Source organism: Schistocerca serialis, chromosome 4, assembly GCF_023864345.2.
Source record: "Schistocerca serialis cubense isolate TAMUIC-IGC-003099 chromosome 4, iqSchSeri2.2, whole genome shotgun sequence".
Lineage (NCBI taxonomy): Eukaryota > Metazoa > Arthropoda > Insecta > Orthoptera > Acrididae > Schistocerca > Schistocerca serialis.
The window spans coordinates 129939079-130083257 of record NC_064641.1 but is presented as its reverse complement, the minus strand read 5'-3'; positions in this window follow the sequence as shown (position 1 = coordinate 130083257).

Genomic DNA, 144179 nt, shown 5'->3' with positions numbered 1-144179 from the left:
GTCGTGCCTCTCTCCCTCCTCCAGCACCAATCCCTGTCCATTTCCCTTCCCTGACCCTTTCTATATCACACACTTTCGCTTCCGCTTAGCAATTTTCTATTTAATTTCATGGAAATAGGAGTAGGTTGGAAAAAAGAAGAGACATATTTTGCTCTTCTAATGACCAGTATGTACTGCCATGAAAATGAAACAACCAGAGAGACATCTTCCTACACGAAGGATGCTTGGGGCATTACATCATTTCATCCAGTGACGAAAGCTCCTGCTAGACAACTCCGTAATGTCTGCATTTGACCAAACACTTTTCCAGGAATTGCGCAACATGCAAGTTGGAACAGTCTGCTACTTTTCTTGTCTGGACATAGCCAAGATCTTCTACAGTGAGAAATGGACTCAAGGAGCCCATGAACTGCTTCTTCGATTGAAAACAGTCGTTTCGCCAAAGATTTGCTTCTTGTTTTAGCATAATATTTTCAGTTATATATGTAGATCGATATGTAATTTTCTTTAGTTCTGTGCTGTAGAAACCTCGTGCTACAGGTAGTGCAGCAGATACGTTCTTGGTGAGGAGGTTCTTCCCAGCATCGGTGAGGAATGCAATCTGTGTGTAACAGTGATTAGAAGAAGAACAGCCCCAATTTGAAATGTCTCGACATATTTCGAAAATTGTATTATGTTTACTAATACGAATATCTTCAACTTTCAGTCTAGCTGTTCGTGGATCTGTCATTTCGATCTTTGTATACACTGTAGAGAAATGGCTGTTGTCTTGATAGTAATGGACCTCGTATCAATTGTTCTACGTTTTGTTTGGTTATACTTACTTAGGGGATCATTTCAAAAAACCTTGTTCTGTGAAGAGCCTAAAAATCAAGCAGTCATAAGAATTTGAATGGAACGCTCTACAAGTGAAGTTTTCGAAATACAAAAGATGCGTAGAGACTATTTTACGTTTCTGCGGTAACTTCCAAAATTTGTGATGTAAAACTTCTTTGCTGACTCGGTTTGTTAATGGTTAAACATCCGATTACTTATTCAATAGAATGGAAAAGGAAATTGAGAATGCGCTAGGTGACGATCAGTTTGGCTTTAGGAAAAGTAAAGGGACGAGAGAGGCAATTCTGACGTTACGGCTAATAATGGAAGCAAGGCTAAAGAAAAATCAAGACACTTTCATAAGATTTGTCGACCTGGAAAAAGCGTTCGACAATGTAAAATGGTGCAAGCTGTTCGAGATTCTGAAAAAAGTGGGGGTAAGCTATAGGGAGAGACGGGTCATATACAATATGTACAACAACCAAGAGGGAATAATAAGAGTGGACGATCAAGAACGAAGTGCTCGTATTAAGAAGGGTGTAAGACAAGGCTGTAGCCTTTCGCCCCTACTCTTCAATCTGTACATCGAGGAAGCAATGATGTAAATAAAAGAAAGGTTTAGGAGTGGAATTAAAACACAAGGTGAAAGGATATCAATTATACGATTCGCTGATGACATTGCTATCCTGAGTGAAAGTGAAGAAGAATTAAATGATCTGCTGAATGGAATGAACAGTCTAATGAGTGCACAGTATGGTTTGAGAGTAAATCGGAGAAAGACTAAGGTAATGAGAAGTAGTAGAAATTAGAACAGCGAGAAACTTAACATTAGGATTGATGGTCACGAAGTCAATGAAGTTAAGGAATTCTGCTACCTAGGCAGTAAAATAACCAATGACGGACGGAGCAAGGAGGACATCAAAAGCAGACTGGCTATGGCAGAAAAGGCATTTCTGCCCAAGAGAAGTCTACTAATATCAAATACCGGCCTTAATTCGAGGAAGAAATTTCTGAGGATGTACGTCTGGAGTACAGCATTGTATGGTAGTGAAACATGGACTGTGGGAAAACCGGAACAGAAGAGAATCGAAGCATTTGAGATGTGGTGCTATAGACGAATGTTGAAAATTAGGTGGACTGATAAGGTAAGGAATGAGGAGGTTCTATGCAGAATCGGAGAGGAAAGGAATATGTGGAAAACACTGATAAGGAGAAGGGACAGGATGATCGGACATCTGCTAAGACATGAGGGAATGACTTCCATGGTACTAGAGGGAGCTGTAGGGGGCAAAAACTGTAGAGGAAGACAGAGATTGGAATACGTCAAGCAAATAATTGAGGATGTAGGTTGCAAGTGCTACTCTGAGATGAAGAGGTTAGCACAGGAAAGGAATTAGTGGCGGGCCGCATCAAACCAGTCAGTAGACTGATGACAAAAAATTTACTAAGTGCACCTGAAATCTGAGTTTCAGATTTAACCTTCAGTGGTGAACTATGTGTGTTTGAAGTGTGCATCAATTTGTGTACGTAAATATACACAGACATAAAAGACTCGTAGCACCCAAACATAATAAATCGGTTATACATTTATCTCGGTACTATAGCTAAGTGATTAACGTTGCAACATTACAAGTTAATGCAAGCGGGAGATAAGCCTTTGCAAACGTGAATTCCTGATAGATTAATAACCATTGTTTCCACCAGAATGTGGTATGCAAGCTGGCAAACCTGCATACATTGTGTTGTACAGGTTCCTGATGTCAGTTTGTGGGATGATGATCATTGCCTGTTGCAGTTGGTCGCTCAATACAGAGACCGATGATGTCCTGTATGTGCTCTATTGAAGACAGACCTGGTGATCCAGCAGGCAAAGATAACATGTCGACACTCTTTAGAGCATGACAGTTTGGTTGCAGGCCCTCAAATGGCCTCTTTCCAACCAACACTCTGCCATCACTGGAGATCGAGGCAGAATCAGCTTTCATCAGAAAACACAACACGCATCAACCGAACCCTCCAGTGTGCTTTCCCTTGACACCAATGAAGTAGCAAATGGTGGTAGTTTGCGGTCAATGGAATGCACGGTACAGGGCGCCTAGCTCGGAGCTGTGCTTGAAGTAACCGACTTGTACACTGATGATCCAGAACACGTCTGCAACCAGTGTACGATACTATTTGAGGGTCACGGTGCCCTGGAAGAACTCCTCTGGACACATTGATGCCCACGCGAGTGTTCCCCAGAGCATAATGAAACTGGTTCAAAATGGTTCAAATGGCTCTGAGCACTATGGGACTCAACATCTTAGGTCATCAGTCCCCTAGAACTTAGAGCTACTTAAACCTAACTAACCTAAGGACATGACACACATCCATGACCGAGGCAGGATTCGAACCTGCCACCGTAGCGGCCGCGCTGTTCCAGACTGTAGCGCCTAGAACCGCATCGCCGCATAATGGAGCTGCAGCCAGCTTGTCTCCGTCCCGCAGTAGAGGTGTCATGGGGTTGTTCTTCTGGAAGACGACGGATTCGCTCCATCTCATCGGCATGATGAAGAAGGTTTCGAAATTCATTAGACCATACCACGCTCAGCCACTACGGCAAAGTCCAGTATCGATCGTCTCGAGCCCAGTTCAGTCGTTGTTGCCGATGTTGTAGTGTTAACATTGGCACATGCATGGGTCGTGGGCTGCAGACGGCCATCGTTAGTAGCGTTCGGTGCACTGTGTGTTCGGGCACACTTGTACTCTGCCCAGAAGTAAAGTCCGATGCTAGCTCCGGCACAGTTTGCCGCCTGTCCTGTTCTAACAGTCTGCTCAGCCCATGACGTCCGATACCTGTAATGAGGGATGGCCGCTCGACCTCACGACGTCTGGAGACTGTTTCACTTTGTTTTCGCCACGTGCACTCTTCGAACACCTACTAGTCATGCAGTTTCCGAAATTCTCGTGCCGAGCCTACAGGCCATCGCAGTCCGCCCTCGGTCACTCAGGTAGATGGCGCGCCTTCCCCACTCTATACATGGACTGCACGTTCACTGGTACTACGTGCACCGTACGTGTGTCTGACCAGCAGTCATTGCTCGCCACGTGACACTGACATCTCCTGGACGTGTTCATGTCGATAGTAGGTCGGTGGTCATGATATTATGGCTGGTTAGTGTAACAGTTCGTTATGTCACTGCGGTGCCAACTTCTGCTCAAATTGCTGCTGCAAATGAAGTACGACGCACCAGAACCATACGCCGTACACGATTTTCTTCCCTGTCGGTAGTGCCACGTGGCCGTCCGCAGTCCGGTGTTCTTGAGACTGTAGATTCTCGTGACCACCGCTGCCAGAAATCAAATACAGTGGCTACATATCTTCCGGTTATTTTCTGCAATATCGCAGAAGTAAATTCCAGCTTTTCGTAGGCCTATTACACGACTTCGTTCAAACTCAGTAAGATGTTGACAATGGTGTCTTTATCGTCTTAAAGGAAGTCTTGATTAACATCAACCTACCAGGTCTAGCATCGTAGGAAACTAACGCTCATAACCGTTAGAGTATTTAAAGCAAACCTGATTAATATTCTCATAGTGGCGCTACGAGCGCCTACTACGCGACTGGCGCGGAATTTGAATAGACGTAATCTCTCACATCTAGAGACGGGTCTACCAACTTTCTCTTACCCCACACAAGTCCTTCTTGGTGTTGTTATTTTTTTCTCGTAGGTGTACACACCCTGAATTAGATTTTGGATACGCAATTACTTCATCGAAATCAGCGTGATCAGGGACGCCAATTCATTTCGTGGCAACTCCTTCCCTCAAAAAAATTTACTATCCGATGCAGTTCTTCAACTATTTCAGCTTGTAAGCTAATTTAGTGAGGACAATGGTTAGTGAATTCATCAGCAAGAGCAACATTTCGTATGATTGCGGCATCATCTATAAAATGTTTATGATAGTATATTTATAGTGGACCTGGCCCATTTTGCTCTCAACTGACCTTGAGAAGTGCAAGTTGGTTAGAGACTCAGTAGGTACACTACCGATGACGTCACAAATCCAAGGAGTCTGATAGTGGGAAATCCAAAATTGCAGGATGGCGCTGTCTTGAAATTGAAAATGAAAGATACCATGAAATTAAGAAAGACAGAAAAATTAAAAAGTATAAAATAGCAAATGTGGCGGAAATAACCGACCTGTGCTCTGTACCCCGTCTCCTGTCCACTCTCCTCCTCCTCCCCCCCCCCCCCCCCAAATCACTCCTCTCCAGTCAGTCTCCGTGTTGTACTAAAATGAAGCAGCCGATCACAGGGTAGTATTTCAGTGAAATTACGGAAGCTTCATTTGAATTGCGCAAAAGAGACTCCAAGATGAAAACAGGCAGTGTTTCCAAAAAACTGAGTAATCTTCATCTGCAATGGCTCCATGTTCAAAGAGGCCAGTGCAAGAGAAAGATGTATCTGCTCATATTTCAGCAGCAAATGTGTCTAATAACACTCCCAGACAGCCAGAAAGAGACGACGCACATAAACTCTGCTAATGTTATGTGGTATTCCATCTCTCTGTGTAATGCTTACTTGCATGAAGCACAATTAATGCAATATATTACAGGGGAAATTGTAAGCGAAGAAGTCAAAGAAAAGTATGATAGATACAAAATTTAGTATAAATTTCTGTTACGTTTTCACCAATATTTTACATTTGAAATTCTTTATATTTTCGTTAAAAAGTCAAACGAGTTTACATTGTACAATGTTTTTATGTTCAGTAACTATATTTATCGCATTTAATATTTAGTACTTTTCAAGATTGCTTACTAGATACATCGTGGGTACGACAAGGTTTATTCAGAATTCAAATTTTACGATGTATTTGCGTTTTCACTATCCGAGCAAATGCGACGAGCATTTCTTGATCGCAAACATTTGTTGAAAAACTACATGATTTAAATTTCCATCGAAAAGTAGCATTATCTATGAATCAGATGAGATCAAAATAATGAGAACATATTTTTCTGGAGTTTAATCTAGTCAGTCAGAATGGAGTATGAGTATGTGCATTCACATAATTGACAAAGGTGATGGTGATCACAAGTTACAATTAACATTTGCACCACCCACACACACACACACACACACACACACACACACGGTCATCATATTCATCATCATCGTTCTCATCATCGTCATAATTTGTCATGCGTTACTGACCGCAACATAAGTTATTCACCTTATTCAGACGTATAAAACCTTCATCTCCCTGTGCAGACAAACCTAGTTTGTGTTGTTCAGTTGTAGAAACAACATGGTGTTTGGGCTGAAATACATGTAATATGGCTGTCACGTATCGCTTTGCGATTTTGTTTCAGCTCTGTTAGCTTACGTGGTAATTAATTTTGTGGCCTTGATATCTTTTGCTGGGAGTCAAAGTTATTTGACTTCTTGCCAGAAGTTCCATAGGTATAGCAGAAGCCATTTCACTGTATCTCGAAAGCAGGTAACTAGCGCCTACTGGTTGGTAGCCAGTTTTCGTGGAAACAGCCCTGTCTTCCGAAATGCTTTTTATAGACACTTCCTGTCGCTAATCAGCATTCCAGAGAAGGGTGCGCCGGTCGCTTTCTCCTGAGGGTACCTGGGAGCAAAACTTAACATTCTGTCGGCACATCAAAGAGGATGCCCCTCCTCAGATTGTCCTGGCGTGTGTAAGTTTGGTGCTTCCCTGTGCAATTTCGGACTGTCCAATCCAAAATAACACCCAAGACACAGATGCAGAACTAAAGATGCTGACAAAAGGAGAGAGATTGTTCAGAGCAGTTATATACTCATGAATTATAATGATATGTTTTGAAAAGTCTGCGTAGGAAATTTCTTCTACTTTCCCTTGCTTTTTACCTAGGAAACGGAACATAATAGTTCTGCAGATTGGCAGCAGCATTAAGTTTCCCCACAAAGGGGAGCTTGGGAATAGTGGGAGTTCAAGAGGGAACTTGGACTGGAGAAGATTCGTTTCCCAGCTCTCGTCTAGTGCTGACACGTCCTCTCACTCTACTTAAAGAATGTCAGTTTTCTCAAGCAGCAGCGAAATCCACCTTCTGGGCAGCTCACCTTTACCTTATTTGGTTACGCATCTGGAATACTCAGTTATCTATATTAAATATTTCTCTCAGTTATCTTACTTTTGAGAGCAGCCCATATGTGGAAGTGTTACTCATTCTGGTTTCCTGCATTCTACCAATCAAATGCAAGTTCTTCGGAGGTTGATGACATTTTGTTTTAGTTTGTTACAACTGCCAGGACATTGGTCTGTTATTTATTGTGAACTAGTCAATACGGGTTAAATAAAAGTTTTGTTTTCTGAATTACATTCTGAGATCCCTAATGTCCTACCACTTCTCTATGGTTAGGCGATCCTTAAGCAGTAAATATACCAATATCCAGCTGCATTTATAGGATGTTAGCAAGACTGTGACGAGTTTCTATTGTGTGCAGGGGAAAAACACCATTTTTAAAGAAATAAGGGATGTAATAGATGTTAACGAGTGTCAAACCCTCATGTTTTTATAACAAGAGTAGTTTGTGAACAGGCTGTTGAGCCTTATGTCGACCTCTTACAGGTTTCTTAATTGTGACACTATTCGTGATAGTTAAGTCATCCGTGCCGTGTAGGAAGATTCTGCATAATTCCCATTTAATTTCCGTAGGCACTAAATAAGCTAACTGCGAGGGTTGGAACTTAAATAGTGGCAACGACGAATACATGCGGTATTCATCGTCTTAACAACACAAGGCATGTACTTTTCATACATACTGCACAGTTGTTTTAACTTCAGAACCCAACACACATTGCTGTAATCATCCGTGGCTTACCTTTTAACAGAAGACTGTTTGATAGCCTTTGTTCCACGCATTATGTATCCAGACTCATTCTAGAGTGTATACATTCTTACTCGTAGGCTGGGAAATTCGGCAGTATGTTCCCCATTCCATTCGCATCTTAAGCCTGGAATCTTATTGAGTGGAGTAGAATTGTATTTAGTGATGAGTCCCACCTCGAGCTGAACCCAGATGACCAGTGAAGACGCGTCTGGAGACGCCCCAGAGAGCGGTGGAATGCTAACGTGACTGTCGCCCGCCATACGGGCCGACAAACAGGTGTGATGGTGTCGGGTGCCATTTTTTGTCGTAGCAGGAACCCTTGGTTAACACCATCGTCACCCTTACGGCACGGTGTCACGCCGACGATATTCTACGCCCCCTTTTGTTACCCTTCACTGCAAACCATTGTGGGGTTACACTTCAACATGATAAAGCTCGCCATCACACAGCCAGAGGTTCTTCTCCCTGTCTTCGTGCCCGCCAAACGTTACCTTGGCCAGCAACTTCACCCTATCTACCCCCAACTGATAAAGTAATGGGCATAGGCTCACCAACTGGACAGAATTTGGCACAATACTCTTCAGGAGAACTTCGAACAACTCTATCAGTCAATGCCAAGACGAGTAACTTCTTCTATAAGGGCCAGTGGTGTACCAACGCCTTATTCACTTGCTCAGTTTGTGAATCTCCTTCTCTTGAATAAATCATCCATTTTTTCTGAAAGTTTGATCACTTGTTTTTAAGTGCATGTACATCACATCTAACGATTTCCGTCGCATTGGTATAATTCCTAACTGGTGCGTCTTTTTTTTTCTTCTTTGTCTTAGGTTTAATAAACTTACGCTTATTTTTTGAACCACTGATTGCTTCCATTCCATACTGTCTGCGAAATATTTCTGTATGGCCTTTGAATACTAATAACGATGTACATTGCTTGTAGTTGTCTCACTGCGAGTCTTCTGAGATCTGGGGCACAACTCAGTGTGCACACCTTAAGAAGATACACGTGGCAGGATTGAGTAGAAGCAAAGAGGACATACTCTAAAGGCTTCCGTACAGCCATCCGTAGGAATACGGCGAGAACTGTAGATCGCAGTGCTCGAGATGGTGCCTCCTGTTAGCATTTTTAAATGCATCTTCTGTGTGGTTGTGGGTGGTGCGCGTCACACCGTTTTCAGTCGAAATGGACTTCGTATGTACCACATCATTTACAGGAAAATGTGAAGTAACAAACACCGTACGAACATTATTTCTCATATCTTCATAAATTTTTGGAGCTGTAATAAAATAGTTTAAGCTATTGATGTCTGTGTAGCGCATTTTTACACTACTGGCAGGAAATTTGTTATGTATCCATAACGAAATTGAATAAGAAGGCTTTTCAAAGTATCCAAATGGTCATTCCTAATGCAATTGGTTTATCAAGGCTACACTAAGCATGTTCAGTTCAATGTTATTTAAATTTTTTCAGTAACATTCTTTCGAGGATTTGGTTTGACAATTAATGCAGCTGCTCCTTATTTGTCTTCCCAGATTATATCGCTAGTCTGAGGTACTGCATCTTTCGCACATTTTGGGAGGATTTTCCAAAAACACCGTTATTCATCCGAAAAGTATATCGAAATCATTGCTTGCACTTATGCATTTTTGTGACTTAATTCAGTGTATGGCTTTATCTACGGTACTTTTTAAAACCAGTCTATTTTGACAAAATTTTCTCAGATTTCTGTTTTGAATAACACAGTTTTTCTTACTATATGATGTCGAAAATACTTGTTATGTTTCTTCTTATCAGACTGTGAAGGCATTTTTATGGGAATAATGTTATATCTGAATGAAAACTGTCAATATTCTCATGGTATTCGAGAGCCTCTTTCAGTATGTACCCTATGCTGAAATCATCTGGCATATTTTCCGGTTTGGACACCCTCTAGAGAAAGAATACACGGTCTGACAGCAGAAGATACTGGAACGTCACCCACCTCTGAAGGCTGTTCACAGCACGATATATGACGTAAGAATAGTCAGTTATGTATCGTAACTGGGCGCGAATCTTTTGCTGGTAGCAACCTGATTATGTTCTGGACATTGAAAGCTGTTTCGTACTCTCATTTTGTTATCATTTCATCCGTTACTAAACTTACTAACTTTTCAGTTGATGGCACGCGATCTTCCAGCAAAAATGATTCGTTGCTCACGTACACATAAGGAAAAGTTTCCTTCTGATTAACTGAATTAAATTCCCGATCATCAGGAAAATGTGTGCTCATTGTCCTGAGTTTATCTGATTTCAGGAATGATGTACGCTTTTCAGGTGAGCACTTCAAGAAATTTAGCAAAGCGATAAATTAGAAATTTATTTTGTGGCTTTGCTATTGGTGCAGTACTGCAATTTTTATGGTAAATTACTTATATAGTTCCATATATGAAAGCAGAAAAGAAAACCGACCTGACTTTTATTTCTCGTACTTGCCATCATCTGTCGTCTTTCGTTTACATATCTTCATCCTCAAAAAACACCCATCGCAATTGCTCAGATTGTGAAATACAGTGGGAATTGCAGAATGAGACCTGTACTTCACATAGCAGCTGGCATGTGCAGAGCTTTTATATGCAAATAAAAATGGTTACGGTCTGTGTGTTTAAAATTGCCTCATTCAAATGGTCCCTGACAAATAGGGCAGAGATCTACCCTGTGAAACACTAATTCTTCTTCAGAATATATTTACATTTTTTATTACATTACATTACATTTTTTATTTACATTCAAATGGTCCCTGACAAATAGGGCAGAGATCTACCCTGTGAAACACTAATTCTTCTTCAGAATATATTTACATTTTTTATTTTGCAATAAAAAGTCATTGACACTTTCAGCGACTGCTCATTGCTGTTCAGTGTACCTTTTCATGTAGTCGCTGCCTCTGTACAATTTAAACTTGCAATATACCTTATTATAGACCCAATGTAAGTAATTGGCTATGCTGAATGGTGTATGCGAATTTACCTGATCGAAATATGAACTATAGACAGTGCTACGACTGCAAGTAGCAACTGTTTCTGACACACATTGTGTGGGATCATAAATTAAATGACTGGTTTAATCTACTCGCAATCAGCTAAAAATGCATCTAATATTTCTTTGGAATTAAAATAACAGAAACAGCGCTCACATACAGTAATTTAATGTTGACATGTTTCTCACGACGGGGCTTTGTGATGTGTAGCAGTACAACACCAAATTCATTCTCATCGCTCTTGTCCCCACAATCACCCATTCATAATCTGAAATTTGAAGGATATGTTTAGAAAGTCGTCTTCGTTTGTTTTTAAAAAAACGTGAACTTTCTTCAGCTCTGCAGAGAATGGTTTGTTGTCAAACTTTAATTTTTTTGTATACAGACTATATTTAGACACATCGCCTATACACTTATTCCCACGATTCAGTATAAAGCCATCAGAATTGTCCACTTAAAACATTCGTTGTCTTTTAATTGGACGTTTATTACTATATGTTTATTTGCTACCACTCTAAGCCGTTTTGCATACAAGTAATGGAGTCACAAACGAGAATTATTTCCTTCAGATTCCGTATGTTGCTCGTCTTCATCTTCACTCATCAAAATTCCGAGTTAGATCTCACACAGAATGATATTCTTTTTACCACTACGAATCCTAGTGACGATAGTATTTGCCGTCTGTGAGGATTTTCTCATATTCTTCTTATTCATACTGTAGAAACAGCATTTTAGAATAAACTTCAATAAATGTCACAGTCAACAGGATATTTACTGAATGTTCTGCTGTTTTTGAGGTTCCTTTTCCTATAACATTTCTCTCAAGACCAAAAATTGACCCTATACTATTATCCAGCTTAATATCGACGTATATATTAATCAACATGTCGTATCGTTTGAGAGCCTTATTTCAATTGATGTTCACTTTTACGTTAATCTTTTTTCATTTTCTTTGCAACATATTCGTTGGCACTCTTGGCATTTTATGAGTTTATGTCACTGAACTAGCCGGAAAATTGGCTATATGCTTTATAAGTCCCTAAGTTAAAATAAATTGGTCCATAGTTTCCTTATTGTTTGTCTCTTGCTGATTTTCAACTTAATTACAGATAAGTAGGTTGAATAAGCTAATTTTGTATCCGAGATGCCAAATGTAGCACGGCATTAAATGCAGAAACTAATCATTTTCTACCCGACAGGCTTAATCTCTACTCCAAGAATATCTCTATGCTCCAAGAATATCAGGTATTCCTAATTTCTTAGCGTAGCAAATTAAACCAGTCTTGGTACGCATTTGTGAACGAAGATCCCTCAAGCAGAAATTTTATTGCTGTTAATCCCGTTAGACAAAAACCGTATTTTGTCTGTATGCTCCTACACACAAACTTTTTCCATTACGAATAGCTGTTAATTCAGTCTCTTCCTTGTGATGTTACATTTTAGCTAATTGCTTGCAATCCAGTCTGTCATCGTTAACAGGTTTTGTGATCCTAGCAGTAACTCCAACGAAGCCTCTAAGTGTAGATTACGCAGGAAATACAGGAAAGAAAGAAAGTATCCAGATAGTGAGGATGACTATAATATACCGGCTGGTGAACAGTTTGTGTTCACCTACTGCGCTCTTAAAAGCGCAAAATTCAAATGTTTTCTACGTAAATGTACATTGTAATACGAGACGACACCACTCTTTGTGTGTCACAGATTGTTTTACTTTATATTATGACACATAATGTAATATACTTTTAAGAATTTTACAAGTTGACTATGGAACATTTGTTATTATTTTATAATTAACACTATAATTGTAACTATTTTTAAATGGAATGGTTCCGTTTTCTGTTATTTACTGTCACTTAAATTTATGTTAAACCAAGGTGAGTAATAATTACATATAATAAACTGTATTAAATGCCGTTGATCGCCGCTGGGGGTGTTGCCGTCTATTCACGTGATCTCAGTACGCTATTTAAACCCATAAGAAGGGTTAGTCTCGCATAGTTTCCTGCCGTTATGTAGACAGAAGTAACACCACCAGCAGTCGACCAATGGGTAACGTATTTTAAATTTACTTAATTTTAGCTGTTGTATAATGAAGCCTTTCTGACGGATATCTATAATTTCACAGTGTAAACGCCCTGAAGATGACCCCTACGTCATGTTGAAACCGGTTGGCGGTATTATAACAGTAATAAATGCGATTAAGACTGTTCTTCAATTATTGGTAGCAGTGATGTCAAGAGTATGGGGTGCTTGATTTCCATGCGTCACAGGACTACCGTCCAGGTGCCGTGATCAGTCATCGTGATTCATAGTCTCACACAACTGTCCAGTCGCAGTGCACTAGTTGACGTGTCAACGTGAGCTTGGACGTAAGGAGCAGGGCATTACTGATGAAGCTGTATTATCAAAGCCGGCCGCTGGTGACCGAGCGGTTCTGGCGCTACAGTCTGGAACCGCGCGACCGCTACGGTCGCAGGTTTGAATCCTGCCTCGGGCATGGATGTGTGTGCTGTCCTTAGGTTAGTTAGGTTTAAGTAGTTCTAAGCTCTAGGGGACTTATGACCTCAGCAGTTGAGTCCCATAGTGCTCAGAGCCATTTTTTTTGTATTATCAAAACAACAGTAATGCTGCAACTGCACTTCGAGAATATCGGCAGCTGAAAGTTTCCTCTATCTTAATCTGCTGTACGGAGCATAATGAAGAAGTTCCAATCAACTGGAGAACTCGTCGTCGCTCTGGGAAGAGACCGAAGACCTGTTGCACCACATGTTGTTGATGAAATCGCTGTTGTTATGACAGACAACGCTGCTCGTAATTCCCGATCGTCAGGCAGCGCAGACTGTGTCACGACAGTTGATCATCCCGTGGTCCACTGTACAGAAGGTGCTTCGAACCATTCTCAAATGGCATCCGTACAAGATCCATATCGTACAGCAGCTTGCACCACAGGGCGCCCAACGACTTGTTGAGTTCGCTCTCCACTTACTCGCAAGGACTGAACTTGACAAGGGCTGGCCCTGGGCCATCCTATGGACAGACGAGGCTCATTTTGCTCTGATGGGTGAGGTGAACACACAGAATTGCCGAGTGTGGGGAACTTCACTTCCAGTCACTGTGCGGGAAGTTCCTCTGTATGATGAACGTGTCACCGTATGGTGTAGCTGCACGGCTACGTTCATCATTGGCCTATTCTTTATGGATAGGTTGGCCCTCAATGACCAAAGAAGTGCAGTGTGAGTGGCCAGAGTTACTGCGATATGATTTGCTAACATGTCGTACCCGCCCTCGTGGAGAGACACGCACTGAACTCAACAGTTTTCATGCAAGAAGGGGCCCCACCGCACATCACTCGTGAAGTTCACCTGCTTCTCCGAAACACATTTGGAAACAATCGAATTATCAGCCGATGGTTTCCAAATGCTTGGCCGGCGCGATCACTTGATCTCACTCCCTGTGATTTCTAGTTGTGGGGCTATCTGAAGGGCAGGGTTTACATTCACAGATGTGCTCATATGAAGCGCACAGCATACCTCCTGACATACTGCGTTCTACTGTGCAGAATGCAATCCTGCGCTTTCAGACTCTTCTGGACAATGATGGGCGCCGTATTGAGCCCCTTCTGTAGCAATAATGGTATCAGTAGGTAATGGTATGATGGACCGTAGCACCACATCAGAAGTGTTTCCGTTAAACCGATTCTGCATTATTTTGTCTTTCCCATCTATTTGACATTAATGCTACCAAGTTAGGTCCTCGTACGGTAATTAGTTTCCGATTTATAACGTGTTACATAGGGAAAGTTTAATTATAACTACCCGGTATTTAAAGGTTAACGCCTCGTCAGTGCCACTATTGTTTTCAGTCATTTCTATTACTTTCATTTCCATGTAACTGTGAAATGCTATCCTGTTACTGATGTTTTCTGAACATTTCCTCATAGGGCGACATTTTAATGTCTTTTCCAGCACTTTCCCTTCAGGAATGATGGAAGTGAAGAGTCTGATGAGGGTCCAATAAATTTTATTTTATCTTTCTCTTATCAGTTTCTTTAAAGAAGCTCTCAGTTCGTTGATTTCCTTTAAGATTTTCAGATTGCTTTCTTTTATCAGTACAACTCGTTCCTCATTCATGTTAACTACCTTACTGTGGTTGAATTCTACATGGAATATCTATAATATTTTCAATGTACTGATTCCTCGTTGCCTTGTCCATTCTGTGCCGTTGACCACGCTGCATTACTTCATCCGCCTTTCCGTGTGATAGCTCATGCCAAGGTCAAAAGGGTGATTAGGCCTCAGTTCACTCACTCACTCTGTTGGCTATATACACTGATGAGCAAAATATTATGACAACCTGTTTAATAACTTGTTTGTCTTTGGAACGAAATACATCACTGATTCTGCGCATCAGGGATCGACAGGTTGTTGTTAGGTTTGTAGACGTATGTGGCATTCGATACAGGTCATGTAATTCATGTAAATAAGTGGCCGGTGATTTGCGTACGCGATGATGGCGCCCAATTGGGATCCAGATGAGTCCCATAGGCCAATTTGATCGCCGAACCATCACCCCTATGGCTTCTGTACCACGGGTCTGGCTCCGAGACACGAACAATTATACTGTTGAAAGATGGCATCGTCGTCGTAGAATACATAAAGTACGAAGGGATGCAGGTGGTTTGCAGCTGTCCCATTCAAGGGCAGCAGCGTGTCTCCCGTGGCATAATACTACTCCCACTAGCTTGCGTCGTTTGCGCGCTGCACGTTTCGAGTCGCCGTTCACGTCGATGTAAATCGCCCTCATCTTTTTACACATCTCAGCCCGCTCTCTCCACAGACATGCTCATCTGCAGATATAGTTTCTGTGATACACGCTAATACCAGCTGCTCAACAAACCAACTGTGCTGGTCAGCTTAGGTATTAGGGTCTGAAAAACCTTTCCATGTATTTCTTTGGTCCTATGGGAGCAAGAAGGTACAAACCCCACAGTGCTCATTCCCAGGTAGCTTATGTATACCAAATTTAGATGAAACCAATTTCGTGGTTGAGAAGATGATGGTACATATCTCTTCGTCCCTATTCTCTGTCTCCACCTTTCGCTCTCCCAGTCCCTCTCTCCACCTCATTATCCCATCCTTATCCGTATCTGACCAACGGGGAAAAAATTTCGCAGTACCACTCTCAACTAGTCGCAGACGCGCTCAAACTCTACCCTACACCTAAAAGCTGGTGGGAAAAGGCTGGGGTGTAAGGTAGTATATTTCTTTTTGGTGGGAAATATATTCAACTGACTGGATCCTGGTGTTAGACAGAGAGAAGTTTAATAGATGTGTTAGCTGTAAGCATACAGCTGAGGACTGTGTCGCCGTTTGACATCAGTGTTTGCTACGGACGACCGCTTGACAATCAACCAGCAGACCAGGTAAATGAAGCCAATATATGCTACTGAAACTTACGGAAAATGTATCACTGTTCTAATTACAATCGAAAGTGTCGTCGAAAAAATAAACTTCACTCATAATGAACGGGTACTAACGCAACGCAAACACTGGGGAAAAACGTCATCCCACAAGATTGCAGAGGGGATGGTTGCGGTAGTTGTATGTCTACTGTTGGACAAATGTATCTTGCATTAGAGTATTAAGTACGTTGCAGTCTGCATGGCAAATGCTTTGGAAACCATATGGCATTAACAATATAGTATTTCTATGATCAGAACCGTGTAACCCTCAGAGTGTGTGTTTTTGTTCTATGATACTTTCCCTCATGTCGGAACATTGCTGGTGCTGACTCCAGGCAATGGAATAATGCTTCAGAATTGATAGCAAGTTTGATTTACGTGAAATGTTTCAAATTCCATCTATCTGGAGCTCCATCACGTATAAACCACATGTTCCTTCTTACCCATCTGATATGTCACCGCAACACTCTCATGTCTACTATATACCGATAAGAGGTGCTACCCTCTTCGACATGCTGACATCTGGAGAGATCTTGTGAATTTCAATTGTGTCTTGGGTAAGATTGTTGTTGCAGGAAGGATTGGTCAAGGTCAATGTGGGATTGATCTGTCAATCTCTGACTTCATCCTACGAATGCGGGAATACTTTTTCACGCCCATCCACACTTGGAAAGATGGCCAGTCGTAATTGTAAATTCTGCACTATGATCGATTTGCTGGATATATGTAGATAATCTAATTGTATCCGTATAGGACGCTTTCTGGTATACTTTGGTGTATATGGCCAAATCGACATACTTCATAGACAGCTATCTGCATTCGCAATCTAGTATATGGTGCCTGGAAAGTAGTGGAGGGGACTTTTACAATGTTACAGAAACTGGAAAGCATTCAGCTGTGTCATGGCTGGCGTTGAAATTAAGGAAGAACTGGTATACTTCGATGTATATGGCCGAATGGATTTACCCCAAGTCATCTATTTCCATTTGCAATCTAGTATATTGTACGTGCAAAGTATTACAGAGGTGATTCACCAATGATGCAGAAACTGGGAAGCATTCTGCTGTGTTTTTGGTTGGTGTTGAAATTAAGAAACGACTCATGTACTTTGATGTATATGGCCGAATAGACAGACTGCACAGTCAAGTATCTGCATTTCAATCTAGTATGTGGTACTTGCAAAGTAGTGGAGTGGTAATTTAGCGATGATACAGAAATTGGGAAGCAAACTGCTGTCAGTGGCTGGTGTTATGGACCACCTGGTTAAGCTGCTAAACTTAATCACGCTCTCAACTGCAGTGTCTATTACATTACATTGTCTCATATCAATGGTGTCTTTACCATCCAGTCCGTCCACTGGTACACTGTTGATTACCACATAATGATTAACACCACCTGGTTGAGATGGCGAGTGCCTTGGGGAAACACTGGATATCTGCTACTTGTCGATGTGGAGCAACGGATTAAATGTAGAGGTCATCACCTTCAGTCAGTTGGTTGGAAGCTTTCCTCATTGCTACAGACTCGTCCTATTCCATGTGCTGCGATGCCCTCAACAAGCTTTATTTTTCTTTATTTCTACAATCTCACACGTATTGTGAACAGCAACTTCCGGCGATGGTCAATACCAGAGCAGTAATCATGTGCATGACTCCAAGATGAGGAAGCAATGCTCTTCGAAATGGAACACCGGAAGATCCCTTCAGCCCGTTGCTGTGGAAGATGAGATTAACTGTATACATCATCACCTTCGGATAGCTGTTGGGAGCGCTGTACAATGCCACAAACTCTTCCATATGGTGTGATAACTTCCACGGTTTTGTCAGTGAGAAACATTGCCTCTGTGTCATATTTCTACCAATTTGTGTGTTGTGAGACCTGGATAGTTTACACCAGTGCCTCCCAAACTGTGGATCGCGACTAACTAGTGGGTCGCGATACCTATTCAGGTGGGTCGCCAGACAATTTTTAATGTAACTAAGTAAAATGTCTTACCGACTGAAAATATGATATCTTACTTCGAAATTGAAGTCTTATAATCAGAACACTTATATACAAAATCATTCTACGCAAGAAACTATTGTGGCTTAATAATGCGCTCTGACCGAAATGAGAACGTCGCAGGTGCAGAACTCATTGGTAATTGCGATAAGAAAATACCGATTTCCCTTCACTTGCGACGATGTGACTCATGACTGGGAGAGCCTGCTTTGTTTATTTGTTGGTATAGTGTGTGCATGAGTATTTATTGTGGCGGCTTGTTTCATTTTCTTTCACTATGGACGTGTGGATTAAAGCAGGATCATGCCATAAAAGACAGACTTCATGTAATTACGACGAGCCTTCCACATCCGCTACGAGTGCATCATGTAATACACCTAAAGGTGACTGTGTTAGTGAAGTTAGTGAACTGAACGCCTTCCAGAAAAAGGCAAAATTTGTCTTTCTTAAATACGATGACGATTATTTGAAATATGGGTTTGTATTTTCTGGAACAGATCAAGAGCCGCTTCTCAGTATGTTGTGTGCTTTGAATTACTTGCTAACGAGACTATGAAACCCTCAAAACTGAAAAGACATTTATCAAAGAAACGTCCAGAAAGTAAGTCAATCGATTTTTTCGGAAACAAAAAATGCGAATTTTTAAAGTCAATATCAGTGATGACGAAATAGACTTCTGGGAAACAAAATAAGCTAGCTACAATTACTTCATATAGATTGTCATTATTGATAGTCAAAAAGGCTCACACCGTAGGAGAGGATGTTTTTTTACCAGCGGCCAAAATAGTATCAGATGCTTTATTTAGCGAAAAGCCCATAAGACTAATTGAAGAAATATCCCTATCAAACACAGTGGTAAAGAGAAGGATCGATGAAATGTCAGACTTCGTGAAACAGTCCATGATCACAGTTTTCAAGCCAAGTGACTACTTCTCAGTTCAGCTTGATGCAAGTACAGATATAGCCAGCGAGGCTATTCTTTTAGCTTTTGTTAGGTTTGAATTTGATGGGAGTATAGAAGAAGAAATGCTGTTTTGAAAATGTTTGCCAATGACAACAACAGAGGAAGAAATTATAAAATGTCTTGATGGCTTTATGGTAGAAAATGAAGTAGAGTTGACAAAATGTGTTGCACTGACGACTGAGGCATCCCGTGCTGTGTCTGGTGTTTACTCATGTTTTACTGCCAAAGTTAGGGCAGTTGCCCCTTCTGTTCAGTAGACTCACTGTAGCCTGCACTGGGAGGTCCTTGTATATAAAGATCTGTCTGAAAGCCTAAAGAAACTCATTAATGACACAGTGAAAATTGTGAATTTCAAAAAATCTAACCTAAAGTTCAGTATTGTTTGCTATTCTGTGGGATGAGATGGGCAGTGAGCACAAAATAATTCTCCTGCACTGTGACGGACGCTGGTTGTCAAAAGGGAAAGTGATATCAAGATTATCAGAGCTTTGAGATGAGCTGAGAAACTTCCTGTTGCAGCACAAAAGTGATGTGATATCTGTGAGCAGTTTCTTGGACATGTTAAATGACGATAACTGGCTAATATGTCTCTCATACTTGGGTGACATATTCAGTGCCCTTAATAGCCTCAATTTATCACTGCAAGGGAAGGATGTCCACGAGTTCTACGTTCAAGATAAATAGAAGCAACTATTAAAAAACTTGAAAGATGGTCCAGTAACGCGAATGAGAGCTCTTCTGATGCATTCTCACTCCTCAATGATTTCTTAGAAACATATGGAATCAAAGTTAACAAGGAAGCAGCAGCTGCCATGAAGGAAAATCTTGAAGCACTGGCCTCTAGTCAGGTACTTATTCTGAAATAATTTTACTAGTAATCACTTAGATTTGAGTTAGTCCTTATTAAACAAGTTTATAATTTTCATGTTATTGTATTTCACCCAATAATTAAGTTCAACCACACCCATTTTCAAAATGATAGTTAGGCAATCCCCACATAGCAAACTCAAGAAATCTGATAGTTTCACATTAATCCTACTGATAGTTGTTTGCTTATTCAAGAGTATAACTTAATGTTGATTTCTGATTGTAGGTATTACTTTCCAAGAGTTCCTGATGACTTGCTCTGGATAAGAAATCCGTTTGAAGAGGACAACCTTAAGAAGTTAAAACTGTTGGCATCTGTAGAAGACTCCGTAATACAGCTATTAGGTCATTCGTCTTTCAAGACTTTTTTTCAAGAATTAAGCCTAATCCCATTTTGGATCAAATTAAAGGGAGAGTATCGAGTGCTAGCGACATAGCTTTGAGGGAACTAGTGAGGTTCGCAACTACTTACTTCTGTTAACATGATTTTTCTAGCTTGGTTTTTTTAAAAAACAAATATAGAAACAAAATATGCATGGAAAACGATTTATGACTATAACTAACAAGCTTCAGTCCAGGCACAGAAAGAATCATTACGGGCCAAAATATTGTTTCTTTCCTTTAATTACGTTTCCTTCACTATTTTAAAATTATTACTCAGCAAAGCATTTTTATACAATAATTAGCTCAGTTTCATATTATATATCATTTTTAATTACAGTCACTATACAGATGTATAGTGGTAGAGTATATGTATGTATATACTAGGTTGCGAAAATGTTTCCAGAAAAATAGTGGGTCATGTTACAAAAAGGTTTAGGAACAACTGTTTTACACCATGCAATGTTCAGCTTTCTCTGAGAGCCAAAGGATCGAAACATGTTACTGTCGGTTTACCACCCGACACTGACCCGAATTCGTGGTAGAAAATCAAAGTGTATGGCGGTGTACAAAGCTGTAGCCATAAAAGGCTTGGATGTGTTGCAGCCAAAAAAAATGTGTTTAAGTACTTACGAAAGAACAATAGAGGAACCCTCTCTTGTGATTGATAGTCTGCTGGATATGGTCTGCCTCCAGCACATTCGACAAAACTTGGCGTAGATCTGTGCAAGCGACTTCAAGCACTGGCTACCAGCTCTGAACGAGTGATATGTGCATACGTAATATGTTCGGTGTCAACACAGAGACAGTATTTGTTTTTCGATGTATCAGAAGAGAGACACATGTTAAAATCTTACAGCAATTTCTATTACAGCGGTGAGTATATCTGGTTGAAGTTTCGATGTAGATACACTACTGGTCATTAAAACTGCTACACCAAGAAGAAAAGCAAATTACAAACGGGTATTCATTGGACAAATATACACTCCTGGAAATTGAAATAAGAACACCGTGAATTCATTGTCCCAGGAAGGGGAAACTTTATTGACACATTCCTGGGGTCAGATACATCACATGATCACACTGACAGACCCACAGGCACATAGACACAGGCAACAGAGCATGCACAATGTCGGCACTAGTACAGTGTATATCCACCTTTCGCAGCAATGCAGGCTGCTATTCTCCCATGGAGACGATCTTAGAGATGCTGGATGTAGTCCTGTGGAACGGCTTGCCATGCCATTTCCACCTGGCGCCTCAGTTGGACCAGCGTTCGTGCTGGACGTGCAGACCGCGTGAGACGACGCTTCATCCAGTCCCAAACATGCTCAATGGGGGACAGATCCGGAGATCTTGCTGGCCAGGGTAGTTGACTTACACCTTCTAGAGCACGTTGGGTGGAACGGGATACATGCGGACGTGCATTGTCCTGTTGGAACAGCAAGTTCCCTTGCCGGTCTAGGAATGGTAGAACGATGGGTTCGATGACGGTTTGGATGTACCGTGCACTATTCAGTGTCCCCTCGACGATCACCAGTGGTGTACGGCCAGTGTAGGAGATCGCTCCCCACACCATGATGCCGGGTGTTGGCCCTGTGTGCCTCGGTCGTATGCAGTCCTGATTGTGGCGCTCACCTGCACGGCGCCAAACACGCATACGACCATCATTGGCACCAAGGCAGAAGCGACTCTCATCGCTGAAGACGACACGTCTCCATTCGTCCCTCCATTCACGCCTGTCGCGACACCACTGGAGGCGGGCTGCACGATGTTGGGGCGTGAGCGGAAGATGGCCTAACGGTGTGCGGGACCGTAGCCCAGCTTCATGGAGACGGTTGCGAATGGTCCTCGCCGATACCCCAGGAGCAACAGTGTCCCTAATTTGCTGGGAAGTGGCGGTGCGGTCCCCTACGTCACTGCGTAGGATCCTACGGTGTTGGCGTGCATCCGTGCGTCGCTGCGGTCCGGTCCCAGGTCGACGGGCACGTGCACCTTCCGCCGACCACTGGCGACAACATCGATGTACTGTGGAGACCTCACGCCCCACGTGTTGAGCAATTCGGCGGTACGTCCACCCGGCCTCCCGCATGCCCACTACACGCCCTCGCTCAAAGTCCGTCAACTGCACATACGGTTCACGTCCACGCTGTCGCGGCATGCTACCAGTGTTAAAGACTGCGATGGAGCTCCGTATGCCACGGCAAACTGGCTGACACTGACGGCGGCGGTGCACAAATGCTGCGCAGCTAGCGCCATTCGACGGCCAACACCGCGGTTCCTGGTGTGTCCGCTGTGCCGTGCGTGTGATCATTGCTTGTACAGCCCTCTCGCAGTGTCCGGAGCAAGTATGGTGGGTCTGACACACCGGTGTCAATGTGTTCTTTTTTCCATTTCCAGGAGTGTATTATACTAGAACTAACATATGATTACATTTTCACGCAAATTGGGTGCATAGTTCCTGAGAAATCAGTACCTAGAACACCCACCTCTGGCCGTAATAACGGCCTTGATACGCCTGGGCATTGAGTGAAACAGAGCGTGGATGGCGTGTGCAGGTACAGCTGCCCATGCAGCTTCAACACGATACCACAGCTCATCAAGAAGAGTGACTGGCGTATTGTGACGAGCCAGTTGCTCAGGCATCATTGACGAGACGTTTTCAATTGATGAGAGATCTGGAGAATGTGCTGGCTAGGGCAGCAGTCGAACATTTTCTGTATCCAGAAAGGCCCGTACAGGACCTGCAACATGCGGTCGTGCATTATCTTGCTGAAATGTAGGGTTTCGCTGGGATCGAATGAAGGGTAGAGCCACGGGTCGTAACACATCTGAAATGTAACGTCCACTGTTCAAAAAGCCGTCAGTGCAAAGAAGAGGTGCCCCAGACGTGTAACCAATGGCACACCAAACCATCACGCCAGGTGATACGCCAGTATGGAGATGACGAATACACGCTTCCAATGAGCGTTCACCGCGATGTCGCCAAACACGGATGCGACCATCATGATGCCGTAAATCGAACCTGGATTCATCCGACAAAATGACGTTTTGCCATTCGTGTACCCAGGTTCGTCGTTGAGTACACCATCGCAGGCGCTCCTGTCTGTGATGCAGCGTCAAGGGTAACCGCAGCCATGGTCTCCGAGCTGAGAGTCCATGCTGCTGCAAACGTCGTCGAACTGTTCGTGCAGATGGTTGTTGTATTGCAAACGTCCCCATCTGTTGACGCAGGGATCGAGACGTGGCTGCACGATCCGTTGCAGCCATGCGGATAAGATGCCTGTCATGTCGACTGCTAGTGATACGAGGCCGTTGGGATCCAGCACGGCGATCCCTATTACCCTCCTGAACCCACCGATTCCATATTCTGCTAACAGTCATTGGATCTCGACCAACGCGAGCAGCAATGTCGCGATACGAGAAACCGCAATCGCGATAGGCTACAATCCGACCTTTATCAAAATCGCAAAGGTGATGGTATGCATTTCTGCTCCTCACACAAGGCATCACAACAACGTTTCAGCAGGCAACGCCGGTCAACTGCTGTTTGAGTACGAGAAATCGGTTGGAAACTTTCCTCATGTCAGCACGTTGTAGGTGTCGCCACCGGTGTCAACCTTGTGTGAATGCTCTCAAAAGCTAATCATTTGCATATCACAGCATGTTCGTCCTGTCAGTTAAATTTCGCGTCTGTAGCACGTCATCTTCGTGGTGTACCAATTTTAATGGCCAGTAGTGTAGTTCTCACAAAACTACACAGATTTTGCTTATAAAGCTAACAAAAATGGGCTGTATCTGTTCTTGTGGGATCATGACTGTTTTTACTATTATCGTCATGATTGCGTGTTCAAAAAATAGATGTTACCGCAAGTTCTATGTTATTTCATACTCCACAGCCTCTAATTATAGACACTACTTGAATTGTGGCTCGTTGTGGAACTTACAGAAGATATTGTTTTCGAAGATGTGAGTAGACTGCATGAAACATGCTGTGACTATGAAACTGCTTAAAAAACTAGTACACAAGAATCTGCTGTATGATGTAAACTCTACAGACATATTGGTAGAGAGGAGTTATGGAGCAAAAATATTAAGCACACAGACAATATATGATTTCAATGTAACAGAAGAGAGAGGGAAACAGTAAAGTCACATATAGGTTTCTGTTCCCAGACGGGATCTCCCGATTTGTTTCATGAACGAAAGTGTGATATAGCTTTGCACTGGGAAAATGGGAATTGCCATAATGTACAAAACAGCAACATCGTCTTTAATGATAGGTTGTTTTTGTCAAACGTAAAAGGATTGTCTTTTCTCTGGTATGCGGGCTAATGTCATGAATGAGTGTATTCTCTAATGTTATTTCATGTGTCTAAAATGTTTTTAATACATATGTGCATTACAGTTTATTTAGAGACACTGATTTTCTTGCAAGAAACACTTTGAAGTGATGTAATTAGTCTGTTAAGCAGAAAGAAATTGCTTAATATAGATTTTTTTTGGAGATGAAATTTTTGCTTTTTCCTTACTCCAATGGTGGATTCGAATTAATGAGAACATTCTGCGGTGATCAGTAGTTACCACAGCAAAATAATGAAAGTTTTTTCACAGTTTCACACATGGTGGATATGTATAGGCCTCTGCAGTCTCATCATTTGTAATTGGCAGCAGTCCACTTCATGGACGTCACAAAATAATGAGCTGAAAATTGTATCCTGCAGGCGAAAGTGAAAACTTTACCTATTTTATTCATAAAACTAAAAACGGACGAACTAAGACTATTTTCATGGAAGGGGTAAATTTATTATCATCGTGATTGTGTTCTCCTTTTAAATGTGGGCTCGATTTTAAGAGATCCATTGACGTTAAATACATTTATTAAAGTGCCGCGTTTTCCTCCCAGAATGGCAGTGAGTTGCGTGGGGCTGTGTGGGAGACTGTCCAGCATGGGTGTGTGGGTGGTCGCACTAGGCAGCTGAGTCCCAACGAGGGCCCAGCGTGTGGTGTGGGGCGCTGCCGCTAAGTGTCACTTTTGTGTTGGCAAAGGACCGTCGCATCAAGGCGGGCCATAAGGGACTGTGGGGGGATGGCGGAAGGGTTGCAAAGCAGGGTGCAGCATATAGTGGTAGCAGATGACCATTGTGGGTGGGGACTGAGGGAGGGGGAGGGACCATACGTCAAGGAGAACATATTTTCAACTACTGCAACCTCTTCAATCTTTTGGGGTGACGATTTTCCTCACGACATGTGTTGCATTATGACCCATTCAATATGAGTGCTTGTTTTTTCTCTTCACGACAATTTGGATGTGTAATTAGAACATTGATACATTCTTCAGCAGTTGTCGTAGCTTGTATTGGCTACAACTACCTGGGCTGCTGGGTGATTGTCGAGCAGGTATCTGTAGCGAACACTAATGTCAAACATCGACAGATACAGTCCTCAGCCGTATGCTTACAGGTGATACGGTATTAAACTACCCCTGTCCAACACCAGCATCTTGTCACTTGAATATATTTCCGACAAAAAAAATAGAGTATCTTACACCTCTGCCTTTTTCCCGCCAGCTTTCTGGCCAAGTGTGGAGTCTGAGTGCATCTGCCACTAGTTGCGAGTGGTATTGTGAAATTTTTTCCCAACAGGATATCACCAGTTTTATGGCATCGTCAATTTTTGAGCTGTATTGCAATTTTAGGCAGTCCCTGCGTAGCGCTATGCACATAATTGTGTAATTAGGGTCGATCTCCATGATTAATTATGTGCTCAGGACCGATCTTTACTTCAGTGTTCCAATGAAAATAAATATTGTACTCTAACCTAACCTTGCCCTCCTTTATCTGGACAGTTTCTGAGTGTTGGGGAGAGGAAGTGGATGCACTTGGGCTTTCCATCCAGAAGGACAAGGGTTTGTCCCAGCAAGGGCACCGCCATTTTTGATTTCCCACCAATTCCCGGAGTGTGTGTGGGAGGGGAGTCAGTACAGCCCTAGAACAAAAAAACTGGCGGCAAAATTCGAGATTCCCTCCCAAAGTGTAGGTGGTGGAGGGGTGGGGGTGCGGGAGGAAGTGGGAGGTTGCAAGGAACCACATACCGGCTGAGAAAAACACATGACATCTGGGATTGGGGGTGGGCGTTGTATGACAGGGGGGGGGGGTTAATTAGGAGAGACCGGGGCTGTAAGTCCTGATTTTTAGTTAACCTCAAAATTCATTAAGAATACATGATTTTAGTATTCATCCAGTGCAATCAAAATTACCTTATACATGCAACTTTGATATTAAGGCAGTACTTTGGGTCATTTGTTGTAAGATTTTCTTTAGTAATAACGTTTTAATGTCTAAAGTCGTAAAATAACAACTTACGCCGTTTAGGGCAAATTGTTAACAAGCTGGGGTAAGTTGTTATCATATTTGTTGAAGCAATTATTTGTGAAATAAAAAACAATAAATGATTAAACCATATCTGTTGAATTAAGGAATTATCAACAATGTCCTACAAATCATCAGGTAAACATTTGTATGTTATATAACAAGTAACTATGATTTGTACTTAAACAATTATTAACCCTTTAGTAATTAACAACTTATCAAATAACTTGTAACTACTCACCTTTGATAATTGAGTCTTCAGTCATATTGGTCTTTTCTTAAGCCGAAAATATCTGTCTAATTCCCATCATAGGCAGAAAATGTATATACTTACAATTAATCAGTCATCAGGAGATATATCACAATCACAGTTCGGGCATAGGAAGGTTAATAAGGCTTGATTCTGCCTACATTCTTGACACTGAACCCATTCTTAGCCAGAACGTGAATAAGAGTAACTGTCACAGCACACTTGTCAATAATACTCTAAACTGTCCTCTTCCCTCTAAGACCTTACGCTAGTCGTTTGTAAAATCTGTCACTTAACAGACTTATCCTCCCCTTTGCAATTTCCAATTGCCTGTGTTGTTTTGCCATTATCTTTCCTTTATTTTTTCTTACATTTTCATTCAAATGGCTCTGAGCACGATGGGACTTAACATCTGTGGTCATCAGTCCCCTAGAACTTAGAACTAGTTAAACCTAACTAACCTAAGGACATCACACACATCCATGCCCGAGGCAGGATTCGAACCTGCGACCGTAGCAGTCGCGCAGTTCCGGACTGAGCGCCTAGAACCGTTACATTTTCATTGTTGATGTTCATTTTCCTTTTTTTGATTTGCTCTTCTGTTAAGCTTTGTTTTACTGGAGTATCGGTTAAAACAGCAGATTTTTTAAGACGTTTCTTGTTTGTTCCTACCCTTGTCGGTGCCTTCGGAAAAGTACGTATTGCTTCTGGAGAGAAAGGGACTTGATATCCGAGTTGTTCTTCTATGACACCAGAAGATGGAGGCAGATCAACAACTCGTGATGGGCCTGGCGCATCAACAATTTCTCTTGTATCGGTACTAATGTTTACAATTTCAGATGCATTAGCGTCTATGCTAGTAACATTCTCTGATATTGCTTCCGACTTGGTGATGATGTCATGTGAAATGCCTAAATACATATCTGATGCGTTTACTAAAGCTAAAGGGCGATCTGTAACATACGATGGTGCATAGTCGTTTTCTGTAAAATCGTTGTGGTCATAAGGCCTAATGCCAGCTTTTCTGGAAGTGCTCATTACGTATATGGGAGTCACTGCACGAGGTAGCGCGTATGTAACCATTTATGAGATCTCATATATCGACATTGTCCTGCCAGGATTACTGCGTAGCCAATTGTCCTGATCCTTTGAATAACAGCTTTTGAAAGGTGTATTTACTCCAACATTGAATGGCTGTATGCGGTGTGTACAATGAGGCGGGAATGACAGCATTATAATGGAGTTAGATTTCAATTTTTCCGCCACACTGATATCAGTATGACACTCGTGATTATCGAGCAACAACAAAATGGGATCTGTAGGTGATGGTTTAGTATGTTTGATAAAATGAGCCATATATTTCACGAACTCCGTAGCTGTTATCCATTCTGAACTGTTTCCTGCGCTGACAGATGCCGGTGGTTCGCCTTTCCTAGACAGATCCTTGTATTTAAGCCTTGGGAAAACAAGCATGGGAGGAACTGCATGACCTACTGCATTTACTGCCAGTTCCACTGTAACCACTGTCCCTCGTTCAGCAGATACTATGGCACCAACGTGCTTCATTCCCTTGTTGGCAATAGTGTAAGTAGGCTGTTTAGGTTTTTTTATTGGGAACGCCACCTCTGTATGAAAATCACTGGCTGTGCTGTGTGCAGTCTGTGGCTGCTTTGCATTGTTGTAATACTCGCCATTGTAGTGTTAGGCTGCTGGCTATCTCTACAAGGACTACAGTGGGTCTACATCTTTGATGATCCATCAATACCATTACTTCTACAAGGACTGCAGTGGGTCTGCACCTCTGGTGGCCCACCAATCCCATACTATCTACCAGGACTACAGTGGGTCTGCTCTGTGATGACCTACCTACCAATATTCTTCAAAACTTCGACTGACTCCACTGTGGGTTTGCTCTGTTGTGGCCCATTACCCGTCTGCATGTCGAGAGTCAGCACTGTCTTTCCTTTGGAAGGACAACACTACTTCTTCAAGACTGCATGGAAATCCACTACTTCCGTGTGCATTTTCTTCTACTGCTCAGACTTTGAGAAAAACACTACTATTTTACCGTAATGAACGATCAGGACTGTCTTTATGGACTGTGAGAAAATTTGAGCTTTTGACCAACATTGTATCAATAAGTGTGTGCATTTGATTTCTTTGTTATTGTAATTATGAAAAATTTTTTCAAATCTGTATTGGACACTGCCCAAACCAATTTGTAAAATTTTTTGTGGGGAGCATGGGGGCTATGTAAGTAGGCTGTTTAGGTTTCTTTATTGGTAACGCCACCTCTGTATGAAAATCACTGGCTGTGCTGTGTGCAGTCTGTGGCTGCTTTGCATTGTTGTAATACTCGCCATTGTAGTGTTAGGCAGCTGGCTGTGAACAGCGCGTAGCGTTGCGCAGTTGGAGGTGAGCCGCCAGCAGTGGTGGATGTGAGGAGAGAGATGGCGGAGTTTTGAAATTTGTCATGAACTGCTATATTTATATATGATGATATCAAGGTAAATACATTGTTTGTTCTCTATTAATATCTTTCATTTGCTAACTATCCCTATCAGTAGTTAGTGCCTTCCATAGTTTGAATCTTTTATTCAGCTGGCAGTAGTGGCGCTCGCTGTATTGCAGTAGCTTGAGCAGCGAAGATTTTTGTGAGGTAAGTGATTTGTGAAAGGTATAGTTTAATGTTAGTCAGTGCCATTCATTTGTAGGGAATTTTGAAAGTCAGATTGCGTTGCGCTAACAAAATATTGTGTGTCAGTTTAAGCACAGTCATGTATAATTGTTCAAAGGGGACGTTTCAATAGTTTTCCTCGGCTTTAGCACTGTGGTACCTCCTGTTTCATCTAAATTGTATGTTCTTGAAGGTGGTAACATTGTGTTTGTTAAGTGTTGTCACCCTGCAGCCACTAGTTGACTTTGGTGTTCTTATTGACAGGTCTGGACCAGCTTTTTCATTTTCATGCCACGGTGGTGGGATATTTCGAGCATTGAATTTCAATGCACAGTATTACGCAAACTTTTTGACTTCTTCTGGCAGAAGACCAAAGAAAATTGAAGCACATTGCTATTCTGCTAACTTGTCTTCCTGTTCTTCAGTAAAGACCATTCTTATTTTTTTGTAACCAATGGCGATATTTCTTGCCACAGGACTTAGTTTTTTGACAAATATGTATAAAGTCATATGACAAATATCTATTTCTTTGGCAACAGTATTTATTTTCCTGCCATCGTTGAGAACTGCATCTGCTGTTTTTTGGGTCAACTGCTGTGACACAGAGCCTGGTGTTCTTTTGGGTATACGTCCTCAAACTACAAAAGAAAAAAATAACGATATTTATATTCCATTTGTGGTACGAATGAATTGGTGAATTGGAGCAAGTTGTTCTGAGGTCACAACCTGCCCCCGAAAAAGGGAACATCTAGCCCCTATCACATATGTTGAAATGAAGGTTAGATATTGGTTACGTTACGAAACGTAGGTAGTTTACACAGTGTGTACAAAAACAGTAGATAAATTCTTACAATAAAACACAGAAACACTAAAGGCTACTCGTTAAAATTTGCGGAATAGATCAAAAATATAAAATACGAAAATATTTACTTACGTGAACCAGCGACGCACGTGCTGTCGTTCCGATTTTCCGGGGACCACTAGCCTATTTAAAGCGGCTGCCGTCGTTGCGCTGTGGCGTTTCATTTCACGACGTGTTTACTTCATATTCGTATCTCTTTCCCTCACGGAACTATTGCAGTCGGAACAACTTACCCGGGTAACTTCTAGCACCGCTCTCCCCTAATTGACCATTTTTATCACTCGTAATTTGCACATCAACTTGATAAAAAAATTTGTGTCCTGCCACGATCTCCCTACTAGTAGCTACGCTGTCCCTTAAGTTGAGAGGCTACTTAATATTATGTTTGGAAATGAGCACAGACAGGAAAATAGTATGACACTGCCACAGATCAGGAACAACATTCAAAGGTGTTCAAAGCGCTGACTACCGTCAGTGACACACTGGTCTACTTAGACCGACGCAATATACAACGTACGTGAAACATCGCCAAAGAGAAATAAGGAAACAGAACGGGTAATCCACCGTTCCTCCAGGACCAATCAATCTGACTGGATACCTTCGGTTCAGACGGAAGATGGCATGCACTCAATGTACTTTGTACTGCATATTCATTGCCTTTTTACCAAATAAACATTCAGGTTATTAGAGGAAATCTACCCAAAAGATCAGGAAGAATTCATGTGAGAAAGTTGGAATATACTCTGTTGTTTTGATTATGATTGATGAAATAAAGGCCAATAATTGTGGTAGCAAACATCGCAAGCTGGACATTAACTCTCTCCTGACCTGCCGTTCCAGCTGTGTAAGTCATAGAAGAAACATTCATCAGTAAACAGATCATCGAAGGAAAAGTTCAGGTTGGTGAAGATTTCCTGCTGCGTCCACTGCCAGAACTGTACACTATTCAAGAAACCATTACTAAGCAAATCTTGCTGTAAGTGTTCGGGATAAGCATGGAACTTAGAATGCCACGTACACTTGTTTCACGATTGTCAGTATCCTGCGTAAGCTGTCGTGAGCTCACATTTGGATTCACTGCAACAGAAGTGATAACATATAAACATGATATTGAGAAAGGGGAAAGAAAGAGAAATAAAGTTGAAAGTTTCTGCCGGACCAGGACTTGAGGCCGGATTTACAGTTTCTCATGCGCGGTTGCCTTAACCGCTTCTTTTCAGTTTCTTACAGCTTTGTATTTTATTAGAAAAAATATTAAAAACTTCAAGTGAACTGAGGATATCTTTCCGATAGTATAACAGAGAAGCGACGACCATTCGAAAAACTAGAAAATGAACGTTGTCAGGTCCCAACTCTCCACAGGAGGCACATAAATACATATCCTCGGAGTACATTCTCTTCAATAACCAACTACTAGATACGAATCAGTGTCCACCAGAATCAACTTCTCTTACCTGGTACAGCTTTTCTGCTGCGGGGATCCTTGAATAAAGTGCTAAAATAATTACCAAAAATCTGACGATATGTAAAGGATGAGCCAGACTATAGGGGATTTTACTTTATTATATGAGGCTCCAACCGATAACTTCATTTTTCCATCGCGGCCAAGCCACGGCCGGCAGTGTTAGCTGCCTGTAAATTCTTTCGTCCCACGGTCTAGTAACAGGAAGTCAGCACCGAGGAAGGGCACCTTGATCACGCGCCTCTCTCATGTGCTTACGAGGTAACGCCGTCCCAGGCGTCGCTTAGCACGCAACGCTCTGGAAAGTTCCATGCCGCCCGCAAGGTTTTCTCGGTCCTGACCAATCAGGGCGGAGGAAGAGGCGTGGTGCGTCGAATATACGCGGCCGGCCGTCGCCGGGCTCGCTCTCTTGTATTCTTGCTCACCCGCGAGTGGGATGCGCGCCCTGTAGCATTGAACATCTCCCGCTTCTCCCGGTGCTGCGGCACTGTGGACTTAGTTTTGGCAGACAACAACTTTCGGTAGCTTCGCGAACAATGTTCGCTAAATTATAAGCTCTGGCTCACCCTCACCTCCCTAGGCCTATGTATCCCCTTTCGACATGTTTTAGCCAATAAATGGCCTTTCTCTAAAAATTAGCCTATTATTCCACAACGCCCACCGCCTGCCCATACCCGCCATCCTGTACAATTGGTGTCAGAAGTGGGATTGCGTTCCCGTAGTGACTTTGTCGCTACACTAAATTTTTCCCGGCAAGACGCCGTACACTTCGCGCATGGAATGCGCCAACCGGCCGCCACGTTTGCTCCACGTGGGCCGTGGCTGCTCCACTAAACACGCAAAGGGCGCGCGCTGCAGCGAGGCAGCCCAAGCTAGTCAGTCACGTGAGCCGGACGCCGCCGCGCTGCCCGCTGCCTGACAGAGTCCGAGGGGCCTGCGCTGCTCTGCGCGACCGGCCGGGCCGCCGTCAGCCGCCGCCGCCGCCGCGCCACCCACCGCCCCCCGCCGCTGTCGCCGACGCGCCAGTGACCTGCCGCCATCGCCGACCGGCCGAGCCAGCGCCGTCCGCCGCCAACACATCTGCCGCCGCCAGAGGGTCCGGACGCCGACGCCGCCGCAGCCACTGCACCACGCCGTCGCCGCCACCAATGCGTCGCACCGCCTCCATCGCCATGTAAGTCGCCGCGATGCTTACAACTATAGCTTCGACGATCTTCCGCCGCTGGATTGAGAATCTTTGTAGCCGTCCTTTTTTTGTAACGATCATTACTTTTTTCTGGTCACTAGCGCCCCATAAAATTGTAAACATGCCGATGGAAACACAAGCGACGGAACGGGATACCCCCGTAGAGGCACCCGCCTCGCAAGACCCGCTCGAGGCCATAAATGCGCAAATGCGCCAGTTATTCGCACAAAATCAGGAGCTACTTGAGCAAAACCGCGTCTTGAAACAGACGCTGGAAGCTAGTGCGCGAACTTCCATACCTGTGGCTAGCTCCACCCCTGTAACTAATGCTCAAACAGAGGCAACTAACACTAATTCTGTCTCTAATACAAACGCAACAATTTCTGCTAACATGGCGACTGTAAGCAATTTTCCTGCTGCTGATTTCATCCCCACGTTTTCTGGGAAGTCCCACGAAAATGTGGTTATGTTCTTAGAAAATATTCGTGATGTGGGTCGCACGTGTGCCTGGCCGGATGATCTACTGGTCAATGTAGCCAGACTGAAGTTGACAGGGGAAGCCCAAATGTTCATAGAAACGGTGGACGAATTGCGTGACAGCACGAATTTGAAGTATTGGCCCGCGGATTGACTACGCGTTATTCCGATACCAGAGGTACCGCATATTACAGAGATCAATTATCAACCCTTAGGCAGAAGCCTAATGAGGATTTAGATGCCTTTGCAGATCGCATACGAGCAGTGTCTTGTCGTACCTACAAGCTAGGTGAAAATGCCAGTGAAAACAGAATTTAGCGCTCAGAAGCCGAAGCGCGTGCAATTGATGCATTTGTTCGCGGTATTGACCCCCGCATCGGAGGAGAAGTCAAAGCAGCCTCCCCCACTTCTCTGTTTGAAGCTGTTCGTTTGGCAATGCTTCGCGAAGAGGTGTTGCGTTTTTGCGCTGCCGCCCCGCGCCCATCGGACCCAGTACCGGTCCCAGCAAAAGAAGTATTTTGTCAGCGTTGTGGGAAGCCCAACCATACGGCAATGCGCTGTCGCGCGCCGTATTGCACTATTTGCCAGACAGTAGGTCATGCTAATAATGTTTGCTCCACAAAGTCATCATTTTCAAATCAGATGCCCGGCCACCGCCGCAACGTGGGGTCGAATCAGGGAAACGCTTGGGGGGCAGGTTCCGCCACCCACCCGCGCCCCCGACAAAAATAATACACCCGGTTAGGACCGAAAAATGTAAAGAGGTGGAACACGTTAGTCTATTTGGCGTACTCGGGAACAAATCAGTTAGAATTTTAGTTGATACTGGTGCTCAAGTTAGTGTATTGTTTGTGGAGAAAAATGATCGAACGGTGTTACAGCCATCCCGGTACAATATCAGTGGCCTTGGAGAAGAAGTAATTGTCCCTGCAGCTTCGTGTGTAGTGAATCTGCAAATAGACGGTGGTAAATACAGTCAGAGGATGGAGGTAGTGAGGCTAAAGAAGGGTGAATTTGACATCATACTAGGGAATGACTTCCTGCACCGTTATCAGGGGATAGTGGATTATCGAACGCGAACTGTGCAGTTCGGCGAAGCAATTCACCGATTTGGCAGTGCGCACCCCCCGTCAGACGCGAGGGAGCTGTGAAAGGCGCCGTTCACAGTCTCCCATAAAACCGCAGATGTGGGCGATAAAAACCACTGACCCTGTGAGGATAAAAGGCGGAAGTGGAAAGATTCTCTGGATAGATGTCAAAAATCAAAAACAGCCTAAGACAGACATTCTGGTTGACCCGCTCACCCAGAATGATGTTTTAGATCGTCAGTCAGTACATGTAAAGAGAAGTATCTGCCGACCGGAGAGGAGACAGAAGGGTTTTGCGATACCAGTAAGTATAGATAATTTTGGTGTAGAAGATGTTGTGATACCGAAGGGTACTATTGTTGCCAGTGGTCAGGAAATTTTTGAGGAAATAAGAGGAGCTGAGAAGCAGCGAAATAAAGATAAGAAAGGAAGGAAAGGAAAGAAATGTTCAGTTAGAAAAGTGCGATATGTCGCGTCGACGTTAAGGAGTCAGTTAGCAGAGAAGTTAGGTCATTTAAACAGTGAGGAGAAAAGGATGTTGCAGCCGGTATTAGAGGAATTTTCGTGGTTGTTTGAAGAGAGGCAGTTTCTACCGGCTACGGATTTGGTTCAGCACGAAATTCCGACCGGAGAAGCTCGGCCAAATGCACAAAAACCTTACCGATTACCATATCATTTGCAGTCTGTAGTTGAAGATACGATTCAGCAGCAATTAGCTGCAGGAATCATACAACCCTCCTCGAGTGCGTGGGCGTCCCCCGTGGTCGTTGTGCCAAAGAAATCAGTAAATGGGGAGAAAGCCTATCGCCTATGTGTCGATATGCGGACAGTAAATCGGGTAACGACACCAGACACATATCCGTTACCGCGCATTGATGAAACATTGGACCGACTGGGCAACTGTAAGTATTTTACCACCCTTGATTTGCGTTCTGGGTACCATCAGATCCCTGTTGCACCCCAGGACCGCCATAAAACTGCTTTTGTTGTACCTACAGGATTGTATGAATTTGTAAGGATGCCATTTGGATTGAGAAACGCCCCTGCCACGTTTCAAAGATTTGCAGACTTGCTGCTGCGTGGGTTGAAACCTACAACCTGCTTGGTGTATTTAGATGACATTATTATTTTTTCTAAAACGATAAAAGAACATGCAGAAAGACTGAGGGATGTGTTGCAAAGGTTAAAAGGAGCTCATTTGAGTGTAAAATTAGAAAAGTGTGCTTTCGCTCAGTCACAAGTACAATATTTAGGTCATATTATAAGTGGAGAAGGTGTCAAACCGGACCCCCGTTTGACCACCGCAGTAAAGGAATTTCCAACACCGACAAATGTCAAAGAGCTACAGTCATTTTTAGGCCTTGCAAACTACTACAGAAGTTTTGTGAATAATTATGCCACCCTTGCTAAGTCCCTGACTAATTTATTGAAAAAAGGAGTTAGTTTTATTTGGACAAAAGAATGTGATAAAGCTATGCAACAAATTCAAATGTTTTAACTAGAGCCCCTGTACTAGCGTACCCGGATTTTGAAAAACCATTCATACTGTCAGTGGACGCCTCAGATTATGCTGTAGGAGCCATCCTGTCACAAGAAATAGATGGCGAAGAACGACCAATTGGTTATGCGTCTCGACAGCTTAATGAAGCAGAGTCAAATTACAGCACTACTGAGAAGGAGCTTCTAGCACTCATGTTTGGTGTAACTTATTTCCGATGTTATTTGTATGGGAGAAAATTCACTGTCATCACTGATCACGCCGCGTTACAGTGGATGTTGAGCTTAAAAGACCCTAGTAGTAGGCTAACTCGTTGGGCTTTGAAATTGAGCGAATTTGAGTATGAGGTGAAACACAAACCGGGCAAGTTACATCAGAACGCCGACGCATTAAGCCGAAAGGTCAGAGTGATCGTAGCTAATGACGTTTCTATTGAAGAATTAAGGGAGGCACAGCAAAGAGACGTCGAATGTCAGAAATATGTGGCTTTGCCTGAATTTTCCGTCGAAGATGGAATTTTATATCGAAAGACCCACTTGGGTAAACAGGCAGTAATCCCGAAAGAATTACGTTCCAAGATTATCGCATAGTGTCACGATAGCCTGCAGGCATGTCATAACGGCCTTCGCGCCACAAACTGCCGAATAGCCGCCCGTTATTTCTGGGCAGGAAGACGGAAAGACGTGCAAAAGTATATACAAAATTGTCTACCTTGTGTTAAGAGGTCATTACCACCTCGAACGAAAGTGCCTCTACAGCAGGTACCAGAAGCCACTTATCCCTGGGCAGTAGTAGCAGCAGATATTGTCGGTCCTTTCCCTGTGAGCCCCCAAAATAATCGGTATATTCTGTCCCTTATAGATCATTTCTCTAGGTTCTTGATTCTCATTCCTATACGAGATATGTCCGCTAAAACAGTAGCGCGTGCTTTTGTCACCCATTTGGTGTTACCATACGGAAGCCCTGAAGCTGTACTCACAGACCAGGGTACGAATTTCATGTCTGCGGTATTTACCGAAGTTTGTCGGTTATTGCGAATTAAAAAGTGGCGAACGACACCGTTCCACCCAAAAGCAAACGGTCGCCTGGAACGAGTCCACCGCACCGTTATGCGCATGCTGTCTTACTATGTTAATAAACATCACTCTGACTGGGATAAGTATGTTCAATACGTTACGTCAGCATATAACAGCCGTGTCCATGAAGCTACAGGGTACTCACCTTATGAAGCAGTATATGGCCGCCCTATGAATTCGCCTTTTGAAATTGACAAACTGCCCCCTGGAATTAAATCCAAAGATGTGAAAGGTCTAGCTCGACGTCTAAAATCCATTTGGAAAAAAGTAAGAGGGAACAATGCCCGAGCCACCGCCCAACAGTTAAAGAGAAGTAATCAAAAAGCAAAAATGCCTGAGTACAAAGTAGGAGACCTAGTTATGTTGAGCAATCCAGTAGTAAAAAAGGGAAGAACCAAAAGGTTTACACTTACTTATGAAGGACCGTACCGTATAATCCGGCTTACTTCACCAGTAAATGCGGAAATTCAGTTAGCGGAACGCACAGTGATCGTTCATTTTGACAGATTGAAACTGTATAAAGGACCCGAGCCACCCCCACCTAACAGTGAAACCGGGCCTATTACGCCTGTAGTTCCACCCAAAAAAGCAAGAAAGAAGGTAATACAACCGCCTAGACAGCAACGTAGATATGCTCTAAGGTCAAACCCCTATGATTTGCGTTCCTGAAAGTAGGTCTGGAATGGTATGTAAACAGTTGGAAAAGTCCTGCATGCAACAAGAGAATTAATTGACGGAAAACACCGTAGTTACTATACATTTAATTAAATTGTGCATGTTAGTTATAAGTAGACATAAGAATTGGCAACTGTTGGTAACTGGTAATAGAATTTATGACGTCACATGTTAATGGAAGTGACTGAAGTTATGTAATCATTTTGTATTGTCATTTAACGTCTCCAGTAATGTTATCGTAGCAGTCGAGAATTAAAACCACAAACATTCTTTAATCATGGAATTAAGGGGAAAGTTGTCCTTTTCAACAGAACACTTAGAGAAAGAATCAGTTAATCTAGAATATATCAAAGGGATTCATATTTCACCTGTTAATTTAGTGAATAGTGCACGAACACAGGTATTAAAGCTTTACCATAAAAACTTGATAGTAACACGCCTTCGTAAATGCCAGTAGATCAATGACTACATGCTGCCGTCTACCTGTCCTTTGAAAGACGCCCTATTACATGTATGTTTTGCTAAATGATCACACAACGATAAAAACATGAATAAATACGTCCAAGTTAAACAACAAATAGGCTACTCTAAAGTAAAAGGAGTCTTCCTCAAGTACTGTTTTATTGTTTTCATGATGCGATGTTGAACAGACAACAAGGTAAGTTTTTTGGTACCACGTATTTCTGTTTATCAAATGCCACGGAAGGAGTCGCGTAAATACCGCCGCTGTTGTTTACAGCTGTTCACATGCGCCGAGCCCCGCCCCTCTCTGTCAGCTGGCGACGCGGCCCCCTTCCCTGCCCTTCCCTCTCACCAGCCGGCAGAGAGAGAGCGGCCATTGCAGTTCCCCCTTCCCCACCCGCTGCCTCTGTCTATGGTGCGTGCAGCATCTGCACTTCTCCCCTCGCCCCTCCTCACCACCCTACCTTCGCCCTGCAGGCCACGTGCCTCAGCCACGCTACACATTCGTACATTCGTACGTTGCAGTTTAAACAGCAAACCTAAAGGGATAGTTATAGAAATAAAATCACCAGCTTAATATTGCCCTACAGATTTTATTAGTTTTATCTAAAGACGGGAATCTATTTGTGTTGTCTATCCGTGTTTTCAGTAAGGAACAAAATCGTGAGAGAGAACTTTTTCCTGGTACGCATTGTCTAAACCATCAGGATTAGTAAACGTTGGAATTTCAGATCGATCTCCGGCTATGTTGTATTACCACCACAGTTAATAAACGGATCTATATGGCGTCAAGGAAGCCGGCCCTTGTCGTAATATGTGTCCTGTAAACGACCGCTGTGTGGGAAACGCGTTAGCCAAGGTGATGGGTTTGGAATGCTATCGCAAAATACAGTTTATCTAGAAGCCTAACACCTGTCATTTACCTAAATTTTAGAAGAACAGAGTGTTTAAGTAAAATAATTGGAACCCGATAGTTTTGTGACCTCTAGCGATTTAAGTTATTAAAGTCCCTTAGAAAAGGACATCCTCCATGCATAACTGTCGTGAACAACATAACTCTGGAAGGAAATTTCGTGACTGTACCGAGAGGTTAACTCCACGCGTAGCAAGAGGACGGACCCAGCGTGAACGCCAGTTCTGCCGCCCAGCCAGTGAAACCGGAAGCAGCCGTACTGTCAGCTGTGCTGTCAGCAACTTTACAATCTCACGAGCGCGACGCGTGTCGCACCTTAGCACCTCAAGCTGCACTGAATCTCAACACAGATATTCTTAACCATTATATAACGAACCCTTTGAATAACTTTGCGCACATTTTCAATAGTAAGGAACATACTTTGCTCCCTACACACTCTTTATATGACAGATGAACTCTAATTTTATTAAAAACCAAAGCACCGACAGGTAAGTCATATCGACGTCTTCGAGATGCAACTAGCTTCGTCGAGCCGCCAATATTGATTATATGGAAGCAGGTAAGTGAGAGAATGAACAAAAGGAACAACCAATACACACCGGAACGATTGGTTGGGTGACTGATGATCGTCAATATTTGCAAATACAAATCAACACAGGAAACGGTTTATCACACGTTTAATAATTATTGGGCTGTTCATTGAAGGAGACATAAAATAATTTTTCATCAGAATCTTGTTACAGGAAGTATTAACGTGACATTACACTATTCCACAGCATTACACATAACATTGCCATGACTTAACGACAGTTTTCTTCTAGGTAAAAGTACCAAAGGCTATTAGTTGGTATGAAGACACAAACGAGAGCATAAAGGAATACCAAGGGATGCTTACATTCATTTTGCTACGAAATGTAACTGGAGAGTAAGGAAGTTTTGTTTGAAGGAAATAATATTTTAAACTTTTGCTTTTGTTGCGGTTTTGCCACCGCTTATATCACTGTGACGAGTTGCCAATTACTTATGTCCAATTGACTATGTCTAATTACTTATGTCGATGTATTATTTTTACTATTGTTCATTTTGTCCATGTCTCATTTATGCTATTATCAAATGTTTAGAGAGTTTTTGCTAAAATTTTGCCAGCACCAGTAACTTAATGTTTGTATCAACCTAGTGTTTCCATGTGTCACTGTGCTACTAGACTGACGAGGATAATCATTTTGTAGGATTTCAAGTATGCTAGAGTAAGTTCCCGAGTACTGCCAATTATTTGTTTAATAATAATGATGTCTTAGGTGATAAATTGTTTTGGAAGAGTAATTTAGGGTGTAACCATGCTTTATTTTGATTTGTATTTGAATGTTCATCTGGAGGGACATATCACATGCCTACCCCCGTGATAGATAACGTAAACAGAGTGAATCACACCTACAGAACGAGCAAGCTTTGGCCATATACCTAGTCTGTTGGATGAACAAGAGAACCACACCCGCAGGGGCACGTACCTGACGTGACGCGAATGGCGATCGCGCGGAACCCTAGCTGGCTATGCCGTTTCTTCACTTTTCATCTTCGCGGCATAGTCCATCCTAACCACTTTCTACTATCAACAGAACAACACATGAAGAGTCATGCACCACCCGCAAGGGCACGTACCTTACGTGACGCGGCTGGCACCCGCGCGGTCCCTTAGCTGTCTGTGTCGTTTCTTCACTTTTCCGTTCCGCGACATAGTCTGTTCTACCCTCTTTCATCTTTCCACTATCAACAGAACAACCCTTGAAGAGTCATGCTCCACCCGCAAGGGCACGTACCTTACGTGACGCGGCTGGCACCCGCGCGGTCCCTTAGCTGTCTGTGTCGTTTCTTCACTTTTCCGTTCCGCGACATAGTCTGTTCTACCCACTTTCATCTTTCCACTATCAACAGAACAACCCTTGAAGAGTCATGCTCCACCCGCAAGGGCACGTACCTTACGTGACGCGGCTGGCACCCGCGCGGTCCCTTAGCTGTCTGTGTCGTTTCTTCACTTTTCCGTTCCGCGACATAGTCTGTTCTACCCACTTTCATCTTTCCACTATCAACAGAACAACCCTTGAAGAGTCATGCTCCACCCGCAAGGGCACGTACCTTACGTGACGCGGCTGGCACCCGCGCGGTCCCTTAGCTGTCTGTGTCGTTTCTTCACTTTTCCGTTCCGCGACATAGTCTGTTCTACCCACTTTCATCTTTCCACTATCAACAGAACAACCCTTGAAGAGTCATGCTCCACCCGCAAGGGCACGTACCTTACGTGACGCGGCTGGCACCCGCGCGGTCCCTTAGCTGTCTGTGTCGTTTCTTCACTTTTCCGTTCCGCGACATAGTCTGTTCTACCCTCTTTCATCTTTCCACTATCAACAGAACAACCCTTGAAGAGTCATGCTCCACCCGCAAGGGCACGTACCTTACGTGACGCGGCTGGCACCCGCGCGGTCCCTTAGCTGTCTGTGTCGTTTCTTCACTTTTCCGTTCCGCGACATAGTCTGTTCTACCCACTTTCATCTTTCCACTATCAACAGAACAACCCTTGAAGAGTCATGCTCCACCCGCAAGGGCACGTACCTTACGTGACGCGGCTGGCACCCGCGCGGTCCCTTAGCTGTCTGTGTCGTTTCTTCACTTTTCCGTTCCGCGACATAGTCTGTTCTACCCTCTTTCATCTTTCCACTATCAACAGAACAACCCTTGAAGAGTCATGCACCACCCGCAAGGGCACGTACCTTACGTGACGCGGCTGGCACCCGCGCGGTCCCTTAGCTGTCTGTGTCGTTTCTTCACTTTTCCGTTCCGCGACATAGTCTGTTCTACCCACTTTCATCTTTCCACTATCAACAGAACAACCCTTGAAGAGTCATGCTCCACCCGCAAGGGCACGTACCTTACGTGACGCGGCTGGCACCCGCGCGGTCCCTTAGCTGTCTGTGTCGTTTCTTCACTTTTCCGTTCCGCGACATAGTCTGTTCTACCCTCTTTCATCTTTCCACTATCAACAGAACAACCCTTGAAGAGTCATGCACCACCCGCAAGGGCACGTACCTTACGTGACGCGGCTGGCACCCGCGCGGTCCCTTAGCTGTCTGTGTCGTTTCTTCACTTTTCCGTTCCGCGACATAGTCTGTTCTACCCACTTTCATCTTTCCACTATCAACAGAACAACCCTTGAAGAGTCATGCTCCACCCGCAAGGGCACGTACCTTACGTGACGCGGCTGGCACCCGCGCGGTCCCTTAGCTGTCTGTGTCGTTTCTTCACTTTTCCGTTCCGCGACATAGTCTGTTCTACCCTCTTTCATCTTTCCACTATCAACAGAACAACCCTTGAAGAGTCATGCTCCACCCGCAAGGGCACGTACCTTACGTGACGCGGCTGGCACCCGCGCGGTCCCTTAGCTGTCTGTGTCGTTTCTTCACTTTTCCGTTCCGCGACATAGTCTGTTCTACCCACTTTCATCTTTCCACTATCAACAGAACAACCCTTGAAGAGTCATGCTCCACCCGCAAGGGCACGTACCTTACGTGACGCGGCTGGCACCCGCGCGGTCCCTTAGCTGTCTGTGTCGTTTCTTCACTTTTCCGTTCCGCGACATAGTCTGTTCTACCCACTTTCATCTTTCCACTATCAACAGAACAACCCTTGAAGAGTCATGCTCCACCCGCAAGGGCACGTACCTTACGTGACGCGGCTGGCACCCGCGCGGTCCCTTAGCTGTCTGTGTCGTTTCTTCACTTTTCCGTTCCGCGACATAGTCTGTTCTACCCTCTTTCATCTTTCCACTATCAACAGAACAACCCTTGAAGAGTCATGCTCCACCCGCAAGGGCACGTACCTTACGTGACGCGGCTGGCACCCGCGCGGTCCCTTAGCTGTCTGTGTCGTTTCTTCACTTTTCCGTTCCGCGACATAGTCTGTTCTACCCACTTTCATCTTTCCACTATCAACAGAACAACCCTTGAAGAGTCATGCTCCACCCGCAAGGGCACGTACCTTACGTGACGCGGCTGGCACCCGCGCGGTCCCTTAGCTGTCTGTGTCGTTTCTTCACTTTTCCGTTCCGCGACATAGTCTGTTCTACCCACTTTCATCTTTCCACTATCAACAGAACAACCCTTGAAGAGTCATGCACCACCCGCAAGGGCACGTACCTTACGTGACGCGGCTGGCACCCGCGCGGTCCCTTAGCTGTCTGTGTCGTTTCTTCACTTTTCCGTTCCGCGACATAGTCTGTTCTACCCACTTTCATCTTTCCACTATCAACAGAACAACCCTTGAAGAGTCATGCTCCACCCGCAAGGGCACGTACCTTACGTGACGCGGCTGGCACCCGCGCGGTCCCTTAGCTGTCTGTGTCGTTTCTTCACTTTTCCGTTCCGCGACATAGTCTGTTCTACCCTCTTTCATCTTTCCACTATCAACAGAACAACCCTTGAAGAGTCATGCACCACCCGCAAGGGCACGTACCTTACGTGACGCGGCTGGCACCCGCGCGGTCCCTTAGCTGTCTGTGTCGTTTCTTCACTTTTCCGTTCCGCGACATAGTCTGTTCTACCCACTTTCATCTTTCCACTATCAACAGAACAACCCTTGAAGAGTCATGCTCCACCCGCAAGGGCACGTACCTTACGTGACGCGGCTGGCACCCGCGCGGTCCCTTAGCTGTCTGTGTCGTTTCTTCACTTTTCCGTTCCGCGACATAGTCTGTTCTACCCTCTTTCATCTTTCCACTATCAACAGAACAACCCTTGAAGAGTCATGCTCCACCCGCAAGGGCACGTACCTTACGTGACGCGGCTGGCACCCGCGCGGTCCCTTAGCTGTCTGTGTCGTTTCTTCACTTTTCCGTTCCGCGACATAGTCTGTTCTACCCACTTTCATCTTTCCACTATCAACAGAACAACCCTTGAAGAGTCATGCTCCACCCGCAAGGGCACGTACCTTACGTGACGCGGCTGGCACCCGCGCGGTCCCTTAGCTGTCTGTGTCGTTTCTTCACTTTTCCGTTCCGCGACATAGTCTGTTCTACCCACTTTCATCTTTCCACTATCAACAGAACAACCCTTGAAGAGTCATGCTCCACCCGCAAGGGCACGTACCTTACGTGACGCGGCTGGCACCCGCGCGGTCCCTTAGCTGTCTGTGTCGTTTCTTCACTTTTCCGTTCCGCGACATAGTCTGTTCTACCCTCTTTCATCTTTCCACTATCAACAGAACAACCCTTGAAGAGTCATGCTCCACCCGCAAGGGCACGTACCTTACGTGACGCGGCTGGCACCCGCGCGGTCCCTTAGCTGTCTGTGTCGTTTCTTCACTTTTCCGTTCCGCGACATAGTCTGTTCTACCCACTTTCATCTTTCCACTATCAACAGAACAACCCTTGAAGAGTCATGCTCCACCCGCAAGGGCACGTACCTTACGTGACGCGGCTGGCACCCGCGCGGTCCCTTAGCTGTCTGTGTCGTTTCTTCACTTTTCCGTTCCGCGACATAGTCTGTTCTACCCACTTTCATCTTTCCACTATCAACAGAACAACCCTTGAAGAGTCATGCTCCACCCGCAAGGGCACGTACCTTACGTGACGCGGCTGGCACCCGCGCGGTCCCTTAGCTGTCTGTGTCGTTTCTTCACTTTTCCGTTCCGCGACATAGTCTGTTCTACCCACTTTCATCTTTCCACTATCAACAGAACAACCCTTGAAGAGTCATGCTCCACCCGCAAGGGCACGTACCTTACGTGACGCGGCTGGCACCCGCGCGGTCCCTTAGCTGTCTGTGTCGTTTCTTCACTTTTCCGTTCCGCGACATAGTCTGTTCTACCCTCTTTCATCTTTCCACTATCAACAGAACAACCCTTGAAGAGTCATGCACCACCCGCAAGGGCACGTACCTTACGTGACGCGGCTGGCACCCGCGCGGTCCCTTAGCTGTCTGTGTCGTTTCTTCACTTTTCCGTTCCGCGACATAGTCTGTTCTACCCACTTTCATCTTTCCACTATCAACAGAACAACCCTTGAAGAGTCATGCTCCACCCGCAAGGGCACGTACCTTACGTGACGCGGCTGGCACCCGCGCGGTCCCTTAGCTGTCTGTGTCGTTTCTTCACTTTTCCGTTCCGCGACATAGTCTGTTCTACCCTCTTTCATCTTTCCACTATCAACAGAACAACCCTTGAAGAGTCATGCTCCACCCGCAAGGGCACGTACCTTACGTGACGCGGCTGGCACCCGCGCGGTCCCTTAGCTGTCTGTGTCGTTTCTTCACTTTTCCGTTCCGCGACATAGTCTGTTCTACCCACTTTCATCTTTCCACTATCAACAGAACAACCCTTGAAGAGTCATGCTCCACCCGCAAGGGCACGTACCTTACGTGACGCGGCTGGCACCCGCGCGGTCCCTTAGCTGTCTGTGTCGTTTCTTCACTTTTCCGTTCCGCGACATAGTCTGTTCTACCCACTTTCATCTTTCCACTATCAACAGAACAACCCTTGAAGAGTCATGCTCCACCCGCAAGGGCACGTACCTTACGTGACGCGGCTGGCACCCGCGCGGTCCCTTAGCTGTCTGTGTCGTTTCTTCACTTTTCCGTTCCGCGACATAGTCTGTTCTACCCTCTTTCATCTTTCCACTATCAACAGAACAACCCTTGAAGAGTCATGCTCCACCCGCAAGGGCACGTACCTTACGTGACGCGGCTGGCACCCGCGCGGTCCCTTAGCTGTCTGTGTCGTTTCTTCACTTTTCCGTTCCGCGACATAGTCTGTTCTACCCTCTTTCATCTTTCCACTATCAACAGAACAACCCTTGAAGAGTCATGCTCCACCCGCAAGGGCACGTACCTTACGTGACGCGGCTGGCACCCGCGCGGTCCCTTAGCTGTCTGTGTCGTTTCTTCACTTTTCCGTTCCGCGACATAGTCTGTTCTACCCACTTTCATCTTTCCACTATCAACAGAACAACCCTTGAAGAGTCATGCTCCACCCGCAAGGGCACGTACCTTACGTGACGCGGCTGGCACCCGCGCGGTCCCTTAGCTGTCTGTGTCGTTTCTTCACTTTTCCGTTCCGCGACATAGTCTGTTCTACCCACTTTCATCTTTCCACTATCAACAGAACAACCCTTGAAGAGTCATGCTCCACCCGCAAGGGCACGTACCTTACGTGACGCGGCTGGCACCCGCGCGGTCCCTTAGCTGTCTGTGTCGTTTCTTCACTTTTCCGTTCCGCGACATAGTCTGTTCTACCCTCTTTCATCTTTCCACTATCAACAGAACAACCCTTGAAGAGTCATGCTCCACCCGCAAGGGCACGTACCTTACGTGACGCGGCTGGCACCCGCGCGGTCCCTTAGCTGTCTGTGTCGTTTCTTCACTTTTCCGTTCCGCGACATAGTCTGTTCTACCCACTTTCATCTTTCCACTATCAACAGAACAACCCTTGAAGAGTCATGCTCCACCCGCAAGGGCACGTACCTTACGTGACGCGGCTGGCACCCGCGCGGTCCCTTAGCTGTCTGTGTCGTTTCTTCACTTTTCCGTTCCGCGACATAGTCTGTTCTACCCTCTTTCATCTTTCCACTATCAACAGAACAACCCTTGAAGAGTCATGCTCCACCCGCAGGGGCACGTACCTTACGTGACGCGGCTGGCACCCGCGCGGTCCCTTAGCTGTCTGTGTCGTTTCTTCACTTTTCCGTTCCGCGACATAGTCTGTTCTACCCACTTTCATCTTTCCACTATCAACAGAACAACCCTTGAAGAGTCATGCTCCACCCGCAAGGGCACGTACCTTACGTGACGCGGCTGGCACCCGCGCGGTCCCTTAGCTGTCTGTGTCGTTTCTTCACTTTTCCGTTCCGCGACATAGTCTGTTCTACCCACTTTCATCTTTCCACTATCAACAGAACAACCCTTGAAGAGTCATGCTCCACCCGCAAGGGCACGTACCTTACGTGACGCGGCTGGCACCCGCGCGGTCCCTTAGCTGTCTGTGTCGTTTCTTCACTTTTCCGTTCCGCGACATAGTCTGTTCTACCCTCTTTCATCTTTCCACTATCAACAGAACAACCCTTGAAGAGTCATGCTCCACCCGCAAGGGCACGTACCTTACGTGACGCGGCTGGCACCCGCGCGGTCCCTTAGCTGTCTGTGTCGTTTCTTCACTTTTCCGTTCCGCGACATAGTCTGTTCTACCCACTTTCATCTTTCCACTATCAACAGAACAACCCTTGAAGAGTCATGCTCCACCCGCAAGGGCACGTACCTTACGTGACGCGGCTGGCACCCGCGCGGTCCCTTAGCTGTCTGTGTCGTTTCTTCACTTTTCCGTTCCGCGACATAGTCTGTTCTACCCTCTTTCATCTTTCCACTATCAACAGAACAACCCTTGAAGAGTCATGCTCCACCCGCAAGGGCACGTACCTTACGTGACGCGGCTGGCACCCGCGCGGTCCCTTAGCTGTCTGTGTCGTTTCTTCACTTTTCCGTTCCGCGACATAGTCTGTTCTACCCTCTTTCATCTTTCCACTATCAACAGAACAACCCTTGAAGAGTCATGCTCCACCCGCAAGGGCACGTACCTTACGTGACGCGGCTGGCACCCGCGCGGTCCCTTAGCTGTCTGTGTCGTTTCTTCACTTTTCCGTTCCGCGACATAGTCTGTTCTACCCACTTTCATCTTTCCACTATCAACAGAACAACCCTTGAAGAGTCATGCTCCACCCGCAAGGGCACGTACCTTACGTGACGCGGCTGGCACCCGCGCGGTCCCTTAGCTGTCTGTGTCGTTTCTTCACTTTTCCGTTCCGCGACATAGTCTGTTCTACCCTCTTTCATCTTTCCACTATCAACAGAACAACCCTTGAAGAGTCATGCTCCACCCGCAAGGGCACGTACCTTACGTGACGCGGCTGGCACCCGCGCGGTCCCTTAGCTGTCTGTGTCGTTTCTTCACTTTTCCGTTCCGCGACATAGTCTGTTCTACCCACTTTCATCTTTCCACTATCAACAGAACAACCCTTGAAGAGTCATGCTCCACCCGCAAGGGCACGTACCTTACGTGACGCGGCTGGCACCCGCGCGGTCCCTTAGCTGTCTGTGTCGTTTCTTCACTTTTCCGTTCCGCGACATAGTCTGTTCTACCCTCTTTCATCTTTCCACTATCAACAGAACAACCCTTGAAGAGTCATGCTCCACCCGCAAGGGCACGTACCTTACGTGACGCGGCTGGCACCCGCGCGGTCCCTTAGCTGTCTGTGTCGTTTCTTCACTTTTCCGTTCCGCGACATAGTCTGTTCTACCCACTTTCATCTTTCCACTATCAACAGAACAACCCTTGAAGAGTCATGCTCCACCCGCAAGGGCACGTACCTTACGTGACGCGGCTGGCACCCGCGCGGTCCCTTAGCTGTCTGTGTCGTTTCTTCACTTTTCCGTTCCGCGACATAGTCTGTTCTACCCTCTTTCATCTTTCCACTATCAACAGAACAACCCTTGAAGAGTCATGCTCCACCCGCAAGGGCACGTACCTTACGTGACGCGGCTGGCACCCGCGCGGTCCCTTAGCTGTCTGTGTCGTTTCTTCACTTTTCCGTTCCGCGACATAGTCTGTTCTACCCACTTTCATCTTTCCACTATCAACAGAACAACCCTTGAAGAGTCATGCTCCACCCGCAAGGGCACGTACCTTACGTGACGCGGCTGGCACCCGCGCGGTCCCTTAGCTGTCTGTGTCGTTTCTTCACTTTTCCGTTCCGCGACATAGTCTGTTCTACCCACTTTCATCTTTCCACTATCAACAGAACAACCCTTGAAGAGTCATGCTCCACCCGCAAGGGCACGTACCTTACGTGACGCGGCTGGCACCCGCGCGGTCCCTTAGCTGTCTGTGTCGTTTCTTCACTTTTCCGTTCCGCGACATAGTCTGTTCTACCCTCTTTCATCTTTCCACTATCAACAGAACAACCCTTGAAGAGTCATGCTCCACCCGCAAGGGCACGTACCTTACGTGACGCGGCTGGCACCCGCGCGGTCCCTTAGCTGTCTGTGTCGTTTCTTCACTTTTCCGTTCCGCGACATAGTCTGTTCTACCCACTTTCATCTTTCCACTATCAACAGAACAACCCTTGAAGAGTCATGCTCCACCCGCAAGGGCACGTACCTTACGTGACGCGGCTGGCACCCGCGCGGTCCCTTAGCTGTCTGTGTCGTTTCTTCACTTTTCCGTTCCGCGACATAGTCTGTTCTACCCTCTTTCATCTTTCCACTATCAACAGAACAACCCTTGAAGAGTCATGCACCACCCGCAAGGGCACGTACCTTACGTGACGCGGCTGGCACCCGCGCGGTCCCTTAGCTGTCTGTGTCGTTTCTTCACTTTTCCGTTCCGCGACATAGTCTGTTCTACCCACTTTCATCTTTCCACTATCAACAGAACAACCCTTGAAGAGTCATGCTCCACCCGCAAGGGCACGTACCTTACGTGACGCGGCTGGCACCCGCGCGGTCCCTTAGCTGTCTGTGTCGTTTCTTCACTTTTCCGTTCCGCGACATAGTCTGTTCTACCCTCTTTCATCTTTCCACTATCAACAGAACAACCCTTGAAGAGTCATGCTCCACCCGCAAGGGCACGTACCTTACGTGACGCGGCTGGCACCCGCGCGGTCCCTTAGCTGTCTGTGTCGTTTCTTCACTTTTCCGTTCCGCGACATAGTCTGTTCTACCCACTTTCATCTTTCCACTATCAACAGAACAACCCTTGAAGAGTCATGCTCCACCCGCAAGGGCACGTACCTTACGTGACGCGGCTGGCACCCGCGCGGTCCCTTAGCTGTCTGTGTCGTTTCTTCACTTTTCCGTTCCGCGACATAGTCTGTTCTACCCACTTTCATCTTTCCACTATCAACAGAACAACCCTTGAAGAGTCATGCTCCACCCGCAAGGGCACGTACCTTACGTGACGCGGCTGGCACCCGCGCGGTCCCTTAGCTGTCTGTGTCGTTTCTTCACTTTTCCGTTCCGCGACATAGTCTGTTCTACCCTCTTTCATCTTTCCACTATCAACAGAACAACCCTTGAAGAGTCATGCTCCACCCGCAAGGGCACGTACCTTACGTGACGCGGCTGGCACCCGCGCGGTCCCTTAGCTGTCTGTGTCGTTTCTTCACTTTTCCGTTCCGCGACATAGTCTGTTCTACCCTCTTTCATCTTTCCACTATCAACAGAACAACCCTTGAAGAGTCATGCTCCACCCGCAAGGGCACGTACCTTACGTGACGCGGCTGGCACCCGCGCGGTCCCTTAGCTGTCTGTGTCGTTTCTTCACTTTTCCGTTCCGCGACATAGTCTGTTCTACCCTCTTTCATCTTTCCACTATCAACAGAACAACCCTTGAAGAGTCATGCTCCACCCGCAGGGGCACGTACCTTACGTGACGCGGCTGGCACCCGCGCGGTCCCTTAGCTGTCTGTGTCGTTTCTTCACTTTTCAGTTTCGCGGCACAGTCCATCCTACCCACTTTGATCTGTCAACTTTCAACAGACACAAAACTATTCGGCCCAGACTTTGGTCTTCCATCTCGAAGAAGAGTTCACGAGAACAGTGTTCCGTGCTCTCTGACGACAAGCAACGTCAGACGTGAACCGCGTCTAGCCCGCAGCTAAACGCCAGTAAACGGAAATCTCTGTTCAAAACCTTGAGCCTTCTTTGTTTCCCCATTGTATTTTCCGAAGGAATACCGACTACTGAAGTAGTAGCATTTAACTGTATGACGTGTCCCAGGACACTGCGATACAACCAAGGATAGACGGAGTTTTAAGCAACTAGCTGGGCCCGAGGAGGTTACAGAGACGGCGAGTTTAGTCGCAAAATGTTGAGAGGATGAAGACGGCGAATTTGGTCGCAAAGTAAAGTTAGTCGCAACATGTTGAGAGGATAAAGACGGTGAATTTTGTCGCGCAGTAAAGTTTTGTTTTAGGTGAGAGAAGTCGAGTTTGAAGAAGAAGATGAAGTATGAAGTAGCTATCTTGGAGTCGCTGCATTGTCATGTACACAGTTAAGTAGGCGATAACGTCGTGTCAACGATGCGCCGTGCACTATACCTTCATAAAGGGAAAGTCCTTCAGAAATTACGCTCAACTTAGTCTTTTCTAATCCAATTCCTTATGCTTTCTGTTTGCACTACGAAAATCTCTAGCTTATCGTCGAGTTTTATTTCTCTCCTCTCGTTAGCTACAACGTTGACATCCTACGACACAATCTACGCCCCACCTGCACCAAACTGGTGTCACTTTTCTTTGTCAGTCTCACTTAATGGTGTTTAGCAAATATGAGTTACGAGAAAATTCTTCTCAAAATGTGAATGTTATTACACTTGGATGGTTAGCCCAAGGTGACAATTAACTTTTTTTTTTAGTTATTGATATGGTATTTGCAACAATTTGATATGATACTTGTGTGCTTCATTTCTATATTTATGTATGTTCATGTAATTTTAAACAGAACCCACTGTAACAGCTCATCTAGCTTTATGTCACGCGTAATCCCACTTCTATTTTGTTGCATTTGACAGTCGGCATTTGACCGTCATAGACCCCTCAGCTGCCGCGTGCAGCCCTGACGACGCGCTGGCTTTTGAAGTTATCTGCCGCGCGCCTTTCTGACGTAGCCTCCGCGCAGGTCTTTAGCAAACGGTTCCTGTTGGAACACCACTTATAACCTTTCATGCCACTACGGCTTACTCACCTAGTATTCGCGCCCCTTTAATTATGTTTTTTATACCTGAAAGCCCATTAATGATTACCTTGTCAGCTAACGTTCCAGTTTTATCTAATAAATCAAATAATCACCTCCCATCGTCAATTGATAACTTGCTAGATCATGAAAAAGGACAAATTTCTTACGTTCGCCTGTTAGCACACCTAAATGAATGGCAAACCGCCACTGAACGCCACACAACCATCATACCCAGTGCCAAGATAACTCCGGTCACTATTATTATTCTTATTGTTGTACTAATATGGACCTAAAAAAAAGAGAAAACAAAAACCTGTCAGGCATGTGCCCTCCCTTAGTTTCAAGAGTGCAATTCTCATATCAACTAATGTGGAAAAACTAGTGTAGTGTAGTGTAGTGAAGTGTTGCCTTAGTGATAACTCCCTTTCTAAATGTGTTTGGAACGTGTGGACCTCCCCTCATACCCTCCCTGCGCTGAGTTACAGTGCACGGACCTGGCCACGGCCACGGCCACGCCCCCTTCCCGCCGGCAGCCTGCGCGCTGCCCGCTGAGGGCAACACATCACGCCGCCTCGCGCCACCCGCCACGGCAGTGACTCACCAGTGGTGATATCTTTACATTTTCAAATTATTTTAACAAAAGCAAAAAAAAGGACATTTTTACTTCAACTTAGCAACAAGAACATTTGACATATTTATCTAATTCACAGTGCTATGTTTTGTTCTAATTTTGTTTTGATATTCTATGATATTTTATGATGTTCTGATGTTTTACAATGTTTTGATGTTTTATGATGATTCTTGTATACACACAATATTGTTGACATGTGTAAGTTCCTTTGCGACCCCTAGGAGGTCTTTAGAGTCTCTATACCCTCCCATAGATTAAGACCCCTGCCGTCTTCCGTGAGGGCCATTCTTAATCAAGTGATTTTCACTTTCTTTTGCAAGATAAATTTGTTTACATTCAAATAATAATTACATTGAGCGAATTCACGTACGTTCTCCGCTCCCACGGAAGGGGGAGGAATGTAAAGGATGAGCCAGACTATAGGGGATTTTACTTTATTATATGAGGCTCCAACCGATAACTTCATTTTTCCATCGCGGCCAAGCCACGGCCGGCAGTGTTAGCTGCCTGTAAATTCTTTCGTCCCACGGTCTAGTAACAGGAAGTCAGCACCGAGGAAGGGCACCTTGATCACGCGCCTCTCTCATGTGCTTACGAGGTAACGCCGTCCCAGGCGTCGCTTAGCACGCAACGCTCTGGAAAGTTCCATGCCGCCCGCAAGGTTTTCTCGGTCCTGACCAATCAGGGCGGAGGAAGCCGCGTGGTGCGTCGAATATACGCGGCCGCCCGTCGCCGGGCTCGCTCTCTTGTATTCTTGCTCACCCGCGAGTCGGATGCGCGCCCTGTAGCATTGAACATCTCCCGCTTCTCCCGGTGCTGCGGCACTGTGGACTTAGTTTTGGCAGACAACAACTTTCGGTAGCTTCGCGAACAATGTTCGCTAAATTATAAGCTCTGGCTCACCCTCACCTCCCTAGGCCCATGTATCCCCTTTCGACATGTTTTAGCCAATAAATGGCCTTTCTCTAAAAATTAGCCTATTATTCCACAACGCCCACCGCCTGCCCATACCCGCCATCCTGTACAGATATATGGAAGAGTACTGCAGTTCATCATGTCGTTCCTGTGGGAAGGTCCAAAAGTCAAATATATCTTGGAGAGCGTCCCGAGAAAGGTAGTACACTGAAAGACGTTTGATCTAATTCATCCCATGTGTCTTTGGTTGGGTAAAGCAGCTCTCAACCGGGTGACGAAGCGTTCCAGGCTCCATCGTTTGAGGTGGCACTAGGATATAGAAGACCAGTATCTACCGAATCAGAATCCACACATCTGCAGAAGGTCCACATAACAGATGATGTTCACCCGCATCAGTCCACTACACTGTATGCACATTGGGGAGTTGGTTAGAGCAATGTCGTATGGTTTACATCTTCTTAGAAACATTTCGTTAACCACAAGGTACCAGGTGATGCGGTCACCCGTCGTGAAATATTTTTGGTGAATCGCTAGCCACGCCGTAGACCATGCCACTCGTGATAGGTGTCTCTCCACCATATTCCGAGGATGATTTGTCATCAATAGGCCATACAGATCATTCTCCTTAGGTGCCCTGGTACGGGGGGAAATATTGTGGACATAGTTATAATCGAGGAAGGATGGGATGATGTGGAAGAGCGAGGGGCTATGTCAGCCAGTGCCACAGGGAGCAGGCAGCACGGTGGCGCCAATTCATCAACGAGGAGACTGGCGAAACTGTGCCGACGATGGGTCCACATCTTGAGTGTCGTGTAGTTGCAAAGGGCAGTCGCATGCTTACGAACGTTGATAAATCAGTGTGCCATCAATGGAGTCATCGGTAGGATGTACACCAAAGTGGTATACGGGATGCCATGTGAGTGTTAATGATCCCTTAGAAGATATCTATAGCTCGGAGAAGGTGGCCTGGGACTGGGAGCCTGTAAAAGGCGTTTATAGTTCAGCACCGTCGTAAGGCAGACATTTCTCGTAAATAAGATGCCCGAACACCGAAATGTATCCATCGTCCGGAACGGGGCCCCAGTCCCTTCTCGAAGCCCTCTGCCGATTTCCATGGCATGGGACTTGACAATAGTCATGTTGCAGCCTGCCGCGTTCCCATAGCACTCGATCCACCCCAGTGTTATCCGGATTTCCTCTTCAGAATGGGCGAAAAACACTATATCATCCGTGTAAGCGCGGCACTGGATGTTGTGTCCACCCAGTATGATTTCCAAAACATGTTGTTTGAGCCCACAAAGAAGTGGTTCTGTCGTTATTGCATAGAGGATCATTGACAGGGGACAGCCCTGTTGGACCGAACGTGAAACGGATATGTGTCCTTCCTTCCTATCATTAATCAGCACCTTCGATTAGACACCATGGAGAACGCGCATTATAACGTGGGTAAGGACAGCCAAAGATGCATAGACTATTAACAATGGTCGTCTGCTCCAGTTAATTTTAACAGTTTTCTTTCCAGTGATTAAGTTCAATTTCTATATAAAGTCAAATTGTCACTCATTTTAGTATCCTTGCGTGAGCAGACGCGTCAGCTTCCTCCACACACTGCCGTGCCACTAAGATAAGTGCGGACCACAAGGTGAGAGTGGGCAGTGTGCGAGCACTTACACTTGGTATGTGGCGTGAGTTCTATTTATTGCAGTGTGTTTGAATTGTTTCTGCCATTGTTTTTTAATATCATGATGATGCCTCCTAATAATGCGTTCATAATATAACATCAGTACTAATCAAGAGGGTGTTTTCTATTAAATAAGGCACTGCAGAAATCATTTACTACATTTTCTTCAAATAAGCAGCTTCAGTAATTGTTTGTGGTACTGTGTACCGACACTCCTGCACAGGTTTTTGCTCATACTTATTTACAAGTCTTAAAGTGTCGGTACAGACTAATAATATTGCTGGATTTATTTATATAAATATAGTGTTGTGGCAATTTGCAGTAATGCATCGGATTTCCATTCTTAAAGCGCACACACATGTATGTGATACCACTCACTACTAAGTTCTTGGTAGAAACATTTCTTTTTCATTTTAATACTGCGGTGTGCTAGCTGTCCAGCGTACTTCTTTGGAATTCTATCGATTGGTCGAAATTAGGGTTAATAGACAAGTAGTAGCATCCCATATACTAAGAATACGGCAGGTTTAATTGTAATTACCTGTCTTTGTTCAACCTGGGATTGTTGTCTGGCTGAAATTGGGGTCGCCCACGCGTAACCCCTAATTCTGAAAGCCGGGTGGTTAAGGAGCTTGATTTATATTGGTCCAGAGTGAAAGGAGATGGGATCTTAGAACTGTTGTGCATAACTATGCGTATATTTTCGCCACCTGGTTATGACTGGTTTGTTGATAATACTGTGAGGTCCTCCCTAAGGTAAGGTGTTCTCTAAGTTCTCGACTGTGTGACAGTGAGTCTTCTGCCCGCAGAACCATTAGAGATGATTATACATTCAGTGACTAAATAACGCAAATTTCGCGGCGATTCCTGGCTTTTGGGCTGGTGAAGTCTTCTCAGTTATGGTCAGACTATAAATTCTCAACTTGTCGGTATTCAAAGTGTGATCGATCCTGCACATGACTCACTCTTCGATGGGATGGTTAGAGATACTACTCAAACCTCTAGGTACATACTTTATAGTACGTTGCTAATTCTCATACACATGCCGTATATTTGGTTGATACTTGTAGACATCGGTAATACACACAATTTTGCTATGACGTTCACGTTTACCAAGATTTGCCTTGCCGCCGCTATTACTAATAATGAACTCGTTTTAACACATACAGTATGACGTGCCACAATCTAGTGATGTAATGGTGGCTTAGCAAGGGTTTATCTATTGCGTTGCGGTATTTCTTTAATATTTGAAGAATATTTGAAAATTTCACAGTCTCAGTACCTAAGAAGTTTACCATGATTCTTCGTAATATGGTGTGACACTATTTCTGATAATGTGCTCATTTTAAAACGTATCCAATCTCGTACTGGAGGGACAACGTAACAAGAGTTCATTTACATATTGTGTTATTTATTTAACATTTAAAGTTTCTGTAACAACTGTTGCTAAATAATTCGCTGCCGTAATTTGCAATAAAAGCCTCTATAGTTTTCGACATGTACAAACAGACTACGTAATATTTGGAAAAATACGAAAAAATGGAAATAAAACACGTACAATAGCAAATAATGTGGAAAATACATAGAACTGTGGGAAATGGAATAATTATAGAAATATACGAAAGACTGAAGTATGCTCAAAAGTTAGAAATGGCAGAAAACATGAAAGATAGTGAAAAATACTAAGACCGCTGAAAAATGAGAGTACTTACATATATAGCTGGATGTGGTTTCTCCTGATGCCTTAAAAAATGGTTCAAATGTCTCTGAGTACTATGGGACTTAACATCGGAGGTCATCAGTCCCCTAGAACCTAGAACTACTTACATCGAACTAACCTAAGGACATCACACACATCCATGCCCTGGGCAGGACCCGAACGTGCGACCGTAGCGGTCGCGCAGTTCCAGACTGATGCGCCTAGAACCGCTCGGCAACACCGGCCACCTGATGCTTTAAATGACGAATATTACGTAATATTAAATTTAATTTGTTGTTAAGAAATACCCACAAATTAGACCTCAAGTGATGTGACTAAATGTAATTATAGTAAAATTAATTTATTATTAACAAATAGGTACAATTGGTTCCTTACCTTGTGGCGTACAGCTCAGGAATGAAACTATCTATTCAAATGCTCTACTTACAAAAGCTGTTGGGGGAGGGGATGCTTGAATCTTATTTGTCCATGCTGTGAAGGGTGTGTGGGTGGGAGGTGGAGTGGAGGTAGTTTGGATCCCCCAGGGTGACCTTGAACTGTTTCTGGTGAATCTGTGTGTGGAGAGTGAGGGTGGTGGGTGGGCGGTGGGGAGAGGGAAGTGGTGATCACCTTGACTGAATGTGTTGCCTGGCACTGGAAGTTCTCAACAGTGACCTTGAAATACGATAGTAATCTGGCGCAGAACACGGCCTGGATAGCTATTTTTGTTTTTGTGATTGAGGTTTCAAGGGATCTGTGGATCTGTTACGCCACCTACAGTCAGTGCATGCACCTAGGAGCTGACTGGTTTCCAGTCCAGCTGCGCCACCTATTGCATTATTTTTTGACAGTTATCCTTGTCAGCAAATCACTTTGGATAACTACGTGACGGTTTTAGTCGTCTGCATCAGGAGCAAATTATTCCTCCTCACTTGTGTGGTCTGCGAGCTGTCAATCGTGTGCCGAGCGTCCACGCATCACGCCTCACAGTCTCATTTGCGGATTCGCTCAGTGCTGAGAGGACTGCGGTGTCATAGTAGACGTCCCTCCTTCTTACTATGTTCTCATAAGCAAACAATATTCAAATGCTACTTAAAAATGAGGAATACTCTGCTTATTCACTCCTTACACATAGTATTTAGATGGCGTACTACTACCTAGTTTGTTCAGATGAGCTGAAATTTTCATGTCTAAACACGTAGTATCCGTGATGCCAGTTTAACATTTATTGCATTCCGTCTTCATGTTGTTGCAGTTTTCGTGACCCACAGTGAAGTATTTAGCAGTATAGTGATAATTTATTGCTAATACAGTTCACATATCAAATATCTAAGAGATTCTTTTATGTTTTTGTTGAATACTAGCTGAGCTTCGCTCAGGGAGTTGAAGTGAGGTTGTGTGGTAGTTGTAATAAAAATATAAAACCTTAAAGAATAAGAGGGAAAAATATTGAAAACATATTCTAACTATTTACAATCTTGTTTACAAACGATAATTTTCATTTTGTCTTCCAGGGTATACACGTACTATTTTCCGAAATTCATACTCGAGAGCAATCTTCGTAAATTTGACTGTGAGAGATGCAGGAGTCCTTGAGGTTGATGCCAAATATTTTGAAGTTTGTCCTTGAGCTTTGTCAATTCTAATATTGTAGACTAATTTGATTGGAAATTACAGTCTTTTAAATCGGAATGGCAGTTTAGGGGAAGTCACTGGTTCAAAAAATGTTCAAATCGCTATGAGCACTATGGTACTTAACATCTGAGATGGTCAGTCGCCTAGAACTTAGAACTACTTAAACCTACCTAAGCTAAGGACATCACACATATCCATGCCCGAGGCAGGCTTCGAACCTGCGAACATAGCAGTTGCGCGGTTCGGGACTGAAGCGCCTAGAAACTCTCGGCCATCGCGGCCGGCGCAGTCATTGGTGTTCAGGAAATAAATAGTGTGTGTCCTTTGTACTTTCCAGTCAAAAGTTTTGCTTCGATAATGTTATTCGCTAGCCGTTGGATGAGCATCCTTGTCCCATTACATAGTTTTGCTAAGTTGACATTTCTGACTTGTGTGATAGGAGATACAATTTTAAGTAGAAGGTAGTGTAATGGCATTCCTAGTACTAAACATATTAAAGATACAGGGAGTCAAAATAGGATACGGGACAGAGAACACATCACAGAAAAAGATCAGAACACAAGAAACACCCACGGATAAATTTAACAGATCAGCATTATAGGCGCGAAATATCGGGACAAACTGAATTACGTTTAGATGATAGGTTAACTCCCAACAAAATTTCCCATCAACATCGTTTGGTTGCAGATGACAAGCTACCTGTAATAAATAATAGACAAGTGGTTCATAAAAATCATGCACACCAAGTGTAAAGGTATTAACAAAAAGAAACGAAGTATTGGTTGACCTAGATATCCACATAATTTTGTACTCATTTAGTAAAAATGTTTCACATTACAGATTAAATAAAACGGAAACCCACTGATGATAGCACAGTGGTGCTGGAAAATGTTTGGGTACTTGAAAAAACGGTGTTTTGTGTAACCGGCGGACCTCACAACCTACATTTTTACTTGCAAAGAGTTTAGAAATTGTGTTGGGAAGTTCACACTTTCTTCAACGTTTGCGTTTGTGTATGGTTTTTCACCGATAATTTTCTTTTGAATATTAAACTTGATATCGTCGACGACGTTATTTTAGTTGCCAAAATTTCCTTTTCAAATACCCAGTGTGAATTGGTAGAATTGTGAACAACGTTTGGATAAATTTTCTCGATGAGTTCGTTTTCTACAGTAACTGCGTTGCAAAAATTACTATTGAGTTACTGAGGCCGGTCGTCTGGTCAGTAGGATACGTGCCTTCGCCAATTTGTAAGAGTTGTTGAGCAAGATGTGCTGTTGCTTCGTCTTTCTATAGTTCAACACCCATACGTCTTTTTAATAGCAGTATTTGTATGTGAGGCCAGAGATGTGTTTTTTTAAGCATGCATTGATCTCGTATGTTGGTGTTGACTTAGGGATAACTGGAAGTGTTTGTCCAAAGAGCATGAGTAGAGTTTCTCCCATCACTTCAGAGCTTCCTCGAAAGTCTTGTAATGTTCTGTCAATGGCTTTGAGTGATGTTTTATGCCCCATTGTGCGTTCGTCATAGAAGATAATTTTAGCTTGCTTTAGAAGCTTACCCCGTCCAGATGCTCTTGAGATTTTACATTCCGGGATTGTTCTTTGGTTATATGCAACGGTAGTTGTACTGCGGAATGGGCAGTTCATCCTCTTTCCATAAATGTGACTGGAATGCAGAATGATACCAGTGCAAGTACCCTGTGTTTTGCTGCCAGCAATAGATCTATTAGAAACGTTTTCCCGATGCGCCTGGTTCGTACCATTAAATAATTCCACCAGTGTTTTTGTCGATCAGGTCCATGATAACTTTGTAAATTCACTCTTCATTGTCACTGAGGAGTGGTTTGTTATGAGCACTGTACTGAAGTAGTTAGTTAATGTTGTAGCTTTTTTCCTTCGTAATTTCGAAGTTTATCACACTGATAGCATCTTTTCGTGGTGCTTGCATCGCTCTCATCACTCATAATCTCTTTGGAGGAGTTCCACAGCAGTTTTGGAGTTGATAGGTTACATGTTGTTAGACTTATGGCGAATAAGTCTCTCATTTGTTCAGCTGAGGCAGTGGGTTTCGTTTCCCAACAGACCTAAGTGTTAGCATGCTTCTCTTTACATCTGACATAGGTAACTGTCAACAATCTTTGGATCTTGATTGTCTCCGCATTTCGTGTAGCAAACTCTGGAGATACATTCGGCGTTGTTCGGATTACGGTGTATACACGGCCTAGTGCACCAGTTGTAGTATTTCTGGATAATCTTCTACTGGAATTCCTTGTTTTGTCTTTCAAAGATTTTTCTTGATATGTTTCACGTACAATAGGTAGGTACGTCGACATACAGTAATGTTTTCTCGAATGAATCCGTTGGTACAGTTGGTAAAAAGCTGTTAATCTTGCGTTCTGAGGTGGTTTGCATGCATTTTTTCTAGCTGTGTCTTTTATGAAGTAAACTCTCTGTCCATTCGCCAAATGTACTGCTTCGCGTTCGTGTATGGGAAGACCGAAAATCTGCTTCCATACTGTTGATGTACCTTCCCATTTGGTACATGAGGGTCTCGTCGTTCCTGTTTTTTTTTTTGTTCCGTGTATGTGGCTATCCGAAATGCTGTCATGTCACTGCCTTTGTTCACATACAGAAATATTTGATGGATTTCACTGAACCGCAATATTCTACGACATGTATCTTTCTGTGAATCCATCGTTTTCGGGTGATCGTTTTCTGTATTTGGTATTGCCACAAACTCCGATTTGTCTGTCGTCCAAGTATGGATTTGGGTACTTTTTTATACATTTTCCATCACTCATACACGGCAAATTGTAGTTTAACGGCCGCATGGTCCGTGAATCATGTTTTTCACTGCTATGTCGTGTAGTTCCGGATCTTCTTATGGACTGCGAAATTCAGACTGGATGATTTTGTCGATATACATGGGATAAATTCTGTCGTGTAGCCGTATAAGATTGTGTGAGTGAAGCATTCCCCGTTTTTGCCATTCGGTTATGTACACCCAGCGTCTAACGATTCCAAAGGTTTAAAAACTCGGGCAATTATGTCGTGTCGATGCAAGTGGGCTCGTTCGTATCTTAGCTATTCTTTTATTTCTGGCCTCGACGAGCTGCATGTGAATGTTATGGAGGGATTAGGCCGTCCATATTTTCTGGTGTAGGTCATGGGATCTTGAGTGTATTTGTGCATGAGTCTCTGAGTTCTTATCTATGACGAGGGTACGATTACCTTTATTCCCACGTCGTCAGTGTTTCCGACATCTATGACTACGTATCGGAGGTGCATATGTTCTTCCGTGCGTAGTTTCTTCTGATTCAGTCTTATGTAAAGCACCCCTCACTTCTGATTTCACATACATCTCTACCAGGGATTGTTAGATTTGTTGAGAATGTGATTATATGTTTCATTGTCTCTGATCATTAAGCCTTAGCGTAGAACTCTTTGGAAGTAACTTTTTTTGTCTGTTTGTACTCCTGTTTCCGGTTGGATTTGTGTCACAGTAAAATGTTATCCGTCTTTTCCAATCAGAAATATCAGTAGATATTGGAGGACATCATACGAACGGTGTGTCCGGCAATGCGTTGTACTCGTTCTCTTATTACATCACGGCTTGTGTTTTCATTGTCCAAACGATGTTCGTGTTGTCCATGTAGTCTTTCGTCGTCCCGAGCTATAACTTTATAGCAGTCGGAAATCATTCAGTCTAGTGCTGTTCTCAATATGTGAATCAGTTGCTTGTATTCGTATAATATCCTCTGTATATCTTGTACTACTTCTGGTCTCAATCCACTTTTATGGTCTTTGTTGTGTAGTGGTAGTAATGGTCCTATATTTTGGTAGATTTGTCCTTGGATGGTAAAAAACTTAATCCATTTCATCTCTGTTAGTGTTGATCGAAGCGACACTGAAAGAAGCTATTTGGAAGTAGGTGTTGTACTCATTTACATTTTGAAAAACGTGTTTTGATTCTGAAGTTTCTCCGGTCATGTAATGTAAAAATTCCCGTGCTGTTAATCGAATTTTTCCATTCATGCAACAGATTCCTGGTGTTTCTCTACCGAATTTTTTAGCATTGCAGAACTGGCAGGTGTCATTCATTTTCACGACTGCTACATGTTTGTGTTTGTTATATTCTTTAGGTGGGTCGTAGTGGAACGCTTTATTTGTTAGGCTGCACTGTTTACTTGTCCTCCTTCGCTCTTCTTGTAGGGCGACATTTTCATGGCTGGCCTGAGTTCGCAGTCTTTTATTACAAGATTATGTAGCAGTTCTATAGTCTTCAATCCGTTCATTTCGTTGTTCATCGGTTTCTCTTCTTCTCACTGTGCTCATTCTCTTTCGTTGGGATCTTAATCGTGCTTCTCGCTCCCTGTCTGTTTCGTTTTTTCGCTGTTCTTTTTGTTTTCGCCGTTTTCCTTGATAGCTGATAAGTTCTCCTTCTCTTTTACTTTCTGGCATTGTCTAAAATATAGATCAAATCAACTTTTTATTAACAAATTCACTAAGTACAATTTACACACTATTCGCACGTCATTTTCGATTTATATTCAGTCACTGTGTCATATTGACTAATCACACATCATTCTTTGTTTTTATTCACTCATTGCACCGCTTTTCCGGTTCCTCCCTCCGTCACTGATAAGAAACTGACCTTAGAACCCACGACGGGTCTTGCTTTATATAACCTACCAATGGGTAGCTCCACCAGTGAAGAAAAAAATGGTTCAAATGGCTCTGAGCACGATGGGACTCAACATCTGAGGTCATCAGTCCCCTATAACTTAGAACTACTTAAACCTACCTAACCTAAGGACATCACACACATCTATGCCCGAGGCAGGATTCGAACCTGCGACCGTAGCGGTCACGCGGTTCCAAACTGAAGCGCCTAGAACCGCACGGCCACACCGGCCGGCCCCACCATTGAAGAGTTCCAGAATATACCAAAAAGGCTTCGAATGGTCCATAATGTTTCAGAACATTCAACATTATTCGAGAGTGTTCTGGAATATTCCACAACGATCAAGGATGTTCCACGATGTTTCCGAACAGTCTGGAATTTTCTAGAATGTTCCAGAGTGTTACCGAACATTCCAGAACATCCTGGATCATTGTCGAACATTCCGGAACATTCTGGAATGTTGTGGAATGCTCTCGAATAACCTCGAATGTTCTGGAATGTTTTCGAATACCCTCGAATATTCTGGAATATTCTAGAAATTTCTAGAGGGCGAACCTTCCCAGATCTTACATCTACAAAAGCAGGTCCGTCAGATAAAAACGGGAATCTTCTTCATGGATGGAGGATAGAGGGCTTTCACACCATATAACTCCCTTGATCGTACCGGGACTCGTTTCTGAGTTTTAGCGGCAGGCGCATCACAGACTTACTTTTATAATATATAATGATTTTCACTTGTTCCACATCTCTGACCGTTGTCATCCTTGATGGGATGAAGGGAATAAGGAGCAGCAGGATTTAACACCACATACGAGTGTCATGTCGGGTTATAGAGGGATAGGAGGGAACTCAGCTGAGCCATAGCCTTCTAGATACAAGGCCTACGCACAGCGGCTATATTGGCACGTGACGTCACAAACTGTTGGCCATCTTATCTTCAGTCGGCAGTCTTGTTGGCGTGTATGTTGTATTGAAAGTGTATGACACGTGAAAGTGATATATATTTCATACAGTGTTCGCCTACAGTTCTGCGAAGTATGGGATACAAGTGCTGCGTTCCCTTTTGCCAGGGAAATTATAAATCCCAAAAAGGCATGAAAGAGCACGTTTCGATTTCCCAAATGTGTGAAGTTGAGAAATCGCTGGATTGCAGCTATTCCCAGACAGGAATTTGTGTCCACCCATACATTCAAGTGTAAGTAAATAACAAAAAAATTGTAGCGTGTTATTTTGTTTCCATTGCACCACATTCGCCAATTGTTTTTAAAAGTAGTTATGTATCATGTACCAGTGTCATTTGTTTCTTAATTCTGGACAATTGCTGCGAGGTTAATACGAAGCTGGCTGTGAAATGTCTCTCATATTTCCAACTTTTGTCACACAGAATAGTTATAGTAATTAGTGTGACTCGAAAATGTTTAGTATTCCTTATCGTTCATACCAGATAATTGAGTTTCCAGTACTTTTATTTGGAAGGGCTACAGAATGATTTTGTTCAGTTTTATATATACAACTATTCGGAAATAATTTCAATTTGAGTAAACTACCTTAGAAAATTGCTTTAATGAATTCAGTGTTCGACAGATTAAGCAGTATAGAAAGCAGAATTTCGAGGTAAGTGCATTATGATTAAATTAACAGCACTCTGTGACACGAATTTCAATCAAGGATATAGGAGAAACAATCTTTTCATGTTTAAGGTTCTAAAGTCGTGGAGAAACAGGGAAATAAAATATTTTTCCGGTTTTTTATTTATTTATTAAATATTATGTCAGGAGGAGCCCCATTTCGTCGAATGATTTGAGTTTCGTGTGAGGTCAGCAAATTTTGAGGTGCAGAGGAAAATTTACGTAAATAACCAGGGAAACAAATTCTTAAATTCTGTAGGAGCTCCAGCTGCTTTATTTAAAACCGAAAACGTCTGCTTGTTGTTGCATATTGCCGAATTTTTACTGCAAGAAAGGGTAGCTCCTGAGGTAAAAGATAGAATTTAAAAGTACAGTTTGTATGGAAGCCTAGAAACACGTATTTAAGGCAAATCGTCAAAATAATTTTACATCTTGAAATAACATAGGGAAGTTTAGTTCAGTTACTTTACACAATGATATAAATTTCCATACTTTCATTACAAGGCCATGTAGAAGAGGGAAGCACGAGAATCCCTATGCGGTCTCAGCTCTAAAACTCGTAAAGTTCGTATAGCTGCAGAGTGCCTAACAGGAGCGTTCTGATACAGACCCGGCCATCAGTATGTGACGTCACAAGTGTGCGCGCAGGCCTGTAGTCTAGGTGGTGTTGACTGTGCCCGTTCACGGGGAGCATAATAATATTCACATTAAGTGATGTAGAGAAGTCAAGAGAAACCCAAAGCTGGTTGGCTGAGCTGGCATTAGAGGCGCCATCCTCCCGAATGAGAATCCAGTGTCGTATCTGTATGTCACCGTGGGTTGTGAGCTATAGGTAGCACGACAAAATACATGATTAATGTTTTCGGGTCTGAAATACAGGCTTTTACTATCATTATTTGAAATGCAATAGTAGAAGAGGAGAATAACTTTGGTTTCTACCTGTCGCACGTCGTCCATTTCTCAGAACGTCAATAAATTTTGTATTTGTCAGGATAAAACTGTGTGTTTACTGAATTCCCATGCGACGCTACTATGAATAATGGTGGTATGACCCCTACAAACGAAAGTCACAAATTTGGCAAGAGAACTGAGTGTAGGACTTAAATGTATTCGTCATACATTTAATGTTGTGACTATAAAGCTTTTGTCAGGAGTAAACGGCATAGGACGTCAACCTGTTTCATCATTTAGTGAGATATCTCTTATGCAGTCGGTGCGTTTACTCATATCTTGAGTAACTGTCTGGTAATAATAAGATAACAGATGAATCTTTAAGCCTTTACAGATGGCGCAGTGATCGAGTCATGTGTTTATCCGCGCTAGATTTGCCTCTACTTACGCATAAAACAGCTGTGATCAGTGACACATCTACATTTCAATCGGACGTTGCACGTAAACTTGGCTAAATGTTAAGACGTGACAGTGTGGCAAAAAAGGGCAATTGTATTTGAGCGTGCCCATGGCCAATGGTGTGTGAAGTTTGTGGATCTGTCGGTGTTCCGCGGCACTCTGTTTAACGTGTCTACTAGTAGTGGCCACGAAACACGATCTCAGAATTGTGTTCAAAGAAAGACGAACCAGACAGGCATCTCATGGTTTGTGAGGAAGAATAGTTTCCAAATCTGACGGGAATTAATGCAGTCGAAGAATGAAGATCCACTGTTAGCGGGAGAACATTGCGACGGGAACTGCATGCAGTGAAGATCTGTAGTCGGTTACCACTGCCACACATGCTCATAAAGACGACAACAGCGTTGGTCATCGGATTGTAAGAATACATGACTGATTTTCAAAATACTCCTCCGCAATATTACATCTAGATTGACTTGCAAAATCACCTTACTACAACCCCATATCAAATCTATGGGAGTGCTGGATCCGTGGGTACAATGCCAACATGAATATCCAGAAATCTGGTGGAACTGCACCATCAAATCTTTAACGAGTGTCTTAATCTGGATACGACGTATCTGCACAGCCTTGTGGACTCACTTCCTAAACGAATCCTGGAGGTTATCAAGTCCAGGGGGGGAATTACAGGTTTTAAGTGACGCTTGTAACTATTTTTCTAGGTTGCTTTTGATATATGCATTTGAAATTTAAGACCTCTTCAAGACAAAACAGGTAAGTCCATTCTGAACATTGTACTGTAATCCGTTTAGAAGATATAGACTGACAAAGATGTATCTGGTTTTGCGAATTTAGAAAAATTGTAAATTTATTCAATTAACTCGACCAAGCTGAGGGATGGCTGAAAAGAAAGTTAATTCAATGTGGAATAATAATCCATTACCAAAAACTGTCAATTAAAGTTATTTCTATGTTATTAAAACTTCATATACTTGTGTGCAGTTTTGATGAAAACGACATAAACAGTAAACACAAATAAAAAACCTGCTGCATTCATCGATAGTCTGATATTATAGTTAATATTTCTTACATAGTTTTTAGAAGAAATCGAAAAAGCAACAGCCAGTGGGCCGTTCTGCTTGAGACATTCCCGTTGCCTTGCTTGTTAAAGAGACTGCATTCGAGATAATGGGATGAGTTTTGCCAGCTGAGACTTTGTTTCCAGTTAGAAATATAGCTTAATTTCAGCGGATACTTTTCCCGCTAGATGTCTGCGGAGTTTCGATCTCAAGCCCGCGCGGCCGAGTTGTGCTGTCGTGCTCTGCTTCCTCATCCCTAGGTCAGCAGTAGCCCTGCGCGCCAGTTACGGCGTCCGCGGCCGCTCACTGCACTACTATGCAGCTTATACAAATTTTCTTTCCTGTTTCGCCGTGCTTCTCCTCTAAAAACGTACTTGCTGGCCGATATTCTTGCTCCATTTACGATAATTCGTTGCAAGAGCTGTTTCTAAATATCTGATTTCAATAAATTTCATTGAAATGACGAAGCCTATCATTTGGTGGTATTACTGAAGGTGAACCATCTGAGACTTACTTGAAGAACTCGTTTAAGAGCAGTTGTATAAGAAGTGTCCAGTAACGTGCAGAGAAGAGGCGAGTTTCTCTGCATAGTTAACAATAACCTGATTTTATGTAGCACGCTAACTAGATAACTACTTTTTAATGAAACAATGCATTTCTCTAATTCTCATAGCATCCTTTGCGACGAAGATAGCTGTGTATTAATCGATGTTTCTGTAACACTTTTTGCAAGAATAGCGGGGAAATTTTTAAATATTGACAACCTGACATTGAAAAGACCATCGTTACCTTATATTTACGAGGGAAAGAAAGGCGAAACCGTGACTGTATTCATAGAGATTTCTATACTGAAGTCACTCTAGATTTTTTGTCATCAGTGCTCTGACCGTTTTTATGTGTCCCTCTACCTGCCCTTCCGTCGCAGGTTCGAGTCCCCCCTCGGGCATGGGTGTGTGTGTTGTCCTTAGCGTAAGTTAGCTTAAAGTCAGATTAAGTAGTGCGTAAGCCTAGGGACCGATGATCTCAACAGTTTGGTCCCATAGTCCTTACCACAAATTCCAATTTCCACTACTTGCACTCTTCTTGTTAGAGTAACACGCCTAAACTCGTAACTTATTTTTAGGGTATAGTAAAGTTTCAAACCCACACATTTGGTTTACTGTCGCTGTAGGTGTCGTGACGTTATCAGGCCGTTCCGCTCTCTCAAGAGACGCCACTCTCCTTTCCCCACTGCCTTTCCCTCTTACCTAAACCACACTCCTTCCCCTTCCCTTTTCCATCTTCTATTCAATTTCTTGTAAATGTCGAAAAGAAAACGACACAGTCCATTAGAGAGCTTGTGTAGGAGTTACGGTAAATACATACTTAGTTCGTCCCAGTATTTACTTCCATAAAAATAAAACAGCCCATCAGAGAGCTTTCTGCAAGGCTGAAGGAGGGACGTGTAGAGGAAATAAGCCATTCGTAATACATAAGACACATATTATTTTAGCTCTGCTAATTACAGAGCAGTGTTTACTGTCATAAAAGTGAAACAGCCGAACAGACCATTTCCTACGGTAAGGATTGACAGGTCATAACGTCAGTCTCGTCGAGTGATTATCGCTTCAATTAGGCAACTGCGTAAAGCCTGCAGACAGAACAATCTTACAGGAATCGTCCACGATGTATGGTGAAAGGGGCCCTTCTATCCTTTGGATGCCATCACACTAGACCAACGTATCGCAACATGGAGGTCAGCTGACAAACATTGGTGAGATAAGACACAAATGATTAACAACGCTCATTTGGATAAAACACTCGTGCACCTGCTAATCTCTCCAGACACAACAAACAAAGTGAGAATCACAGAGGCTTTCTGCGATGGGTTTGTAGTATCAGTTCCAGAGCTCTGCTTATAACTTCAGTCCTTCTGAGACAATGATTATGATTTCTTGCTACCGGTTCCATGACTTGTTATTCGATATACTAAATCTCATACAATAATTGTATGAACAGTTTCGCAATTTTTCGCGTTTGGGAATTACACATGGCTCAAAAAACGGTTCAAATGGCTCTAAGCACTATGGGACTTAACATCTATGGCCATCAGTCCCCTAGAACTACTTAAACCTAACTAACCTAAGGACATCGCACAACACCCAGTCAACACGAGGCAGAGAAAATTCCTAACCCGGCGGGAATCGAACACGGGAACCCGGGAACCCGGGCGCGGGAAACGAGAACGCTACCGCACGATCACGAGCTGCGGACGGAATCACACATTTTTCGCCTGTCTTTTAACTGATGGAATGTCTTAATACACAACTTCCTTTTGTGCAATTCAGTCTTTCACTTCATTTTCTGCATATATTCTCATGCTCACAAACTTAAGCTTTAAGCAACCATCGCCACTTCCTGATGTTTCTCTTGAATATACAGGGCGATTCACGAAGATATGAAAATATTTAAATATGTTATTCTAAACGTAAAACTAAAGAAAAAAGTTCATATCAACATAGGTCCGCAAATGTTTAGTTGCGGAGCTACGGCTACTAAACGATTTTACCTGAAATTTAGCATCTTCGCTAATATGAAGCCATCGCCGAACTGTACGAGGTTAAAGTAAAGCACGGTTTCCATTTACTTTGTTGTTACTGATCTGGCGAATCTAATAAAACATGTCCCAGACGTGTATCTGCAGACGTTCTCCAGAACATCCAGAGAAGCAAATATTATTGTACAACTACATTTGTTTATTTTCCAGTAAGACTGTAGAAACGCCCGAACAACAGGGGACTAACATACATCGAGTTTAAAAAATAGTGCAGTAATAACGGCTAGGCACTAGCCTAAATCCAGATTTCCGTAATGAATTCTGCAGAGGAAAGGACGATTGATTGCTGCGCATCCATCATTTATAAATTACATAACAATCGCTGAGTGCATCCACTTTCCTAATGGAAGGTAACCTCAAACCAAGTATTGTAATGGTATATAAGTACCAGAAAAAGATTATGAAAATATCCCTGCAAATAAACCAAAACATTCGTCAAATGAGTGTAAGATAACTGATACAGTGCCAAATTATTATTAACATAATGTAGTGCTAAGAAATGCCAATAATAAGCTATAAGTTGACTTGTAATATCATTATTATTATTATTTCCTGAACCTTTCACTACAGGAAACAACTGAAACTTAGAAAAACATTGTTGTTAATAGCAATTTGCTCATAACAAACCTGATCCCCACCCTAAGGTGCACAGACTTTGAATGAAGAGGCCTACGTAGTAGCTCTAGTTGTAAAGGATGACGAAGGGGAAGGTGAGTTGGAATCTTATTGGGCCATTGGGGCTGACCTTCATTTTTCCACCAATTTAATGTCACACAACTTCCTGCCGACCATAGGATCGGTAACGGGTTACGCCATTACCTCGAAGGTATCACATACAATTGCCTCAGGTGCGTGGGCAGGCCGGGGTTTTCCTTGGGTGACGAATAGAACTCTCCTAGTTGTCTCTGATGTAATCTGACACTGAGATCGATATACCTATATCGTATTCTCACTGCCCTACTTTGGTCGTAATACCTCCTGATGAAGCGCCATCGTCCTCAGTTTTCATTTTTAATGACACTGTTTGCTGTATGCCAACTCACACGTAGGCGTACTTTTCTAAGGATCGCCATTTTTGTGCAGACAGCTTTTATTTATGTCAAACATACAACAATATTTCAGAACAGTTAATTAGAGACCATGCCAACGTAGTCATTCTTTTGAAACGAGACGAACGTAATTTGAGGCATGCATTCTTGAATCATACCAACCGACATATGCCTTTCATACGCTCCTAGAAATGAATAAACGAGCGTGGTGTGAGAATGCACGCAATTTGCCACTGCCGATTCAATTTCATTTTGAAACAGAAGCAGTTATCGTTTAAGTAATGAGCGTTGTCGTATTAATTTCAATAACTGTATGTGTGGTTAATCGATCACATTGTAGCTAAAGAGTAACAGAGGAAGAGGAAGAAGAGGTCGCAGTAGGAAAGCACTTGAAAGTCATTATCTGATGCATTTTTGCAGTGGCGTATAGGGCTATGCATTGAGATAGCTGTTTAGAATTATTTCCGAAGCTGCGGTGGTCAACTACAGTATCGTGCTTCTCAATACCATTTGACAGAGAATTATTCTTAACTCACGAAGGTCGGAAGCTTGACGAAATATTCTCAAGAAGGCTTTTTACTTTTCTTTTCGCTGTAAGACAGAAAGCTAAAGCTAAGATTGTACTGGTATTAAAACCCATTTCTCAACCATTAAAGGGACTGATACATAAAGAGCAACTAATGTGAGAGTGGAAGAAGGAAAAGAACAAGAACAAGAAAGACGAAGAAGATGTAAACGTTAAAGTCACAGAAATCCATGAGTTGTGAAACCAGAAGGCTGAATAAAACATGGAAACAATAGAGGAGGCAAAGAGGAAGATGAGAAAGATCGAGAAGAACAAGGAGATTTACTGGCAGACGTCGATGGAGATGATTTAACAATGTAAGATATCCACAAAAGAGTGGATCATATAATGACTGTTATTTAAAATTAAACCAAGTAAAAAGTGTTACAGTAAATGAGAACTTCAGAATTACACAAAATTCTTAGGGCTACCAACCCTTATAGATAAAATTATTGCTCTTGCAGATCAGTAAACTCCAACAAAGGCTGGATGTATACCAATATTGCTACACATGTGATAGGTAAAAGTGTTGGATCATCATCTTCATCATCGTCATCATCATCGTCATCATCATCTGTTAGTGGAGGATGTGACTTTCAACACGCTCTGTTAAACAAATAAACCATAATTTATTTAAATTTATATCGTGAGAGCAGAGACTAAGCCCGCGGCTGGATGTGAAATAAAATCATTACCTACTTGGGAATTGGTGCATAAGACTTCTTTTTTTAAACTAAAGCGCGTAAAGTTTACCTGCAGCGCTTGCTAACTATAACTAAAATCAATATATGTAGACGTAGTCAGTATGATTAATTAAGCTAAATGACCCTGTAGATTAGTTTAAAATCAAAATTTTTATTTTAAAAAATAAACAATACCTTCTGAAGCTATAACCTGTTGAGATCGAAACGCAAGCTGGAAGCTAATTCACGGAGTGCTCCTCTCCTAAATGAAGAAATAATTTCATTTTCTGTGCCATTTACTCCTTTAGTTACGACACCTGAAGAAAACTTTAGAGTTCATAACACAAAATGCTTTGCGTAAATATGTAAGTCACATACTGACGTACTTCACCTTATTTGTGACTTTCTACGTTGTGGGCACATATCATCAGGAAATTTATCTGTACTTACTCCACACGAAACCTTCACTCAAACATATCCTAGCACGATGTGTCTTTTTTCGTCCCAAAATAACAACTACCGTCCAGCTCAGACCACCTCGTGTGTTTTCTCAGCTACCACACGTATCTATGCACTCAGCCCTTGTGAGGCAAACTGAGGAGCTACTTGAATGATAAATAGCGGTTCCGGTCTCGTAAACTGACATACGGCCGGGAGAGCGGTGTGCGGACCACATGCTCATCCATATCCGCATCCAGTGACGCCTGTGGGCTGAGGATGACACGGCGGCCGGTCGATACCGTTGGTCCTCCGAAGGCCTGTTCGGACGTAGAGAGAGACACCTATCTAACTCGTCAATTAATGTCGTTTTTATTGGATCCTTTCCGGTCGTCCCAACACTAGTGAAATATCTTAATACTATGAAAATTCTTCTATTTTCGAGCCTACTGGCCGATTTACAGTAATGATGTCTGATGTAATTCGGTTAAAACGCTCGGTAATTTGATTACAACGAATACATTTTCATTTACTTCTTACATAAGGATAAATTAATAATTATAAATATCGCTGACTTAGTCTTTCTGTTATTAGTATATTAAGCCACAAGATACTATAGGTGTAGTTTGTTACTTTGGTGCGATGCATGCTACGACTGATCATTAACTACGTCTGTGCCTGTTTCTTAACTTGGAACTACAGCTAGTCATTCAGGCAAGAAATTCACACGAGTCTTACTTTTTCATATAGAAGGTGGGATACAGTTAAGCGGGTTCCTATTTTCGCATGATGTGGTGTGTGCTCATTTGTTGGCCAGTGAATCTGGCGGAATTTCCATCCAGTTGTTGGTAAACTGAACTCTTACTTCAATTTATGAAAATGAAAGTTGGTACTCACTATTTAGCGGAGATGCTGAGTCGCAGACAGGCACAACAAACAGACTGTCACAAATAAAGTATTCAGCCATTAAGGCCTTCGTCAACTATAGAAGACAGACGCACGCACAGTTGCCTGCGGCTGCAGTCGTGTGTGTGAGTTGCGTTTGCAGGTGTGATACGCGCGCGCGCTTGTGTGTGTGTGTGTGTGTGTGTGTGTGTGTGTGTGTGTGTCTGTCGTCTATTGTTGACGAAGGCGTTAATGGCTGAAATCTTTGTGATGGTCTTTTTGTTGTGACTATCTGCGACAGCATCTCCGCTATATGGTGAGTAGCAACTTTCCTTCTCATAAATTGTTGCATTCCATCCTGGATTTTCCATTGGTGGACTCTTAACTTCAGCTGTTTTCAAAAGGTCCCCAGCCCGTGCTGTATGTATTTTCCCCCTCAGGTTTGCTTCGCCAAATGGTTCAAATGGCTCTGAGCACTATGGGACTTAACATCTATGGTCATCAGTCCCCTAGAACTTAGAACTACTTAAACCTAACTAACCTAAGGACAGCACACAACACCCAGCCATCACGAGGCAGAGAAAATCCCTGACCCCGCCGGGAATCGAACCCGGGAACCCGGGCATGGGAAGCGAGAACGCTACCGCACGACCACGAGATGAGGGCTTGCTTCGCCAGTAAGTACTTTCTACCCAGCACCGTACAGTAGGGAGCGCTAAGTCACCCACAAATCAACATTCGTATTTCCATTTACAGATCCGCAGGTACCTTTTCTTATACATAACACTTTATTCATTACGCTATGCTCCGTCTAGCTGATCAGGGCGCTCACATCTATACGACACTGAGATAACATGTGTGTACAATCTTCCTTGCTGGAATTTCAGAGCATTCCGAAAGCAACGGCGGAGGGCACTCTGGTAAATGCTCTCATAGCTAAAACTCTCCCGCAGAAGGCTACTACACTGTGTAACACTTAGATTTAAAATTGAGGGGAATCTCCCGTTACTTAAAACAATTCCAGGTGCATTATTGCCACCTAACAATGTGAAAGAGCAGAAACACGAGATGATGAAACACAACTTGAAAGTGGTATACTTATCGGGAAGGGTGTGAACAGGCGGGTAGAGAACGAATACAAACTTCTCGCTAAAAATTGGAAGGCAGCCTTCAACAAACCGTCAGCACATATTGACTATGGCCACTGGAGTAACCTCAACGAACTGGTAGAAAAATTAGTATCTTGGCGTTATCGAAAGCGATGGTTAAAAATACACATGACATAATACATAAGGGGCAGTCAAACTGAAACAATACGTAACTGATAATATATTTATCCTACTGTGTGACAAGACGGTCAATGCCGTCTTGGAAAGTGTTCGCAGTCGCCTACATAATCAAGACTGTACTCAGGCGTGAATCTCTTCGTCCGAAACAAATCAGCGACCACGAATGTCTTCCTTAAAGGCTCCAAAAATATGGAAATCGCATGGGGAGAGATCGGTACTGTACGGACGATGTGTAACGCCTTCCCAGCGAAACTTTCGCAGCACAGTCAAAACAACCTCGGCAGCATGTGGGCGGGCATTGTTCTGCAACAGAATGACGCCGTCTGTCAACATTTCTGGGTGTTTAGACTACATGGTGTGCTTGAATTTTTGCAAACTGTCCACGTACCTTTCTGTGAAGCTGTCGTGCACGATTTTGAAATTTTTCGATAGGGGGTGAAGAAATGTGCTTTCATTGTTCGTGTGACACTTACTCTCCGACTCAAAATGATGACACCATATTTCATTTCCCTCGGAAATAAGGAACAAGAAACGATATTCTTCATCGTAATACCGTTCCAGGTACTACAGTGATGTCGAAATTCGGTTCAGCTTCTGCTTGTCCGTCAGACTGTGGGGAAACCACTACGCACAGATTTCCCGAAACTTCAGATGCTCTGTTATGATGGCGTGAGAGGAGCCGTGACCGGCCCCAGTATCAGCCAAATGTCTTCCATCGTTCACCGTCGGTCATATCTGACAGCAGCATCCACACCAGCCACGAAAGAAGGGCTAATAAAAGATGCGCCCGTCCTGGCCGAATGCTAACTTCCGATGACACCCGATCTTTTCGAAAATCATTTATTACACGCAAACACAAGTGCACGTGACATATTGTGTTTGCAGCAGAAAGCAGGTCATGAATTTCACTTTCAGACATTTCTTCTGCAGTCAAAAGTCGCCCTACTCCTTATTGTTCCTGTTTCCCGGCCTTCTTACTGACGTCGGACGCACACACGATAATGGCTAGGCACTAGCCGAAATCTGGATTTCCGTAATGAAACCAGCAAAAACGGGTCGACTGATTACTGCCCTCTATCATATATAAAATACTTAGTTTATTTTTTGTAAATTGAGAAGATGATATTACATTTTTGCTGATGACTTACAAGCGTTACCGTTTCTTAATTTATTTGCATTAAGTTCCAAAGCTATATTTACAACAATTTTTCTGATGACTTATGTACACTACTAGTACCTTCAAGTACATTTATAAATTAAAAACATAAACGTAAATAAACACATCAAAAAAAGTGTTGCATCATCCCGGTTCCCAGAAATCCTGATGATAGACGTTTGCGGCGGCGCGGTTCTTTCCGTCCCTTTACGACGGACCTGCACCTACCTGTGAACATTGTCTCAGCAGATCATCAGTAGGAAAACCGAGTGAAACCTACTGTACTTTGACGTGAACCAGGCTGCAATTTGAGCCACTAATCTACGTTTCGGGTGAAAGTTTTCACACAAATTAAAGGTTGGAAATTTTGTCCTCAATTAATATATTCTGAAGCTTAGGTGAACAAGTGTCACTGCCAGGCCCGTGCTAGTCTTAACATAGTCGCTCACAATCCCTTTCACTCACGTTTGCAAGTTAATGGTGTTGCATTTCCCGAAAACGTAGTAGCTACAAAAATACGGATTGTTTTTGATTGAGAATGCTCGCCAAATATTACGTCTGTCGGTACCAAATGCAGTCACAGTTTTTAGCCACTGAACTGCTCAATACGCCACGCGGAATTTATGTCTTTTCTCGTCACAAAATTCACTTAAAAATTCCGAAATTTCTACACGCCCATCGGAATAATTATGCCGTCACTTTACCACACTTTTGATGTATGGAACACTACTAGATCCGGCAACTTATCGTTTCCATCGGAACTACTACTACACATGTCCGAACTGTTTCATGGCTAGGCATCCACTCTTCTCTAGAACACTCTAAGTCTTCTCAACCAGCAGAGAAAGGCGCGCGAAGAATATTGCTTTACTATTGGTCAGTTTACTCAACAGCCAATAGCAAAACAACATTCTCCCGTGTCAATCCGCGCTTTTCATCAATGACCAATCACAAAATAGTAATTATAACGACTGCACTTTTTACCGACGTAATTATCTAATATGCTGAAGTTTTGCTTATGCATAAAGTTATTTACTATTGTTATTTATACCTGAATTAACTTTCCCTTTACCATAAACTTACTTTAAAAAACTATTCTACAAAAATCCCTTTGTCCATATCCATACTTCTTCGAAATGTTCCCACAGTAAATCCTACTACATAACTCGTTAAACAATTATCTCCATACTCACCTAAAACCACACTCACGCATCATTCATACTGCTAAAACACATTTATAACATTTTACATACACAAAAAGACAAAATAACACTTTATGAAAATACTAGAACAGTTTATGGAAAACATCCTATTACTTTAGTGCACTCTAGTGGGCACAATCGAAACTAAAATCACAGCCCTCCTATCCTATAATGTCCTCTATCGGCTGATACATAAACTACGTGCGCGTCCTATCTCGTGTCACCATCTGCCACTATCCATCTCTGAGAAACATCTCCCACTTAACCGCTTCTAAGGCAGGATCGTTATACGGCGCTACGCCTCACGTTGACTGTGGATATTGTATCACAGACACAGACCCTTTGACTGTTCAGAGATGTCACTAAACCCGCCCAAAGATTTAAACAACCATGCACGAGCAGCGCCTATTAGACGGAGCGGGTTCGACAGCCGATCAGTTCCAATCATTCCTCCGGTTCGCGTTGTCTGTAGTTCAACCATGCCTAGACAGTCAATAGCGCGGCTCGATCGCGTCCGCATTGTTACTTTGTCAGGAAGGGCTCTCAACAAGGGAAGTGGCCAGGCGTCTAGGAGTGAACCAGTGCGATGTTGTTCGGACATGGAGGAGATACAGAGAGGCAGGAACTATCGATGACATGCCATGCTCAGGCCGCCCGAGGGCTACTACTGCAGTGGATGATCGCTACGTACGGATTATGGCTCGTAGGAACCCTGACAGCAACGCCACCATGTTGAATAATGCTTTTCGTGCACCCACAGGACGTCGTGTTCGACTCAAACTATGCGCAATAGGCTTCATGATGCGCAACTTCACTCCCGACATCCATGGCGAGGTCTATCTTTGCAACCACGATACCATGCAGCGCGATACACATGGGCCCAACAACATGCCGAATGGACCTCTCAGGATTTGCAGCACGTTCTGTTCACCGAAGAGTGTCGCATATGCCTTCAACCAGACAATCGTCGGAGACGTGTTTGGAGGCAACCCGGTCAGGCTGAACGCGTTAGACACACTGTCCAGTGAGTGCAGCAAGGTGGAGTTCCCTGATGTTATGGGGTCGCGTTATGTGGAGCCGAAGTACGCCGCTGGTGGTCATGGGAAGCGCCGTAAAGCGCCGTAACGGCTGTAGATACGTGACTGCTATCTTCCGACCGATAGTGCAACCATATAGGCAGCATATTGGCAAGGAATTCTTCTTCATGGACGACAATTCGCGCCCCCAAGGTGCACATCTTGTGAATGACTTCCTTCAAGATAAGGACATCGCTCGACTAGAGTGGTCAGCATGTTCTCCAGACATGAACCCTATCGAACATGCCTGGTAGATTGAAAAGGGCTGTTTATGGATGACGTGACTCACCAACGACTCTGAGGGATCTACGCTGAATCGCCGTTGAGGAGTGGGACAATCTGAACCAACAGTGCCTTGATGAAATTGTGGATAGAATGCCACGACGAATGAAGGCAACCATCAATGCAAGGGGACGTGTTACTGCTTATTAGAGGTATCCGTGTGTACAGCAATCTGGACCACCACTTCCGAAGGCCTCACTGTGTGATGGTACAACATGTAATGTGTGGTTTTCATGAGCAATAAAAAGGGCGGAATTGATGTTTACGTTGATCTCTGTTTCAGTTTTCTCTACAGGTTCCGGAACCGAGATGATGCAAAACTTTTTTTTGATGTGTGTACTAGCTTTCCCACCGAATTTGTACTTTGTAACTTTTTCACTTTATGTAAAATATACGCAATATTTACATATGTAAACATTTCTTACAGCTCATTTCTATATCTTGTATATATAATATATGGGAAACGGAACAGCAGATGGTGAAGAAAAACCATGCATATGTACACACACATAAATATGTACTATATATACACGCATACATAACGTGCTGTCGTGTACGTGGTACACACGCGCACACGCACACACACACACACACACACACACACACACACACACACACACACACACACACACACACACACGACAAACAGTTCCTTCAAGCATTCTGCAGCCAGCCACTGTGGCCGTGCGCTTCTAGGCCCGTCAGTCCTAACCGCGCTGCTGCTACCGTCTTAGGTTCGAATCCTGCCTCGGGCATGGATGCGTGTGATGTCCTTAGGTTAGTTAGGTTTAAGTAGTTCTAAGTCTAGCGGACTGATGACCTCGGATGTTAAGTCCCATAGTGCTTAGAGCCATTTGAACACATCCATACTTAAAAGTAAGTACACATCCATACACTCAATCTCTAACGTGTGAAGAATGTTAGTATGGAACGGTGCTGATCCTGTCCCCACAGATGTACAGTTAATCGTCAAGACGCACCAAACCAACTTCCCGTTGCAGTGCTGTAGGTACCACATGATCTCGTGATACGAAAACTACTTTGTACAACAAATGTGGAGCGTCCCCAGTGCCCTAGAGCAGGCACCTCTTTTGATCGTTTGTCGCGAATGCCCTTGACGCTCCATGATGCCCAGCCTTAGTTTGCCTCTGTTGGGAACCATCATTTATTCGATATCCATATGCATCTATCTGAGGACAAGAAACTGTATAGTCTGTAAACCATTGTCCGTTTCTTTCATCTTCTTCTTGTTTTGAGGTGCTGTTCCATAAGTATTATCCACCGCATATCCAGACATGACGAATGCCTCGAGATTGTACCTAATTACTTCATATAGATCGCTGCCTCTCTCCCAGTGGGTGTAACAGCGAAGTTTGGTTTCCCAAACTCAACGTGCAATCGGTATATGTGGACTTTGTAGAGATCCAGATTACACATGCCGACATAGACAGGTTCATGAATTACAAGAAAACCTTAGCCATCTCCACACCGACTGGTCCTTGACAGAAGATGGTGGCCTGCAAAAGCCTTGGTCTGATTGTGAAATCTCTTGCACCACAACACCACTCCCAATGGAATGAATTTCGCGCTATCCTCTAACACTTTTCATAATTCCAAAAAAAGAAATTACACTTAAATTGATACAAATCTTTATCAAAGTCACACATTTCGAGGGTCATCTGTTTGTTGTTTATACCAATGTCCTCTTTCAAATAGCGAAGCTGCTTGAGTAATATGCCGAGGGTGATTCTGATGAGCTCCTCCCCCAAGTGAAACATTGCTGGATCCAGTCTAGGAGCTCTGGACATAGTGTCGTGTGCATCGTGCAAATGGGTGGGATGTCCCAGTTCTGACTCAGAGACATATTCCTCAACAGAATCAGCAACAATATCCTGGCTGAAGGAGGAAATTTATGTAAACACCGAATAGAGGTCTCTTGCGACGCGTGATGCTGAAAAAGAACTTTATATATTAATGAATAATTAAGTTTTCGGGAAAACCGTGCAAAATGCTAGAGAGTACAACGAAAATCATTCAGTTTTCCATTAGGAGTTGCATTATGGTACAAGATATTACATTTCCAGGCCAAATTTTAAGTGGGCTACTATCTGCTATCTAGGACTAGTCGCTATGTTGGTGGCTAAGGCTTCGTTGGAGTTCATGATGCCTGTCTATTTAGGTAGGCGAATTCTGAACCTCTCCAAACTCCAAATGTATCAATAATGTCCTGTGACGCGGGCCTCCCGGAGGGTAGACCGTTCGCCGGGTGCAAGTCTTTCGATTTGACGCCACTTCGGCGACTTGCGCGTCGATGGGGATGAAATGATGATGATTAGGACAACACAACACCCAGTCCCTGAGCGGAGAAAATCTCCGACCCAGCCGGGAATCGAACCCGGGCTGTTTGGATTGACAGTCTGTCGCGTTGACCACTCAGTTACCGGGGGCGGACTCCAAATGTAATGATTCCACTATGAGTTTGTGAAGCCAAACTTCACTGATACCTCATTATTTTATCCGGGTACAGACAGTTTCAATCACTGAGTGACTGGTTGCGATCCAAATGAAGGAGATAGGCGCAAATACGAAGCATTCTACGTATCTTCACCAGAATCTTGGCGATACGTATTAAGCGAGTATTGCGTCAAGTTATATCATATGAACAAACTTCTTTGTTAGGGGACAGTAATGTGAAGGTGACTCTCAGCGGCTGTCGATGTCTGACAGCCCTTGAGACGGCTCGTACGTTGAACTCTGCCCTGGTCTCTGTGGACTTTGATCATGAGTTTGATAAAGTGATCTGTTTTTTCCTGGCTGATGTGATTGATCGTACATCAGTTTTGAGGAGCCAGTGTCTGTTATTTACAGGTGAAACGGAATAATAGTTTGGAGACCGTGGACAGGTCATTTAAAGTACCGCGATTGCATTCAAGTTAGCAAAACGCTTCGTGATGATCGACAATTAATCTCAGGAGCGCTGTAGCAAGTTTCAAATGAATAAATAGCAAAATACTAATGGTATTCGACCATTGTGTCTCCACTCCACGATGCATTAAGCTCGTATTGGTCATCGTCTGTAACAATAAAGCTTTAAGACATTTCATGTATTCTACTTCTGTTGGAAGAACTGTTAAAATGAGAACTCATAAGACGTGACTAATTTACATTAATTTAATAGCAAATGCATCTGAAGCTAATACATGACACATTATATCTGTCTACCCTGATACGCAAGGAACGCAGCTGTAGTGCGTCCTATCAGTGTAAAGACTAACAGACAAGAGAGAGAGATCCGAGCAGGAACGCTTTTCACTTTGTTTCTGAAACAAAAAAAAAAAAAAAAAAAAAAAACGTATTACAGTCGATCGCATCAGCCACAGCCTGACCGCTGCTATATCTTTGAAATGTTATTTATGAAATAATAATTACATTTCACAAAATTAATGTGCATTAATTATTTAGATCTGAAGTTATTTACATTAAATAAATAGATAAGTGCGCGTTTTTGCGCTTTCTGTCGTTTTTTCGACGTAAAATTTACATAAAATTACGTTGGTCTGTCCATGTAATGCTTCAGAGAGCTGGTTCACGTATGAAGTGCTCCCAGCTCTCCGAGAAACGCCATGCATCCATACTTGGAGCACATAAGAGCTGTTTAGCCAAGGAAGAACCATCATGTGTAAAACACCCTCCTCATTAGGCCCTAGTAACTGAAGGAAATCCTTTGCAGATTCCCTCGCTCATGGTAATGGTCGAATGCCTCATGCCACTTCGGAATGCACACACGCATCCTCCAGATATACACCCAATAATACCATCCATGCCTCAGATACCGATCCAGGTGGTGACCCTGTGCGTCTGCAGCTTCCTGCCGAACTGTGGCACGAAGCAGTCCCGCTAGCAGCGGCGAGCACAGTACTCACACAGTCTATAAACTTTGTATTATACTTCACTCTCAATATCAGGAATAATTCCGGTATTGACATGTTACTAATGAAAGCAGAATTTTCCGTACAGAAAAAATGTATTACGTCGACAATGCCAAGAAAAAACATTCTGAGACATTAGTGATCACAAACATATAGTAAGTTGTATCATGGTGAGAGCATGACCATCGTTTTGAGATCACACCAAACATCACTAAATTTGTGCCACATAAGTTGTTTCAAATCTGAAAACAAAAGAAAAACATGATAAACTGTAACATACTGTAACTACTACATAGTACATTTATCACATGTATAAAAGGAAACGTATATTACATACCACTGAAGGTGCTTCATAAGAAAAAGAAGCGGAACGCGTGTGGCAAAAAACAAACTGACTTCCATTCAGTTGCACAGACGGAACATACCTCCATGAATAACAGTATATATGTGTTTTGTTCACATATGCAGTGGTAAACTTCGATCGCTGCTTCACAAGACAGGTCTATACACTCATTACTACGAAGAAGAAAAATGAAAATGAAAATGTAATGGTCAACCTATGCAGCTTTTATGTTGGTTCAAAATGGCTCTGAGCACTATGGGACTTAACAGCTGAGGTCATCAGTCCCCTAGAACTTAGAACTACTTAAACCTAACTAACATAAGGACATCACACACATCCATGCCCGAGGCAGGATTTTAACCTGCGACCGTAGCGGTCTCGTGGTTCCAAACTGCAGCGCCTAGAACCGCTCGGCCACACTGGCCGGCTTTTATGTTGGTGATCACACTTCATAGCAGTTGATCTTTTGTTGCTTATGGAAATGCTTGTAATACGCTCCTTACTAACTTAGCAGAAGACATCTATTTCTGCATCATACTGTGCAAGCCATTTAATATTGTATGGCGGAGGGTACTTCTGGAACCATTAACTGATCCCCCTCTTCCGTGCTCCAGCAGGGAATGGCGCGTTGAGAAGAATAACTGTCAGTAAGCCTCGATATTACCTCTAATTTCTCGAATTTTCTTGTCGTGATCATTTCGCGAGATGTTTGTGGGAGGAGTCTTACTCTAACCCAGAAAGAGCTCTCTCGAAATTTCAATAGCAAACCTATGTATGACGCTCAACATCTCTCTTGTAACGTCTGCCACTGGGTTTGTTGAGCATCTCTGTATCGCTCTCGTGTCGACTAATCTAAATTAGATTTAACGTTTTATTTTTCACCTGTCAAACATGTTGTGTTATTGGATGTCTGATGGATAATTTTCGTTGCTACATGTTGAATTACGTTCTGAACTGCTAACAGTTTTAATAATAGATAAGATAGGTCATTCTTCGTTCTAGAGTTGTAGTTATGGAAAGTGCTGTCTCGTAATTTCAATAGCAGATGTATCTATGAAGCTCAACAGCTCCCATGTAGCGTCTGGCACTGGAGTTTTTTGAGCATCTCTGTAATGCTCTCATGTTGAATAAACTAAATTAGATTTAAAACTTTCTTTTCACCTGTCAAACGTGTTAAGTTATTGACCATATGATGAATGATTTTCGTTGCTGCATTTTGAATTCCTTTCTGAGCTACTAACAGGTAATAGGTAATGGAGGTCATTTTTCCTTCTAGTCTTGTAGGTATGGATATCACTGTTCTTCTCAAATTGCGAGGGATTATTTATGACTAATTTCTGTTGCGAATACAATGTGTAACGTTACTGCGCATTTGAAATGTCTACCTTCTTGAAGAGGTACCTTCACGACTACATGACGCTCTTGGATGAACACCACCTACTATTGCTACTGATCGCTTTTCTGTACTCAGTACTGTCTTGTGATGAGGACCCCAGAAAATTATTCCATAAGACATTATAGAGTGTGAATATCTAAGATATTTCCGCAGGTGGATTCGTTTATAACTACATGAAGATCATAAATAGTTGAACTGAACTTCTTCAGAAGCTCAGTAATATGTTCCTTAGAGTTCAGGTTTTCTTCAATATGTATACCCAAAAATCTGGAGCATTCTACTCTATTTACTGACTCCTGCTCATGAGCTGCATCAGTTGCTGGTCTGACGCTATCTCTTGTACAGGACTGAATATACTGTGTTTTCCTGCAGGATGAAAACTCCTTTCTCACTTTACGACTTGGCCTTGTCTTTTTACGTATTTGACCCTCTGCTGCCTTCACTATTTCATCTCTCAAGCTACCCGTACGTCTTCTACCGTATACCTTTCCCCTACTTCGTCAGCTGTTGCCTAATGATGCCCCTCAAATTCTCGACAACCACTGTTCCTTTTCACATCTTCCGTGTCCAATATCCTTAATTTTCAACATTTTTGCAAATATCTTCAGTCTTAAATTAAAGTCCACGACAAATTGATTGTGGTCAGAGTCCACATCGGCATCTGAAATCGTTATACAATTCCGAAATCTCTGTCTTACCAGTGTATAATCAATCTGAAACATACCGGTGTCTCCAGGACTCTTCCAAGTATACAACCACCATTCATGATTCTTAAACAAAGTGTTAGCGGTGATGAAATCGTGTTCAAAGCAAAATTCAACCTGGCGGTTTCCTCTTTTATTCTTTTCTACCATGCCATATTCACCCTGAACTGTACCTTCTCTTCTTTTTCCTGTGATCGAATTACAGTACATCATCACAATTAAATTTTCCCTCCCTTAACCATCGGAATAATCTCTTTTGTCTCATCACACATTTTTTTCCGTATCTTCTCCATACGCCGAGCAAGTCGGCATTTAAACTTATACGGTGGTGCTGGGTATTGGCTTCGAGTCTGTTTTGGCTTCGAGTCTGTCTTGGCTACAATAATGCGTTCACTAATCTGTTCGTAGTAGCTTACCAGCATCCCTACTTTCTGTATCATAATTAGACCTACTCCTGCATTCCCCCTGTCTGATATTGTATTTGTAACCCTGTACTCGCCTGACCAGAATTCCTGTTCTTCGTGCCATCGAATTTCACCAATCCCCACTATATCTAACTTAAACCTATCTACACTGACGGAAAAAAAAATCACAAGACCAAGAAGGAGTTGTGCGACGTAAACGAAAGCATCCGAAAGAAGATGTGTATTCCAGTTTCGCGCCAGCCGCATAAGAGTGGCGCTAGTAGCGCCACTATGAGGATTCGAATCTGGTTTCCTTTAAACATACGCTGTAACGGTCATGAGGATTAGTTACCTTTGAGATTGGATGTGGTGAATTGATATTAGTCAAGAATTGCTTTAAGGCGACACAGTCGTCATTAACAACACATAATTGAGTTTAAACAATTTCGTGTAACAGAAGTACGAGAATCTGAAAGTTCTCTCTCTAGTATTGCAGGAATATTTGACAGGAATATATCCACTGTACATGATTGCTGCCAGCACTGGTCACGAGAATGTACGGGCGCAAGAAGACCGCACTCCGGACGGCTACGTGGTGCTCCCTGGAGGGAAGACCATAGTGTTCAGCGTATAGATCTGGCGAATCGTACTGCATCTGCAGCAGTAATTAGACCATCACTTGACACCTCAGTGACACATCGGGTACTTCAAGAACAGCTCCGAGCCAGACGTCCTGCTGCGTATATTCCACCGACCCCAAACCACCGCCATATGCGACTTCAGTAGTGTCAAGTGAAAGCTCGTTGGAGGGCAGAGATCTGTTGTGTTCTCTAATGAAAGCTAGCTGTTCCTCGGTGCCGATGATGGCCGTGTGTTGATTAGGAGAAGGACGGGTGAGCGTCTGCAACCAATCTTTGTAGACCAAGACGCACTGCAGTTACGGTCTAGTGTGCGATTTCGTATGACAGCAGAAGCACTCTCACTGTTATCCCATGACCCGTGACTGCAAAACTGTACGTCAGTGAGGTGATTCGACCTGTTGTACTGCCACTCATAAACAACATTCCAGGAGGTGTTTTCCAATAGGATAGCACCCGCCCACATACCGCTATTGTAATCCAACATTCTTTACAGAGTATCGACATGTTGCCTTGGCCTGCTCGATTACCAGATCTCTCTCCAATCGAGCACTTACGGGACATCATCGGATGACAACTCCAGCATTTTTTTTACAAACATTATTAACCGTCCCGATATTGACTGACCAAGTGCAACGGACGTGGAGCTCCATCGCACAAACTGACATCCGGCACCTGCATGCATTCTTGCATTCAAAATTCTGGCCGTTACACCGGTTATTAATGTACTACCTCCGCGTGGTCTACGGTGGCTTGTCACGGTTCGCGCGGCTCCCACCGTCGGAGGTTCGAGTCTTCCTTCGGGCATGGGTGTGTGTGTGTTTAAGTTCGATTAAGTAGTGCGTAAGCTTAGGGACCGATGTCCTCAGCAGTTTGGTATCGTAAGACATTGCCACAAATTTCCAAAATCTCCAAATGTACCTCCATTTCACATTTGCGATAGCTTACCTCGCGCATACATAAACCTATAATTTAGAAATTTTAATCTACTAAATATATTACCTAGACAAATGCATTCCCGATGTTTCATTACATTATATTAATTATTTTCTGGTGTTGTGATTTTTCCATCGGTGTATTTTATCGGTAAGGATATTATGGTGGTGACATATATGGGGCTTGAGGTAGATTCTGCCCTCGAAAGTGGTTCTCGGAATTTTCTAGCAGGTTTTCTTTGACTTACGAGGTGTATCTCTACAAATTCCTAACAGTATAGCTACCGCTGTTTTCCGCGTAGCGACTTTTTCCGTCTGTGTATTTCTGTTTTTAAATGTTCTTAGCTAGCAGCCCGATTAAGAGACTTAACGTTCCACACTCCAACCCGTAGACTGGCAGTTTTGTTTTTCCTGGTGACGACATTCCGCTGAGTAGTCCGCTCCCAGAGATTCGAATGTGGTTATATTTTACCTCCGAAATGTTTCACCCAAGAAAATTATGCGATCATTAAGCCATACAGAATAACTGCACGCTGTCGGAAAAAATAACGGCTGTAGTTTCCCTTAGCATTCAGCAACATACTGTTTGATGTTACAAGGCCACATCGTTCAATTATCCAGAGCGCTGTCCCTGCAACTGCTGAAAATGCTGCTACCCCTCTTCAAAAACCACACGTTTGTCTGGCCTTTCAACATATACGCCACAGTTGTGGTTGCACCTACGGTACGGCTATCTATATCGCTGGGGCAAGCAAACCACCCCAGCCGAGCAAGGTCCGTAGTTCATGGGACAGCAGTTATAGAACATGATTTCAAAGTGTTATGATTAGCACTTCAGATGACAGTAATATATTACGAGCGTAATTTACGGAAAAATAACCATTACTTATTAAATCTACTTTATAATCATATATCCATCATCTCAGTAATACTTTGTAGAACAGGGTACTGTAAATTAGACTTGGTTTCTGGATTTTTAAGATCCGGTTTGGTGAATTTTTGTTTTTGTGGACTAATAGTTTACGTAAGAGGCATCTCAATCTTAGGTTAGTTTGATCTTAAATACAGATGGTAGTAACCGAAACGACGAAATAAATTAAAATACGTTGAGCGATACAAACGGCAGTATTGTGAGCAAAAATGGTAATTATAAACGATTAATGTGTGTTGTTAAAAGCTCAGGTTTGTGCATAATCGAACACTGCAGAAGCAGTGGTTTGGCGATGACTGACCTAGAACTGGCTGAGGACGGACTTCTACCCCGTCCCGCCTCGCGCTGTGGGGAGAATCAGAGTGCCACCCTGGCTCCACTCCGGCCATGCCCGGGAACGACATGGCCAGTGCCGGTCGTCCGATTTCATCGTCGTGCGATTTGGGCGCCACGGCAAGGTGGACAGCGCCCTAGAATTGCCCTGGATGCCGACCCAAATGCACTGCTCCTCCTCACGATGGGTAATTCCTGTAATGGACTGTAAAATCTGCCCCGCTGGTCCTGTCTCTGGGACGAACACTTGACGGCGTGATTGATCTGTGGCTAATGACGAAAAATTGTCTCGAAAAGGACTGCGAAGCTTCAGCCTACAAAAACCTATTTCTACTGACACTTTCTACAGTGCAAATGCTTCATAAAATTATCTACTTATATTTAGTATTGAAACATCAACTGAACGCTCACGTGTACTTGTTCGTAACCTTATTTCGTCAAGGTTGGACTGTGTTTTGGAAACGACCATTTTTCGTGCTATAAAAGGCAAATGAAAACATTTATCTGTCAGTCACTTTTATTTTCTTCGACGAGGCGTTTTTTGATGTTAAACCCTCATCTTCAAGTGGATCGGTTGTCTCCAACAGTCATTCATTTCATGCATGGGGCAAGTTGTCTACCTTAGGTTTCATCTTTACAAATTAATCATTATATGTCACTTACTATCGTAATGTGGCACTGAAGTCATAATGTATAAACAAGAACACGAGGTATTAAATTTACGAGGAAGACGGAGACTTATATCACTGGTATTGCTCTTTGACTTACGAGGTACAGACAGTACTTCTATACCCGTACGGTCTCTGGACAGTTTCTGTTTGATGTTTGTGTGTTTTGAGACATTGTGGTAGTACACTGTATTGTAAAATGGAGTGGAATTGAGGAATGACAAAGAGAATCTGTTAATGGAAAAAAAGCGCGTTTGACACTGAAAGTAATAAACGTTTATTTAACCAAATATCACCTGTGATCAATAAGGCTCTCTCTTTTTTAGAGTTTTAGCATCTGAAGACGGCCTTTGTAAACCACAAGCGATTAGCATTGTGTCGTGGAATGTGACTGTGAGTGAAATAAATAGAAGTTCGTGACAGTAAAAAAAAATGGCTCTGAGCACTATGGGACTTAACTTCTGAGGTCATCAGTCCCCTAGAACTTAGAACTACTTAAACGTAACTAACCTAAGGACATCACACACATCCATGCCCGAGGCAGGATTCGAACCTGCGACCAGAGCGGTCGCGCTGTTCTAGACTATAGCGCCTAGAACCGCTCGGCCACTCCGGCCAGCTTCGTGGTAGTCACCCACACTTCACACCTAGTAGCAATGTTAGTTATTACCTGCCTGGCATGCAGTTTGTTAGTAGCGGCGGTTCCGAAACTTTGTTAGTTTTTAAGCAGATGTTACTGTACAGCTACCTTCTAACCTTTTATCAGTATTAAAGACCATATGAGAAGTCAGTGACTTTCCTTAGCCAGGCTCTCTGGCATATGTATAATTTTGACTGCTATCGCACAATAATATACGTCTTACCAGCCTAGAAGATTTAATTTGCTGTAAATATATAGAACCATTATATGGTATTCTAAAGTAGGTGATTGACACTGAATTTTTTGGCTTATTGCTCTCCCAAGTAGGAGACTTTATACATAAAATGTTCAAATGTGTGTGAAATCTTATTGGACGGCTAAGTTTATCAGTCCCTATACTTACACACTACTTAACCTAAATTATCCTAAAGACAAACACACAAATCCATGCCCGAGGGAGGCCTCGAACCCCCGCCGGGACCAGCCGCACAGTCCAAGACTGTAGCGCCTTAGACCACTCGGCTGATCCCGCGCGGACTTTATTCATAGCTTATTTATCCTGTTATGTAGCTGTTAGAAAATATCTTCAACCCAAAAGTTGCTTTCAGCACTGGTGTCATTTACCAAGCATAGTCCTATTAGTGATGATAAGCTCTCGGCTATCTCTGACGTTTGAAAAAAAATGGCTGGGAGCACTATGGGACCTAACATCTGTGGTCATCAGTCCCCTGGACTTAGAACTAGTTAAACTTAACTTACCGAATGACATCACACACATCCATTCCCAAGGCAGGATTCGAACCTGCGACCGTAGCAGCAGCGCGGTTCTGGACTGAAGCGCCTAGAACCGGTCGACCACAACGGCCGGCTGACGTTTGAACTGATACATCGCAAAACATTATATCTTCGCTATCATCCCTTGTAGTCCAGTTCACAGCTCGATATACATGGCCTAGTAAACTCAGTGTGGTCGGTTTCCCCGAAAATACCGGGTAATCAAAAAGTCAGTATAAATTTGAAAACTGAATAAATCACGGAATAATGTAGATAGAGATGTAGAAATTGAAACACATGCTTGGAATGACATGGGGTTTTATTAGCAACAAAAAAATACAAAAGTTCAAAAAATGTCCGACAGATGGCGCTTCATCTGATCAGAATAGCAATAATTAGGATGACAAAGTAAGTCCCAGTCTTCAAGAAGGGTCGTCGAGCAGATGCGCAAAACTATAGACCTATATCTCTGACGTCGATCTGTTGTAGAATTTTAGAACATGTTTTTTGCTCGAGTATCATGTCGTTTTTGGAAACCCGTAATCTACTTTGTAGGAATCAACATGGACTCCGGAAACAGCGATCGTGTGAGAACCAACTCGCTTTATTTGTTCATGAGACCCAGAAAATATTAGATACAGGCTCCCAGATAGATGCTATTTTCCTTGACTTCTGGAAGGCGTTCGATACAGTTCCGCACTGTCGCCTGATAAACAAAGTAAGAGCCTACGGAATATCAGACCAGCTGTGTGGCTGGATTGAAGAGTTTTTAGCAAACAGAACACAGCATGTTGTTATCAATGGAGAGACGTCTACAGACGCTAAAGTAACCTCTGGCGTGCCACAGGGGAGTGTTATGGGACCATTGCTTTTCACAATATATGTAAATGACCTAGTAGATAGTGTCGGAAGTTCCATGCGGCTTTTCGCGGATGATGCTGTAGTATACAGAGAAGTTGCAGCATTAGAAAATTGTAGCGAACTGCAGGAAGATCTGCAGCGGATAGGCACTTGGTGCAGGGAGTGGCAACTGACCCTTAAGATAGACAAATGTAATGTATTGTGAATTCATAGAAAGAAGGATCCTTTATTGTATTATTATATGATAGCTACTTCTGTAAAATATCTGGGAGTAAGCGTGCGGAACGATTTGAAGTGGAATGATCATATAAGGTTAATTGTTGGTAAGGCGGGTACCAGGTTGAGATTCATTGAGAGAATCCTTAGAAAATGTTGTCCATCAACAAAGGAGGTGGCTTACAAAACACTCGTTCGACCTATACTTGAGTATTGCTCATCAGTGTGGGATCCATACGAGATTGGGTTGACGGAGGAGATAGAGAAGATCCAAAGAAGAGCGGCGCGTTTCGTCACAGGGTTATTTGGTAACCGTGATAGCGTTACGGAGATGTTTAGCAAACTCAAGTGGCAGACTCTGCAAGAGAGGCGCTCTGCATCGCGGTGTAGCTTGCTCGCCAGGTTTCGAGAGGGTGCGTTTCTGGATGAGGTATCGAATATATTGCTTCCCCCTACTTATACCTCCCGAGGAGATCACGAATGTAAAATTAGAGAGATTAGAGCGCGCACGGAGGCTTTCAGACAGCCGTTCTTTCCGCGAACCATACGCGACTGGAACAGAAAAGGGAGGTAATGACAGTGGCACGTTAAGTGACCTTCGCCACACACCGTTGGGTGGCTTGCGGAGTATAAATGTAGATTTAGATGTAGAAGACAAAGTTATGGTCAGGAATTGGCGTTGGATGTTGTCTTTCAGTATCCCTAGAGATGTCGGTCGATCACGATACACTTGCGACTTCAGGTAACCCCAAATCCAATAATCGCACGGACTGAGGTCTGGGGACCTGGGAGACCAAGCTTGACGAAAGTGGCGGCTGAGCACACGATCATCACCAAACGACGCGCGCAAGAGATCTTTCACACGTCTAGCAATATGGGGTGGAGGGCCATCCTGCATAAACATCGTACGTCCCAGCAGGTGTTTATCAGCCAGGCTGGGGATGATGCGATTCTATAACATATCGGCGTACCTCTCACCCGTCACGGTAGCAGTTACAAAACCAGAATCACGCATTTCCTCGAAAAAAAGAAAGGCCCGATAACGGTAGATGTGGTAAATCCAACCCATACCGTGACTTTCGTCGTGCAATGGAGTTTCCACGACAGTTCTAGGATTTTCAGTAGCCCAAATTCTGCAGTTGTGGGCGTTGACAGACCATCGGAGCGTGAAATGAGCTTCTTCGGTCAACAACACGTTACTCAACCAGTCGTCATCTTCCGCCATCTTTTGAAACGACCACACCGCAAATGCCCTCCGTTTCACTAAATCGCCAGGTAACAGTTCATGATACCGATGGATTTTGTGCGGATAGCATCGGAGGGTACGCCTAAGTGGCAACCAAACAGTAGTGTATGGGATGCCGGTGCGACGTGAAACTGCACGAGCGCTGACTTCCCCGTGCATAGACGTACCCGCTGCAGTCTCTATTTCTTCCTGAACTTTCTCAGCAGCATTACGCCTTGTGCTCGGTCGGCCACTACGGGGTCTATCGTCTAAACAACCCGTGACTTCGAACTTCGAAATCATTCTCGCCACAGCAGCATTTGTCAACGGACCTTTAGCTGTTGGAATCCCCTTCCTATGGCGATAGGATCGTTACGCTGAACTAGCACATTCCCCATTCTGATAATACAGCTTCACTAAAAGTGCCTTTTCAGGTAACGTCAACATGCTGCGACCGCTGGCGCATCTGGTTCTCTCTCTCATTACAGCTCCTTTTACACACGATTGTAATGCGCAGTCACTGATGTTTTTCTGTCCAGCGCCATCTGTCGGACATTTTGTGAACTTTGTTTTTTTTTGTTCTAATAAAACCCCATGTCATTCAAAGCATGTGTTTTAATTTTTACCTCTCTATCTACATTATTCCGTGGTTTATTAAGTTTTCAAATTTATACTGACTTTTTGATCACCCGGTAACTTACTTCCCACGCGAATTGTTTCAAAATAAACACGGAATTACGTCGCCCACTTTATTGTGTGGCGTACTCGTGCACGCACCGACAGTGAAATGCTTATTACCGCCATACTAGACCTTTTATCACTACACTCTGGTCCATGCTCCGATGAGCTAGTCAACTTCAGGGGCACTTCCCGCACTGTCTGAGAGCTGCTACACGGCCGCGCGAAGTGGCCGCTGGGTTTGAGGCGAAATGTCACGGATTGCGCGGCCCAGCCCGCGGGAGGTTCGAGTCTTCCCTCGGGCATGGGTGCATGCGTTGTTCTTAGCATAAGTTAGTTTAAGTAGTGTGTAAGTCTAGGGACCGATGAGCTCAGCAGTTTGGTCCCTTAGGAATTCAGTCACATTTGAACATTTTTGCTGCTACCCTCCCTAAACGCGTTAACGAATAAAATCATCGCTACCGGTGATCGATCGACAGCGACATACGAGTATAAAAAGCTTACACAGTAATGGCGCTTTTACAAGTTAGTAAAGACGCAATCAGATTTTTTTGTAGTTGATTTGCTTAACCTGTGAGTGCTGTTCACTAAAATAACTCTTATCTACAACAATGGACCATGCATATAATGGCAAGGACAACGTGACAAACTCTGATAAGCTATCTAACGAAATGACGAAAATTCTACAGTCTAATACTCTAAAAACTAAAACCTCCATAAAATGTTACCTACAACTGATAGAACAAAGGCGCCAAAACAATGTTTGGACAGTTAGCAGATTTTTGGGTTTACACATACTGACGAAAACAACGGCTACAGTTTTAACATTAATGTCTTACTATTAGCCAGACCCCGGCATTTAACAGTTTCAAAGACTGTACTAATCTATGTGGGGCCTTTAGTTCAATTGATGAAAGGCTGGTTATATCTCCAGTCATATAATGACTCAGACTACATAGGAATACCTTATCTCTCATTGTGAAAACGTCTATAAATCCCAAGTTCTGACTACTGCAAATGCCATGAAAAATACTCAGGGTTCTACCAACTACGCCAACTTGTACGAGAAATATCACTGGTCCTGACACAGAGCTCGCAATAGGCACAAACAGTAATGCCTTCCGTTTCAGAATGCCCAGGAAGAGTTACCTATCGACTGCGCTAGCGCTGAAGCGACAACTTCAGTCACTGTAGTACATGAATCTTCATGAAGGATAACCCGTACAACTGTAATGTGAGATAGAAGTATTTGTACCAGTTGGAAGATCTCTTAACACTTGAGGACCGACCAATTTTACAATCTCTGTTCAGAGGTTGATAAGCTTTCACTATACATCAGGGATGAGTCCTCACGGTACAAAATGACCATAAGATTTTGATCACGCCATCGGTACCGAAGTGCCATTTGATATTCAGCCACGGATGGGAAAATTTTCCATGATGATATGTGGACGAGGACGCCTCTTGGAACCTGCGGAAGTAATTCCGTTGACGCAGAGAGAAACGTCATGGATATACAAAACGAAAATTTTACGAAGACTTGGCGCTGTAAGCATGTTAAGGTAAATGGGATTGGGTACAAATGACAGGTAAATCCTAGTACTACAGCATGGTTTGAGTTCAACGTTACAACCTCCGTACTGTTCAATGTGACTGACTGCACGAATTCGGCAGTCAACGGCTGTGACACTGTTAGTTAGGCAAACCCGTGCACCACAGCAGGATCGTATCACGTCGGATGGGAAAAATCGGTTTTTAATTGTCCTGAGATCAAAAGCAGCATAAAAATCAAAATGGCATAGCTTTTTAATTCTACTTGGATCAAAAACAGAATGAAAAGAAAACGACTTGGGTTTCTAATTTTCGTGAGACTGGCGCCAGACATGTTCAATATGCTGTCCATCGTTTTCTTCCACAAGCTGAAATCGAGAAAAGGCTTGTTCCACAACAGATCTAAGTGTCTCTGGAGTCTTGCTAAGAACGCGTTGCGAAGTATGTGCCTTTAGTTCAGCTACGTTTGTAATTGGAGCAATGAACACAATGTCTTTCAGCTAGCCTCACAGCCAGAAACCACACGCATTAAGATCGGGCGATCTGGACAGTCGGGCTGTAATGAAATAACTGTTGACTTATTTATTTATTTATTTATTTATTGTTCCGTGGGACCACATTTAGGAGAAGTCTCCATGGTCATGGAACGAGTCAATACATGAAATTATAACACGATTGTAGAAACAGATAAAATGAAATATAAGAAACATATTCAGGCGACAAGTCGTTAGTTTAAATAAAGAAAATCAAGAATGTAACACTGGAATTTGCTTAATTTTTTATCTCTTCCAGGAGCTCCTCGACAGAATAGAAGGAGTGAGCCATGAGGAAACTCTTCAGTTTAGACTTAAAAGTGTTTGGGCTACTGCTAAGATTTTTGAGTTCTTGTGGTAGCTTATTGAAAATGGATGCAGCAGAATACTGCACTCCTTTCTGCACAAGAGTCAAGGAAGTGCATTCCACATGCAGATTTGATTTGTGCCTAGTATTAACTGAGTGAAAGCTGCTAACTCTTGGGAATAAGCTAATATTGCTAACAACAAACGACATTAAAGAAAATACATACTGTGAGGGCAATGTCAAAATTCCCAGACTACTGAATAGGGGTCGACAAGAGGTTTTCGAACTTACACGATACATAGCTCGAACAGCCCGTTTTTGAGCCAAAGATACCCTTTTTGAATCAGAAGAATTACCCCAAAAAATAATACCATATGACATAAGCGTATGAAAATATGCGAAGTATACTACTTTTCGTGTTGAAATGTCACTTATTTCAGATACTGTTCTAATGGTAAATAAAGCGGCATTTAGTTTCTGAACAAGATCCGGAACATGGGCTTTCCACAACAGCTTGCTATCTATCCGTACGCCTAGGAACTTGAACTGTTCCGTCTCGCTTATAACATGCCCATTCTGTCTGATTAAAATGTCAGTTATTGTTGAATTGTGGGTTAGAAACTGTAAAAACTGAGTCTTACTGTGATTTAGCATCAAATTATTTTCCACAAGCCACGAACTTATATCATGAACTACATTATTTGATAATGTTTCAATATTACACATAAGATCCTTCACTACCAAGGTGGTGTCATCAGCAAACAGAAATATTTTTGAATCACCTGTAATACTAGAAGGCATATCATTTACATAAATAAGGAACAGCAGTGGCCCCAGCACCGACCCTTGGGGAACGCCCCATTTAACAGTGCCCCATTGGGACTGAACATCATTACCACTCTCAATATTGCGGAGGATTACCTTCTGCTTTCTGTTCTTAAAGTAGGAGGCGAACCAATTGTAAGCTACTCCCCTTACTCCATAATGTTCCAACTTCTGCAGTAATATTTTGTGGTCAACACAGTCAAAAGCCTTCGTTAAATCAAAGAAAACACCTAACTTTCGCAACCTTTCATTTAATCCGTCCAAAACCTCACAGAGAAAAGAGACTATAGCATTTTCAGTTGTTAAACCATTTCTAAAACCAAACTGTACATTTGATAGCAAATTATGTGAATTTAAATGCTGCAGTAACCTTGTATATACAACCCTCTCGATAACTTTAGCGAACACCGATGGCATAGAAATAGGTCTATAATTGTCAACATTATCCCTGTCTCCCTTTTTATAAAGTGGCTTCACTACCGAGTACTTTAATCGGTCAGGAAACTGACCACTCCTAAAGGAAAAGTTACAGATATGGCTAAGTACTGAGCTAACATACGTGGAACAATACTTCAGTATTCTGCTAGATATCCCGTCATATCCATGAGAGTTCTTGGTCTTTAGTGATTTAATTATTAACTCAATCTCCCTCTTGTCAGTATCATGGAGGAGCATTTCAGGTAACAGTCTCGGAACACTTTTTTCTAAGAGCGCTATATGATTCCCTGTTGGGACTAGGTTTCTATTTAGTTCACCTGCTATATTCAGAAAGTGATTATTAAGTACTGTACATATATGCGACTAATCAGTAACACGGACATCCCCACTACGCACTGATTCTATATTCTCGACCTGTCTCTGCAGACCAGCCACTTCCTTTACGACTGACCATATGGTTTTAGTTTTATCCTGAGACTTAGCTATTCTATCTGCATACCACATACTTTTTGCCTTCCTAATAACTTTTTTAAGCACCTTACAATACTGTTTTTAATGGGCTGCTGCATTTAGATTTTGACTGTTTCAAACATTTTGATATAATTGCCACTTTGTTCTACAAGATATTCTTATCCCTTTAGTCAGCCACCCAGGCTGCCTGTTTGTGCTAGTACCCTGTTTTGAACGTTCTAACGGAAAGCAACTTTCAAAGAGCACGAGAAAAGTCTTGAGGAAAGCATTATATTTACCATCTACTGTATCAGCACTATAAACATCTTGCCACTCTTGTTCCTTGATAAGGTTTATAAAAGTCTGTACAGCAACTGGATCAGCTTTCCTAAAAAGTTGGTAACTATATTTAACATGTGTTGCAGCACAAAAATCTTTTAGACTTAAAATTTGTGCATCATGATCTGAAAGGCCATTCACCTTTTTGCTAACAGAATGCCCTTCTAATAATGACGAATGAACAAAAATATTGTCTACGGTTGTTCTACTGTTCCCTTGCACTCTCGTTGGAAAGAATACGGTTTGCATAAGATTATATGAATTAAGGAGGTCTACCAGCATCCTTTTCCTTGCACAATCACTTATACAATTAATATTGAAATCACCACATATAACAAACTTTTTGTATTTCCTATAAAGTGAACCAAGAACCTCCTCTAGCTTTAGCAAAAATGTTGTGAAATCGGAGTCTGGGGATCTATAAATAACAACAGTAATAAGTTTAGCTCCACTAAATTAAACCACACCTGCACAACATTCAAACACCTTTTCAGTGCAGTACTTTGAAACATCAATTGACTCAAATGGGATACCGTTTTTCACATACATGGCTACTCCCCCACACCGCAAAGAGCTCCTAGAAAAGCTGCCAGCCAACCTGTATCCTGGTAAAGGAAGCCTCTGAATTATCTCCTTATTTAAGAAGTGTTCAGATATACCAATAATTTCAGAGTCAACATCTATAAGCAGTTCACTAACTTTATCTCTAATACCTTGTATATTTTGATGAAATATACTAATTCCCTCATTAATCAGATACCCAAGCTTTGTAGAAAGTGGTTTCTTTGTTAGAGAGACTTCCCTTAAGCAGGAATACCTATCAGCTGACTTCAATCTAAAAAAGGTACAGCTCTAACACCCACAACTACCGGAATTTTCCCATGAGTGATCCCACCACCCCCACCTATGCTGTCACCTATAAGTTTTGCCAACCTCCCCTTCCCATACCTGTTGAGGTGCAGGCCATGTCTAGTGAAACCCGTCCTACTGATAGACTCCACCGACACCACTGAAATGTGACTCATGCCTTCTGTCATCAGCGCACCCCCAAGTCTCATGTTATTACACCTGACGGCTGTATTAAGATGAGGCCGATCGTGACGCTGAAACAGTTCCACGAAATGCACATTCGTGTTGCCAGTCTGAGTGGCTATCTTTTCCAGGTCACCATCTATGTCATACTCCCCATCGCTATCAATACTATTACCAGCCCCACCCACAATCACTACCTGATCCTCTTTAGTAAAATCCCTACACAACCCCTCTATGTTAAAAGTCACCTGAGCCAATCCTGCATTAGGCCTCACAATGCTGGTGACCTGGTACTCACTCCCCAAAACTTCCTGCAACTGCTGGCCTACACCTCTACCATGAGAACTACCTAACAGCAAAACCTTCTTCTTTCTCTTAGACTTTGCAACTGTCCTAGCCACCATAACTGCTGAGGTCTGCTGCATACTTCCTACATCTACAGCTACTAGAGATTCCTCTCCACTAGACTCTGACAGTTGGTCATATCTATTACAAACACCAATAGTAAAACTATCTGAAAATCTCCTTCTCCTAGCAGATCTCTTGCCAACAGCCAGCTCCCATTCCCCAACCCCTTTCTCCCTCCTCATCCTATCTAGCTCCTCCTGTGCGTTTTTCAACTGCACCTGAAGGGCACAGATCTTACGCTCCTGCTCCTCTATCAACTTACTCTTGCTACATTACCTGCAGTTCCAGGAGAGGATCTCACCAGAATGCCCACTGGCTTCCCCACTGCATTCCCCCCAGTGAAAATACTTCGAACAAGAATTTCCATAATTTCCGCAATGCTTCTGCAGCAGCCTCTTCACTGGCTGTGCAACGCGCACAGGGACGCCATATTGCTTAAAATGATCGTACCCACACATAAAGCTGTTGAAGGGATGGATTGACGTCGGTGCGCAATAGACCCTTAGAGCGTCTACCAGTGACGGTACAGGGAACAGTTCCCGCAGAACTCATCTTCTCGAAAAAATACGGCCCTACGACAAACGATGCCGTCAATTCCCACCACACAGTCACCTCTGCAGAATGAAGTGGTACCGGTTGAGGTGCGTGCGGATTTACTATTCCTCATATTCTGCAATTCTGCGTATTGCCATGTCCTTGCAGATAGAAACGGGCTTCATCTGTTCACAAAATGTTCCATGGCCATTCAGTGTCCACTTCTATACTAGTAAAATATCCAAGGCGAACATTTGTTTTGCTGGTAGGTCAACTGGATACAGGCTGATCAACGGAGGTGATTTTGTATGGATTGCAATGCTGAATGTTTCATAGGATTTTATACACTGTGCTTGCAGCCATGTCCAACGTTCGGGCGATTCCCCGTGTACTACATGTTTGTACACCACCGCTCGACCAGCCGCGCGGAGTGCCCGCGGGGTTTGCGGCGCCACGTAACGGATTGCACGGCCCCTCCCGCCGGATGTTCGAGTCCGCCCTCGGCCATGGCTGTGTGTGTGTTGTCCTTAGCGTAAATTAGTTTCAGTTAGTTTAAGTAGTGTGTACGTCTAAAGACCGATGACCTCAGCAATTTAGTCCCTTAGGAATTCCCCCCCCCCCCCCCCACACACTGCTAGACCCTTTCTGCAGTGCTCTGGTCACATCTTCCACAGATGTGGGGTCAACTAACTTTCTCCCTCTGCCACGTTACACCTCAAAAGAACATGTCTTTCTGAATTTCGTAATAATATTCTCCAGACCCTCTGTAGATATCGGATCAATGCCATTTTTCGTACCCTTCAGTGTACAGAACTTCTCCAGGGCTACTGCCGCACAGTCACCGTTCTTATAAAAGAGCTGTACTAGATGCGCAGTCCTTCTTGGAGAACGTCCTGTTGGGCGTCTCTGACAGAGACTAAGGAATGGCCGTGTGCTGCGCATCTGCTTGTGTGCATATGCTGACTCTTACAGCGCCATCTATTGCTTAAATTTCCGTAAATTTGTTTGTTGAAACTGAAACTTAATTATGGACACCCTGTATTATAATTAAGGCCGATGGTTCAAATTAAGGATACAATCCTGGCGGCACAGACGTTATACAACATCATTTATTCCATATTTATCTTTCTATGGAAATTAAAATACTCTCTGCTATATTAAATACGTTGGAGCAGACGATACTATACTGAGAAATAATTCTTTCAACCCCTTCTGTTATCTCAGCACTCTTGAACTGATGCAACAAATGTACTTGCCAGAAATGATAACATCAAATACAAATGGTTCAAATGGGACTTAACATCTGAGGCCATCAGTCCCCTAGTACTTAGAACTACTTAAACCTAACTAACCTAAGGACATCACACACATCGATGCCAGAGGCAGGATTCGAACCTGCGACCGTAGCAGTCGCGCGGTTCCGGACGGAGCGCCTAGAACCGCACGACCACCGCGGCCGGCAACATCAAATACAAAAAAGATCTAAAAAAAAGAAGGCATATGTAATTGTACAAGTGGATATAGGAGTTAGGTTAAATATGAAAGCGGATATAGCAGCCAAGGATGCCTTCAGGGAACACAGTCTCACACATTTTGCAGTGTCGCCGGTCGGGGTGGCTGAGCGGTACTAGGCGCTACAGTTTGGAACCTCGCGACCGGTACGGTCGCAAGTCAGAATCCTGCCTCGGGCATGGATGCGTGTGATGTCCTTAGGTTAATTAGGTTTAAGTAGTTCTACGTTCTAGGGGACTGATGACCTTAGAAGTTAAGTCCCATAGTGCTCAGAGCCATTTTTTTTTGCAGTGTCACTATAGGATGTTGTAAGGTGTCGCAAATCCAACACCTTCCATGAAAACCCTGACACGATAAGAAATCCAGTAGTGTGTCACGTAGCTCCGAGTAAATCGTGACATTAAATTAACCAAAGTAATACGAGTAACGAGTGAGCAAATGGAATACCACAAACTAACACAAGAATGCCTAAATGCATGTCATACCTTCCCACCGTGAGACAGACGCAGTTCCGAGGGGAGAAACGAGAACAGAAGCCGAGAGCAGAACCGTGTTAAGCTGGAAGGCCCTACGATAAGGGACGGACACCCACCTCGCCAGCTAACCGCTAGGACCACCACCAGCCCATGTTAAAAGCTAGAGCCCTCCAGAAGAACAGTATAGGTCTCACGATAACACAAAAAGGGCCACACAAGCTGCAAGTTTTAGCGTGAGACTTTTTCGCGTCTTTGTTACGTCAGGACCATCCCCCCAGCCCATGTTAAAAGATAGAGCCCTCCAGAAGAACAGTATAGATCTTACGATAACACTAAAAGGACCACACCAGCTGCAAGTTTTAACGTGAGACGTTTTCGCGTCTCTGTTACGTTGCAAACTTTAAAAACATTGCCCCACCACGAAAAGTATAACGTTTCTCATTGGATAGACAGAATTTTTGTAGGCGGAGCTTAAGGTTAACATTGAGACCCTGATTGGTCAGATGAAAACACAGCCAGATAGTTTTTTTAAACCAACTTCGGTAAATTGTAGTAAGGAGAAGTTAGGGGAGACTTGCTTCCGAGACGGTGAGGTGAGCGGTGCTGTGCTGGCCGCCGCCCCCTGATGAACACCGACAAGGTAATGAACGCACGCGATGCCGCATAACAGCACATATCGCTTCACTCAGAACTGCAGAAGTCTCATCTGTTACTCCCCTTTTGCGTAACACTAGTGTCTACCGTCAATTAAAGCTGATGGTGTTCACATTTGCCACTTGAAGTAAAAATCTGAAACGCGATGATTTTTCTGTTATATAGTTATTGAGAAGCCACATCAGCCACTGTAATTTACGACAAGTTAGATAAGTAATTAAAGATAATTGAGGGTCGCTGTAGACCATTTTGATAGTTTTCTCTTTTTTGAAACTTAATTTAAACCCAGATTATAGATGTGATATGGCATAGGTCATCCTTCGATCCATTGTAGAACTTGGAAACCCACTCAGGTAATATTCGTTTACATTTTTGTTGAACGCAGTTGGTTTTTATCATCCTGTATTAAAACATTTCCTTTTATCAGTAGTGCAATTTATAAACAATGTTTTGTGAGTAGAATAAAATTTCCAATGGTAAACTTAACTGATTTTTCGACGTTGTTTTACCAGCTAACTAAAAATAGGAAAGCCTTGAACCCCTTCCACTAAATTTAGTTAGTATTAAGATTCTTTTACAGGGAGTGCAGTGGAGCTGACGCTGAAATCATTAAGTATTTGGTTATATCATCGCTAGTCTCACTGAACTCTTCTGAACTCTACATGTCATGTGTGGTCTGGCGTCTCCTTACCAGCAACAGGTCCCAGGTTCACACTAATCAATTCCCTAAAAAACACGCTCAGAGCGTCGTTGCGCGAAAGTGGTAGGGAGACATGATATAGAACAAACAGACACCACACAGAAGTTTTTGCGTGTGTCTTGGTACTGAGTACGAGTGTCGATATGTTTTTAATTAAGAATGAATGGCAGTAAGGTTGAGCACGCTATGCTCTGCGAAACCACCTGACTGGCTTCTGAGGACTGAAATAACTTTGTCTCATCTGTAATTTGATTCATAATGTAATACTCTGCTGGAAGATCCCCTTAGGGTGTAGTACTTGCAGTTACATGAGCCACCTATACTGATGAGCCGAAACATTATGACCATCCGTTTAATAGCTTGTTTCTCCGTCTTTGGAATGAAATAAATCATTGATTCTGCGTGTTTGGGATCCGAAAGTTTATTGATACGTTTATGGAGGTATGTGGCATTACATCTCTACGCACAGGTCATGTAATATGTGTAAATAACGTGCCGCTGACGAGGGTACGAGGTGATGGCGTCCGATAGACCCAGATTGTTTCCAAAGGATTTGCGTCAGGCATATTTGGTTGCCAAGATATCAACGTAAGTTCACTATAATGCTCCTCAAACCACTGTACCATGGTTCTGGCTCCGAGACAAGTACAGTTATACTGCTAAAGATGACGTCACAGTCTGGAAAGACATCAAGCAAGAAAGGCTGCAGGTGGTTTACAGCTGTCAGCTTGTCTTCGATCACTACTACGGATTCCATGCAAGCACAGGAAAATGTCTCCCATAGCATAATACTTTTTCCACCAGTCTACGCCCGTAGCGCGCTGCACGTTTCGTGCCGCCCTTCACCTCGATGACGGCGTCTGTGAATACGACCATCGGCCTAGTGTAGCAAAAATGTGATCCACCAGAAGAGCCGAAACGCTTCCATTGATCCTAAGTTGAATCCCCATGGTCCCATGCCCACAGAAACCATAAGTGACGATGTCGTTGGGTCCAAATGTAAACGCGTAGAGGTGGTCTACCGCGGGAACTCCATGTTCAACAATGTACGATGATCTGTGTGCTCCGTGCACTTGCATTGTGCTCTTTCGCAGAGCTGCCACGGATCACAGTCTGTCGTACTTTGCAGAGCAGACAAGCCTACGAACTCAAAGGTCTGTGAAGAGCCGTAGACGTCAAACCTTTCAGAGCCTAGTACTAGTTTCATTGTTCTATCTTTTTCCGTAGATGCTCACGATAGTAGCACGTGAACATTCGACAAGCTTCGCCGTTTTCGAGATACTCATTCCCATGCTCTGCATAATAATAATCTGCCTTTCGTCGAAAACTCGTATCTCAATGGACTTCCCGATCTGCAGCCCGTTTCGTCGCTAGGGTGATCTTCCATCCGTGTCAGCTCCACTTACGTACTTTCGCTACCGTGTCACGTGCCAACAACGCCCCCAGGCGGCAACCAACGTCGTGGTGGGCAGTGGTCATAATGTTTTGGCTTATCAGTGTATTCCGATTTAAAAAAAAAGGAATAAACTTGAGAACACTCGACTTAAGCTGAAGGCGACATAAGAACAACCCATCTATTATTTTATTATTTTGTCTGGACTTCATCTTAATATATCTCGCTCAGATTTTCATGGATTGCGAAGCGCCTAACTTATCCTTTCTTGCTTCTAAGGTCAGTCAGCCAGCTTCTTCGGCTTTACAGTTTTACTTAATTTTCTCTTTATATTTCTAGCTACTATTACTGTACGTTTTAATAATTGACTGATCTCCGGTCTTTAGTGATTGCTCAGACATGAAGTGGTTATTGTGTGAGAATGGTCGAGAAGATTTCAGTGGAGCTTAAAATGATATTTATATCTATTAAAAAGCTCAAAAAACTCACCTCAGAATGTAGTTTTGTCCAGAACGAACTTTCGAAAAAGAAAGACACGTGTCTTGGAAACTATTTGAAAATTAGAAAATTTGTGGTGAGGTCTAATGGGACCAAACTGCTAAGATCATCGGTTCCTAAGCCTACACACGACTTAATCTAACTTACTTACGCTATGTACAACACACACACACCCATACCCGAGAGAGGTCTCGAACCTCCGACGGGGGGAAGCCGCTACCCTGCGGTGCTGGAAACTATTGCAGCGGTGTTCTCACAGCTGGAAATAAGAACTAACAAGTAGGTAGGCCCTACGCCAGTGCCATTGGTAGGGTGGAAAGGTTCTGGATGAGAGTCGATGTCCAAACATACAATGGCAAACATCTTGAGTGTGACGAGTGTCATCGCCACCCTATTCCAGCCAAGCAGACACGCAATATCAGCCACGCGAGTCTGAAGGCTGAGAAGGGTAGGGTCGACTCTTCATGGGATCTTATCTGTTCCTTAGATTAAACCAGCTTGGTAAGGATCCCAGACAGTTGAGCAATAGTCAACAACGGAAACTGAGTCTGCGTGTGAAAGTAACTGGAAGCTTGTAATATGTGCAGGAGATCTCAAGTTAGCTATGGGATGTTTTACAGGCCATCCGTTTCCGCAGTAAGTGTTTTCGAATCATTCAAAGTAAATCTGCGCTCAGTAACATGGAAATACCCAGGTCATGAAATATAACATGATGGTTTTACCGAATATAGGCTGGGACGTCTATGAAGCTACTGCAGGTTGTACAGACAGGCACTCTTATGGAATGTTTTTGAATAATTGTCTTGAGCAGCTAGTTCAACAGTCCACAAGCAATGGAAATACACTCCTGGAAATGGAAAAAAGAACACATTGACACCGGTGTGTCAGACCAACCATACTTGCTCCGGACACTGCGAGAGGGCTGTACAAGCAATGATCACACGCACGGCACAGCGGACACACCAGGAACCGCGGTGTTGGCCGTCGATTAGCGCTAGCTGCGCAGCATTTGTGCACCGCCGCCGTCAGTGTCAGCCAGTTTGCCGTGGCATACGGAGCACCATCGCAGTCTTTAACACTGGTAGCATGCCGCGACAGCGTGGACGTGAACCGTATGTGCAGTTGACGGACTTTGAGCGAGGGCGTATAGTGGGCATGCGGGAGGTCGGGTGGACGTACCGCCGAATTGCTCAACACGTGGGGCGTGAGGTCTCCACAGTACATCGATGTTGTCGCCAGTGGTCGGCGGAAGGTGCACGTGCCCGTCGACCTGGGACCGGACCGCAGCGACGCACGGATGCACGCCAAGACCGTAGGATCCTACGCAGTGCCGTAGGGGACCGCACCGCCACTTCCCAGCAAATTATGGACACTGTTGCTCCTGGGGTATCGGCGAGGACCATTCGCAACCGTCTCCATGAAGCTGGGCTACGGTCCCGCACACCGTTAGGCCGTCTTCCGCTCACGCCCCAACATCGTGCAGCCCGCCTCCAGTGGTGTCGCGACAGGCGTGAATGGAGGGACGAATGGAGACGTGTCGTCTTCAGCGATGAGAGTCGCTTCTGCCTTGGTGCCAATGATGGTCGTATGCGTGTTTGGCGCCGTGCAGGTGAGCGCCACAATCAGGACTGCATACGACCGAGGCACACAGGGCCAACACCCGGCATCATGGTGTGGGGAGCGATCTCCTACACTGGCCGTACACCACTGGTGATCGTCGAGGGGACACTGAATAGTGCACGGTACATCCAAACCGTCGTCGAACCCATCGTTCTACCATTCCTAGACCGGCAAGGGAACTTGCTGTTCCAACAGGACAATGCACGTCCGCATGTATCCCGTGCCACCCAACGTGCTCTAGAAGGTGTAAGTCAACTACCCTGGCCAGCAAGATCTCCGGATCTGTCCCCCATTGAGCATGTTTGGGACTGGATGAAGCGTCGTCTCACGCGGTCTGCACGTCCAGCACGAACGCTGGTCCAACTGAGGCGCCAGGTGGAAATGGCATGGCAAGCCGTTCCACAGGACTACATCCAGCATCTCTACGATCGTCTCCATGGGAGAATAGCAGCCTGCATTGCTGCGAAAGGTGGATATACACTGTACTAGTGCCGACATTGTGCATGCTCTGTTGCCTGTGTCTATGTGCCTGTGGTTCTGTCAGTGTGATCATGTGATGTATCTGACCCCAGGAATGTGTCAATAAAGTTTCCCCTTCCTGGGACGATGAATTCACGGTGTTCTTATTTCAATTTCCAGGAGTGTATTTTAGTCACTGTTACTGCAAACAGATCAGATCTTATCTACGGCGTCAGTAAGGAGACAGGGATTAGTTATGAAGACATCACCATAGCGACGGTGGTTATTTTTTGGAAACTTGTAGTAAGTTCGGGACCACACTGCTGAGGTCATCGCTCACTAGGCTTACACACCAATTAATCTGACTTAAACTAACTTACGCAAAGGACAACACACACACACTCATACCTGAGGGAGGATTCGAGCCTACGACGGGGGTAGCCGCGCGAACCGTGGCAAGGGATTACTAAAGTTAGTGAATGCATCAAGAAGACTAAAAGAGTACATCAGATAGAAGGAGCAGATAAGCAGGTTTTAGCATACCATTTAGAAAATAAATGATAAAAAGTTTAGTTCCAGTGTGATGGACGTGGAGGAATCAATGACAAAATTTGAACACCGTGTAAAAGGCGCCCCAGGGGAATATGTGCCGAGTAAGTGGTTCAAAAATGGCTCTGAGCACTATGCGACTTAACTTCTGAGGTCATCAGTCCCCTAGAACTTAGAACTATTTAAACCTAACTAACATAAGGACAACACACACATCCATGCCCGAAGCAGTATTCGAACCTGCGACCGTAGCGGTCGCGCAGTTCCAAACTGTAACGCCTAGGCGAAGAGAATAAAAGCGCCTCGCCACCTGGCGCCACCCAATTGAAGAATAGTCGTTCTACGAAAGCTACAGCAGATACTTAGGAAATGTATTGTTTCACTGTATTGCTTTTGTTTATACTGAACAGACTTCTTATTTGCCTGTCGCCATTCGCTTGCGATACCTTTGTAAATTGTCTAAGTTAAGTCTTGTCACTTATCTTACTGTAATAAAAATCTATTAATACGATTTGCTTGAATTGTTGTCTAGCAATCCCAAAAAGCAGGTTTCCTAGGCACCGTACATTAGATGAGTGGGTAGGACACAACACCGCGTAAAATCACTAATCGGTCCGTTAACTAATCTGGTGTGGCAATAGCAGATGGAAAATGGGAAGTCGAAGTTTTAAATTTCGTGTTTAATAAATCATTCACGAAGTTGGATGGTACAAACATACCATCGTTCGACTGCCCTACCGACTCCCATATGGAGGCAAGAGGAGCAGACATCCCTGGAGTAGAGAAGCCACTGAAAGAGCTGAAAACTAGTAAGTTTCCAGCTCCGGACGGAATCAAAATTCGGTTTTTCGTCATAGGCACCGTATTTAGTCTGAATTTGGTTCAAATGGCTCTGAGCACCATGGGACTTTGCTTCTGAGGTCATCAGTCCCCTAGAACTTAGAGCTACTTAAACCTAACTAACCTAAGGACAACACACACATCCATGCCCGAAGCAGGATTCGAACACGCGACCGTAGCGGTCGCGCAGTTCCAAACTGTAACGCCTAGAACCGCTCGGTCACCCCGGCCGGCTAGTCTGAATTTATCGCGAGTTTCTCTCGCCTAGTGCCAAGTCCCAAGCGATTGGAAAAAGGGCAGGTGACTCCTGTATATAAGAAGCGTAGAAGAACGGATCCACAAAATCATATACCACTATCATTAACATCAGATTTCATGGACGTATTCTCAGTTCGAAAATAATAAATTTGCTTGACATGGAAGATATTCTGTACAAATATCAGTAGAGACTTAGAAAGTTCGCTCCAGCTTACCCTTTTCTCACATGATATACTGCGAATCATAGATGAAGGGCAATAGGCTGAGTTCATAGTCCTACATTTCCGGAAAGCACTTTAAAACATGTCCAACTCCAGACAGTTAATGAATGTACGAGCATACAAAATAGGTTCCCAGATATGTGAGTTACTCGAAGACTTCTTAAATAACAGAAGGCAGTACGTTGTCCTCGATGAAGAGTGTTGATCAGAGACAAGGTCATTGTCAGGAGTACCCCAGGGAAGTGTGCTGATAAATAGTGTGGTTGACAGGGCGAGCAGCAGTCTAGTGCTGTATGCTGTGAAGTACGCGAGGGTGTCGTCGCTGAGTGAATGTAAGAGGATGCAAAATGACTTGGACAAAGCTATGCTTCGTGTGATGCATTACAGCTTGCTCTGAAAGTAGAAACATGTGAGTTAATGAAGATTAGTAGGAGAAACAATTACGTAATCTTCGAATATAGCATTACTATTGCACTGCTTCTCACAGTCAAGTTGATTGTATATCTAGGTTTAACGTTCCAAAGTGATATGAAATGAAACGAGCACATAAGTAAATTAGTATGGAAGGCGAATGATAGAATTCAGTTTGTTGGGAAAATTTTAGGAAAATTTTGTATATCTTGAAAGGGGACGACTTATAAAACACCAATGCGATACATTCCAGAGTGCTGATCGAGTGTCTGAGCTTCACATCCAGTCAGATTAGAGGAAGGAATTCAGAAGCAGGCTGCTAGGTTTGCTATCCGTAGGGTCGGTCAGCACGCGAGTATTGAGGAGATGCTTCGAGAACTGAAATGGACATCCGTGGAGGGAAGTCAACGTTCGTTTCGCCGAAAACTGTCGAGAAAAGTTAGAGAACCGGCATTTGAAGCTAACTGCAGAACGATTCTGCTATCTCCAACGTACATTTCGCGTAACGACAGCTAAGATAATAGAAATTAGTTCTCGTTCGGATGTATCTAGACAGTTGCTTTCCCCTCGCTGTATCTGCGGGTGGAACAGGAAAGGAAATGACGTAGTGGTACAAGGTACCCACCGGTATGCACAATATGGTGTGCCAAACATCCTGTTGCCTTCTGACTCGAGTTCTTTGGCCGACGTTTGTTTGATGCTTTTTTTGTCGTTTTACCAGCACAAGTGACTAGCATTGTCAAAACTTCTCCCTAAATTGCTGCCGGTGGAGTGGATTAGAGCTCGCGGCGGTAGATTATATGTGCCTGGCGCGCTAACGTCCAAGGCCATTTCCGTGCTGTTCTCCTCTTGCTACTTGCAACGATCGTTCACTGCAGCACGGGAATTCAGGATCCGTATACCTTGAGACTTTCTTCCTTCTTGTTGCAGCTATTCTCATGTTTGTGCATTTCTATAGCTTCTCTGAACAAGAGGGTGTGATAGTTCTTCTCTACAGCCAGAACTTCGGCCATTTTACAATGTGGTCGGCCTGTGCCACGGCTTATTTCTCCACTTGCCCCAACCTGCAATGCCGCTTATGTTCTGTGCTCCTGATGTTGAACCATAGCCCAGTCATTCCAACATAAACTTTTCTGCATATGCATTTTATGCGGTATACTCCCGACATTGCAAGTGAATCCCTTTTTTCCTTTGCCGATCTGAGGCACCCTTGGATTTTCTTTGTAAGATTATAAATAGTCTTTACGCCACGTTTGCACATCATATGGCCGTTTCTATCCGTCAGTCTGGGAATGTATGGCAGAAAGGCCGTACCAGATATTTGTTTTCCCCATGCCTCACTTCGCCACCTGCTTCACTGCGTTACACTTCTTACATAACTGGTAGAGTGCCCATTACTCTTCAGAACGCTTTCCAATTGTTGCATCTCGCGTCTGAAGTGCTGTGGCTCACATATTCGTCTTTGTCACGCTACGAGCGTATTATTAATGCCTATTTCCAGTCTCTGGTGGTGATTTGACACATAGTGCAGGTATCGGTCCGTGTGTGTCGGTTTTCGATACACGCTGTGTCCCAGGTTTTCACCATCCCTTGTGACCAGAACGTCTAGAAGGGTAGCTGCTTGTCCTTTTCTATTTCCATGGTAAATTTTATGTTCGCATGGATGCTGTTCAAGTGTCTTAGAAAGTCACTAAGTTGTTCCACACAACGAAGGTATCATTTACGAATTTGTACCACACCTTAGGTTTACAAGGCGCAAGTCCAGTATCTGTGCTTCGATATGTTCTATGAAGTAGTTGGCCACCACTGTACTAAGACGACTACTCATGCCGATACCTTCCAGCTTTTCGAAAAGTTGCTATTCCACGTGAAATAGCTCGTGATGGGACATGCATGAAAGAGCTTGGTGATGTCGTGCATGCCTCACCACAAAGTGATTCATGTGGAATGGCAACTTTACGAACAGCTGGAGGGCATCGTCATAGGTGATCCTCTTAGTCCAGTGGTGGGAAACTTTTTCACACATCATTTCAAAGCACAGGCACTGGACACAGTACATTGTAAACCTAAGGGGTGGTACAAATACGCATGGTGAGGGATGTACAGGGATAAAGCGCATTCTGGCATACTTTTGATATCAAATTGATTATGGAAATTAATTAATTGATCAATTAATTAAACCCTTCTCCTGATGTAAGCATGGGTTTTCGCTGGTTGGCGTGCATCCCTTCCCCTACCACTCCTCTGGGAAATCCATCCCACTCCTATGATGTCACATACCCTCCACACCCCCCACCCATGGAAATGGCTCCGCTCAGTCTGTTTTGAGGTGCATAAGGCATTGTTAAGAAAATTTTTTTCAGAATATTGTTTGCTTATTTCCGAAATCACAGTACCCCTCAAATTTGATGCTGGTTTTTAAACAATTTAGACGATGTATGGAATATTGTTTATTTATTTCTCAAATCACATCTCGAAATTGATGCTAGTGTTGGAACATTGTTATTGTTTACTTACAGTGGAGAATACTGTCTAAACAATACAGACAATGTTAAACAATTGTGGTACTTTTCTGTTTTATTCCAATAGTGAAAGGAACAACGTAATTCACTGTCTCACATCACACTCTCACGGGCTTGGTCCACCAAGGTCGCAATCACTGGAAGGAGCCATGTGATGGGCTCACAGCACGGGCCAGGGTCCGAGACGCAGTAACTGCATGACTACGCTAAGCACTTCCTGTCGCACAGGAAATATCCCAGTCATCCTTCTCCCTGGTGCACTTTCTTTCTTTGTGACGCACCAATCATGCCACGTGGATCTGGCAGCAGACAAGAAGCCATGCTGCCCTCCTGCCTGGGACACTTCACGTGTTTTTGTGGGAAATACCCCAACGATTCTTTGTGGCACACTTCACACGCTTTTTGGGGGAAACACCACAGGCCTCCTCCCTGGCAGACTCTCTTTGTGCCACACTCGCGGCACAGCCTTCCCCTTGTTGTTAAACACAAACTGCTTCAGGAGTTATTAAATCTGGTGCTCAAGCAGTGTGCGGAATATTGTCACATACATTTCTTTACGATGTCACAAAATAATGCAAATGTTGCTTCAGAAGATGTGTCACAGAAAATATTAATTAAACAGTTCGTTTCGCAAACTGAAAATACATCACAAAACTACTCGAAATACACTTGCACACAAAACACTGTGCCAGCCATAGTTGGAATATTTAATCAATGTTGTGCTTCACACAGTTTCTAAAATGAATCTGACCCGGCGATGCCCTTGTTTCAGGAAATATTAATTGATTCCACAAACTGAAAACACGCAAAAAAGATCGACACAGCTTTAAACAATTTCGAGTGTTATATACCTGTGCTGGAAGTCGCTGCCGAAGAGGTGGCCAGCTGGTGCCGTCCCGCATTCAACAGACAAAGCGGGGAAACCTCCCCCGGTGGAACATCACACACAATGAAACTAAAGACGCATAAAAATAATCGAGTGCAAATATGTCATATAAAAATATCGTTTCAACAGTTTCACTAAAATAAATGATCTCAAATACTCTTGCACAGTAGCAGTAGTTTGCCGCACTCAGGAGCCACCACCCAGAAGCATCCACCCGCAGTATGCCACGGAGTGAACCTGTGAACCTGTGACCGGAAGTCGACTCTCCGGTCACTGTTGTGACGTCATCGTGTCCAGCCCATGGAGCTGTAACGTCACGGATCATACTACCTCGGGATTTCGTATCTCATTGGCTCCTGAAAATACTGTTCATGACTTTCCGTCAATCACCCTCCCTGACTGGTTCGCACCAAATCAGCGTGTCTATATAAAACCCACTTCGTCCATTCCAGTCTCATTGTGCCAGCTTCAGTTCGCCAGTGTGTCTGCTCCTTAGTTGTGTGCGTCAGTTTAACGAAATTGAAGCATTCAGTGACGTCAAGTATCATCAGAATCAGCAGCCAACTACGTAGAATTGTAGAAGAGGAAAACGAACTACCACATAAGTAGATAACTTGTTTTTGTAATATGTGCTTATGGTGACGAAATCGTGAAAAATTTGGTGTGTTAAAAATTCTCGTCGGTAATCGAATTTCTTTTCCTTCTTTTGCAGCGGAGTTCCAGGATTTTATCCTGGATTGCAAGGGCAGATGGGAGGAGGAGGAAGCTGGACCACAGTGAACTCTCTCTGACGAGGTTTAGCCTCTTGTGGAAAGACCACAACTAGAGCTGCCACTTAAGTATATAAAAAACTTCATGGTTGAAGCAGTGTAATTCGTTTTCGTACCGCCGGTTTATTTCTTATTTCATGCTTTTCCTTGTGATACCTCTCTTTGTGAACATGCAGCTTGAGATGGAGGCAATGCTGAAGGCTGAAAAAAGCACCAGCGACACGCCGCGCATGCATCGTCTCCAGCAGCGAATACACTGCACCAACAGTCGCGTAAATATAGAAAAAAAAAGAAATATCTACGTACTAGTAGCTATACAATTGAAAATATTATGTTTTTTATAGTTACAGCAACAATTCTAGAGCGGCTAGACCTCATAGACGGGCGGCTGCAGCCTATTCATCAACTATAGTAGTCTCCACCCAGTGAGACGGCAGAGCAGCCATGTAAGTCGAAAAAAGAATTCCAATTTTTTTCTTAGTGTAGGAGGTTTTTCTTCTTCTCTGAGACATGCGAAGGGGATCGGTGGCAGCGTGTCAGTCCTGACAAGGCTGAGATACCTTAACGGGTCAGAGAAATGGCTCTAGATGAAGAGCTGCAACGGGAGTGTGACCTGGCCCTTTTAGAGGCAGATGACTTTCCTGAAGGGGTGGTGGATGAAATGATGAGGTCATGGACCCAGAGCAGGAAAGGCAATTACTCACCCTGCTTATATAAAAGTGCGATCATCTGTTTTCTTACCTTCCTTGAAGTAGCAGGAGCTGGTTATGTCTGGAACGCTGTACCTAATTTTGTTTCGTTATTCTCTCTCTCTTCTACTTCGGTCACATCTCCGCTGCCACAGCACACCCTGACGCAGGTACCGGTGGCGGCTAAACCTACCTCGCCAAAGCGGGATCCGTGGAGACACACTGCACAAGCAAAAACATAGCTATTCGTAGCGTGAGAGGCGCTGTCACCCCAGCAACACTCTGGCGTCCATGATCGAGCAACGAGCTATCAACCTCAGGATAGGCTCTGAGCGCTATGGGACTCAACATCTCAGGTCATAAGTCCCCTAGAACTTAGAACTACTTAAACCTAACTAACCTAAGGACATCACACACACCCATGCCCGAGGCAGGATTCGAACCTGCGACCGTAGCAGTCCCGCGGTTCCGGACTGCAGCGCCAGAACCGCTAGACCACCGCGGCCGGCCAACCTCAGGATAGCAGGTCAGGCCTACAGCAGCAGCATCAGGAGCTCTCGCCGCAGTCATATGGCTCCCACTGCCGTGACTCACTAGCGCCACCTCAGCCTCCTGCTCATCCTCGTCAGAATGGTTGTCGTCAAAGAAAGGTATGTGTGCCTCAGCACATACCCCTGTGCACCTCGCCGACTCCATCATCAAAAGGATGGACCTCATCCCCCCTAGTAATAGTAGTATTAGATGTAGAGATGATCGTGTGGCTAGCGACAGTTCCCTATCCCGTCCTTTATACCACAGTTAGAATACTCAGTGATTGTAGACGCCTTTGAGGAGCGAATCTCGTTCACAAGGTTTGAGAGTCCAGCAGGAGGGTACTGCAACCCCCACCCCCACCAAATTGACTCTGCTATTGAAGAGACAAGTCTTCATTAACTTCGGGGCGAAAACTGCGTGATAACGCAGAACACATCAATCGCCAAATGTTTTCGTGAATCCCCTTGAGAGCTATACTGGCCTGATTTTCTGAGATGCGAACAGTCCAAGGGTGTACTGCCGGTACATAGCGTCCAACGCGCACAGTATTTCGGCGATCAGACATGTCGCCATCATCAGGTGCGCTCACGAACTGAGCTCCTGACGGCAGGTGGCCATCTTAAATCCCCTCCCCTCGCGAGACGTTCTCTCCACGGTCCGCGACCGCGCGTCAGCGGTCGCTGAAACGCTGGTGCCGGCGTCTGTGGTGGCGTCGGTGTAATAGCTCGTCCGCCCTAGTCGCCCGTTCGTTTCCTTTCCTGAGCGTCTGTTTAATTAGATTCAATGCTAGTTCCCATGCCCTGCCTGACCCAGTATTTAGATGTCTGTGCCAACATCCTGGTATGTAGGTAGTCCATTTCGTGAATTTCGGGCAGAGACAAGTGGAACATCAGCGACCTTGACGGGTTAATGTATGGTGCGGCATTATGGGAGGAAGGATAATTGGCCCCCATTTTATTGATGGCAATCTAAATGGTGCAATGTATGCTGATTTCCTACGTAATGTTCAACCGATGTTACTACAAGATGATTCACTGCATGACAGAATGGCGATGTACATACAACATGATGGATGTCCGGCACATAGCTCGCGTGCGGTTGAAGCGGTATTGAATAGCGTATTTCATGAAAGGTGTGTTGGTCGTCGAAGCACCACACCATGGCCCGCACGTTCACTGGATGTGACGTCCACGGATTACTTTCTTTGGGGAAAAATTAAGGATATTTGCTATGGTGATCCACCGACAACGGCTGACAACATGCGTCAGCGCATTGTCAAAGCATTTGCGAACATTACGGAAGCGAACTACATTGAGGTTGACGGACTTCATTTTGAGCATTTTTTGCATTAATGTGGTATTTACAGGTAATCACGCTGTAACAGCATGCGTTCTCAGAAATGGTAAGTTCACAAAGGTACATGTATCACATTGGAACAACCGAAATAGAATGTTCGAACGTACCTACGTTCTGTATTTTAATTTAATAAACCTACCTGTTACCAACTGTTCATCTACAATTGTGAGCCATATGTTTGTGACTATTACAGCGCCATCTATCACAATGCGAAAAAAGTGGTCCAACTAAAACATTCATATTTCTTTACATACTACACGAATATGTAATAAAAAATGGGGGTTCCTATTTAAAAAGTCGCAGTTGATATCCGTTTGACCTATGGCAGTGCCATCTAGCGGGCCAAGCATAGCGCCATCTGGTTTCTTTGCAGTTTTTTCGTTTGACGCTTATTTTTGGAGATATTTGGCGCGGTCACGATCAATAGACCACCCTGTATATATATATATATATATATATATATATATATATATATATATATATATATATATATATATATATTGGTTTACACGATGTGTGGGAAAAGCATAATCAAGTATATATATATATATATATATATATATATATATATGCACACCATGTGTGAGGAAACTAAAAAAAGTTAAAAATGTAAACAAAAGCATAAACAGACATACAAATTTGCATGCTTATTTATTCATACGTAGCTTATGTGTACTATATAAATATATATCTATGCACCATGTGCATCGTGTATTTAGAACATTTCTTTTTTTAGTTTCACCTGCTGCTAGCTGTCCAAGACCGATTACATTTTTAGTGTACACAATCCATCAGAATTAATGTTCACCGAACTTAGACTGTAGAATTGAGTTGAGCAAAAAGCCATTAGTTTTTAGTGTAATTTTGTATATGTGGAAAAATTACAAAAATATTATCTTTTAGCGTCACTGGAAAAATTGTAAAAACTTTCTCAACCATTCTTACCGTTCATACGTTTTCCTTTCCTAGTTATTAATAACAGACTGTAAGTTAAAAGTATCTCTGCGTTGTAATATCAGAGTCAAATTGTAGCTCAAGAAGTGAACTGCATCTGAAAAATCTAATTGTATCTGTGTGAACTGAATAAATGAAAGAAAATGGTTACCATACGCCATTGTTGTTATTTCACAAATTTCTACCCTCACAAATGTATATGAAGGACGTTCATGACACAAATGACATTAGTTTTTTTGTAGGTGGGTACTATTAAGGAGGTGAAGTTTAAGATGATAGATAATAATATATACATACTATGGTGCGTGGCATTATGCCTGTAGTGCAGCATGAATTGACTTACGGCAGCAGGAGGCACGTGACCATGTCCGCTTCCAAAGATATATAGGAAACATATCTAAAATTATGCCTCTTGTGCTTGGTAGACATAGTATCCGGTTAAATCTGTATACTATCAAAGGGGGAACAAGGTAAAATCTGTAAAAAAATGTACACACACATATTATGAGGTAAAAACATATTTATTTCACATCCAAGTTAAAAATAATTTTACATTTTCATAAGCTGACACAGCAACCCTATTTTCACACAGCTTCTTCTTGAGTCAATGGAGAGCAGGACAACCGTAGAATTCCAGGTCTTGAATAGAAGCAGACGTGAAGATTCACGTAGATGATCGTACACGTGTGGACAAATAATCGAAAGGACGTCACCTTATCGTTAAAGGATATGCCAGGGTCATAAGAGTTAATTACATGGTAGAAAGATGTTAACCACTTGACGCTCTTCTGTGTACTAGCGAACTTCACAAGATCTGGAGAGGTGGAGGAGGGAGAAGGGAAAAGAGAGGTGGGAAGTGACGACAGCTTATATTAGAACCAGGAATAGAACTTTCTCAGACATTTTTGTTGTTATTGCGGAAAAAAGTTTGATCTGTTATCATATCTGGAATCTGATGAGCTATAAGTAGATTTAGGAGTAGACAAGACAGAACAAAGTTTGAAAAAGTGCTTGAGAAGTAAGAAGGCAGAAAAACTTGTGAAGAAGGAAGTTTTTTCGTTAGGTATTTTCCATTGTAGATGTGTTGGCCAACTGTTGCAGGATGAATTAGGGTCAAATTACCAGGTCACAAGTTTTTTTAAACCTAGTGCAAGTCTGGATCAGGTGATACAGGATGTAGGTTCACTTTACAAAGACTTCACAGAGGAAGACACTATGGTAATTATAGGTAGGGGCGCATACTGGTGTTGGGCTTGTATCTGTTCTGAGGCGCCATGCCCTATAACATTTAAACTCTAATGTTAGAAGAGTTAATTTAGAGGTGGTTCAGCTGATTGGATGAGGTATGGGGTCTCATATAGGTGAGGTTTCTGTTGAAACTATCAGTAGGTGGGACTATACTTGGCATGGCTTCCACCTCAACAGGAAAGGGAAGGTAATTGTCTGGGCTAACAGCAAATAACTTAGGAGGGAACACTATCACGAGGGGTAAAGTACCAGTGGTTATAAGAAAGAGAACCACCGTTTTTCAGGGTATGGAGTTCAGAAACAAAACATTTTCAGACACACGCTGAAAATGACATTCATATTGATAAAGCAGGCAGTTAGAAAGCACATTTTAATGTACACAATTCATGCAAACAGCCCCTGATTGAAACTAGAGATACTCAGAAAGTGACAGGAAAATTAGGTTCATCCAGTTGTAATTCAGCCACTGCAGAAAATCAGTTATCCTTATTGCATCAGAATAGCAGAGGAATAAGGGGTAAGCTTAAGGAGTTGCTTATTTGTGTTGAACAATTACAGTTGAGCTAACAAGTTGATATAATCTGCCTCTCTGAACATCATGCGAGCACTGGTAGAGATACATTAAATATAGAGTAAATGTGGAGAAGGGACGAGATGCCACTTTGTCATACATTGTTTTAATTTCAAAAATAATGATATTAATAAATTTTGCATAGAGCAGCGCCTAGAAGCTTGTGCAGTAGCAGTAGCATTTCATAAAAGTCCTTTATAATAGTAAGAATTACCAGAGTACTTTCAGGAATCTTCAATCTCTTCATAAAAGATCTGGATGCTCTGTTCTCCCGTTTCACAGTAAGAAACATGGAAAGTGTTATGTGATCGGAGGCATTCCCGGAGTATGTGTTGTTCCCAGGGCTCTCGGGTGTCCAGCCGGATGCGATCGTTGAAGTCCCCCGGTATTTTCGCGAATAACCTTTCCGTCATCATCAGGTGGTTCTGATGGAATGGTCTATCTCCTCATTGTCGGTATTATTTATGTCCATCAGTGACTCACTCACTCTCATCTGATACTTTCCTCTCTTTGGACAAGTGTGTAGGGGAGTTTATTCTGTTTGCAGCCTTTCGGCTTTTACTACATTTCTTTACTTGTGTGTGTGTGATTATTTATGTGATTTTTGGGTTTCTGCGTAATATGATGAATTTTCTGTGTGTGTCTGGTACTTGCCTGAGTTTGGCGAGATGAATGATATTATGGGGGAGGGAGGAGGATTAGGGATTGGATATAGGGATTTTATCTTCGACTTAGTCGTCGTAGATCGTTAATGGGCGTTGGTGCTTGTCGCGGGACATGTCATACCGACCTAGGGAGTGGATGAGGACGTTTCCTGATCTGGAAGAGCTTTCATAGAAGGCCCTTGCCAGGTCGTGGAAACGCTCTTTCAGGAGTGGGATTTCAGCTGCAGCGTGCAGATCGTCGGTGGGGAATCCCAAGGGTAGATGCAATGCTCTCCTGAGGGTAGGGTTCTGCAGCCTCTGGAGCTTGTCCAGGTACTGCTTCACCGCGTATCCCCAGACAGGGCTTGCATACTCCATTACTGGTCGAATGAGGGCCTGATAGGAAGGGAGCTGGTAGCGTTGAAGACTGGGTATAGGATGGGCATTCTGGCACAGACCTTCCTGTGGACCTCGTCTATGTGGGGTTTCCATGTAAGATAAGAGTCTAAGGTTACGCCAAGATACTTGACGGTTCTGCGACAGGGTAGTTGGGTTTCGTTTAGGTGAAGGTGGAGGGGGACGCGTTGAGGAGGTCCGCGGCTTCCGAACCTCTGGGTGATCAGCATAACCAGCGTCGTTTCAGAGTTGATGGCGATGTGCCAACGACGGGCCCAAGTTTCTGTGTCATCTAAAACCCTTTGTAGCCTATGGATGACCAGGTCCTCGTTCGCGTGAAGAAGGCTGTGTCTGCATATGGTGCGGTGTGCACCAGGGGGGTCGTTGGTGTGTCTGAAGTGTACAGACTGTACAAAACGGGCCCCAGGACCGATTACTGTGTCAGTCCGGAGCCACACAGATGCTACGGTCGCAGGTTCGAATCCTGCCTCGGGCATGGATGTGTGTGATGTCCTTAGGTTAGTTAGGTTTAAGTAGTTCTAAGTTCTAGGGGACTGATGACCACAGATGTTAAGTCCCATAGTGCTCAGAGCCATTTGAACCGATTGCTGTGACACCCCATCACGAATACTCCTTTTGGAGGGGGTGGCGGTTTCTAATTTAACAGAGAAAGTTCTATCGGTGAGATACCTTTTAGTTTACTTAACTATGTTCCTAGGGAACCCTTGTGTGTACAACTTGTAAAGTAGCCCTCAATGCCATACTGAGTCGAAGGCTTTGGCTACGTCTAGTAGCACTATCCCGCAGTAGCCTCTGTGGTTGAAGCTCTCTGTGGCTGCTTCAACCACTCTCATGATCTGTTGTGGTGAAAAGTGGTTCTGCCAGAAGCCGAATTGGAAATCCGGATGAAGTTGCTCTCTGATAATATGTTCCTGTATGGGTATTAGCAGGAGGCTCTCATAGATCTTGCTGAGAGTTGGCAATAGGCTAATCGGTCTGTAGTGCTGAGGGAATAGAGGGTCTTACCCTGAAATCCACTGAAAGATGGACTAACAAGTTTGCAAGGCTATCAGGCAAACAACAATAAGAGACGGAGCTGCTGGAACAAACCGTGATTAAGCTCATGGGGAAGCAAATGGACGACGCAACCACTTCAATACTCGAAAAAGGACGCAACCTTGCACCGACGCCAGCTCACCTCCCCTCCACTGAGATCATCTTCACAGTGGAACAGGCGGTCTGGGGCTTAACCGAGGACAAGGCTGAAGTAGTCAGGAGGGAAACACGTCGGATTCTCTCCAAGGCGAAACCGACCACCAGCAACATCTCACGGGAAGAAAGAGCGGCACTTCGGGCCCTGAGAGAAGACAAAGGGACGTCATCTTGCCCGCAAAGGAAACACCACAGTCTTTCTAAACAGACAGGATTATGAACGGAACATCCTCCAACTGCTTGACGACCCAGCATACCGCAAGATCAAGGCGGACCCGACCAACAGGATACAACTAAGAACTGCCACCCTACTAAAAATGGCGCAATTGAGGGGAAGGATATCAAGATTCAACAGCTCTCCGCAGTAGCACCGAAAATATACGGCCTCCCGAAGACATATAAGGTAGGGATGGTGGTGGTGGTGGTGGTTAGTGTTTAACGTCCCGTCGACAACGAGGTGATTAGAGACGGAGCTCATGCTCGGGTTAGGGAAGGATTGGGAAGGAAATCGGCCGTGCCCTTTCAAAGGAACCATCCCGGCATTTGCCTGAAGCGATTTAGGGAAATCGCGGAAAACCTAAATCAGTATGGCTGGAGACGGGATTGAACCGTCGTCCTCCAGAATGCGAGTCCAATAGGGATGCATCCCATTGTCAGCAACATAGGGGCGCCCATGTACCCTCTCGCATAACACCTGGCAGGCCTGCTCGGACCGTATGTGGAAAAGTGCGAACACCATATTCGGAATTCAGGGGACTTCATTCACGTCTTAAGGAGTTGACCCTACGAGAAACAGACATTATGGTCAGCTCTGATGTCGTGTCAATTTTCACACGGGTCCCGCTAGAAGGTTCGACCCACCTTATTAGCGAGAAATTTGGTCCCGAGTTGACACAACTTTTCCGGCACGTACTTACATCCATCTACTTTGTCTTCAACGGCCAATACTACGAACAGACCGACGCTGTGGCCATGGGGAGCCCTCTCTCACCAATGGTAGCCTACTTATTTATGGTGAGTTTCGAAGAGAAGACACTACGGAAACCTGTGTGTTTTTTCCGATACGGGGGCGACATGTTTGTCATCTGACCTCATCATCTACAGATATTTATAGACCATCTAAATTCTGTCCACGTCAACATACGGTTCACCATGAAAATCGAGACGGAAGGGAAATTACCCTTTCTTGATGTAGAGATCAAATGGCACTCTGGGTCATAGCGTGTACCGCAAGCCTACACATACAGACTTACATTAACATGCCTCGAGTTGCCACCATCCTGCAGAAGTCAGCGGGATGCTCATAGAACTGGTTCACCACTGGGCATACTCAATATCGGACAAACAAAATATGTACAAAGAACTGAAACACCTAGAAAATGTGTTCCGCAAGAACGGGTACAGCAATCGACAGATCCAGACAGCCTTCAGACGACGGAAACACAGCAGAAACCCAGAAGAAGAACAGTCTAAAGATGAGGAACCAAGCCTTGCCTTTCTACAGTGGCAGGCAACGTGACGTCAAAAATTGGGAGACAGCTAAAACAGCACAAAATTGACACGGTTTGCCGACCACCGTCCAAGATAAGAGCCTCACCATCCTGCAGAAGTCAGCGGGATGCTCATCGAACTGGTTCACCACTGGGCATACTCAATATCGGACAAACAAAATATGTACAAAGAACTGAAACACCTAGAAAATGTGTTCCGCAAGAACGGGTACAGCAATCGACAGATCCAGACAGCCTTCAGACGACGGAAACACAGCAGAAACCCAGAAGAAGAACAGTCTAAAGATGAGGAACCAAGCCTTGCCTTTCTACAGTAGCAGGCAACGTGACGTCAAAAATTGGGAGACTGCTAAAACAGCACAAAATTGACACGGTTTGCCGACCACCGTCCAAGATAAGAGCCTCACTGGGGACAGAGAAAGACGGATTTGGCATCAATAAAGCGGGTGTATATAATTTTCCCTGTGGTTGCGGCAAATAATACATCGGTCAAACGATCCGAACAGTCGAAGACTGCTGCAAAGAACACCAACCTCACACGCGCCTAGACCAACCTAACAAATCGGCACTCTCAGAACGGTGCTTGGAAACTGGACACAACGCGAAATACGAATAGATCAAGAGTCTGGCCCCTACCAGCTTCAACTGGGAAAGCACCTTCAAGGAGGCCATTGAAATTCGCGAAACAGGCAGTCTCACAAACCTAAACACAGTTTCTCAAATGGAGACCATTACCTAGCTCCATCTAGGAGTCACGCCTCAAGCGAACACAAGATCTTTCCACGACGGCCGCCAGGGACACTCCATGGGATTCTGCATCTTCCACCACCTGTTGCGACGCAGGAGACAGCACAGACCTGGGTCTGCGGCCGCAGTCGGAGCATCAGCGCTCGCAATCGGAATGTCGACGGCCGCAAGCGGACCTTCGGCGCAGGGAATCGAAGCACGACTGACGGACTTAAATAACACCAACAATGGGCAGATAGACCATATCATCAGAACAACCTGATGATGGCGGATAGGTTATTCGTCGAAATATCGTAGGAGTTCAACGATCGCATCTGGCTGGACACCCGAGAGCACTGGGAACAAAGAAGTAGTGTTTGCTGGTGATTTTAAAGTGGATTTATTGAAAAAGTCTGTCAGTGAATAACTATGGCAATCAGTAACACTGTCATCCAATTTGGTTCCTACTATGAACCTCGCAACTCGGGTATGTAAATGCTCTGAGACTGCTGCTGATAATATCTTTGTTGTCAAATCAAGGGGGAAAAGTCATATCACAAAACGAATAGTAAATGGGCTACTTGATCATGACTTGCAACAAATTGTATTCAGTGTAGAAACTTGTCAGGACAAAAAATCTATTAAATCGTAGCACAGGAGTGTAATAAATCACTCAAAAATTAAGAATTTTGGGAGACTGCTCAAAGACATGAACTGTATAGATGTTTGCAATACTTCTGATTCAAATGGATAATACAAAGCATTTGTTAATAACGTTACTTCCTCTTTTGAAAATTATTTTCGCCTAAAGGTAACTCAAATCAGGCAGACGTCTATAAAAACCATGGATTACACAAGGAATAAAGATACCACGTGGGACAAAAGACGATTGTATGTACTATCTAGGCACACCTCCGATGTTAGCATTGTAATGAATTACAAAGAATACTGCAAAATATTGGAGCAAATAATCCAAAAATCTAAGTAGCTTTATTGTGAGAAAGAGGCAGTTATATTTGGAAATTAAATGAAAACTATATGGGATATAGTGAATGCAGAGACAGGTGGGGCCAAAGAGGAAGAGGAACAGGTAGCTCTAAAAGTAAATGAGAGATTGATGACAATTGCATGGTGTGTTCCAAATCTCTTAAACAAGTACTTTGTTTTTGTTACTTACAGCTTGCGGTTATCAGATTCAGTAAGCGGTGTAATGGAGTATCCGAGACTGGTCTTTACAAATAACCTCAGTAAAATGGAAATTACACTCACGTCTCCTGAAGTATTAACATTCATCCTAAAATCCATAAAATCAAAGAATTCTAGTTGTTATGATAACACATTAATGAAGTTAATCATAGATTGGCCATGCAAACTGAGTTGTATCTTAGGTTATTTGTGTAATCGATCTATTATCAGCTGAACATTTCCAGACATGCTATATCTCCTAAAGTTAAGATCCTTTACAAAAAGGGGGATAAACAGATACCGCCAAACTATCGACCAATTTCACTTTTACCAGCTTTTTCAAAAGCTTATCATTAGGCATCTAACGTCAAATAATATCTTGTCCAAGACAAAGTTTGAGTTCCTCAAGTGTTCCGATGTAGAGAAAGTTGATTATACATGCAGTGAGAATGTTCTTCATTCAGTAGATAACAAATTAAAGACTACTGGTATTTTCTGTGGCATTTTTCAAAAGTCATTGACTGTGTGAATCACAGCGTTGTATTAAGCAAATTAGAACATTATGGTGTCACAGGCACAGCTACGAAATGATTTGAGTCTTACCTAGGAAACAGGAAACAAAGGGTGTCGCTGCGAATTACCTGTGGAGTACGCCGTCAGCCTTCATCTGATTGGAAACTAATGTTACGTGTTGTTCTTCAAGGTTCCATCTTGGGTCCATAGCTTTCTCTTGCATACATTAATGACCTCTCGTCTTTTACATTTCCAGATACAAAGTTCGTTTTGTTTGCGAGTGATACAAACATTGCAATAAGTAACAAGTCAAGTAACGATTTACAAATGGCCACTAATCAAATTTTCACTGGCATTAATAAATGGTTTAAAGCTAATTCACTGTCATTAAACTTTGAAAATACCCGCTATATGCAGTTCAGAATCTGTAAGAGATTTCCTTTCAGCATGGGTATAACATATGAAGAAATGCAGATTGAATAGTTTGACAGTGTTAAATTTCTGGGATTACAACTTGATAATAAAGTCAATTGGGAAGGGCATACCACAGAGTCGCAGAAGCACCTAAACAAGTCTGTAATGGCAGTGACAATGATGTTAGATGTGGGAGATGTAACTCGTCAAACCGAGCAAATGTTTTTGAGTGCAAAAGCGTGTAATAAGATATATTTGTGGTGAAAATTCAAGAACATCATGTGGGAACCTGATCAAGTAACTTTGTTATCTAATCACTGCTTCTTAGTATATTTATTCCTTAGTGAAATTGGTTGCAAGTAATAATGTCTCCCTTTCCAACCAATAGCTCAATACATTAATTCAATACTAAGAACAATCTACGCAAAGATCTAAAATCAACTACCATGGCCCAGATAGGGGTCCAACAGTCAGGAACACACATTTTCAATAAATTTCCATCAACCATTAAAAATTTGATTTCAGATAAAGCACAATTTAAACAGAGTTTGAAAGGCTTTTTAATATTATCTTATATCTTATATCTTATCAGGCACTGTAAGACCAGTTTAAGTAAAAATGTATGTTGGATTTCAGTTTTGACAGCAGTTAATCACAACAGTCAAGATTAGGTATTCTGTGAATGATGAAGTCATTAAAAGTGCATAACAATATTTCGTTCTGACAGGATATTAATTCTGTAAATATTAGTAGTTCCACTTTACTGTAACTTATTCGCATGTTTTGACAACCTCCTGCCGAATGATCAGGGTACTGACTATTAGAACCAAATGTTTTATGTTTTTTATTTTAGATTTTCTGACTTGTTGCACACCCATGAGAATCATCTTAGATTTGGGTCCAGGTAACGAATACTGAATGTAATCTACTCTAACCTGAAAGACCTCGGTGATGCAGTGTTTTATGAGAACGTCTCAAGTATTCTGGCATGTTCTGTGTGTGCTATGAATCTGTCTGCACTCATCATTATAGAAACCCTGAGCGTCTGCAAGGATATTCACACCTTGAGATACGATTGTGGAATGCTCTGGGTGTAGCGCAGCACCTGTTCATTTATACAGCCCATTGCACATTGCCAGTGGCTGCGTAGTAGTTGATCACACATTCATGTAGAAATAGAGCATACGTTGCAGTGTGTTCCATCAAACTGGCCGAAGATTCAGATTCAATTTGTACATCTGTAGGCCCAGATTTAATTTTCTCATTCTGTTTTGAGCAATCTGTTACGATGATTGCGCCATATCCTTGAATTTCCATGGACTGAGTAGACATTCTTTGTCTTCATAGTATGAAGCATGGAAGCTATTCTACATATCATATTCTAGACTGTTTACATTTTCATCTCCCTGCAGTTGTAAATTATCATACAGGTTGTAAATTATCATACAGGTAAAACTCGGAGTTCAGGTAGACTCTGGCATTAGTTAACCTGCAATTATCAGATTTGGTAGAGCTATTTGAAATATTCCTTCTTTTCTCTGTCTGAAACGCAAGTATGACGAATCTGAGCATCTGCAGCTGAGCGGAGGTTCTAATAGACCATGTTTGCCTGCTTGCTGTCGGTGACACTGGGTACTCGAGAAAACCTCTCGTGTACAGATAGATAACAGTAGAAATTCACTGCCATTCAGAACTTTCAAAAGCGTCAAACGCTGTTCATCCGATATTGTGATGTGCAGCATTTTCAATATTATTTTATTGATGGTGATCTCGTTCTCCTCTTTAGCTCCTTGGCTGTGTATGTTGTTACCCCTTGTACTCGGTACCAGAATAAGTTCCTGTTTAGCCTTCAGAAAAATCCGCCGCAGGTGTAGTCCTTTTGCGATGGCTGCTGCTTCCACCATGAGATTTTGTCTTCGTGGTTCCTCCAACTGCTCGTGGGAGCTCTGTGCTTTCTGCATCTCTTCTGGAAATATCCGCAGCACTACCAGGCAGTGAACCCATCGCTGAGAGACCTGCGAGGGTGGGAATGAGGAAGTGGAGAGTTTCATCTGATGTCTTGGGTATCGGCAGAACCATGGGTTCTTTAATGGGTCCTTTATACTTCAGGGCGCTATTAACTACGTACATCGCTGTCAGGATACAGTTTTTTAAATGCTTCTTCTTCATCATCACTCTTCATCATTGTCTTCTTCTTCTTCTTCTTCTTCTTCAGTGTATGACGTGTAGCATTCATAACATGCTTGAACTTCATCACCCCAAAGACCAACTTAATTTTAGCACTCATGGTTTTATCAACTACAAATGCCGCAGTGCTCTGCTTTCTCGCTCGTATTGTCTTGGCTTTATCAGATAAAATTAGATCTGCAGCGTGACGTCCTGGGATATATTTATGTTTTGCGTGTGCAATGTTGTGTTCCAAACACGCCTGGCCAAGCAGGTTAATCCCCTTCTCAACATGAGCCAAATGTTTTTGAAGCTTTGTACCAGGTCCACAGTAATAATACCCTGGAACGTACAATTCGATGGAAAGTTTGTCGAGCATACCACTGCCTCCTATAATGCTTCTCCTCTCAGACATGTTATGCTACTCTGCTGGTTATGCTCTGTGCGTCCCATGATACAGGAAAATCATCAGCATCAATCTAACTGTTTTGTGTTGCAGGAAAACTAAGCCACTTAACAACTGCTCTATTCCCTCGATGTCTTATGACACACTCAATGAAAACCACTTGTGGTTCTGAGCTCTTCTGCATTTCTGCACCTGAGTTTTCAGAGCCACTGCTAGGTTCTGGAATTTGTTCTCTTAAATTTGGAAACTGTGAATATCTCACTCGACCCGTTTGGGTGATATGACTTCACAAGTATTGTCTTGTGTTTTGAGATATGTACCAAATCACCCACATTAAATTTCTGTTTTCGTGGATTCAGCATTTTGATACGATAGTACACCATATTCATGAGTTTATTACCACGAACATAAGTGGTTTCATTTTTATTGTCGTATGTTTCGTTCGATTACTCTGTGCAGTTATTTCTGGGAGGATCTCTATCCAGTTCTATGAGCGGCGAAGAATGAAACGTAAACGTATTCGGTTCTGTCGTTCCACAATACTCGCCTTCAGATGTGTGAATGTTAAGTAATGATGTATTCCATACCGCCACCTCACAATCTTGAAAAATCTGTTGTGAAACTCTCCACGCTGATCAGTATGGAGGTTGTCCAGGCCTCGATTCGTCCCTTCCTACAACAAGCGCTCAAACACATGCTCGACATTTCTCTCCGTTTTTGTTTTAGCAGGTACTTCCCAGGCAAATATGGAGTATTTATTAATAAACATTAAAATATATTTGAATCCATTATTCTCATGTGAATATTCCCATTTATCTCTCAAAGATCAGCCTGCCATAAGTCATCCAATCCTTTAATCATAACATGCCTACAATGATATGTTTTGCCTGCTGGTTTGTGCAGTTCTCGAACTATTGTCCCCACACTCATTCGATTATACCGCTCTCTCTAACGTCAGAAATTATTGAGACAACTTCATTTGAATTATTAGTATTGCTTGCAGCAGCTGATGCATGAGCAGTCGTAATCTATCCATTATCTCATTGAGGTCGTCATAGTATACATACCACAGACTAATTGCTGCCTCTTTTATGCTGACTGCCAATACCATAACCTCTGCTATACCGTCTGTCTAACAACAATGGATTTATAACATCTCTGTATTTCGCACTGCGTTGGTTCCGTGCTTTCCTGTGTATAACTTCCGTAAGAATGGCAACACCGAGACACAAATAAGACACGCCTTGCGAGCAGACAAGAGGCGAGAGGAGAAACCAGAAGAAGATGAAGCAAAACGTGTGGCGTTTCTGCCGTTTGCTGGTCCGCCGACAGCCATGATCACAAGAATATTAAAGAAGCACGAAATAACGTCCATCCTTCGCGCACCGAAAAAAGTCAAAGATATACTTGGCTCAACCAAAGACCAACTGGGGTTGCAGACGCTGGGAATTTACAGTATTGAGAGCGAATGTGGGGTGGAATGTATCAGGCAGACACAACAATGTATCTCCCAGCGCTGTACTGAACACATCAGGAATATACGACTAGGACAGGCAACAAGTCCACGGTAGCAGAACATAGCATTATTGAGGGACACACCTTCGAATTCGAAAAAACGAAGAAGCTGTGCAGCGCCAACGGTTCCTGGGACTCCACCTTGAAAGAGGCAGTGGAGATATGTCTGCACAAGAATTTAGTTAACAGGGATAGTGGTTTTCAGCTCAGTGCAGCGTGGAAACCCACAATTAACAAAATACGTCAACACACATCAACTTCGGCTGGAGTAACCGCCCAGAGAGAGGACAGCTTTCGCCAGAGGGAAGGGATAACGACCCCTGTGTTTGACTTAAAAGCAGATTCCGCTACATTGTGTGGGAGCGCCCAGAAGATGCATTTCTTAACGGACCGAATCAGTAGTTACGGAGTTCTCACAGGAGGACAGTATACGCCTAATGGAGATGCTACATATTTCCGCATTGGTCAACTTTAACGAAACGTCATTCTCCCAGTTAAAAGAGCAACACTGATTGGCGGAATATTTCTGATGCAAAGAGCCACAGGAGTGAGGGAAGACAGTGAATGACATACCCTTGCAATTTTTCCAGAAAAAGGGGCCGTTCCGTTGTCGCTCTTGGAGCAGGAACACTTAACGAGAGTGAGTGCACTTGTATGTGTATGCAAAGAGCGAGGAACAAAGTCTCTCCTCAGTATTTCACTGGAAGAGCACCTCTGTCATTAGTGAATTGGAGTGATACTGTATATTGAGTCGCTCACGATTAAGCGTTGTTCACTGTGTCGGCCGCCTCACTTATTGTGCAGTGTGAACACGGACAGAATACTAGTTAAAGCCCTGGGAGTGAATATTGAGTGGCATTGCGGTGGACTGGTTATCGGACCAGTGTACCACGCCAATAGTTAGACTAGGGTGGATAGGAGTCCTTGACTTGATCAAGGCATAGGGAGAGTTTGATTGGCGAAAGTCAATCCGGATGGAAAGAGATAGTTGTGTTATTTGTCCGCAGCGAGCGACGCAGGCAGCAGTTTTCGCAGCTCACGGTATTGTGCGCTACAACTTATGCGAGGCTCATTTGTCCTCCATGACAGTACACTCCATCACATTCTTCACACGACAGCCTTGACCGTTCCTAGAAAAGTTATTCAAGTTGTGTAGGCACGGCTCTCAGCCATTTTGCCGAGTAAATAACATTCTTAAAGAAGAGGGAGAAAGGAACCTTTCCATACTTTGTAAAATAATAGCATTCCTATCCATAAGAGGCAATCTACTGTTCCGAAAAGAACCCGGAAATTTATTATTTTATAAGAAAAAGTTTCAGTTGATTTCTCAGAATTTCTTTGTAATAAATAATATTTTTTGTTCGTTTAATGTTTTTCTTACAGTAACTTGCAATACTCCAGTATCCAAGTATTCCACTAGTTATGTAAGAATTGTTTTTAAAACTAATATTGCAATTTTTCTGAATTGAGAATTCTACAATCGCTTAGTATTACTACTTTTTATTTGTGACAGTGAGCTCTGGACTTCTTACTAATTAAATATTAAAGCAAGCGTATCTCATCCGGCTGTGGGGATATGGGTGTCAGGAATTAGTAGAGATGACAAGAAAACAAACAGGAGACAGAGTGGAGACGGAGATGTAGGAAAAAGGAGGTGGACATCTCTTGTAACCAGAAGAAACTACGGCAGATGGACTAAGGAAATTATTTGCTGAATTTCAAAGAAAAAGTAAAGACCGGAAAGGCGACTTATTGGAAGACGGTGCTCGTTAACTGAAAACAAAATGGCTCTGAGCATTATGGGACTTGACATCTGAGGTCATCAGTGCCCCAGAACCTAGAACTACTTAAACCTAACTAACCTCAGGACATCACACACATCCATGCCCGAGGCAGGATTCGAACCTGCGACCGTAGCAGTCGCACGGTTCCGAACTGCGCGCCTAGAACCGCGAGACCACCGCGGCCGGCGATGACGATGTCGATGACAATACTATTCAGACCCTTGGTATCGCTCATTTGCTAATTCTTTTTAAAGCTTTCAAAAAAATGTGACTACAGTGAGGATAGAAAGATAGTTTTCCTAACACAGAAGGAGAAAGGTGACCATACTATAGCGCTTTAACTGGACTGCTTGCGAATGTATTTAAGCTGACTGGATATAATTGCGGTGAATATCAACAATGTAACGACGTGATATTGTGTGTATGTATGTGTGTGTGTGTGTGTACATTGTAACTGTTTACAAAGATCATCTCTCTGGACCAAAAAGAAAGACTTATTGCGAATTTCAGAAAATAACCAAAGAGCATAATAATGTAACTAATAAAGCAGTTAATTCAGGAGACGGAAAGCTTTACCATATAAAAATATTGAAAAACAGAGGAATATTGGAAAGTAATACCTTCATTATCAAGAACATGTTAAAGCAGAAGAGGTCACAATGTACATTACTACCATGCAAAGACGAAGGCTTTCATTTAGAGAGTGAATGGGGTCACTTTGAGTCGTATTTCTTGAAGCTACGAGCCATTTCTAAATAACTGTTACAGAATCGGTCGTAAACTGCCTTCTTTTGCTGTCGTAAGTGAAAGAACATCGTGACTCATAGCGAGTGAGTGTAACGAAGTCTTCCCGGAAGCACGGATCCAGCGTCAGAATATGAATTTCATCTTCGAATTATTATGGGGAAAGCCAGTTTGATGGGCCACGTGGAAGCTTGCCGAACGCCAGTCGCATGTAGAGGACGAGGTTCATCACTTGTGGTTTAAGGCTAAACAGAGAGTCGTAAAAGGGGTGGATCGTAATAAAAGCACAGTTTTATGATCGCGGTGCAGCATTATGAAGCAATTTCGGTGAAGAATGTGGGGGAAGCGTAGGGTTCAGATGTGTTTATCGAGACCACTCTGTTTAATAGACATGCTTGTAAAACATATTTCATGTGATAAAAAAAGAGCGTAGGGTAGAAGGCAGGCGTATCTGGCTTCTTGTAGCAACGTAAGTGGCCTCAGAACATCAATAGAATGATGATATGGCGTCACGATAATCAATAAAGATTAACTTGGCGGAACTCCGTATTCCAGTATGTACAGAGAGTAGTGATAATGACGTAACTGTTCAAAGCAAATGAAACTTTTGTCATAGGCAGGCTCTCCAGGAACGAGACTCTGTAATATTCACACAGTAGGTATGTAATTGAAAATTTTAGGAAATAATATGTGGATATATGAACTAGAAGAAATGTAATTATAATTAAAAGCAACATGAACTCCCTTTTGATACCTAGAGAATATAGCCTGAACTTGGCGAACTTCATAATAAATCTTTAGAAATCATTCAAATGGGATAGATGAGCAGCTGTCAGCTGAGTAAGTTCTTTTGGACGGTTTGAAATTTATCAGACGGACCAAGCTACAGTAGATCAGTTTTGAGCATAACATTATTAAACAGATTCGATGCATACATATTTATTTGGGACAGCAAACCGGTTACCTGGAAACTAAAGATTCTTCCGTATCAACAGGTTCGATGAAGATATACCGTACAAGAGTCTATGGCTGTCAACACAAGAAAACGTTAACCTTCAGTAGCTACTGAACTACAGGCTGTCGAAGTGACACAGCCAATAGGATACGGAGCAGGATTTTCCTCTACCAATCGTGATTTTGGGTATTCGCTGTAGCTCTAAGTTTTATGAATGCAGAGATGGTCAGTCCATCGAGGGAACTCTGCCATCCATGTTCGACTGGTATACTTGTCGTACTCCTTCTTCAGTAACACACGGAACAATCGTTATGTGAAAATATTTGTTAATGATAATGTTAAGAGAGCTGTTATATGTTAGTAACCCTGTCTTCATAAAAAAAAAGGTTCAAATGGCTCTGAGCACTATGGGACTTAACATCTGTGGTCATCAGTCCCCTAGAACTTAGAACTACTTAAACCTAACTAACCTAAGGACATCACACACATCCATGCCCGAGGCAGGATTCGAACCTGCGACCGTAGCGGTCTCGCGGTTCCAGACTGAAGCTCGTCTTCATCGATGGTGGATGAAACGTCAGATTTAGGTTTAGTAGTATGCATAAGAAAGATGCTTTTTATGTAAAAAAATACGTGTCCTGATGAGCCAAAACGTTATGACCACTGCTCATCGTGAGACTGAAGGCCACCTGGTGACATTGGGGGTACGTGATGCGGTAAGGACGGTGTGCTGTCGGCTCGTGATACATAATTTTTTGCCTCCCAAATCGTCCGCGCACTCGTACAGCGTACGCAGCCTTCGGCATAGATTCATTGTCGACAGTCACTATTGGAGACTTCTTACAAGAATATTGGGCCTAGGAAACCGGCAATTTATGTCTTTTTTTTCAAACAGCGTTACTGGCATGTAGCGTGTCCGAAATTCCTCTTACAAACTTCTGGGATTGGTAGAGGGGAGTGAGTACATAATATTTTGAATATGAACCGACGTCTGAAACGTACCATTTCCCTTCTACGACGATTTCAGTTCAGATGTTTAACTCAACCACTTCTGCTTGAGCTACTGAAATAGGCGTGATGCACAACAATTATTAGGTAACAGTTCGAAAGGAAAGGTAAAGAAACATTCATTTATCACTTAAGCACATTTATTCGAATTAAAACTTAAACATTACTTGTTACAAAATTCCAGAACAAAAGAACCCAGCCTACTGTACGTACAGAATAGTACCGATGCATTACGACAGTGACTCGATGTGGCGACCACGAGCGTTGTTACAGGCATTGTACGTAAAAGTATATTCTAGCACACACTCTCCTTCTCACCTGGTGTCTCTCCAATTTCCAATTTCTAGTGTAATGGCCAGAACTCGTGCCACCAGATCTTACTCTGCCTCTACAGAATTATCGAAAATTAAACTTTGCGTACGACCCCACAACCCCACAAGATGTAGTACACTTCATTCTGTCTACCCTACTGCAGGCCACGACAATAAACATTGAGACTTGTTACACATCTGAACTGAAACCATTGTAGAACGAAAACGGTACGTTTCGAGACATGGGTTCCTGTTGAAAATATTATGTACTCACTCCTCTCTACAGTTTCTAGTAGTCTGTAACACCCTGTATATGTAAGTGACGTGTTCTCAAGGGTAATACTTACAGATCAGACCGCCGCGCGCGAGCCGCTGACCCGGACGCCAGCCCAACCAACGTTTGGACCCGGAGCTCATCACATCTTTTCCACTTCTCTGTGTCAGAATCAGGTGTCAACAGCTCATCATCAAATTTTACGACGAACATATGCAAACTGTGGTGTGCGTACTGTAAGACCTTCGGTACACACACCATCAGATTATTTGACTTGTCGCTATAACGAAGTCTTATAGTGGCGTGTTTATCTTCTGCCGTTAGCTCAGGCGATAGAAATGCTACTTGCACGCTTAGAGTAGCAGATTGACGGTGACCAACTTTAAACAGAAATTCATTAATTTTTACACACATTTATTAAAATAATAACAAGCATAAAAATAACTTAACTTGGTTCTGGATGCTATTTACAATTGACAGTCTGAAGTTCCTTTGGTCTTGATACATTAATCTTGTTCTCACATATCTCTGAAACTTGACAAAGTGTCTATGCGTTTCTCTTCTTGGCTATGTACTGGAATATGATCATCTTATTAGGCGCAGACTGAAACTTGACTATAGACTGGTACAGACTAATGCAGACTGGTACAGACTGGTGCAGACAAATGCAGACTGACTACTCGGAGGTCTGTACACTCGTTATAATACCTCGCGCGTTCAGGTATCACTGCGCGAGTGTGATCCGCGAGGAGAAAAGGTTCTACGTTAGCAGCAATCTCATTGGCTGCGTTACATATTAATACGCGGATCGGCGGAAGCAGAATTTGGTCCGTCTCTAAGACAGCGCCATCTCGTAGTGCGGAGACGGACGAGCGCTGCGATTGCGCTGCTGTGCTTAGTGCGGCGCGCTCTGTTGGGAAAGTTGTGTACGCGCTGACTACGCGGAACTATGTACACAACACAAACGTTATTTTTTTTCTCTCTCTGGTTCATCGATTGGTTTGCCTGTACTCAAGTGTTATACAACCTGGAGTGTCTACGCTCATGATTGTTATTTATGCTTCTATGTGTGGTATTTACGTATTTGAAATATACCTGGTTCACTGTGAGCTGCTTCTTGATTCCAGATCCTGAGTTAACGATTCTTTTTGAAGTCTGTGTTGGTATTCTTCAAAAAGTATCGTAAGTAACTGGAGCAGAGAGAAATCGGGTATCAGTTTAGCAAACTTCTGTCTCCCGAGTAGACTTCTGTCCGTCATCGTCCTGTCATTGGCAGATTGTACTCGGCCGGCAGTTGACTGAGGCGAAGTCGACATCTTCATCAGCACGGTTCGTGACGCTGGTGGAACTCACGCAAATGGCGAATGTCTATGGCACTGGCATCAGCTAGCATGTTTGAGCCTGTGATGGTTTTGCACTGTCTCTGTCTCGTTCGGACGACGCAGCAGAGTACAGTGGTGATGCAGGCAGAAGTACCAGGTTTGTCCAGAAAATATGTATAAAAGTTGAATAACGTCTTCATGTTACAAGTTGCCGTCACCGCCAGGTGGAACTACTGCTGTAATTAATCCCATCAACGCTCAGTTCGAGTCAGAGCACTCTGTGTGAAGGTGGGAGTGTGCGGCAGCTTGTGGACAGTTACCCTTTTTCACCTGCCGTCGGCATGGAGCTCTCTCTGATTGAGGAATAGCTCGTCAACATCAAGTTTCTTGCAAAGCTAGGCAAGAATCGCCGTGAGATTTTTGAGTGTTTGAAACAGGTTTACGGAGACAATTCTCTGAAGGAACCAACCGTGAACAAGTGGTTAAAAAGGTGCCGGGATGACCGAGAGGAAGAGAACGATGACCCTCGCCCAGGACGCCCGTCGACATCGTGCTCCAATGCAAATGTTGAACGAATTCGGGCTTGTGTTCTTAAAGACCGTAGATTGACAGTCAGAATGATTGCTGACGAGCTGTCAATCCCCAAAACAATCGTTCACGAAATCCTGACACAAAAACTTGAAATGAAGAAATTGTGTGCGAAAATGGTACCGATGCTCTTGACGCCAGAACAGAAAGCAAAGAGGGTTGAGTGCTGTGAGGATTGGTTGGAAGCAGAGGAAAGAGGGGACTTTCTCAACCGAGTCATCACTGGAGACGAGTCCCGGTTTTACGAATTCGATGTGGAGCTCAAATCTCAAAGCAAGGAATGGAAACTAGCAGGAGAACCGAGAACAAAATAGTCACGAAAATCAAGGTCCAAAGTGAAGACAATGTTGATAGTTTTCTTTGATTCTAGGGGCATTGTTCACAAGGAATTTGACCTTCCCGGCCAGAGAGTGAACGGAAATTTTTACGTTGAAGATATGACACGTCTCAGAGCTCGTGTGGCCCGAGTTCGACCGGAGTTGGCAAAAGGGGGCAGGTGGATCCTTCATCACGACAATGCGCCCGCTCACACGTCGCTCGTTATGCGCGAGTTTTTGCCCCGAAGCTCAATCACCGTGACAGACCACCCGCCTTATTCACCCGATTTAGCCCCGTGTGACTTCTTCATGTTCCTGAAATGCAAAATGGTGCTTCGGGGGCGGAACTTGGGAGATGTGGATGCCATCAATGCGGAAACGACACGGTAACTGAACAACATCACAACCGAAGACTTTCAGCAATGTTATCAACAGTGGAAGCGGCGTTGGCATAAGTGTATCGCGTCTCATGGAGAGTACTTTGAAGGAGACCATATTGTAATACCTGAATAATTGTAAAATAAAGTTGTTATTCAACTTTTATACGTATTTTCCGGACAAACCTCGTATTTCAAATGAAACAGTTCAGCACACTTTGTTGAACATGATGCTTCGCAGCAGACGATCACAATGTTTTCATATGCTGACCTTACGGTATCAGTTAGGACTGCAGTGGGCACGGGATCTTCGATATTGGGCCGTGGTGCCTAGCAGGTTGAATCACGTTTCTTGTTACATCAGATCATTGGATGTGTCCGAGTACGCTGACTGCTCGAAACATTAACCGCACCACGGGCGCATACTGATGATGGTAGTATTATGCTATAGGGTATATAAATCGGGGCTTCCGCGGAGCTGAGATAGTAATTGAAAGCCTCACGACAGCAGTGGACTATGTGAACATTGTTCAGGACCACTGTATCCCTTCAGGCCTGGTGCCTTCCCCTTCAGTCAGGAAAAGTGTCCATGTCACAAGGCGAAAATCGTGCAACAGTAGTTTAAGGTGCAAATGGTTCAAATGGCTCTGAGCACTATGGGACTTAACATCTATGGTCATCAGTCCCCTAGAACTTAGAACTACTTAAACCTAACTAACCTAAGGACATCACACAACACCCAGCCATCACGAGGCAGAGAAAATCCATGACCCCGCCGGGAATCGAGCCCGGGAACTCGGACGCGGGAAGCGAGAACGCTACCGCACGACCACGAGCTGCGGGCTTTAAGGTGCATGATAGTCAACTCACCCTGATGTATCATCTAGTAAATTCGGCTGATCTGAACTCGACGGAACGAACTTGAGAAGATGCCAGGTGACAGATGACAGGACCGTCATTCATGGGAATTGGGTAGACATCTGGAGCCACATTCCCATGTAGAAATCTACCCAGGACTTGTCCAATACGTGTGGATCCACATGCTAGTAAGCAGGTACTCAATATTTTCACTCATCAGTGGACTGTAAATTCTAGTTTCACCAAATTTCGCCGACGGTGTGACCGAGCGGTTCTAGGCGCTTCAGTCTGGAACCGTATGACCGCTGCGGTCGCAGGTTCGAATTCTGCCTCGGGCATGGATGTGTGTGATGTCCTTAGGTTAGTTAGGTTTAAGTAGTTCTAAGTTCTAGGGGACTGATGACCTCAGATGTTAAGTCCCATAGTGCTAAGAGCCATTTGAACCAAATTTCGAACAGCTTCAGATTTTATAAATTTCGACAATATTAGCCAAAAGAGTTTACCGACTGTTTTTACGGAATGGCACCACAGTTCTAGTTAGAGTGCTTATTCTATCTACTGCACAAAGCCCCTTTCATCTGTATAAAACAGTTGGAGTTTTAAAATTACCGTGGGCTACCATAGATTATGGTAAGTAAGCTTGGAGTACGGTAGTCTTCCTAGTAGATTTGGTCGGTTGATGCATACAGACTTAAACTTGTGTATGTCGTCAACCACAAGGAATATTGCATCGTACTTCAGGACAACACAGGGACTGAATTATTGTATTAGTCAGCTAAGGCCGTATATACGTTGCCTCCACATTAGATATGTTGAATACCTATCGAGGCTACCTTATTACAAATGCTTCCAGTATCTTACTAGATTCCCCTAAAAATAGGAAGCGGTTCGAGTCGTCCCTCGGGCATGGGTGTGAATGTGTGTTGTCCTTAGCGTAAATTAATTTAAGTTAGGTTAAGTAATGCGTAAGCTTAGGGACCGATGACCTCAGCAGTTTGGTCCCGTAAGACATAGCCATAAATTTCAAATTTTTCAATTTTTTTTCAGGAAGCCGTGAACCCTCTACCAACTGTGTGACGCTATATAAGGGGCCAGGTAACCTACGGAACATTTTTGTTCTCTGTAACTATCGTCCTGTCTGTTACTTCAAAGTATACAGTATTTATAACAAACTTGAAATTGACAATGTTTAGTTAAAGTTTTATTCCAAAACTTTTGGTTTGTTGTGTGAAAAAGAGGGATCCTGTTGTAATAATAAAGAAAACAAGACAGATGTATTATATAGCGCTAGAAAATGCAATTTCCTCAACAACGGGGTAAAATAAAAAAAAGCGAAACAAAAGTACATCAGACATGATTCTGTTATTCATGAACGACTTCCGCATTTGTGATTAGTAATAGGAAACTCTTGCCTTTGCTCATGATGAAGAACGTCCTCTTGAGCACAAAATAACAACAGTAGTTACGTATATAATGTTTGTTTGTGCATGTAAACTGTACTTGCACCAATAGTAACTGCCATCGTTACATAAAAGTTCAGAAGTTACTCGATCAACTAATTTATTTTACTTATAAAATGCAATTTATATTCTGTAAGGATATAAAATACACAAGGGACTAACACTGAATGATGTTCCGTTTAGTCCGCAGCTTGTGGTCGTGCGGTAGCGTTCTCGCTTCGCGCGCCCGGGTTCCCGGGTTCGATTCCCGGCGGGGTCAGGGATTTTCTCTGCCTCGTGATGACTGGGTGTTGTGTGACGTCCTTAGGTTAGTTAGGTATAAGTAGTTCTAAGTTCTAGGGGATTGATGACCATAGATGTTAAGTCCCATAGTGCTCAAAGCCATGTGAACCATTTTTTTGTTCCATTCTAATTATGTGCAAAAGAAACAACCAAGACGCGCGGCGTAGCCCCGTGGTCTTCGGCGCTTTGCCACGGTTCGCGCGGCTCCCCCGCCGACCACTACCGACACAAACAAACAGACAATAAAACAAAGAAAAATCGTTAGCCCCCAGTTTCTCACTTACAGATTCATTCACGTTTCTGTCTCTACCAGTGTTACCTGTAATCCTACCAATTACTATGTCAATTATGTAGCCTACCAAAAGTACTGAACTGTAGTCTTTGTAGAGCGCAACTCTAAATACAAGAGATGCAAAATTCATTTCGGCTAAGAGGTCTTTCCCACCATTTACAGGGTTCTCATGGTAAGATTATCGGAAGAACAGAGTCATGAATGTATGCATTCAAGCTATAACGACCCATCTATAAATGGTACGTGAAGAGCATTTTAAGATGCACCAGAATTAAAAAACAAAAAATCTTATGTCGTGACTTTCGCAGAGGTATTCAGAGTAATGGAGTAAAAATGGGCAAATGTGAGCGTAGGCTTCCGCGGCCGTTGTCTTCTTCAATAAAATTCTTCAGGGTATCAGACCGCATCGTCATAATTTTAAAATGCGGCAACGTTTCGGCCAGCGTTGCAGCTAGCCTTCATCAGGGCCTTACGTTAACTGCTAAATGAACACACTTGGATTCCTTAAATAGCTGCACGAGAAAACCGTGTCGTTACTTGATTGGCTGTACTAGGAGGAGGAGGAGGGGTGAAAGGTATGCTTTATTGGTGTTTCCTTTATTATCTGTTATTGGCTGAAATAGCTGTTTTTTATTGGTCTTTATATTAATCCACCCCATTGGAGGAGACGGACGAATAGCGAACAGGTGATGGCTGTGACGTCACACTGTTTCCATGCTGACCAGAAACCGGCTGCGGCGTGCCATTGCTTTGTGTGCTCGCGACCACTACTGTGGCTCTCCGCGTGTCCGCATGGGCCGCCTCGGCTCTGCCGCCGCTCCGTAGCCCTGCTATTGCAGGCAGCCAAGACCTCGGAAGCTTGTACCCGTCCTCTCTATTCATGTTGGCGGGTCTTTTGGCTATTTCTATCGCCTCTCTAATCTTTCTTTTGAAAGTGAGAGGCTGTTTCGCCAGGACGCGGGCTTCTTGAAAAAATATTGGTTTCCCGCACTCGTCTCGGTGTTCCGCCACTGCTGACTTAGTGTGTTGTTTCAGGCGGATATATCTTTCATGTTCCGAGAGCCTAGTGCTGATCGGACGTCCCGTCTCACCTATGTAAACTAATCCACACGCACAACCAATTTCATACACGCCAGCTGTGTGTAGTTGGTCAACTGCATCCTTGGTAGAACCGAGCATGTCTGATATTTTGTTTCTGCTTCGGAAAATTGGTCTGATGTCGGCTTTTCGTAGTATTTTGCCAATACGTTCGGTGACCCCTTGTACATATGGTAACACAGCAGTGCTCTGTGCCTCCTTCTGCTCTTCCCTATTAGTCTTCTCCCTTGTCGACATGGTGCTGTCTATCATCTGCTTCCCATAGCCATTAGTTCCGAAGATGGACCTGAGGTGTTCAAGTTCTGTCTTCAGATGTTCTTCGTCGCTTATCCTGTACGCTCTCTTCGTTAGCGTGTGCAGGGCGGACTTCTTCTGCGTGGGGTGATGGTGGGAGGAGGCGTGAAGGTACCTGTCCGTATTGGTTGGTTTCCTGTACACTTTGTGGCCAAGTTTACCATCAGGTTTTCGATAAACTTCCACGTCGAGAAAAGGCAGCACCCCATTCTTCTCTGTTTCCATTGTAAACTGGATTTTTCTATGCTGTTGGTTAAGGCGCTTGTGGAAGTTCTGTAACTCCTCTTCTCCGTGGGGCCAGATGACGAAAGTATCATCGACATAGCGAAGCCAACAATTTGGACGTAATGGTGCGGACTGGAGGGCTGTTTCCTCAAATGCCTCCATGAAAATTTCTGCTGCGATAGGCGATAGGGGTGAGCCCATAGCTACACCGTCAGTTTGTTCATAAAATTGACCTCTCCACCTGAAATAGGTGGTCGTCAGACAGTGGCGCACAAGCTCACATACATCATGTGCCACGCGTTCTTCTAGGATGTTCACAGTATCTGACACTGGGACATTCGTGAATAGGGATTTGACGTCGAAGCTAACCATCAGATCTTGGTCCGTAACACGCATTTCCTTTAGGAGAGACACGAAGTGAGTGGAATCCTTGACGTAGGACTCGGTTTGAAGCACTAGGTGTCGGAGCCTAGGTGCCAGTTCTTTCGCTAGGTAGTAGGTCGGCGAATTTATACTGTTTACTATGGGCCTTAAGGGGAAGTCGGTTTTGTGTACCTTCGGTACACCATATATCCTTGGTGCCTGTGTCACTTGCGGGATGAATCTTCTGGCCTTGTCGAAATTGATTCTAGAGTGCTTGAGCAGTGCCTGCGTCGTTTTGATTACCTTGGCCGTCGGATCTCCCTGAAGTTTCTTGTAGATAGGTTCTGCGAGAATATCTTCCATTCGTTTGTTGTAATCAGTCGTGTCCAAGACTACAGTGGCGTTGCCCTTATCTGCCTGTACCACTACTAAGTGGGGGTTGTCCCTGAGTTCCTTAATGGCATGGTATTCCTCAGCGTTGATGTTTTGCTTCGGTGGCTTTGCGTTATTCAGAACTCTGACCGTTTCCTGCCGGATCTTCTCCGCCTCGGCCTGTGGCAGATGACGTACCGAAGCCTCTACGGATTCTATGATATCTTCTTTTGGAACTCGCTTAGGTGCGACTGCGATATTCATCCCCTTGGCCAGGATTGCTGTGGTTGCTTCGCTCAAGGTGTGGCTGGAGAGGTTGACCACTGTCCGTCGCCTGTCCAGCGTCAATGTTTCGTCCGTGGCTTTCTGTTGTAGTTTGTCGTACTTTCACATCTGGCGGTTAGTAATACTATTGCTGGTCCTTGATGCTTGCTGAAAGGTTAACCTGTCGACTTTATCCCAGTCTTCCATCTGAAGTTTTCCGGCCAGAAATAGGTGCAGATCACACAAATTCCTGTTGTGAGCATCGAGACTTATGCGGATGTGGCGAATCCTTTCCCGTAGCAATGCTTTACTGGCTTTAACACAGATATTCCTCGCCTTGTTCGTTTTTATGTGAGACGTCAACCGCAAAGAATACGGCACAACACTCGTGTCTCTGCATCTCTTCAAAAAAGCAAGGTCATTCAGCAGTTTACATCTTTTTAAACGCAGTGCTTCTAACTTCTTGATGTTTCCGTGGATTTCCTGCCCATACAGGTTGGTTAAATGTAAGCGTAGGCTTCCGCGGCCGTTGTCTTCTTCAATAAAATTCTTCAGGGTATCAGACCGCATCGTCATAATTTTAAAATGCGCCAACGTTTCGGTCAGCGTTGCAGCTAGCCTTCATCAGGGCCTTACGTTAACTGCTAAATGAACACACTTGGATTCCTTAAATAGCTGCACGAGAAAACCGTGTCGTTACTTGATTGGCTGTACTAGGAGGAGGAGGAGGGGTGAAAGGTATGCTTTATTGGTGTTTCCTTTATTATCTGTTATTGGCTGAAATAGCTGTTTTCTATTGGTCTTTATATTAATCCACCCCATTGGAGGAGACGGACGAATAGCGAACAGGTGATGGCTGTGACGTCACACTGTTTCCATGCTGTCCAGAAACCGGCTGCGGCGTGCCATTGCTTTGTGTGCTTGCGACCACTACTGTGGCTCTCCGCGTGTCCGCATGGGCCGCCTCGGCTCTGCCGCCGCTCCGTAACCCTGCTATTGCAGGCAGCCAAGACCTCGGAAGCTTGTACCCGTCCTCTCTATTCATGTTGGCGGGTCTTTTGGCTATTTCTATCGCCTCTCTAATCTTTCTTTTGAAAGTGAGAGGCTGTTTCGCCAGGACGCGGGCTTCTTGAAAAAATATTGGTTTCCCGCACTCGTCTCGGTGTTCCGCCACTGCTGACTTAGTGTGTTGTTTCAGGCGGATATATCTTTCATGTTCCGAGAGCCTAGTGCTGATCGGACGTCCCGTCTCACCTATGTAAACTAATCCACACGCACAACCAATTTCATACACGCCAGCTGTGTGTAGTTTGTCAACTGCATCCTTGGTAGAACCGAGCATGTCTGATATTTTGTTTCTGCTTCGGAGAATTGGTCTAATGTCGGCTTTTCGTAGTATTTTGCCAATACGTTCGGTGACCCCTTGTACATATG